Source organism: Salmo trutta, chromosome 15 (genome assembly GCF_901001165.1).
Source record: "Salmo trutta chromosome 15, fSalTru1.1, whole genome shotgun sequence".
Classification (NCBI taxonomy): domain Eukaryota; kingdom Metazoa; phylum Chordata; class Actinopteri; order Salmoniformes; family Salmonidae; genus Salmo; species Salmo trutta.
Genome location: NC_042971.1, coordinates 33,164,808 through 33,298,495, shown reverse-complemented (window position 1 = coordinate 33,298,495; position 133,688 = coordinate 33,164,808). Strand labels below are relative to the sequence as shown.

General features: G+C 42.2%; 4 protein-coding genes and 1 long non-coding RNA gene across 21 annotated transcripts in view; 2 read left to right on the top strand and 3 right to left on the bottom strand.

Annotated features, from left to right (window-relative positions):
- Positions 1-13,355: 13,355 nt before the first annotated feature.
- Positions 13,356-85,367, bottom strand: fam222ba (family with sequence similarity 222 member Ba). Of its 9 annotated transcripts, none has more exons than XM_029691111.1 (4): positions 85,244-85,367; positions 44,451-44,517; positions 25,209-25,336; positions 13,356-17,743 (listed from the first exon to the last, which is right to left on the bottom strand). In XM_029691111.1, the coding sequence occupies exons 3-4, from the start codon at positions 25,288-25,290 to the stop codon at positions 15,912-15,914; spliced, it is 1,914 nt and encodes a 637-aa protein (XP_029546971.1). In that variant the 5' UTR covers positions 25,291-25,336; positions 44,451-44,517; positions 85,244-85,367; the 3' UTR covers positions 13,356-15,911. The 9 variants fall into 9 exon arrangements, with proteins under 9 accessions (XP_029546971.1, XP_029546970.1, XP_029546969.1 ...); XM_029691110.1 differs by lacking the exon at positions 85,244-85,367 and adding an exon at positions 77,463-77,606 and having other exon boundaries at positions 44,427-44,517; XM_029691109.1 differs by lacking the exon at positions 85,244-85,367 and adding an exon at positions 77,463-77,606.
- Positions 84,645-89,239, top strand: eral1 (Era-like 12S mitochondrial rRNA chaperone 1). The gene is made up of 11 exons (XM_029691118.1): positions 84,645-84,906; positions 85,301-85,462; positions 85,676-85,803; positions 85,919-85,996; positions 86,169-86,215; positions 86,307-86,368; positions 86,660-86,772; positions 86,959-87,282; positions 87,471-87,620; positions 87,918-87,998; positions 88,978-89,239. The coding sequence occupies exons 1-11, from the start codon at positions 84,801-84,803 to the stop codon at positions 89,098-89,100; spliced, it is 1,374 nt and encodes a 457-aa protein (XP_029546978.1). The 5' UTR covers positions 84,645-84,800; the 3' UTR covers positions 89,101-89,239.
- Positions 89,240-90,412: 1,173 nt separating this feature from the next.
- On the bottom strand, positions 90,413-92,373 carry LOC115148840 (uncharacterized). Its single transcript, XR_003866753.1, has 2 exons — positions 92,232-92,373; positions 90,413-91,741 (listed from the first exon to the last, which is right to left on the bottom strand). It is a non-coding gene; the product is annotated as an uncharacterized LOC115148840 (long non-coding RNA).
- An 11,008-nt stretch (positions 92,374-103,381) lies between these two features.
- LOC115148839 (T-box transcription factor TBX6L-like) lies at positions 103,382-108,322 on the top strand. Of its 5 annotated transcripts, XM_029691104.1 has the most exons (6): positions 103,382-103,867; positions 105,017-105,163; positions 105,362-105,432; positions 105,736-105,855; positions 106,881-107,087; positions 107,308-108,322. In XM_029691104.1, the coding sequence occupies exons 2-5, from the start codon at positions 105,032-105,034 to the stop codon at positions 107,014-107,016; spliced, it is 459 nt and encodes a 152-aa protein (XP_029546964.1). In that variant the 5' UTR covers positions 103,382-103,867; positions 105,017-105,031; the 3' UTR covers positions 107,017-107,087; positions 107,308-108,322. The 5 variants fall into 5 exon arrangements, with proteins under 5 accessions (XP_029546964.1, XP_029546968.1, XP_029546967.1 ...); XM_029691108.1 differs by lacking the exon at positions 103,382-103,867 and having other exon boundaries at positions 104,940-105,163; positions 105,736-105,775; XM_029691107.1 differs by lacking the exon at positions 103,382-103,867 and having other exon boundaries at positions 104,940-105,163; positions 105,736-105,775; positions 106,829-107,087.
- Positions 108,323-108,602: 280 nt separating this feature from the next.
- The window catches only part of LOC115148837 (flotillin-2a), a 47,609-nt gene continuing 22,523 nt past the window's right edge, over positions 108,603-133,688 (bottom strand). For 2 of the 5 annotated variants that reach the window (XM_029691102.1, XM_029691100.1), the window contains exons 2-11: positions 129,924-130,005; positions 119,898-119,988; positions 113,546-113,669; positions 113,138-113,256; positions 112,840-112,953; positions 112,618-112,737; positions 112,163-112,377; positions 111,603-111,786; positions 111,191-111,340; positions 110,644-110,682 (exon numbers count right to left, since the gene is read on the bottom strand). In XM_029691102.1, coding sequence (XP_029546962.1) covers positions 110,644-110,682; positions 111,191-111,340; positions 111,603-111,786; positions 112,163-112,377; positions 112,618-112,737; positions 112,840-112,953; positions 113,138-113,256; positions 113,546-113,669; positions 119,898-119,972 — 1,140 coding nt within the window. In that variant the 5' untranslated portion in view covers positions 119,973-119,988; positions 129,924-130,005. Of the gene's footprint in view, positions 110,683-111,190; positions 111,341-111,602; positions 111,787-112,162; positions 112,378-112,617; positions 112,738-112,839; positions 112,954-113,137; positions 113,257-113,545; positions 113,670-119,897; positions 119,989-120,610; positions 120,702-129,923; positions 130,006-133,688 lie in introns of those variants that run through there. The other 3 variants (XM_029691099.1, XM_029691098.1, XM_029691101.1) reach the window with 3 other exon arrangements.

The following is a 133,688-nucleotide window of genomic DNA, read 5'->3' as shown; positions in this document are numbered from 1 at the left end:
CGAGGTCTTTCTGCATGATCACAGTAAGCTACATTATTCTAGCATTATTCTAGCTGAAACTGAGCAACTCAGTTTGGATCCAGGCGAACATCATGCAGGAGATCAAATCAGTGTTGTCAAAGTGCTGTCCATAGAAACAATTTTCGCTTCAGCTCAATTTCTCTCACTCTCTGATATCCAGCCACCTTTTACTCTGGAGCATACCAGACAGTAATTCCTGAGTCTAGCGGGTCAGCTTTTTACAGCAGTAGAAGCCTGCCATTTATTCACACTGTCATCTACAATTTTGATCGGTCCTTTGATGGTGTTTGAAGAATAAACAGATTAATTTTGAATTCATGAACCACTGACGGGCTGCGTGTGCATGTGTGATGTGTGATTTTACATACTGTATGTGTGAAAGCCATGCCATGTTGCTCATGTACATTTATTGGCAGCTCTATGCATGTGTGGGTAAGAAATTAGTGTTTCATACTGTAAGTGTCAGAGGTTATTTTTCGGAGTGAGTGATAAAACTCGAGTTCAAGTTGACTTTGTATGTAGTTTTCTGCAGACGATCTTCCTGTCCTCCTCGGGGCTGTACTGCTGTGGGAGGGTGGAGTGCCTGGGGTTCTTTGTGCTGTGTCTGGCTCTCAGCTGGGTCAACCTGCTCTACTTCTCCAGGGGATACAGACACATAGGCATCTACAGTGTTATGATACAGAAGGTATAATGGATACCAGGGCCTGTTTTCACAAAGACTCTCCGAGTAAGAGTGCTGATATAGGATCACTTGCCTTTTAGATCATATTGAATACAATTATATGGATCCTAGATCAGCAGTCCTACACTGAGTCTCTGGAGGACAGGTCCTGGTCACACTCCTATAGAGAAGCTATAGGATTCATTGCCACAGGGTATTTACAATAAATGTATGATTGGCACAACATTGGTGTCGTCACCCAGCTGTAGTTATAATCCACAGTTCCTTTGATACTCTCTTTTTTACTATGTCTTTTTTTCCTTTGCAGATGATCTTAAGTGATATCTTGCGCTTTCTCTTTGTCTACATTGTCTTCTGCTTTGGGTTTTCAGCAGGTATTTAATTTCTCTTCTGTCACTTTTGCATGCAGGGACACATAAACGCAGCCCGTCAGTGGTTCATGAATTCAAAATGAATCTGTTTATTCTTCCAACACCATCAAAGGACCTATCAAAATTGTAGATGACAGTTCCCTCGTACAATGACACTTCTAAAACACTGAAAACAAATGAGACAGTATAAACAAACAATATGATTTATATTAAAAAAACAACTGTCAATTGACCGTAATAAAGCATTCTCGGTCCCTCCACAGCAGTGGTGTTACAGACTTTGATTTTTCTATTTATGTTTTGAGGTTGGATGTGGTGTCACCTCATTAGTCAGTAGGTGTTACACCTGTGCTGGTTTGTCCATCTCATTAATCGGAAGGTGTTTCACCTGTGTTGGCCCATGTGATATTTAAGAGTGGCTGGCCCAGTGCGCCACTTGTCTTAAGAGATGTGGAGGGTTAACACCTTTAGTTGGCTCTCCCAATTTGATTTCTAGAAAAACAATCCTTTGTCTGATTTCCCCTGTTTTCATTTTGCTCCACCTTTTGGTTTGCGTCCAGCCTTTAAGTTTGGTGTAGGTTTTTCATTTTGTTTGCCTTTGTAGCGTGCTTAATTCTGCATTTGTGGGGATTTATTTTCCACCTGCAGAGAGTTGACAAACTGGTTGCAGTGTCAGCTCTTGCGCACCTTCTCCCAAGCAGTGGCAATTTTAGCATGTACATCTTGGTGGGGTAAAAAAAAAGAAAAAAGGTGGGATGTATGCCAGCAAAGCCACTGCACAACACTAAACAATACATTAATTGCACTATACCACTGCTACACCTGGCTATCAGTGGAACCTTGTCTGGCAGCGAAACAGTTCATTCAGCCTCATTTACTGCCTTTACAAAAACAGCTGATATGGCTGACTTGCTTAAACAAATGTGGTTTCTAATGACAATTGAGATGTACAAACTATGACATAAGGGGACAACAAGCGGATAAGAGGCAATCCGTAATTTCCATTAAAACATTAATGAGTGAGCTAGGAAGGACGCAGTCAATATAACTATTTGTGAAGCACTTTTGAAATGTACAGCGACAGAATTCAGAACATGGGCCCAACTTAGTGCTCTCCCTGTACACCAGGTCAGAACCGTAGGATAAATAAAGGGGGCATATAAGCAGACAATGAAAGCTCTTACAATATTCGATGATTACATTTCTCAAAAACAAATTATAGTCTACATGTGCACCACGAAGTCAGAACAGTAGGTGAAAATAGGCCAAATTATTAGGGTGAGGCACATGGGCTACTAACAGCTTACTACACAACATACACTTATGTATACTGTAGCTAAGAAAGTAATACTATCTCCCTGGCATATTACATAATTTTTGCAGCAGCATACAAGGCATGTTTGGACTCACCTTGTTGTGCTGTGCTCCCTTGAACAGGAAGGTGGTGCATTGGTCCTTCGTGTGTACATTTTGTCAGCAAACTTTGTCATCAAAGTCTGGCATTCTCTGGATTTATGGTGCTTTCAAGACAACTGGGAACTCGAAAAGAAAACAAGGTTGAATCATGACGTCAGTGATCTATAGAAAGAGGCCAGAGTTCCCGACTTGGAACTCCAAGTTGGATTACCGTTCAAAATGTATTTTTCCAGTCGAAGCTCGTTTTTTTTTCGAGTTCCCAGATGTCTTGAACTCACTGAAGTCTGAGATTTCCCATTTCCGAGTTTCCTGTTGTTTTGAGCACGGCAGAAGTCAGGCTGGATTGACAGCATAGCCAATGTATTCAACATTTTCTGGCCCATGGTGTTGCATGTGAATGTTTATCGTTTTAAGCTTGGAAAAGAGACCCCAGACTTGGACCACACACCCTCTCCACTGAATAGCAGGCTAGTGATTGCTTTGCAACACTTGCAGTTAGCCACTGATTCCTTCCTAACCACTCATTGTTGAATTAGCGATTTCAAACTTGTTGTGTAATGTTTATGTCCAATGGCCGATGAGAACTGGGAACTCAAAGAAAAAAAAAGTTGAATCATGATGACGTCAGTGATCTTCAGGTCGTAGCTCTAGAAAGAGGTCCATGTTCCCAATTCCGAGTTGGATATAATATAATTCCCGAGTTGGGTGAAAGTTCAAAACTTATTTTCCCAGTCGTAGCCCGTTTTTCCTGAGTTCCCAGTTGTCTTCAACTCACTAAAGTCAGATTTTGCAGTTCTGAGTTAACAGTTGTTTTGAGTGCGGCACAAATCATGCTTCAGTCCAATCAAAGCTACTGTAGATATAACGTGATTTGACATCATTTTATCTATTCACCCCCCCAAAGTCAATACTTTGTAGAGCCACCTTTTGCAGCAATTACAGCTGCAAGTCTCTTGGGGTATGTCTCTATTAGCTTGGCAAATCTAGCCACTGGGATTTTTGCCCATTCTTCAAGGCAAAACTGCTCCAGCTCCTTCAAGTTGGACGGGTTACGCTGGTGTACAGCAATCTTTATGTCATACCACAGATTCTCAATTGGATTGAGGTCTGGGCTTTGACTAGGACATTCCAAGACATTTAAATGTTTCCCCTTAAACCACTCGAGTGTTCCTTTAGCAGTATGCTTAGGGTCATTGTACTGCTGGAAGGTGAACCTCCATCCCAGTCTCAAATCTCTGGAAAACTGAAACAGGTTTCCCTCAAGAATTTCCCTGTATTTAGCGCCATCCATCAATCCTTCAATTCTGACCAGTTTCCCAGTCCCTGTCGATGAAAACATCCCCACAGCAGGATGCTGCCACCACCATGCTTCACTGTGGGGATGGTGTTCTCGGAGTGATGAGAGGTGTTGGGTTTGAGCCAGACATAGCATTTTCCTTGATGACCAAAAAGCTCAATTTCAGTCTCATCTGACCAGAGTACCTTATTCCATGTATTTGGGGAGTCTCACATCCCTTTTGGCGAACACCATAAACACCACTCTTCCATAAAGCCCAGCTCGGTGGAGTGTACGGCATAAAGGGGTTTTATGGACAGATACTCCAATCTCCGCTGTGGAGCTTTGCAGCTCCTTCAGGGTTCTTTGGTCTCTTGTTGCCTCTCTGGTTAATGCCCTCCTTGCCTGGTCCGTGAGTTTTGGTGGGCGGCCCTCTCTTAGCAGGTTTGTTGTGGTGCCATATTCTTTCCATTTTTTAATAATGGATTTAATTGTGCTCCGTGGGATGTTCAAAGTTTCAGGTATTTTTTTAGAACCTAAGCCTGATCTGTACTCCTCCACAACTTTGTCCCTGACCTGTTTGGAGAGCTCCTTGGTCTTCATGGTGCCGCTTGCTTGGTGGTGTCCCTTGCTTAGTGGTGTTGCAGACTCTGGGGCCTTTCAGAACAGGTGTATATCATGCGATCATGTGACAGATCATGTGACACTTAGATTGCACACAGGTGGACTTTATTTAACAAATTCTGTGACTTCTGAAGATAATTGGTTGCACTAGATTTTATTTAGGGGCTTCAAAGCAAAGGGGGTGAATATATACGCACGCACCACTTTTCAGGGTTTTTTAAAAATATTTTTTTATTTAAATTTCACTTCACCAATTTGGACTAGTTTGTGTATGTCCATTATATGAAATCCAAATAAAAATCTATTTAAATTACAGGTTGTAATGCAACCATATAGGAAAAACGCCAAGGGGGATGAATACTTTTGCAAGGGACTGTACCTGCCCGAATGCATAGTGCCATCTGTCAAATTTGGTGAAGGGGTTGTTTTCATAGTTTGGGCTAGGCCCTTTAGTTTTCTATTTATTTAACCTTTATTTAACTAGGCAAGTCAGTTAAGAACAAATTCCTATTTACAATGACGGCCTACCCCGGCCAAACCCGGACAACGCTGGGCCAATTGTGCGCCACCCTATGGGAATCCCAGTCACGGCCGGATGCGATACAGCCTGGATAGTTCCAGTGAAGGAAATCTTAACGCTACAGCATGCAATGACATTCTAGACAATTCTGTGGTTCCGACTTTGTCGCAACAGTTTGGGGAAGGCCCTTTCCTGTTTCAGCATGACAATGCCCCCTTGCACAAAGCAAGGTCCATACAGAAATGGTTTGTCGAGAGAACTTTACTGGCCTGCACAGAGCCCTGACCTCAACCCCATCAAGCACCTTTGGGAGGAATTGGAATGCAGACTGCAAGCCAGGCCTAATCTCCCAACAGCAGTGCCCGACCTCACTAATGCTCATGGCTGAATGGAAGTTCCCGCAGCAATGTTCCAACATCTAGTGGAAAGCCTTCCCAGAAGAGTGGAGGCTGTTATAGCAGCAAAGGGGGGACAAACTCCATATTAATGTACATTATTTTAGAATGAGATGTTCGACGAGCAGGCGTCCACATACTTCTGGTCATGTAGTGTAGTTTGAATAAGCCTATTCACTGGCTTAATAAGCCTACCCAGTCTAGTACGAACACCCTCACCTAAAAACTTGGCAGGAATACTAGGCACTGTGCTCAGAGGCCTAACCTCAGGTTGGGAACCACTACAGGAAGGCACCTCAGATGACATCACTCTCTCAGTGACAGACTCGACACTAGTATCATCAGATGACTGATCAGAATCCTGGCAGATAGTTCTGGACTACACTGATGATTCATCCACATTTTCCTCTTCTGTTCTCATGTCATCCTCACTCATCAGTGTCTTGCCACTCATACACCCACAGTCTTCAGAGACATCTCTGCAAATGTATAAAATAAAAAAAAACCTGATTTACATAAGTATTCAGACCCTTTACTATGAGACTCAATTGCGCTTAGGTGCATCCTGTTTCCATTGATCATCCATGAGATGTTTCTACAACTTGATTGGAGTCCACCTGAGGTAAATTCAATTGATTGGACATGATTTGGAAAGGCACACACCTGTCTATATAAGGACCCACAGTTGACAGTTTCTGTCTTTGCAAAAACCAAGCCATGAGGTTGAAGGAATTGTCCGTAGAGCTCTGAGAAAGGATTGTGTCGAGGCACAGATCTGTGGAAGGGTACCAAAACATTTCTGCAACATTGAAGGTCACCAAGAACACAGTGGCCTCCATCATTCTTAAATGGAAGAACTCAGGGAGGTGACCAAGAACCCGATGGTCAATCTGACAGAGCTCCAGAGTTCCTCTGTGGAGAACATTCCAGAAGGACAACAATACCTGCAGCACTCCACCAATCAGGCCAGACGGAAAGAGTGGCCAGACGGAAGAGTGGCCAGACGGAAACCCTCCTCAGTAAAAGGCACATGACAGCCCGCTTGGAGTTTGACAAAGGGCACGTAAAGGACTCTCGCGAATGTTCACCTTCCAACAGGACAACAACCCTAAGCACACAGCTAATACAACGGAGGATTGGCCTCGGGACAAGTCTCTGAATGCCATTGAGTGGCCCAGCCAGAGCCTAGACTTGAACTCAATTGAACATCTCTGGAGAGACCTGGAAATAGCTGTGCAGTGACGCTCCCCATCCAACCTAACAGAGCTTGAGAGGATCTTCAAAGAACAATGGGAGAAACTCCCAAAATACAGGTGTGCCAAGCTTGTAGCGTCATACCCAAGAAGACACGAGGCTCTAATCGCTGCAAACGGTGCTTCAACAAAGTACTGAGTAAAGGGTCTGAATACTTATTTAAATGTGATATTTCCGTTTTTTTATTTTTATAAACTTCCAAAAATGTCAAAATAATTGTTTTTGCTTTGTCATTATGAGGTTTTGTTTGTGGATTTATGAGGGGAAAAAACTATTTAAAATAGGGCTGTAACGTAAGAAAATGTGGAAAATGTCAAGGGGTCTGAATCCTTTCCGAATGCACTATACTTCATCCAAAGTAACCCCAATATGTACCTTAGCAAATATCTTCCCCAACAAGTCAGCTTTTACTTGATCAATTACGGCCATTTTTTTGACCCACAACCAAAACTAGAATTCGAGTGGAGTTGCCTTTTCCAGTCATCTTCTTTAATATAGACCATACATCCCCCAGCTCAGTACCCCTGCCTATTGTAAAGCAGAACATGCATTTCTCTATGACAGACTTAAAGACCCTGCAAACTAAAGCTCTCTTTCCTTTGGAAATCAACTAGATTCTCAGTAGTCATATTCCTATGCAACACTCTGTAAGCCCTATTTCTTTCTTGAATAGCCGCAGTGCTCTCTTCAGTCCATCAATGAACCACCTTCCTTTTCTCACCCACTTCCCTCACTGGTACATATAAGTTCGCAGCACTCAAAATCAGAGGTCACAGAGGCAGCACATACATCAACCGGCCTTTCTAAAGACAACTCTCCAACATACATTAAGCAATGATCACCAAACTTTTCCCAGTCTGCTTTATGAAAGCCCCATCTTCTGAATGGTACTCTATCTGGAATAATAACATCAAAGTTCATGGTACACGAAACCGGGAAATTATCCCTTCAAACAGTAGAATGTTTCATTACATTACATTCACACATAGATGCAATAGAGTTAGAAGCCATTGTGAGGTCCAGGCAGGATGTAACCCCTCTAACAACATCAACTCATGTACCACATCCATCGTTAAGACATGCTAATGCTCTTGTTTCCATCATATCTTCCACAATAGTACCACTAGCATCTGTATGTCTACTTCCCCATAAACTACTATGTGCATTAAAACCGCCGCACCATATCTCTCTAGAGCTCAATTCTCCTGATATTTCATCAAACATCACTACAGATAGTTGACGACAAGGGTTGTACAAATTTTATAACTTAATATTACTACATACACTGTAGATTTCCACCATCACACATTCATATTCAGATGGGACAGGTATATTATATACAACCACCACCCTGTACAATTGATCTATTAGATCTGATTGAGCAATAACCAGGAAAAATAAATCAAGATGTGGTCCAAGTCATGTTTTTGAACACATATCACATCATGTTTGATCTCTAAATCAATTTCATATAAAGTTGAAGTCGGAAGTTTACATACACCTTAGCCAAATACATTTAAACTCAGTTTTTCACAATTCCTGACATTTAATCCTGGTAAAAATCCTCTGTTAGGATCACCACTTTATTTTAAGAATGTGAAATGTCAGAATAATAGTGGAGAGAATGATTTATTTCAGCTTTTATTTCTTTCATCGCATTCCCAGTGGGTCAGAAGATTACATACACTCAATTAGTATTTGGTAGCATTGCCTTTAAATTGTTTAACTTGTGTCAAACGTTTCGGGTAGCCTTCCACAATCTTCCCACAATAAGTTGTGTGAATTTTGGCCCATTCCTCCTGACAAAGCTGGTGTAACTGAGTCAGGTTTGCAGGCCTCCTTGCTCGCACACGCTTTTTCAGTTCTGGCCACAAATTTTCTATAGGATTGAGATCAGGGCTTGATGATGGCCACTCCAATACCTTGACTTTGTTGTCCTTAAGCCATTTTGCCACAACGTTGGAAGTATGCTTGGGGTCGTTGTCCATTTGGAATATCCATTTGCGGCCAAGCTTTAACTTCCTGACTGATGTCTTGAGTTGTTACTTTAATATATCCATATAATTTTCCTCCCTCATGATGTCATCTATTTTGTGAAGTGCACCAGTCCTTCTTGCAGCAAAGCACCCCCACAACATGATGCTGCCACCCCCGTGCTTCACGGTTGGGATGGTGTTCTTCGGATTGCCAGCCTCCCCCTTTTTCCTCCAAACATAATAATGGTTATTATGGCCAAACAGTTCTATTTTTGTTTCATCAGACCAGAGGACATTTGTCCAAAAAGTACGATCTTTGTCCTCATGTGCAGTTGCAAACTGTAGTCTGGCTTTTTCAGGGCGGTTTTGGAGAAGTGGCTTCTTCCTTGCTGAGCAGCCTTTCAGGTTATGTCGATATAGGACTCGTTTTACTGTGAATATAGATACTTTTGTACCTGTTTTCTCCAGCATCTTCACAAGGTCCTTTGCTGTTGTTCTGGGATTGATTTGCACTTTTCGTACCAAAGTATGTTCATCTCTAGGAGAAAGAACGCGTCTCCTTCCTGAGCGGTATGACGGCTGCGTGGTCCCATGGTGTTTAAACTTGCATGTTATTGTTTGTACAGATGAACGTGGTACCTTCAGGCGTTTGGAATTTGCTCCCAAGGATGAACCAGATTTGTGGAGGTCTACAATTTGTTTTCTGAGGTCTTGGCTGATTTCTTTTGCTTTTCCCATGATGTCAAGCAAAGAGGCACTGAGTTTGAAGGTAGGCCTTGAAATACATCCACAGGTACACCTCCAATTGACTCAAATGATGTCAATTAGCCTATCAGAAGCTTCGAAAGCCATGACATAATTTTCTGGAATTTTCCAGGGCATCTGGCTACATAAACTGCAATGTCCGTACTCTGAGACGCCTAAGACAGCGCTACAGGGAGACAGGATGGACAGCTGATCGTTCTCGCAGTGGCAAACCACGTGTAACAACACTTGCACAGGATCGGTACATCCGAACATCACACCTGCGGGACAGGTACAGGATGGCAACAACTGCCCGAGTTACACCAGGAACGCACAATCCCTCCATCAGTGCCCAGACTGTCCGCAATAGGCTGAGAGAGGCTGGACTGAGGGCTTGTAGGCCTGTTGTAAGGCAGGTCCTCACCAGACATCACCGGCAACAACGTCGCCTATGGGCACAAACCCATAGGACTGACAAAAGGTGCTCTTTACTGACGAGTCGCAGTTTTGTCTCACCAGGGGTGACGGTCGGTGTCACGAGAATTTCTATCTCAATGTTCTAACTTAACTATTTTAAATCTCTGTCTAATTCCTGAAGGTTGTAAAGCTCCAGTTCAAAGAAATAGACAGTCTCAGCCAGCAATAGATCAATTCTTTATTCAGAGAGCGCTCTGCCCTTCAGAGCGAATCTTTTATACGCACACACAAACAAGTTGTCATCTTAAGCTACGCCTTGCTCAGACAGTCTGTACTTTTCCACTACACACATACATTGTTTATCATATTCTGCAACATGTTTCATAATTTTCTGCAAGTCTAACAGTTTCTCCACTCCACGGGTGGGGACAGAATGTTCTGTTATTGGTTTCACAGTTGCACAAGTTGTCTGTCGATAGCTCCTCTTATCATTTGTTTCACACGTGCACCCTGCTTACATAGCTAAAAAGTAACACAATGGCCTAATCTTAAAAGGTCTAGTCACACACATTGTTGGATTATTGTCTTATGACTCTAACACATTTAAAACAATTATATGGTTTCAGGGTGGAATTCTTTAGTCATTATCTTAAACATACAAATTCTTCTATCAATCGGATTCACATTTATCGTTGAAGGAATGAGCGTTACACCGAGGCCTGTACTCTGGAGCGGGATCGATTTGTAGGTGGATGGTCCGTCATGGTCTGGGGCGTTGTGTCACAGCATCATCGGACTGAGCTTGTTGTCATTGCAGGCAATCTCAACGCTGTGCGTTACAGGGAAGACATCCTCCTCACTCATGTGGTACCCTTCCTGCAGGCTCATTCTGACATGACAATGCCACCAGCCATCCTGCTCCTTCTGTGCGTGATTTCCTGCAAGACAGGAATGTTAGTGTTCTGCCATGGCCAGCGAAGAGCCCGGATCTCAATCCCATTGAGCACGTCGGGGACCTGTTGAATCGGAGGGTGAGGGCTAGGGCCATTCCCCCCAGAAATGTCCGGGAACTTGCAGGTGCTTTGGTGGAAGAGTGGGGTAACTTCTCACAGCAAGAACTGGCAAATCTGGAGATGCACTGCAGTACTTAATGCTGCTGGTGGCCACACCAGATAGTGACTGTTACTTTTGATTTTGACCCCCCCTTTGTTCAGAGACACATTATTCCATTTCTGTTAGTCACATGTCTGTGCAACCTGTTCAGTTTATGTGTCAGTTGTTGAATCTTATGTTCATACAAATATTTACACATGTTAAGTTTGCTGAAAATAAACGCAGTTGACAGTGAGAGGACGTTTCTTTTTTTGCTGAGTTTATGTGCCTGCTAGCTACTACTTGCTAGCTTCATTGACAAAAGGAGTTGGAACAAAGGGCTCTTTTCAATCTGTAAAGCTGAAGCGTTACAGATTCCGCTATATAAATGTAAAGGTAATTTCCCATTGAACCAACATATGCAGCGTTTACCGTGAATGCAGTCTGCTAAAGCAGGAACATTGCCTTTTAAATTTCAATCATGCTGTAAAGCTGAACTTCCGTGATGCGGATTGAATAGAGCTAGCTAACAAGTGATTTTGGGCACTGATAAACAGCTTGTAGCTTGTGCTTTATGATAACTTGAAAGCTTGTAGATGAGGAAGTTGTAGACATGTTATTGAATGCACTGACTAGTTTTCATGCATTTTTTTACTTGAGAATTACTGCATCAAACACCTTAGCTAAATGTAAAATAGCACGACTAAGACCTCGGCAAAAACGTCAAAAGGAATTAAACATTTCTTGATTTATCTTAAATTAATTCTCACTATTTTAAGGAAGTGGCTATGTTGTTGCAACGGTGACTCAGGAGTGACAAACAACAGTACCTGCCAGGGTTCGATATGTGAACATAACACACATTGACACCAAACCACACCCCCAAGACAACTCTTGGCTTCAGTCATCACCGCTGGCATTTCTTAATGAGTAATCTTCAAAACGAGGCCAAATCAGGAAGTGCAGTTGCACTTTAAATTTCAATGGAGTTATAATGCCGATCTTCTGCAAAACATCGGCAATATGGATTGAATATAGCCCTTGGTGATACTTTATTCATAGCATTTCACACCTGAATCTAGAATTCTGTGAGCAAAGCATAACTTAATATTTTAACAGCATACTACTTACTTATGATTACTGTAAATCATGGACTCATTCTGACCAGTTTGGTGGACTGTCGGTCTCCATGAAAATTGTACATAAATACCCATTCACAAAGTTCATTGAAAGGTCACAGAATAATATCCCTTTGCCGCCGTCGATGAATCAACCCCTGCATTGCTCAAATGTCTCTCGATAGAGCAATACTGAACTGAACGCAGACCCCCCCCCCCCCCACCGTGCGCTCTTTATATAACTTCCAATTTCCATCCCTGCCAGACGGATCAAATCCAGCCAGTCCTGCAGATTTCACAGCTTGCTCTGGCTGTGTGACTTCCTGTCACTATTTTGCACCGGATTGCTTTGATACAATCAAAAGCACTGAATGTAATTGGTGCAATCACCGTACACCAGATGTTGCAGTTAAATGACAATGTGAGGCACAAGGGATATGTACACTATATGACCAAAAGTATGTGGACACCTGCACAGGGGCATTGTCATGCTGAAACAGGAAAGGGCCTTCCCCAAACTGTTGCCACAAAGTTGGAAGCACAGAATTGTCTAGAATGTCATTCTATCATGTAGCATTTAGATTTCTCTTCACTGGAACTAAGGGGCATGGAACACTGGAACATTATTCCTCCTCCACCAAACTTTACAGTTGGCACTATGCATTGGGTAGATAGTGTTCTCCTGGCATCCGCCAAACTCAGATTCGTCCGCCGGACTGCCAGATTGTGAAGCGTGATTCATCACAACGCGTTTCCACTGTTCCAGAGTCCAATGGTGGCGAGCTTTACACCACTCCAGCTGACACTTGGTATTGCGCATGGTGATCTTAGGCTTGTGGTGCAGCTGCTCGGCCATGGAAACCCATTTCATGAAGCTCTCGACGAACAGTTCTTGGGCTGACGTTTCTTCCAGAGGCTGTTTGGAACTCGGTGAGTGTGGCAACTGAGGACAGATGATTTTTACACGCTACGCGCTTCAGCACTCACCGGTCCTATTCTGTGAGCTTGTGTAGCCTACCACTTCACAGTGGAGCGGTTGTTGCTCCTAGACGTTTCCACTTCACAATAACAGCACTTACAGTTGACCGGGGCAGCTCTAGCAGGATAGAAATGTGACAAACTGACTTGTTGGAAAGGTGGCATCCTATGACAGTGCCATGTTGAAAGTCACTGAGCTCTTCAGTAAGGCCATTCTACTGCCAATGTTTGTCTATGGAGATTGCATGGCTGTGTGCTCAATTTTATACACCCGTCAGCAATGGATGTGGCTGAAATAGCCAAATCCACTAATTTGAAGGGGTGTCCACATACTTCTGTATATATAGTGTATGCATATCATTCATCGATTGTTGACTTCCTAACTGGGTCCAAATGCAGCAACTGTTCTGAGGTTTCTGTACCTGATTGATATAGAGGCAAGGTGCGATCTAAAAATCAATGACTATGTGATGATGATGCAGGTAAATCTTTATTTCACACAGTAACCTACTATTGAAATGAAATTTGAGGGACTAAAATGGAAAAAACATGGGATACAGTGTTATCTAAGGAAATCATTCAAGCAATCAGGGGGTAACACTATAAACCTCAATGGGGGGGGGGGGGGGGGGGGGAACCCATGCAGATCTACTAGGCAGTGAGCAGACATGTATATGGTCTGGACACAAACAAGGTTAAAAAGATTCAAATTTGTTCCATCTGTTCTCATTGAATGAAGGGTAGTAAACTTATACATACAAATAGGCCAACTCATATTTGTAAGTTCTGTACGGCTCATCAAATAGGAGAACAGGCATTTGGGCATCAAAAGAACATGACATCCATAGAACACTAATTTCAAAGCATAAATTAGACCTTTATTTAATTATTACAATATTACAAAAAGAGTAGCACAACTCTCACGCTTTTGCGTCTTATCTGTCGTACAGCCAGAGTGACACGTAAAAGAAAGGCTTATTGGGCCTTCTTCCATTTCACAGCAATAGTAAAGGGAACAAAGACGAAAAATAAGATTTAAATAACAAGAAAATCAAGTATTATAAATAGTCACAACTGAAGCTTTGAAACTTTTTTTTGTTACAACCCAGTAACTACACATAGCTTTAAAATATAATTACAAAATATTACTCCATTTCTTCTTTTCATTAAAAAAAAGAATCTAAGGAATTGCTTTTTCTATTCAACAAAAACTTCATTAAAAAAATGTTTAACAGAAATTGCTGTTCCTCTGTATGTATCCTTGCAGTCTTCCTTCAATCATCATTTTTGATTTTCATTATAACCATGCTTGTTTTCAAAGGAAAGTCCAAGGACCAAATACTTAAGGCTTTTTAAGGGCTTTTTGGGAGGGAGGTGAACAGAATGTGTATGTCAGTGTCAACCCACACTCACATACAGACACACACGAGCACATACAAAACATACGTTTATACTCAACCCACGTCAGCAGGCATCATTCTCACACACACACTACACTTTAAAGTTAGAGTAGTATAGTAGGTAAGCCAGTGTACAATAAAATAAACAATGCATTTGCTGTTTAACTTAAGTCATTTTAGTTTACCTCCAAGTGATCTTGCAAGTGATCAATTTGGTCTCTTCAAGCACACTTCATATCAGAATCAGTAGCAACTACACCTAACTTAACGATAAATAAAACATTTAAAAAAACTCAGGATCAAAACTCTGATTTGGTTCATCGTTAGTTTCTAATATAATATTAGTAACAATTATATTTCTTCCACTCCAGTAGTAAGGTTTAGTCCTGCTAACTAGCCCCCTCCCTTCACTAAACAACTGCCAAACAGAACTTTGCATCTCAACAATTCAAGTAATAGTTTTCGGGTTTACCAAAATTATAGGAAAAAAATGTAACCAACATAAAATGGCACATATTTTAAAAGCTGTTTTTCCTTGTCAATTATGTGACTTTGGCCATTTCAGGATTCAGACAGAATGAACAGATTATTTATTTTTTCACTCCATTTAAATAAAAAGATGTTATTCCACAATCATGTTGCCAACCTCAATTGGCAATGGTGACAAAATGGTTTGTAACAGACACCTGAATTCATTGCAGCATTTTGAGCAAGAGAGCATCGGTTGGTTGGCTCCCCCAGTCAGTCCCCACATTAAATAGCTCCCTGCAGGATCTAGATGCCAATACAGTATATATCTATACTCTTGTACAAACATCAACCTGATTAGATACTTCGATGATAAGACAGGAATCAACCTTGAACAGTGGGTGACCTGATTCAAAAAACAGTCCTATTACACAAATAAATAAATACATAAAAAAAGCCTCTTTGTACATGTGCATATGGCAAGTGTCTCCGTCTGTACTTTGTAGTGTCCAGTGACTGACAGTTCCACACTGAACCATTCACTAATTATCTCGTCTCTGTGGTGATTTCAAGAGGAATATATATATATGCTTTTAATTTCGATGTCACGACGAGATTCACATGTAAACGTAATAAGGGAAAATTAGCCACTAGCCAATAAAACTAGTCAGAGTGGAGAAATCCCCACTCGACCCTGTAAAAACATCAAGATCCTTATGAGAATGTATTTTCTTTCCTCCGTCAACGATCAGTGCGTTTTCATCCATCGTCTGCAGGAGACATCTTTTATGCTTAAAAGAAAAAAACTCAGGACAGATCCGAAGTAAAAATAACTCCATATTCCTTAGATCCAGGCACACTGATAGACAGGTAGGATGGGAAAAAAGGTAGGGAATGACGACAATCACATAACTTGGAAACGTTCCCTAGAGGGTGCCAACTGAAAGCACTCATTTACAAAATCAATTGATCACTTGCAAGATTGACTACAAAAAAAGAAAACACTGCTCTTTATTAAATATATTTGTCCTTTTTTTAATGTCAGTGTTCATTTTTACTTAATTTAATTGTATTTCATGTTTTTCCTTTCTTAAGACTAAAAGAAGAAGGTTCTTGTTTTTGATAACTGCTGTGTAGACAATGCCGGCCATAGCTTATCTTATCTGTACCCTGGGTGCTGGATGTGAGCGGTTCTGCTGTCCCCTGGGCCAACCTCGGGCCCCACCCTGTTCATTGGTGGCCTGTGCATCTTGCCCATCAGCCCCAGATTCTGATCTCGGAAGCAGGGCGTCTGAAAGTCCCCGCCCAAGTAATCTGCGGTTTTCATCAGACTAGTCTGGCTGGAGGAGGAGGAAGAGGAGGTGGAGCCGCCACCCCCGAGCCTGTAATGGCCTCCCCCAGGGGGCCCGCCGCAGTCTAGCGTGGTGGTGCCCCCTGAGGCCCCCCCATGGAACGGCATGGCCAGGTCCTGAGACCCGGAGCTGTCACTGTTGGGCGTGGGCAGGATGCTGCTGTTCCACACAGCGTGTGGCTGGAAGTAGTGGCCACCATTGGTGTAGTGGGCCAATGGACCCCCAGGCATTGCGTTGTTGTTGATGGGGGGAGAGGGGGTGGGCTTCTCTATAGGAGGCTTCAGGCTGTATGAATGGCCCACACACAGCTCCGGGGGGTAGCCCATGCGGGAAGGGTGCTTGCAGGGGTGGCCCCCACCGTCCTGCTGCATGTGCTGTAGATAAGCCAACTGGTGTTGGTTCCAGCGCATCTGCTGCTGCTGTTGGTGATTATGTTGTTGTTGTTGATGCTGCTGCTGCTGTTGTAAATGCCGTTGGTGTTGCTGTTGTAAATGCTGTTGGTGCTGCTGTTGTAAATTATGTTGGTGCTGCTGCTGTTTGAGATCATTGTGGTAAACAGGCATCCTGTTCATGGCAGCCATGTTGTTTTGGGGGTTAGCGGGGGCAGCAGCCTTGTCTGCGGGACACATGATGCAGTTGGGGTGTGGGGGCAGGCCGGGGGGGCAGGCGTTGGCGTGCGGGTTGCTGTGCATGGACACCCTGGAGCAGGCGTTATTGAAGAGGTTGCGGCTGATGGGGCTGGGGTTGGCAATCTGGCCCTCACACATGGAGGTGGCTCCAGCCCCCTGGGCCCGGGCTTGGCAGAACTGGTTTATCTGGTGCACGATGCTGCTCAGGTCTGGCTGGTGGCTCTGGTTCAGGCCAGCAGCCATGGTGAGCGGAATGGTTGAGGTAGAGACTGTAACGTTAGGCGGTGCGGCGGCATCGGGCAGCTTCCGGCCAGGGCCACCCTGCAGTCCAGGAGGTGGCTGCCCCTGCTGCTGAAGGTGCTGTTGCTGCTGCTGTTGGAGCAAGAGGGTGAGACCAGAAGGAGGCTGGGGATGGCCCAGTGCTTGGGAGTGGGACAGTGTCTGGGGCCTGGGCAGACCCTGTTGCGGTTGCTGCTGTTGTGGCATGCAGGGTGGGTGTCTGAGGCCCTGCTGCTGCTGGGGGTGAGTCTGTTGTAGAGTCTGTGGGTGAGTCTGGCTCCCAAGTTGAGGGTTCAGGCTCTGCTGAGACTGGGACCCACCCTGGCCTTCACCCTGGCCTTGGGAAGGGGGATGGTGGAGGTTTAAAGTGCTGGCCGAGGCAGCTGCTGTAAAGGGCCCCCCAGGGCCAGGGGGGTTCATGATGACCCCAGAGGGGTGCAGGCGCACCCGGCTGCCGTCAAAGTCTTTGAGGTTGCCCTTGACGACAGGCACCTTGACGATGGCAAGGAGGCCGGCCTTGGCGTTGGCCTGAGAGGGGGGGTAGGGGTTGTAGCGCTGGCCTGAAGTATCCAGCCCGTTGACTGTGCGGCGCACGTGGTTCCTCTGGGGGACCTTGACGCTGTTGGGGAAGATCTTGATGGTCAGGGGGTTGTTGGCAATCTTCTTAGCATAAGCATCCAATTCCGCAGGGGTTGGATACTGAACGGATCTCATCCTCTGTGTAGTGTCCCCTGGGGTGACAGAGACAGATAGAGAAGTGGGTGGAGAGAGGGAGAGCGCACGGGGGGGAAGGACAAAGGGGGGGAGAGAGAGAGAGAAACGTGTTAACGCAGGTAAAAAGCTAAATGTCAGGTTTCTCGTCAGAAGAGCAGAAGTGTGGTAATCTGACCGGAGGTTCTAAGGTTCTCTTCTGAGAAGAACGGAACCGGACTGACTTCAACAACATTCTCACATTTCAAATCTCAGCACTTCCCCTAATATCAAAAACAGCACAGTGCTCTCAACTCTCAACATATCTCACAGGGACACTATAGAAGCTGAACCCCAAATGGCACCCTATTCTCTTTATAGTGCACTACTTTTGGTTAAAAGTAGTGCAGTATATAGGGAATAAATGTGACATTTTGGACGCATACAGAGTTTGATCTTGACTGGATTCCCCGAAGCAAGCAACACATTCCAATCTCTATTCTGAAGTGCCGTAGTGGAGGTTTACAGTCAGTCAGTAACGTTGAGGTCAGTAGCTTCGGGTCATTATGAGTTGTATCTAACAATAAGTGTGTGTGAGATGTGAATCAGAGAGTGACAAGGAAGAAAGGACTTACTTTGCCTGCTACTGATTCCCAGACTAAACAAGGCAACAGTAAACATGTCGTCCCCCACGAATGATGCAGTGCCCCCCCCTTGGGCCAATTGAGATGTCGCATGTGACTAACATATTTCAGTGAATTACTATAGCTCCTGCCTTGGGCCAAATCAGTGTAATTTTATAAATTCCGGATCTCGATGGTAAGACACATCATTCACCTAAGTTTAGAAAAAAATCGGGCCAGAGTTGTCCGAGATCTTGCATGTGACTAATGTATGAACGGACAGAGACAGATCCACAGTCCCCTCCCCGATTTCATTGTGGGGGACAACAAAGAGGAGTGAGGCAGAAAGGAAGAGGAGGCAGTGTTGGTGCCCTGTGTCTGCCAGGGGGATAGTTCTCCTCTGTGTCAAATGGGGAGGGAGGGAGGGGGGTAGGGAGGGAATGAGGGAGCGCAAGAGGCAGAGAGAGAGAGAAAGAGAGGTAGAGAAAGAGCAGAGCACATCCAGGACAGCAGACAGTAATCACACAGCGTTTCTCTGATCTCTGGAACACCACTGAGCCCTCAGCCCTCTGAGACATTTGTTACAGCTACTAAGCACCTCACTGGCTATATTTAACAATGCCCCAGCATGTCTGAAGATGCTGTAGTTTGAGTGTGTGTGTATGTTTTTGTGTTTGGGGGAGTGTAAGACCGATAAGGTGTGTGTTTGACATGTGCATTCAGGCGCCCGTGAGTGTGTCGTGTGTGTGTTCAGCATGTGCTAAGGTAATGGCGTGTTTCTGTCACTCGGTGAGACTCATTTTCTTTCCCCAACTGTAAAAGTCAGTTATAATGTAATATGAGAGAGAGGGGCCTGCCTCCAGCCATTGTGATCTGGGAGAGGTTCTGTATGCAACCTCACCAAGCCTCCCCTCCCCGAGCTGAGCCCTGGGCCTCAAACCCGGTCACCCTCCCTGCCCCAGCCAGCCATCCTGACCTACATACATACATACACACACATGCAGTCGTGTCCCAAATGACACCCTATTCCCTACATAGTAAACTACTTTTGACCAGAGCCCATGGTGCCATTTTGGATACACCGACAGATAGTGAGACACAGGCAGTCCCACAGTGATGCCTTTTGAAAACACTGTCTGAACCAAAGTGAACCCTCATCTTTTAACATCCAAACAATACATTCTTATATTTAGTTATTCTATTAAATTACTATATCTAGTACAACATCCTTCTATTAAATACGTGGGTAAAAAAACAAAACTAGAGTTTTAGAGGGTGGCTAGTTCTGTCTTTTACTGGGGACGAAATGTCTAAAATGTCAAGCAATGCTACCGGGTTCCATCGCAGACTCATCTCCTAATGTGGATATGAATAGGTTTCAGTCTTTCCACTCTAGCTGTAAGTCTCTCTCCATCTACCTCTCCTCTCCTCAGCCTCACAGGCAGCATGCAGTGAGTGGGCTAGGAAAGAGTGGCACTAGGCAGAGAGCTGAGCTGTGAAGACTGGCACGGTGGTGTCACAATGCTAAGGGGCTAATTAATCCGCTCTCTTTTTTAACACACAGGAAACAAAGGATGGCAATATGATGGGCCCCATCAATGAGGATGGGGCGTGCTCTCGCTTCTGTCTCCTGTTGTACACGATAAGCTGCTTCTTTTTGTTGATGTTGAGGGAGAGGTTCTTTTCCGGGCACCTCCCTCTAGTCTCGTTGCTGTCAGTAATCAGGCCTACCACTGTCGTGTCGTCAGCAAACTTGATGATTGAGTTGGAGTTGGGCGTGGCCACGCAGTAATGGGTGAACAGGGAGTACAGGAGGGGGCTGAGCACACCCCTGGAGGCTCCAGTGTTGAAGATCAGTGTGGTGGAAGTGTTGTTGCCTACCCTCACCACCTGGGGTCGGCCCGTCAGGAAATCTAGGATCTAGTTGCACAGGGAGCATTTCAGACCCAAGGCCTGAGCTTAGTGACGAGAATGGAGCGCACTATGGTGTTAAAATCTGAGCTGTAATCGATAAACAGCATTTCAGATAGGTATTCCTCTTGCCAGGTGGGATAGGACGGTGTGCAGTGCAACGGCGAGTGAGCCGTTGAATTGAGACTGTTTGGACTCGTCCATGTTTCCAGTTACTTTACTGTGGTTAAATGCGGCGGTTCACGCTAAAAGTTTGGCGTGAATGCTGCCATCTATCCACGGTTTCTGGTTTGGGTACGTTCTAATCGTCACAGTAGGAATAACATCCGATAATGCACTTCCTGATGAACCCAGAGACAGTCAGTGTATTCGTCAATGTTATTGCCAGAGGAGCCCAGTCCGTGATCAAAATAGTTCTGTAGCATGGATTTCAAAATCAATCATTTTTGCCCGCAAAAATCACAAAACAATCCTAATGAAATCCTGGAGGGACTGCCCAATGGAGGAACACATAGAAAGAGTATTTCACAGTCAGTAACACAGACAACTGTTTTTACCAAACAATATTTAAACAGTAGGGGGGCCAAAGGCTGGCTGGCTCATTAATTTCTCTCTCAAGACAAGAGTGACTTAACGAATCTCTTACTGTTTAAATTATGTGGACATAGGGAATCTAGTTGTGATCTACTTCAGATCTCCGCATCTCCCATGTAGCCCCTTCGGTAAAGTAGCTGCTGTACAGAGTAAAATTGTTCTGCCTGCTCCATTTGTTGTACTTCTCTCTACAAGCTTCCTTCTCTGTGCTGTGGAGGAATCGGGGGGCCATTTCCACTTTCCAAGCAGCTGAGGTTAACAATCGCTCTCCCAACAGCATCAGACTCAGAGAACAAGCTGTTACGGTGTACTTGACCCTCTCCTCTGATAGTCCTCAACATTTCACAGGTATCGTGTGTGTGTGTGTGTGTGTTCTCATCTATTTAACATTGCTCTTCAGTCTCTCTCCCCAATGATAAATAAAGCTTCTGCCCTGAGCCCTATACTACGAATGTAGTTAGAGGAGTTAGCGAGGTAACTTTGGTCAACTCGGAGTTCAAACAGTACCACAGAAGTGGCTCACCTTTCAGCCAGCTAAATTTCTATGGCAACGAATCCTTCAGATCTAACCTGCTCCGGGCAGGCTAACTCAGGGCTTATTACATTTAACCGGAATTAAATGTCTGAGCTGCGAGTTGAAGACTAATGAAGTCAGATTCCCTCCCTCTCACAAAGATTGAGTCAACATAAACTTCATTTGCGGAAGACAACTGATTAAATATTGTATTAATCAAATGTGTTTTTGTGTGTTAAAAAATAGTAATGGTCAAATGCCTATCACGTTACACATTTAGAAATGACAAATGCATTTGAAACTTCAGGCACAGTAAAACTTTTGTATGACTTATTACAATTATTTTATCGATAGGAATGGGGAAAAAAGGTACTCGTTCATTGATAAACCAAATCAAACTTTTACTTTCAGCCCCTACTGCTTTGATGTGCATTACAGAACACAGCAGCGCAGCAAGCGACAGACATTATTACAGAGTGGACCTTTTTAAAACCAAGCTTGTTCCACTGTACTCTGTCACATGCCTGCCAGAGGAGAGGAGGAGGAACAGAACAACATGGCGGACGTTGGCACTTAGTGAGACTCCCCCTCACTTGGCACTGTGCTCCTGGGGGTAGGCGGATTACAGTGATTCTGAAATTACAGTCTTGATGAGCCATAGATGGAGAGAGACAGAGTGTTTTATAACACACAAAACTGCTGCAGGAACTAGCTAGAGGGAGATAGAGATCTCTGTGCCTCAGGGAGAGGGGGAAAAGGGGGGAGGGGGAGATCTAAATCAAGCTGGTCTGTTGGGGTATGCCCTGGGTTGGATCTGATCAATAATGCACAGAGAACGTAATCTAAAAGCCTTCCCACACTGATCGTTGGATTCAGTCTTTTAAGATAATTAGATGTCACACTGTGCGATGTTACCAAATACAATTTTTTGATATCAACCTAGACAGATTGTATGACTTGCTTGTTCTGTAGAGACATTGTGCGATTGGCTTGCGAGGCTATGTAAGCCGACGTAGGCTACGTCAACTGCAGCGGTGTATTAGATCTGCGCATGTGCCAGCACCAGCCAGTATGCATCTTAGAAATAGTTTTCATATACAAACTTTATATATCCGAACTCAGATTTAAATAGGCTTCCCAAAAATAACATGGTCTCTATGGTAAAACGTTTATTTTGATTGGCGATTGTCCATTTATCAAAATCCCATCAGGTGGCCTGATTTCAGATATGTTATGTAAACAAGATTATTAGGGAAATCATTTGTCTTGCAAAGCATGTAAACGTTTAAATCATACTATTATATTAATCGGACTATTCAAAATCGTATTGTTGTGCGCATACTCAGTGTAGGTCATGTTCCTATTGGTCAGTCACCAGGATCGGCTCGTAACACCAGCCACACTGCACGATTAAGGCTCCATGTTTTTGCCAGAACTTTGTCGGAGCCTACGGCCACACATAGTGCTACATAAAAACCAACAGACCTTGACCCTGTCACAATGAGCGTGCCAAGACATTCCACAATCGTTTACGGCCTAAGAATTTGCACACGACGTGAACATTATGTCTGGACTGCAAAATCGTGGCATAAGATGGCCAACATCGTACAGTCGGAGAGCTTGGATAGGAGATTTGAGAAGATTTCTACAGGACTTGGCACCAGTTCTGAGGGACCAAAAAGACAGGAGAAAACATGAATGGGTGTCCATTGTTCAAAACAACATGCATCTCCTGTTACTCCTGTTTGGTTGGTTGTACATTTTGGGCAATGTAACCATCATGTGATCGTAAACCATAGGAATCTCTTAAATGAATTCAATAACAGCAAATACCGAAAATATTTAGGACTATCGACTGAAGTGTGCTTGTGTGTGTGTGAGAGAGATATGTCACCTGGGGTTGGGAGAGAGGGGGTGAGGGGGTATCACACGTTGAGACAGGTGAGACTGTGCGAGAAGGGTGTGTTGCTCACAGATGGGGAGAAGATGTTAACAGCTTTCTGTAAGTATACTTTTTATTTCTCAACTCAATTTTGAGCTCAATAGCAACTATTTTACAAACAAGATATTTGATATGGCTTTGACATACGGAAAGTGCGAATGTTGGCCATTGGATAGGCCTCATTGGGTGCTAGGCTACAACTGCAAAATGTATTTTTTTACATTACATGTGCTGTTAAGATTAATACATGGCCACTAGCAGGGGGTATTATCTTTAGAGTTAGTGATATAGCTAATGTGCTTTGAGTTTCCCCAAAAATTAGCCCATGATATTAGAGCACAAAGATTTTAGATTGTAGATGTTGTCCCAATCCTCTTCAGTGGCTGTGCGAAGTTGCTGGATATTAGTGGGAACGCTGTCGTACACGTCAATCCAGAGCATCCCAAACATGCTCAATGGGTGACATGTCTGGTGAGTATGCAGGCCATGGAAGAACTGGGACACAACTTACAGAAATTGTTCACAACATTGACATCAGCAAACCCGCTCGCCCACACAACGCCATACATGCTGTCTGCCATTTGCCCGGCACAGTTAAAACCGGGATTCACCTGTGAAGAGCACACTTGTCCAGCATGCCAGTGGCCATCGAAGTGGAGAATTTGCCCACTGAAGTCGGTTACGACGCCAAACTGCAGTCAGGTCAAGATCCTGGTGAGACCGTTTCTGACATCTTGTACAGAAATGATTTGGTTGTGCAAACCCACAGCTTCATCAGCTGTCTGGGTGGCTGGTCTCAGACGATCCTACAGGTGAAGAAGCCGGATGTGGAGGTCCTGGGCTGGCGTGGTTGGACGTACTGCCAAATTCTCTAAAACGACGTCAGACTCGGCTTATGGTAGAGAAATGAATATTAAATGATCTGGTAACAGCTCTGGTGGACATTTCTACAGTCAGCATGCTAATTGCACGCTCCCTCAAAACTTGAGACATCTGTGGCATTGTGTTGTGTGACAAAACTGCACATTTTACAGTGGCCTATTATTGTCCCGAGCACAAGGTAAACCTGTGTAATGATCATGCTATTTAATCAGCTTCTTGATATGCCACACCTGTCAGGTGGATGGATTATCTTGGCAAAGGAGAAATGCTCACTAACTGGGATGTAAATAAATTGGTGCAATTTAGAGAAATAAGCTTTTTGTGTTTATGGAATATTTCTGTGATCATTTATTTCAGCTCATGAAACATGGATCCAACAGTTGTTGCGTTTATATTTTTTTGTTCAGTATAGCTTATAAGCAGGACTGTTGTAAAATAAATATTAGCCTATTGCTGTCATTTGTTAGGTATGGTAGGCACAAGCCTTTTTTTGTAATTGCTGCAATATAGCCCATGCAAAACTTTTGTGACAGTTTAAACCAGTTCGCAATTGTTTTGTTTCTTTCTGTTGAGCCATTTTCTTGCACAAAATTAAGTTACAACATAATATCCTGCTTGTATTTTCCCTATAAACAATGGTTTGACTTACTTCTGATATTACCCTAATAAAGTTTAGAAACTTTTGTTAAGTTTTGGTGTGGGTATTAGCCTATTATACTGCAGGCTTATGTTATGAAGGCAGTGAGCGTCGATGCTCCAACTGACTCAGAGGGAGAAAGTTTTAGGACTACCATAATTACTCCTATAATCTAACAATGCTTATCTTTATAAAAATAAAAAAATTGGATTGAAAATGTATGAATTAGCCTCCTTCCGTACACCAATATCTGTATTGCAAGGTGGTATAACCCCGCTGCTACCTGTGCACTGCCTTTAAAAGACCTTGGGTCTTGTAAACGAAATGAATGACGTGTGTGAGAGAGAGGGAATGAATGACTTGTAAGTGTGTGAGTGTAGGAGAGTAGAGTAGAGACCCTTACATTTCTGAAGTCCAGTGTTCATCTGCGTGTGGGAAAGAAGCTGGAGGGAGAGGTCACCTGGCCCTGGCAGGCAGGCCAGCATTTCACACAGACACTAATGCAACATGGGACATTCGTTGCTACTCACACTGCAGAGAGAGAGGGGGAGGAAGAGAGAGGACAGGAGAGAGGTCAGAACTCAGACATAACTGCAGGGACACATATGCTACATAGAGATACTATAGTAACAGTATAGAGCAGAGTGCTGGCTAATCGAACTCTCAGTCCTGGGGGGGGGGGGTCAGTTCAGGCAGGACACAGTTACCTTTCAATTAGAAAGTGTTCCACACCTGGAGCATCAGGTAGGTGTCATTTGATGTGAATAACAACTTAAATTAAAACATCAAACAGCCAAGGTAAAACGTGGGGCAGACTCTTCCCCCAGGCCGTGGTAGGTTTAAAATTACTATGTCAGAGTCAACCCCGCCCCACCCCCTCAAAAGCAAGTGAAATCGCAAAAAAAGCGTCAGCACCCTTCTACAACATTCATTTGCATATATATATATATATATTTTTTAGATCTGGTTGTAAAAAAGCAAACTTCTCCTTTAATTACAGATATGAACTCCACTCACAAAGAACCCACTCCAGAGAGCAATAGTAGGAACATGGCAGTAAGTAACAAATCAATACTACGGTCTAGGGCTGGGCGGTATATCGTATTTTACTATACACACACCGGTATTTATGCACGGACCGGGTTTTTACTTTACCTTCTATAACGCTATTTGAATGTTTGGGTTGTTAAATGTGATATACCGTGTGTAACGTCCATTTTTATAGTTTACTCCGCTACTTGAGTCATCCCACTCCGCTCTCTCTCCATGCCTCTCTCCACACAGACCTAGTCCCACCGTCACTCAAGGAGCGCATTTGTTGGTTGCTTGACCACGAGCCACGTTCGTTCAGTCTGCATGGTCAATGCAGCACATGCATCATTGATCTTAATATAAATCCACAAGCGCTCTATAATTACAATATTAGTTTGTGTTTCTTACATCTGCAAACAGCTAGTTTGTGTTTTTCTTAGCAAGTTAAGCTAAATAGTGTTAGCCGCTAATCGCTAGTTAGCGATTAGCTAACTACCTAATAAAAGTACTGAGTCAGAGCAAACGTAGCTAGCTAATACAGCCTGATACCAGTACTAGTGGAGGCTTAAATAAGCATGTTTGTGCAACAGTATCTTCTAAATCAAAAAAGGAATAGGCGAAGCATGAATATGTTGGTTATATGAATAAAGATTTAATGTAGCCAAAGATTATAGGGTCCCCTAGGAATCACTGAACATCACTTTGGTTCCTACCCTGTCACAAAACTCGTCCATGGCATTTTCATTCGTTATGTCAAACAACACTGCATTCAAAGTGCCCAGTATTATTTATATTCTAACTATAGAATTATAATGAACATTCTATTTCCATGATTCCAAAAGTTCACCCAAGTGTTTTGATCTAAATCGCAATTGCAACATTTGGTTAAAAATAAGGTCTAGTATTTTTGCCCATATGGTGGCAGCGTGGAAATTATCTCAAATGAGTGCAGGAAATACAGAAATTGATGGAAATGCAAGAAATTATTTTAGGTTGAAGTTGAATTGAACAGTATAAAACAATCCGAATGAAGAAAGACCCATTGAAATAATTTAGAATATGTGTTTCCACCCTATGGTCACACACTACTCAAAGCAAATTTAGAACTTATTAATCAAAAACATAAAATACCGTCATAAATGTGAAAAATACCATGATATTCTATTTTGGCCATATCGCCCAGCCCTACTACGGTCCCCAACAAGGCCTCGAGGCATCAGCCACAACATGAGTACATTTAGGGGATATCAAACAATGGGAGTAGAGACCGTTTAAAATTAAATAAATAACAAGGTACTTTAATAATGAGAGGCTGTATGTGTGTGAGAGCTTGCCACCCAGTAACATAATCAGAGGTAGCATCAGCAGCAGAGAGAGAACAGCTTTAATTGCAGACTGCTTCACTTAGTTACAGTATTCAAAACACCACAGATGCTTGTACTGAAGAACAGTCAGGGAGCAAATTAAGTCGACAGAGTGTTGCCCCGTGCCCTTCTCCTTTGCTGCCGTGTGGCATCAGAACAAACACTGGAGCACAGACAAACACACACCGCGTTGTTATAAGGAAGGAAATTACCCACAAAACAACCTTGGCATGGCCGTCTGCCGCAGGGTGCCGGCTTAAAAGTGCCTGTCCCCTGTAGAAGGGGAGAGAGGGTGAGATAAACTCCCTTTAAAAAAATACAGGAGCTGAAAAAGGTCAGGATGACAGCTCATTTAAATCCTCCCTGGGAGGGGAAACAAAACAAGCCTTAATGAAGCTGGCAGTTACACAGAGAGAAAGACAGAGGTGGAAGGGCGGTTAGGGCTGGGGAGGCTTGATGGGGGTAGTGGGCGGTAGAGGGAGTGCGCTTTCTTCACACCACCAGACAGATCATGGATTTGCTGCTGTTCTGTTCAATGTGGCAAGGGGTGATGCTGCGTCATCCTCCCTGACACCCCCCTCCCCTCCTCCCTCAGTCCTGCACACTCTGCTTCCTGATTTACAGCCTGACCAGTGGCCAACCATATGGCAGCAATCCCTGCCCTTGATTCAACGTGTCACCACGCATTAACTTTAATTGGCCTGATAGGTTGGTTTTTCCTCCCTGTAAGGATTTGAGGAATAGAAGATTTCAGCACCGGTCTTACAGCTGCAAGGAAGATTTTCCCACTTTGCGCCGGTAAACCATTTTCCCCCCCTCTCTTTCCATTCACTCATCTTAGCGCCAACGTTTCTCTACAAGGATGACAATCTTTTCAAGAACACAAAAGGCATTGGGGTGGAGGTAGTCAACCTCACATCAAATGCAGACATGTGGTTGCAGAGGTGTTTCAAGAGGAATATAGATAGACGAGGATGGGAGGGTTCAGTCAAAACAAGATCCCAATTTATTGGTTTGTTGCATACACACCCAGAGGAATGCATCAACACACACACACAAACCAGGGCTTGACATTAACTTTTTTAACCACTTGTTCAGACAAGTAGGACAGATTTTTTACTCATGTCACTTTTTTACTCAAGTTGCAAAAAATAATAATCTTACACCATGGGCCAAAAACGTGACTTCACATTTTGCTGTATGATGCAAGGAACCACTTCACAAAATTAAATGCATGTTAATCACTGGTATTGACAATGGAAAGCTGCTGGTCTCTGATCCCATATTTTATATCTGCTACAGTTGTGGCTTTGAGCAAGGCACTTAACAAAACGAAGAAGCGGATCGTGGACTTCAGGAGACAGCAGAGGGAGCACGCCCCCATCCACGGGGCCGCAGTGGAGAATGTGAAAAGCTTCAAGTTCCTTGGCGTACACATCATTGAAAATCTGAAATGGTCCACCCACACAGCCAGTGTGGTGAAGGTGGCTCAACAGCACCTCTTCAATCTCAGGAGGCTGAAGAAATTTGGCTTGGCCTTTAAGACACTCAAACTTTCACAGATGCACCATTGAAAGAATCCTGTTGGGCAGACCACACCACCCTCTGGAGAGCCCAACGCATCACCAGGGGCACACTGCCGGCCCTCCAGGACATCTATAGGACCCGGTGTCACAGGAAGGCCAAGAAAATCAAGGACCTCAGCCACCCGAGCCACGGCCTGTTCACCCCGCTATCATCCAGAAGGCGAGGTAAGTTCAGGGGCATCAAAGCTGGGACAGAGAGACTGAAGAACAGCTTCTATTTCAAGGCCATCAGACTGTTAAATAGTTAATACTGGCCGTCCTCCACCCAGTACCCTGCCCTGAACTGTTGTCACTGTTACTAGCCGGCTACCACCCGGTTACTCAACCCTGCACCTTAGCGCTTTGTTTTTTTCAACTGCACTTGAAGAACTTTCAAAGTTCTTGAAATTTTCCAGATTGACTGACCTTCATGTCTTAAAGTAATGATGGACTGTCGTTTCTCTTTGCTTATTTGAGCTGTTCTTGCCAAAATACAGACTTGGTCTTTTCCCAAATAGGGCCATCTTTTGTATACCACCCCTACCTTGTCACAACACAACTGACTGGCTGAAACACATTAAGAAGGAAAGAAATTCCACAAATTAACCTGTAACAAGGCACACCTGTTAATTGAAATGCATTCCAGGTGAAGCTGGTTGACAGAATGCCAAGAGTGTGCAAAGCTGTCATCAAGGAAAAGGGTGGCTACTTTGAAGAATCTGTAGGTGTGTCCAAATTATCTATGTACCCCTATGTGGGGTATATAAACACCCACACAGTACCAGTCAAAAGTTTGGACACAACTACTCAATCAAGGGTTTTTCTATATTTTTACTATTTTCTACATTGTAGAATAATAGTGAAGTCATCAAAACAATGAAATAACACATATGAAATCATGTAGTAACCAAAAAAGTATTAAACAAATGATATTTTAGATTCTTCAAAGTAGCCACCCTTTGCCTTGATGACAGCTTTGCACACTCTTGGCATTCTCTCAACCAGCTTCATGAGGTAGTCACCTGGAATGCATTTAAATTAATAGGTGTGCCTTGTTACAGGTTAATTTGTGGAATTTCTTTCCTCCTTAATGCATTTATGCCAATCAGTTACCTTTTTGAGCCAACGCCTACCTTGTTGTGACAAGGTAGGGATGGAAAACAGAAGTCCATATTATGGCAAGAACAGCTCAAATAAGCAAAGAGAAACGACAGTCCATCATTACTTTAAGACATGAAGGTTAGTCAATCCCGAAAATTTCAAGAACTTTGAAAGTTTCTTCAAGTGAAGTCACAAAAACCATCAAGCACTATGATGAAACTGGCTCTCATGAGGAGAAGGACCACATCAGGAAAGGAAGACCCAGAGTTACCTCTGCTGCAGAGGATAAGTTTATTAGAGTTAACTGCACCTCAGATTGCGGCCCAAATAAATGCTTCAGAGTTCAAGTAACAGACAACTGTTCAGAGGAGACTGCATGAATTAGGCCTTCATAGTGAATTGCTGCAAAGAAACCAATACTAAAAGGACACTAATAATAAGAAGAGACTTGCTTAGGCCAAGAAACACAAGCAATGGAGATTAGACTGGTGAAAATCTGTCCTTTGGTCTGATGAGTCAAAATTAGATTTTTGTTCCAACCGCCGTGTCTTTGTGAGACGCAGTGTAGGTGAACAGATGATCTACACATGTGTGGTTCCCACCGTGAAGCATGGAGGAGGTGGTGTGATGGGTGCTTTGCTGGTGACACTGTCAGTGCTGTTTAGAATTCAAGGCACACTTAACCAGCATGGCTACCACAGTATTCTGCAGCGATAAACCATCCCACCTGGTTTGCGGTAATGAGACTATTATTTGTTTTTCAACCCGACAATAACCCAACACACCTCCAGGCTGTGTAAGGTCTAATTGACCAAGGAGAGTGATGGAGTGCTGCATCAGATGACGTGGCCTCCACAATCACACGATCTCAACCCATTTAAGATGGTTTGGGATGAGTTGGACCGCAGAGTGAAGGAAAAGCAGCCAACAAGTGCTCAGCATATGTGGGAACTCCTTCATGACTGTTGGAAAAGCATTCCAAGTGAAGCTGGTTGAAAGAATGCCAAGACTGTGCAAAGCTATCATCAAGGCAAAGGGTGGCTACTTTGAAGAATCTAAAATATGCGTTATTTCTTAGTTTGATGTCGTCCATATTATTCTACAATGTAGAAAATAGTAAAAATAAAGAAAAACCCTTGAATGAGTAGGTGTCCAAACTTTTGACTGGTACTGTATGCGAGAACACTTAGTCAGATTGAGAGAGAGCAGCTGGAGTAGCAGTGTTCTATGGGGTGATCCATGTCTCCATCATCGCCAAAAAGTCAAGGGACTGAAGGGTAGCATAGGCTGAAATGAACTATGCGTTCTTGACTGCGGATCGGCATTTCCAAACGCTGCCAGAGACCAGGAATTCTTAAGGCTAAAATATTTTCAGTGGAGCTCCTTGTCATTTAGGCTATTCTAAGAATATCTTTGAGAGGGGGGAACGTTGTCAGAAGTACTGAATAGGAGAATACCAGCATTCCAACGGTGTCAGAATTACACCCAATTCTAAGCACTTGAGACAGTTTTACAACCGGAGTAAGCAGCATTGGTTTCATCAACTGTGCACCCGTATCAACTGCATGTCAGCCATTATACACGAGTGCTGGTGGAACGGTTTTTAGTACATCGGAATGACAATTGCATTAATACATGCAACAAGCTAAATAGTTAACTAGTGAGGTAGCCAATTTAAAGCATATTGTGTTGTTTTGCTGGTTATCTATTTAGATTTGTAAGTCGCTCTGGATAAGAGCGTCTGCTAAATGACTTAAATGTAAATGTATACCAGGGTATTTGGATATAGCCATGGGATGGTTTTACTGACAAGGTACAACTCTGTCGTTCTGCCCCTGAACAAGGCAGTTAATCCACTGTTCCTAGGCCGTCATTGAAAATAAGAATTTGTTCTTAACCTTTAGTTAAATAAAAGGTAAAAAAAAATGTAGCTAAGTGGTTAGGGTCACTTAGTAACAGCAGAGAATCCCCTCTGGATCAAGAGTCTTGCTGTCTAATATTTGTTTTCTGCATGCAGCAAACTGAGTATACTTTTTTGTTACTTGAATAACTTTAAGAGTCTGTCCTGCAAATACTTTAGGTCAGAGACTCAAAATGTTCGCAATGCGCTCATTAGCATTTAGTTAGCATTCTCTATTGGATTTTACATGCATCTTTTCGTTTTGCTAACCTTCGAATTACAGCGGATCAGTGAGGTTTGAAAATGGTGCCCTTGTGTTCAGTGCCGGTATTACCGAATATCCCGATATGGCTCAAGGTCGTTATGAAGGTATGGCAATCTGGATAACGCCCAAGTGCACTGGCACACGCAGGTAATGCATAACACCATGCCCTTTTCAGGATTTTCATGACTAACAATTAGCTATAACTGGGCAAATAACTCACTAACAAGCAATGAATATCAACCACGTGTACAGTAGGTTGACTTCGATCAAGAAAATGCAGGCCTCCAATAATTCTACTCCGAAGCGCTCTGCAGAGATTGGTAGGACAGTGCACAACACATGGCAACTGGAGGACACTTTGAACCAATTTTGATTGGAGTAGCCTAGTTGTTTGACATTGATTTTTGCGGGAATTTATTTTACTTGTCCATTCAGACAACTTAAATCTATAATCTGCTTGTCCAATTGTTTTTTGGGGGGGGGGGGGGGGGTACTTCCTTTGCACATAAACACCTCCCCCACAGCGCCCCTGAATGTCAGAAAACTGGGGAGCGCAGCAGCAAAGGTCAGCCTATGGTAATGCTCCAGCTGACACTCTGCTCTATAGTGGTAGAGAGACTACATCAAGAGATGATGGAACCAGACAGACAGGCAGACAGAAAGACAGACAGGGCAATGGTCTCCTACCTAGTGACTAGGCCACATCAACTTGAAATACATATATCAGACAGAAAAAAAACACAGGGTCTTTCAACAACACAAACACTCAGAAAGTGCAGTAAGACCATTGTTGATAGTCAGGCTCTCTCTAGCACAGCTTTGAGATATCAGATGCTGCAGCTTCATAAGATCAGTGCTCTTCCTCACCACACCCCTGTTCCCTATGTGTATGCGTGGCCTCTGCTACTCCAACGGATTCCTAATTGCCCACATGGTATAACCCAGGTGGGTTAGATTGGTATGATATAGACTTTACTCTGCAGTGACCCAGGCAGGCACCTGTATCCAGCTGGATTACAAGCCTTACTAGCTGCAATTGACTGGACACTTAACATCCCCACATAGCTAACCTTGCAGAACACACTGCAAACCATATTGAATACCATTTTATGCACAGTGTACACAATCAGCCTGCAAAAGTGACTTTATTGTGGGAATTACAATGCCGTTAGCTAGCGTACTAACCTTGTTTCCTGTTAGCTAGCTTACTGGCTAAGACAGTAATATTCGATGCCCATTTCAAAACTACTGTAATGTTTAACACAGCTAAACTTTGCTCGATGAATGAACACAAAATGTGGAAGTGGGTTTTTGACTGGACTATACAAGCTTATTCGATGCTAGCTACCTGATTTGTCAATGTGGACATTATGCATTTAGATCTGATGCCCTGGACAATGTGAAAATCACTGTGATTATAGCCTACAGCTGAATGAGCTGGAAAACGTATGCAAGTGGATGTTTGACCGGACTATACAGCTTGTTAATAATGATTGTTAGTATTTTATTTTTCCCCCTCTCAAATTGGTAGTTTTAGCTTTTAGTTTATTCACTTCTTGATCAGGATCTAGATCAAAAAGCCATGAATAAAGCAGGTGCACTCTACCATTCCTATGTCGTTTTCATCTCTCTAATCTTGTGCTAGGAACTCAAACGTCTAATATGTTCTAAAAGCATTTTCATAACATCGACATGCGTTAGAGACCCATGACATGACGCAGCAAGTGACTCTTAAGTCTCCACCACAACTCATACATCTATAATAGTTGTCTATTTGAGTGAGCCTCTTTTTATAAGAGTTTAGTGATGAGACAATGCTGTACTTGAAAACTGATGCATGCAAGGTCACACGCATAACTTCAAGGCATTTAGAGACGCCATGACATGTCATGTCAAATTGCTCCCATAATTTGACGCGACACAAGCCTATATCTTTCCTCCATTTCTCAGGGGCGTTAGAAAGACAGGCAGAACAACTCACCCATCTAAAAAAAACAGTGTGAGAGGGCCATTTAGAAAATTACACCAGCCAGCTATAATTGCATTAGTCAATATCTCCCCACGTCAGGACAATCTGCATTGGTTAAACATTCAGGAGGAAGTGTTAGGAAATGGATCATAGGGATAATTGCAGAGAAAAACAACCCAATGCTGTCGGGGCAGGAAGAGACCGGGGTTCAGCTGTAGTGTAGCCTATGTAAGGGGAAAACTAGTGCATGTAAGTGTGTGAAAACTAAGAGTGCAGCATCAAAATAAGCAGCATTAGAAAAGATGGGTTCCCGAAAAATGCCTCCTTGCTATAAAAAGGTGAGAAAACCCTGTTTGGTTGGTTGTGAGTATTAACCACTAGTCCTTAGCAGTCTTTCCCATATGTAGGTGAAAGCAATTAAGAGAGCTAAGCCTCTGTGTTGTGATAATGTTTGCGATAATGACTGAGGGAGAAGGAGAGGAGAAAGCAGAACAGGCTGTGTTCTGCTGTTATTTAATTGCATGTTTACCCTGAGGTCATAAGGTCAGTAATAGAGCTAAGGAAAAATCTTGTTGGGAGAAATTCATTGTATCCTAGAGTGTGTGTGAGTGTGTGTGCATACTCCCAGGGACATAGAATTAAATTACTTTTCTTTTGCGAGCGAGGAGAGCTGAATGCCGGGGTAAAAGAAAGAGAAAGGGGAACAGAAAGAAAATAGCTTTTTATCCTTGAATTCCGAACCGGAGCATTCTAAATGAAAAAAGCCCTCGCCTGCTCTTGTGCGTACTGTTCACATCAGTGTGGCCTTCATTAGCCCATCTGGGCTGTACAAACAGCAGAGGCGGAACAGGATTTGCTGAAACAGTGCTGTTGCTAGCCCGGGGCCCACAGGCATGTAAGCTGTCGCTGTTCTGTTCCACTGTGTGTGTGTGTGTGTGTGTGTGTGTGTGTGTGTGTGTGTGTGTGTGTGTGTGGTATATGTGTGTGTATACATGGAGTGTGAGTGTAGGTATGTGTGTGTATACATGGCGTGTGTGTGGTGTATATGTGTGTGCGCGCGTCTTCGACATTCTCACACACAAGAGAGCCTGATGACTGTAGCAGATCCTTAGGTGTGTAGTCCAAGGCTGGGCTGGCTGACATTTTTATTTTTCAACCATAGAGATGCCAGCCCTCAACACGGAATGCTTTTTACAACAAAAGATAATGTGTGTGTAATGCTGTGTACAGTGTATGTTAAAAATGAGTGAGGGAGGGGAGAGACAGTGAGAGAATGGAAAAAGGAGAAACGGAGACAGAGTCAGTATGGCACTGTTTCCAAACAGGCAACAGAAAAGTTCAGAAATCAAACAAAGAAATTGCAGTTGTGGTGATGAGGGAGAGAGAAGGGAGTCTAGAGCAACTCAGAGCTGGTTTAGACACTAAGAGCCTCTTCACACTAACTTTTCGTAAAAATACCGTCAGCTACACATATTATTCAAATGTAAACCTGCATACTTGCTACATCTCGACCGCTACCTCCGGAGTTGAAGCACGACACTCGCCCGACAGTTGCCCCCTTTGAAGCAGGGCTGTGTAAACAGAACTGTCTCGTTGAGCCAACACTCCTACAGTATAAATGGTAATAGCAGAGTAATTTTTTGTAACAGGTAAAATGTATAGACATTTTCCTAATATTTGATACTTGTTTTTTATTGAGTTTTTACCTGAAATTGCAGTAACAGCCTGTTACATTCTGAAATTGTTGCAGTAGCTGCCGTCTGCACTGAGCCACGTAAAACTATGGAAGCCCATCACCACCACCAAAAACATGTAGATCATACAAATAGGAAACGTTTTTTTCATTTGAAACATTGTGTGGTGAATTCAGAGGTGGCGCCACAGGTCCTAGTGTGGTGGTGGCGAGGGTTTGTTTTCCTGGCGCTCAGGCCATATGGTTAAAAATAAATCCTGTAAAAACTCCTGGCCCTAGGGAGGATGAAAACATTAGAAACGCTTTAAAACAGACAACTGCGAATGGACAATAACACATACATACATACACACACATACACACACACACACACACACACACACACACACACACACACACACACACACACACAGTGGCAAGAAAGAGTATGTGATCCCTTTGGAATTACCTGGATTTCTGCATAAATTGGTAATTTGATCTGATCTTCATCTAGGTCACAACAATAGACACACATAGTGTGCTTAAACTAATAACACACAGATTGTATTTTTGTCTATATTGAATATATCATTTAAACATTCACAGTGTAGGTTGGAAAAAGTATGTGAACCCCTAGGCTAATGACTTCTCCAAAAGCTAATTGGAGTCAGGAGTCAGCTAACCTGGAGTCCAATCAATGAGACAAGATTGGAGATGTTGGTTAGAGCTGCCTTACCCGATAAAAAAAAACAAACACAAACTTTGAGTTTGCTATTTACAAGAAGCATTGCCTTATGTCAACCATGCCTCTAACAAAAGAGATCTCAGAAGACGTAAGATTAAGAATTGTTGACTTGCATAAAGCTGGAAAGGGTCACAAAAGGATCTTTAAAAGCCTTGATGTTCATCAGTCCACGGTAAGACAAATTGTCTATAAATGGAAAGTTCAGCACTGTTCCTACTCTCCCTAGGAGTGGCCGTCCTGCAAAGATGACTGCAATAGCACAGCGCAGAATGCTCAATGAGGTTAAGAAGAATCCTAGAGTGTCAGCTAAAGACTTACAGAAATCTCTGGAACATGCTAACATCTTTGTTGACGAGTCTACGATACGTAAAACACTAAACAAGAATGGTGTTCATGGGAGGACACCACGGAAGAAGCCACTGCTGTCCAAAAAAAACATTGCTGCATGTCTGAAGTTTGCAAAAGTGCACCTGGATGTTCCACAGTGCTACTGGCAAAATATTCTGTGGACAGATGAAACTACAGTTGAGTTGTTTGGAAGAAACACACAACACTGGAGAAAAAAAGGCACAGCACACCAACATCAAAACCGCATCCCAACTGTAAAGTATGGTGGAGGGAGCATCATGGTTTGGGGCTGCTTTGCTGCCTCAGGGCCTTGACAGCTTGCTATCATCGACGTAAAAATGAATTCCCAAGTTTATCAAGACATTTTGCTGGAGAATGTTAGGCTATCTGTCCGCCAATTGAAGCTCAATAGAAGTTGGGTGATGCAACAGGACAACGACCCAAAACAAAAAAGTAAATCAATAACAGAATGGCTTCAACAGAAGAAAATGTGCCTTCTGGAATGGCCCAGTCCGAGTCCTGACCTCAACACGATTGAGATGCTGTGGCATGACCTCGAGAGCAGTTCACCCCTGACATCACAAGAATATTGCTGAACTGAAACAGTTATGTAAAGAGGAATGGTAAAATATTCCTCCTGACCGTTGTGCAGGTCTGATCCGCAACTACAGAAAACGTTTCGTTGAGGTTATCGCTGCCAAAGGAGGGTCAACCAGTTATTAAATCCAAGGGTTCACATACTTTTCCTACCCTGCACTGTGAATGTTTACACGGTGTGTTCAATAGAGACATGAAAACTTAGAATTGTGTGTGTGTTATTAGTTTAAGCAGAGTGTTTGTCTATTGTTGTGACCTAGATGAAGATCAGATCAAATTTTATTACCAATTAATGCAGAAATCCAGGTATTTCCAGAGGGTTCACATACTTATTTTTTGCCACCACCCACCCATATACGTTCAAAAGTTTGGGGTCACTTACAAATGTCCTTGTTTTTGAAAGAAAAACTAATTTTTTTTGTCCATTAAAATATCAAATTGATCAGAAATACAGTTTAGACATTGTTAATATTGTAAATTACTATTGTAGCTGGAAACAGACGATTTCTAATGGAATATCTACATAGGCGTACAGATGCCCATTATCAGCAACCATCACTCCTGTGTTTAAATGGCACATTGTGATCATTTTAAAAGGCTAATTGATCATTAGAAAAGCCTTTTGCACTTATGTTAGCACAGCTGAAAACTGTTGTACTGATTAAAGAAGCAATAAAACTGGCCTTCTTCAAACTAGTTGAGTATCTGGAGCATCAGCATTTGTAAAATGGCCAGAAGCAAAGTACTTTCTTCTGAAACTCGTCAGTCAATTCTTGTTCTGAGAAATGAAGGCTATTCCATGCAAGAAATTGCCAAGAAACTGAAGATCTCGTACAACACTGTGTACTACTCCCTTCACAGAACAGCGCAAACTGTCTCTAACCAGAATAGAAAAAGGAGTGGGAGGCCCCGGTGCACAACTGAGCAAGAGGACAAGTACATTAGAGAGTCTAGTTTGAGAAACAGACGCCTCACAAGTCCTCAACTGGTAGCTTCAATAAATAGTACCCGCAAAACACCAGTCTCAACATCAACAGTGAAGAGGTGACTCCGGGATGCTGAACTTCTAAGCTCGTCACTACACAGCTGAATCAAATAATCAAAGCTTGACGATGAGTTGGTTATTTGACTCAGCTGTACAGTGCTAGGACAAAAACCAAAACATGCACCAAGGTGGGGCCCCAGGAACGAAACCCCTGCCTTAAAAGACCTTCGCTTGAAAAACGAGAAAAAAAGCTGCAATTGACTGGTTTGCCCATCGTAGTCAGAATAACTCAAGAAATCTGTCATTCATTTTGACGTTTTTGCAGATCTTAGTCGCACAACTTTACATCTAAGATTCTAAGTGCAGTATTTATGTGAAACCATTTGCATAAAAACTATTTGTCTCTCATTGAATGACAAAACATTTCATTGAAGAATCCCTACTGTTGACCAATCACCGACAAATGGGCGTAGAAGACCAAAAACGTCACAAAATATGCACGAATGGTTCCAAACTGTTTCGGATGGGAAGTATGAGGATGCCTTTAGCCTGAATGAGAGCCTCTGGGCCTGCCTAGCCGGTTAGCCAACAAAGTACTGATTGGCTCCTCATCCTCTAGCTGGGGGAGGAAACTGGGGGTGCGTCTGAAATGGGATCCTAGCTCTTATGGCCTGGTCCAACCAACCAACCAACCCACCTACACGTAGGGAATAGCGTGCCATATTAGACACAGGGCTCCTAGGACTGGTAGAGTGAGTGTATGAGTCGGGAGATATTAACTGGAGGCGTCCTGACCTGATCTCATCCTGAGGCCAGTCATTACAACACACACCCACTAATTACCACTCACCCACTTGACTCCTTAATGTGGAAAGTGCGAGACAGGAGTGTGAGTGTGGGGCTACTTATTTACGTATCCATCTTTCCACTCTACATCCATTCACAGTGCAGACAGAGGGTTGGAGAGGACATGCCTCAGTGAGGGAAAAACCAACTGCTTTCAGAGATGTGATAGTCTAAAAACCAACCACAGAGAGGGAGAGAATCCCCAATGGCTGACATGCATTAAAAACCATATTGAGATTTCTGGGCAGCGCTTCAGAGCTGTAGGTTTTTAAACAAAACAATTTAAAAGTCCTACATTTGATTTAGTCACACTAAATACACGTAGCCATTACTCTTCCTGCTTCGCAATTAAGAGTGACACTTGACAGTTAGGTTTGGAGCAGCCCTGGCCTGCATCTGTTCAAACACAGATTGGTACATGGCGGATGACTGATACCTGTGAGGGAGAACGACTTGCACGCCACATGAGAGGAGAGACCCTACTCTGCAGTATACCTTCAGGGGTACACTACAGCCCTGAGATGGGCCTTATCGTCTTCATACAAGAGCAACATTGTCCCTTTTGTCTTTTCTAAATCCCACATCAATGTAATCTAAGAGTTTTACTCTTTATCAAAAGGAGACAATGCAGCCAGGCAGTCACGTGGAGATGTCTGACACCAACACCAAGCTATGTAGTGTTTGTAAAAAGGCAATTCCACGATAACGGAATTGCGCTGAAAAATAATGTATGCTAAACAAAAACCAATGATTTCAAAGTTTAACAAACCATACAAGTCCATACTTATAACAATTTACACTGAACATTTTACAAAAACACATTTCCTGGCAGAATTGTGCAGATGCAAAGTTCAGTAACAGAATTTCTGTAAAATCTCCCTCTGTGTCCACATTTTCCAAAAACTTAAATATCTGGTCCAATTTAAGATTCAACGATGTCTGCAGAAAGAATGGGGTGTCAGCTACGACATGACACATTGACTTTGAAAAAATCTATTTTGGTTATTGAACTACAGTAAGTGAAGTGGATTTACACCCGATAACTGAATTTCATCATCGGTCCCTGATCTGTACTACAAAGAAATGCATAATTATGGATATGAATGTCTTCATGGTGATGTTTCCCAAATAGGTACACAAAAGTTACAAATATGCTTTATAAAATTCACAGATTTCCATGAATCTTGAAACTGGGATTTCTAGGAAACCTGGGAATTTTGCAACCCTAAGAGACAGAGACACAGGCAGGCAGGCAGACAGACAGACAGACAGACAGACAGACAGGCAGGGTGGCAGGGTGGGTTAAATGTGAGAATCCTGTGGGTTGTAAAGCAGCAGTAAGCTGTGATGCCCCCCCCCCGAAGGGACACTAGGGTTTCAGAAGCACTAATGTGTCACATAGCTGTGGTGTGGGCCTACATCAGAGAAACCTACCACACAGCCACTTATGTATGGAATTACAGGTATGCCCAAGGTAACATTCCCAGCAAAAATGTGTGTATCAGCCGTGGGTGCTTCGAAATGTGTGCGTGTGAGATACTGTATGAGTGAGTCAAAATGTGACGTAAAAGGTGTGCGTACTGTGTAGCGTGATTCAAAATGTGGACGTGTGCTTCAAAATGTGTGTGATTGAGTGCATACTGCACAAGCAGGCAGGCAGAGAGAGGAGAGTGGGACAGATGCCAGTGTTGTGTGTTATCTGACTGGTCAAACTAGTGAAAAACAGTTTAATGCCTGTCAGCAGCCCAAACACATGACTGCGCACTCCACCCTCTCCATTTTGGTTTAGTCTCAAATGGGCTTGACTCAGTGTCTGTAGAAATGGCATCCTATTCCCTATATAGTGCCTGCCTATATAGTGCACTATATGGGGAATAGGGTGCCATTTCAGACCCAGCCTGATTTTGTGTGTGGACAGAGCCGAGCTAATGCGCAACAGCATTGTTCCAGGCAGGCAAGCGTAGCAGCATAGGGAAATGAAGATGGAGTGGCTTGATTTCATTTATGAGCAGGTGCATCCATTTTGTGCTGCTCTTCCCCTGCCTCGCTCGCTCACATTCAAGCGCTTATCAGAAATTGGACACGCCGGTGACAAATTGAGCCTGCGATTAAAGGGAGAAAGAGGAACGCTTTTAAAGTGCTGCTGATTGGGATCCCAGGCTGTCCTCACATAGGAATCAGAGGTGGAGTTGTGTGTGTACACATGTGGAACAGTGGTTCCCGACACCCTCCTCTCTCTCTCTCCAGGTGTTCCAACGGCTATCATTTCTCCTCTGAGTGCTCAGCAAACAGATCCAAATCAATGCAGCTGTTCCTCGCTCTGAGGACAGACACTCGCGAGAGGAGACTCCGGCGTAGGTCAGCAGCAGCACCAGGGTGTCAGGTGGCTTGATTTAGGAGGAGGCTCACTGCAGCTCCAGTAGTCTGAGCTGTGGGAGAGCTAAGGCCATTAAATCATCCTAAAAGGGCTTAACACACACAAACCACCATGCAGACAGGCAGTGTTACACAACCAGCCACATAACTGAGCAGAGCACCGCCGCACTCAGTCTGGCTTGGAACATTTATCCACAGCGCCATTAAACTATCCTGATCTCTTATACATATAGCCTAAATACACACAGACACACACACAGTCAGAGATGCACACCAAAATGTGGTGAGAGACTAAGCCTGCCCTGCCCTGCCCTCCCTGTATGTCAGGCTCCTTTTCCCTCCATGTGCTGGATTTCCTGGTCGATACAACCCAAAAGCCCAAACAATTATATTTCCTGTCCATGTACAGCAGCAGGTAAGGTCAGCTCAATTGCAATGTTGACATCAACACAGGGCCTGTCTGGGATAAAAGAGATCCTTCTCTGTGGCCAGGGTGTCTAAAGGTGTGTTGCCAGGGGAAGAGAGTGGCAGACATTTGGGATCCCTTCATGTCCTTTGTGTGTGTGCGCGTATGTGTGTGTGCATGCGTGCCCCCACTGCGGAGTACGCCAGCTCCCGGCCCTTATCCTGCATGGCAAACATCTCACCCGTGTGTCTGCATGGGAACATCTGGCCCTCCCAGGCTCACAGAGCAGCAGCCCCGGCCAAAGCACACCGCACTGCCCATCTGTCTGCCTGTCCAAAGCCAAAGCATACCACACAGTCTATTTATTCACTACATCTGTCTGTCTGTCTGTCATAGCCAAAGCATACCAGTCTGTCTGTCTCCCAAAGAAAGTCAGCACCTCTCTGCCCTTGCCACTCACTGGGAGAGGAGGAAGCATGGTCTGCATTGCAAATACCCGATTGTCACAAAAGTATTCATATTTATTGAGATATTATTCCCTAAAAAAATAGGAGTACACCAGTTATGGTTAAAATGAGCAACACACACACTCTTCCATCATGCCTTCTCAAACTACCTAACTCACATAGCCATCTTTCCCCTAGCTGTCCAATGGTTAAAGACTGATGAGGCCCGCTCAAAGGTTTATGCAATTGAACGCAACATTAATGCACCTGACAGCACATTCTTCGCTATTGACCCTCTTTCTCCTGCAATAGGGCCCGGAGGCAACAGTCAGGCTGAGATAGCAGTCTTGAGCTGATGAAGGAGGGGACTTTGGATGGAGCAGCCTAATGATAAATGAATCTCTCAGTTATGGCTTGGCTAGAACAGCCCAGACCCAACCAGGGCAGCTCAGAGGACAAATGACCATTTATCAAAGTTGACATGAACTGAACACCACCACCACCACATCACATCAACACAGCGTATATAGGCCTACAGGACAGTATGTACTAGGCCTATTTAAAGTCAATCTGCTGTTGATGTGCACAAGTGGTTATTTCATGTGAACTATTTAGCAGAAATGAGAGACATGGCTTGCGCTAACCATCCCATCACTATTCCAGCTGCCATGACATAGCTGCACTTCCTCTGCACCTTCAGGAGGTCTGCTAGTCAGGGATAATTGGGGTCTCTAAAGAGCAGACCCATCGGCCCCCCACACACACTGCAGAGACAGAGAGCGATGGGTGGTACTGGGTAAAGGAATCCTCAGGGCAGGGTGTGGATGGCTGAGCTGTTATACCCTGTTCTGCTCCCTCTGTCACATGGGAGAGGCAGGCAGCAGGCAGTGACACAGGTGATTTAGTGAGGAGTCAGGCAGGGTGCAGGGTGGCTTAACACAGCCTGCTGGCCTTAGCAACAGACTAGACATCCATATGGAGTGCCACTGATAAGGCCCAGCTAGTATGTTCGTTTAGCTAGAGCACTGAATAATGGGTAAGGGAGGAAAAAACACTGGTGATAGGGAAACTGCACAGTTAAATACACTCCACATACAAAAACAACTTATACAATGTGTAGGTCGAGGTATGAGATTGTATTTGACCGTAATAAGATGGCATTTTATAAGTTAGAAGTTGTTCGAAAAAACATGCAGCGACTCTAAAACTCAAAGCGTGCGAATTACAGATGCAGGGAATGAGACTGAATGACAAATGAGTTTGAGGGGGTCTTTAGAGGGGTCTGCAATTCATTTGCTAATCCATCCATCTAACTGTGCGTGCCTCATCTAACGACAAGAGAGGTGAGTGGAGTGCTGCTGCTGGTATTAAAAAGCTTGTTGTTCTGGGTGTGTGGGATTCTCTTAGGAAGCATGGCCCTTTGCCCTAAAAGCCTGGCCCAGGCTGTTGAATGGGTTCAGCACTTCACACAATTTTTAACTACGTTTTATTAACCCCAAAACTCAAATTGTGCATTTAATCTATTAGTTCATTGTAAAGCAGTATGTGGGTGGTGATATGGTGATACAAAGTGTATGTGAGTGAGTGAGTGAGTGAGTGAGTGAGTGAGTGAGTGAGTGAGTGAGTGAGAGAGAGAGAGCACTGTAAAACAGTCCATTCGGGGGGAATTAAAGAAGCCAAAAGGACAGGTTTGTTGTTCTTTCAAAACCAGCTGTCACTAGCAATCAAATCAAAATGTATTTGTCACATGTGCCGAATACAACAGGTGTAGAACTTACAGTGAAATGCTTACTTATAAGCCCTTTTAAACAACAACGCAGTTAGTGAATATTTACTAAATAAAAAAGCAACAAAACAAGAATAATGAGGCTATATACAGAGGGTACTGGCACCGAGTTAATGTGCAGGGGTATGGGTTAGTCGAGGTAATATGTACATGGAGGTCATTCAGGTCATTCGTTCAAAGAAGTGCAACAGACAGTAGCAATAGAAAGTCAGCAGTACCTTCAAGTATTAGCTCATACATACCACAGTGGTATGATGGTTCCTGTCAGCTTCATGGGAGTAGTACGGAATTTAAGGCAGGCACTCCTCCCTGAGTGGAAAGAAGATTTCCAGAAAGATTAACCCAGCTTCCTTTAATAGCCCCTGACAAGAGGTAAAATCAGACATTACAGGAAGCTATGCTAAACTGCATCCTCACAGTAATTAGATCAGGAAAATGACTATTTTTCCCCCTGTGTACACACTGCTGTTGATCAAAACCCTAATGATGGCGTCAGTGGTGTGGGTTGGCAAAATCGAGATCTCCCTATAGGACAGGAGCCTGTCAGGCCTAAATCCTCGCTCTATACAAAAGGGGAAAAAAAGAGAGTGAAATGGGACTAACAATGCTTTACACAAAGTAGGCCTAACAAAAGACAAAATAAAACACTCAGGGTAAAAAGTGATCCATAAACTGCACATTGTGAAAATACTGTTACAAGAGATTGTCTGGTCTTTTTGACGGTAGGCCTAACAAATCATTTCACATCTTTTTATCTGCCTGATGACTGGGCCTATATCATGTCTTACGAGAGAGAGATACAAACAGTTGAAGTCAGAAGTTTACATACACTTATGTTAGTCATTAAAACTCGTTTTTCAACCACTCCACAAATTTTTGTTAACAAACTATAGTTTTGGCAAGTCGGTTAGGACATCTACTTTGTGCATGACACAAGTAATTTTTCCAAACAATTGTTTACAGACAGATTATTTCACTGTATCACAATTCCATTGGGTCAGAAGATTACATACACTAATATGACTGTGCCTTTAAACAGCTTAGAAAATTCCAGAAAATTGTGTAATGACTTTAGAAGCTTCTGATAGGCTAATTGACATCATGAGTCAATTGGAGGTATTTCAAGGCCAACCTTCAAACTCAGTGCCTCTTTGCTTGACATCATGGAAAAAAATCAAAAGAAATCAGCCAAGACCTCAGAAAAAAAAAATGGTAGACCTCTACAAGTCTGGTTCATCCTTGGGAGCAATTTCCAAACACCTGAAGGTACCACATTCATCTGTACAAACAATAGTAGGCAAGTATAAACACCATGGGACCATGCAGCTGTCATACCGCTCAGGAAGGAGATGCGTTCTGTCTCTTAGAGATGAATGTACTTTGGTGTGAAAAGTGCAAATCAATCCCAGAACAGCAGCAAAGGACCTTGTGAAGATGCTGGAGGAAACAGATACAAAAGTATCTATATCCACATTAAAACGAGTCCTATATCGACATAACATGAAAGGCCGCTCAGCAAGGAAGAAGCCACTGCTCCAAAATCGCCATAAAAAAGCCAGACTATGGTTTGCAACTGCACATGGGGCCAAAGATCATACTTTTTGGAGAAATGTCCAAAATAGAACTGTTTGGCCATAATGACTATTGTTATTTTTGGATGAAAAGGGGGGATGCTTGCAAGACGAAGAACACCATCCCAACCATGAAGCACGGTGGTGGCAGCACACACAGAGTGAGGGGGAAAAAGTATTTGATCCCCTGCTGATTTTGTACGTTTGCCCACTGACAAAGAAATGATCAGTCTATAATTTTAATGGTAGGTTTATTTGAACAGTGAGAGACAGAATAACAACAAAAAAATCCAGAAAAAGGCATGTCAAAAATGTTATAAAATGATTTGCATTTTAATCAGTCTATAATTAAAATTAGACTGATCATTTCTTTGTCAGTGGGCAAACGTACAAAATCAGCAGGGGATCAAATACTTTTTCCCCCTCACTCTGTGTGTGCTGCCACCACCGTGCTTCATGGTTGGGATGGTGTTCTTCGTCTTGCAAGCATCCCCCCTTTTCATCCAAAAATAACAATAGTCATTATGGCCAAACAGTTCTATATATAACAATGTTGTCCCTGACATCCTTGGAGAGCTCTTTGGTCTTGGCCATGGTGGAGAGTTTGGAATGAGATTAGGAGCACTCCCTTTAAGAATGTGCATATATATATATATATATAAGTCGGAAGTTTACAAACACCTTAGCCAAATGCATTTAAAAACTCAGTTTCTCACAATTCCTGACATTTAATCCTAGTAAAAATCACCACTTTATTTTAACGATGTGAAACGTCAGAATAAAAGTAGAGAGAATGATTTTTTTCAGCTTTTATTTCTTTCATCACATTCCCAGTTGGTTAGAAGTTTACATACACTCAATTGGTATTTGGTAGCATTGCCTTTCAAATTGTTTAACTTGGGTCAAACGTTTTGGGTAGCCTTCCAAAAGATGTTAGGTGAATTTTGGCCCATTCCTCCTGACAGAGCTGGTGTAACTGAGTCAGGTTTGTAGACCTTGCTCGCACACGCTTTTTCAGTTCTGCCCACACATTTTCTATAGGATTGAGGTTAGGGCCTTGTGATGGCCACTCAAATCCCTTGACTTTGTTGTCCTTAAGCCATTTTGCCACAACTTTGGAAGTATGCTTGGGGTCATTGTCCATTTGGAAGACCCATTTGCGGCCAAGCTTTAACTTCCTGACTGATGTCTTGAGATGTTGCTTCAATATATCCACATCATTTTCCTCCCTCAAGATAACATCTATTTTGTGAAGTGCACCAGTCCCTCCTGCAGCAAAGCGCCGCCACAAATTGATGCTGCCACCCCCGTGCTTCACAGTTGAGATGGTGTTCTTCGGCTTGCAAGCCTCCCCCTTTTTTCTCCAAACATAACGATGGCCATTATGGCCAAACAGTTCTATTTTTGTTTCATCAGACCAGAGGAAATTTCTACAAAAAGTATGATCTTTGTCCCCATGTGCAGTTGCAAACTGTAGTCTGGCTTTTTTAATGGCGGTTTTGGAGCAGTGGCTTCTTTCTGTCGATACAGGACTCGTTTTACTGTGGATATAGATACTTTTGTACCCGTTTCCTCCAGCATCTTCACAAGGTCCTTTGCTGTTGTTCTGGGATTGATTTGCACTTTTCGCACCAAAGTACGTTCACCTCTAGGAAACAGAATGCGTCTCCTTCCTAAGCGGTATGACGGCTGGGCGGTCCCATGGTGTTTATACTCGCGTACTATTGTTTGTACAGATGACCCTGGTACCTTCAGGCATTTAGAAATTGCTCCCAAGGAAGAACCAGACTTGTGGAGGTGTACAATTTATTTTCTGAGGTCTTGGCTGATTTATTTTGCTTGACATAATGGGAAAATCAAAGAGGCACTGAGTTTGAAGGTAGGCCTTGAAATAGATCCACAGGTCCACCTCCAATTGACTGAAATTATGTAAATTAGCCTATCAGAAGCTTCTAAAGCTATGACATCATTTTCAGGAAACTTCCAAGCTGTTTAAAGGCACAGTCAACTTAGTGTACGTAAACTTCTGACCCACTAGAATTGTGATACAGTGAATTATAAGTGAAATAATCTGTCTGTAAACAATTGTTGGAAAAATTACTTGTGTCATGCAAAATATATGTCTTAACCGACTTTCCAAAACTAGTTTGTTAACCTGTTGGGGCTAGGGGGCAGTATTTGCACGGCCGGATAAAAAAAACGTACCCGATTTAAACTGGTTACTACTCTTGCCCAGAAACGAGAATATGCATATAATTAGTAGATTTGTATAGAAAACACTAACGTTTCTAAAACTGTTTGAATGGTGTCTGAGTATAACAGAACTCATATGGCAGGCCAAAACCTGAGAAGATTCCATACAGGAAGTGCCCTGTCTGACAAATTGTTCTCCTTCTGCGGCCTCTCTATCGAATATACAGCATCTCTGCTGTAACGTGACATTTTCTAAGGCTTCCATTGGCGCCAGAAAGTGGAATGACGTCTCTCCAGTCTCTGGGCGAAAAACAGCAGGAGATTTTGTGAGTGGTCAGGCTGAGAACAGTGACACTGGAGATGCGCGTTCATGTGAATTCTCCATGTTTTTCTTTCTCTCTTTGAATGAATACAACGTCGCCCGGTTGGAATATTATCGCTATTTTACGAGAAAAATCGCATAAAAATTGATTTTAAACAGCGTTTGACATGCTTCTAAGTACGGTAATGGAATATTTTGACATTTTTTTGTCACAAAATGCGCTCGCGCGTCACCCTTCGGATACTGACCTGAACGCACGAACAAACAAAATGGAGCTATTTGGATATAACTATGGATTATTTGGAACCAAAACAACATTTGTTGTTGAAGTAGAAGTCCTGGGAGTGCATTCTGACAAAGAACAGCAAAGGTAATCCAATTTTTCTTTTAGTAAATCTGAGTTTGGTGAGGGCCAAACTTGGTGGGTGTCAAATTAGCTAGCCGTGATGGCCGGGCTATCTACTCAGAATATTGCAAAATGTGCTTTCGCCGAAAAGCTATTTTAAAATCTGACACCGCGATTGCATAAAGGAGTTCTGTATTTATAATTCTTAAAATAATTATGTATTTTGTGAACGTTAATCGTGAGTAATTAAGTAAATTCACTGGAAGTTTGCGGTGGGTATGCTAGTTCTGAACATCACATGCTAATGTAAAAAGCTGTTTTTTGATATAAATATGAACTTGATTGAACAAAACATGCATGTATAACATCATGTCCTAGGAGTGTCATCTGATGAAGATCATCAAAAGGTTAGTGCTGCATTTAGCTGTGGTTTTGGTGACATATATGCTTGCTTTGAAAATGGCTGTGTGATTATTTTTGGCAGGGTACTCTCCTGACATAATCTAATGTTTTGCTTTCGCTGTAAAGCCTTTTTGAAATCGGACAGTGTGGTTAGATTAACGAGAGTCTTGTCTTTAAAATGGTGTAAAATAGTCATATGTTTGAGAAATTGAAGTTATAGCATTCATGAGGTATTTGTATTGTGTGTGTGTACACGTACACACACACACACACACACACACACACACACACACACACACACACACACACACAGCAAAAAAAGAAACGTCCCTTTTTCAGGACCCTGTCTTTCAAAGATTATTCGTAAAAATCCAAATAGATGGATCTTCATGGTAAAGGGTTTAAACACTGTTTCCCATGTTTGTTCAATGAACCATAAACAATTAATGAACATGCACCTGTGGAACGGTCGTTAAGACACTAACAGCTTACAGACGGTAGGCAATTAAAGGTCACAGTTATGAAAACTTAGGACACTGAAGAGGCCTTTTTACTGACTTTGGAAAAACACCAAAAGAAAGATGCCCATGGTCGCTGCTCATCTGCATGAACGTGCCTTAGGCATGCTGCAAGGTGGCATGAGGACCGCAGATGTGGCCAGGGCAATAAATTGCAATGTCTGTACTATGAGACGCCTAAGACAGCGCTACAGGGAGACAGGACGGACAACTGATCATCCTCGCAGTGGTAAACCACGTGTAACAACACCTGCACAGGATCGGTACATCTGAACAGGCTTGTAGGCCTGTTGTAAGGCAGGTCCTCACTAGACATCACCGGCAACAACGTCGCCTATGGGCACAAACCTACCATCACTGGACCAGACAGGACTGGCAAAAAGTGCTCTTCACTGACGAGTCTGTCATGGTCTGGGGTGGTGTGTCACAGCATCATCGGACTGAGCTTGTTGTCATTGCAGGCAATCTCAACGCTGTGCGTTACAGGGAAGACATCCTCCTCCCTCATGTGGTACCCTTCCTGCCGGCTCATCCTGACATGACCCTCCAGCATGACAATGCCACCAGCCATACTGCTCCTTCTGTGCGTGATTTCCTGCAAGACAGGAATTTCAGTGTTCTGCCATGGCCAGCGAAAAGCCCGGATCTCAATCCCATTGCGCACGTCTGGGACCTGTTGGATCGGAGGGTGAGGGCTAGGGCCATTCCCCCCAGAAATGTCTGGGAACTTGCAGGTGCCTTAGTGGAAGAGTGGGGTAACATCTCACAGCAAACACTGGCAAATCTGCAGTCCAGGAGAAGATGCACTGGTGGCCACACCAGATACTGGCTGTTACTTTTAATTTTGATTCCATTTCTGTGGAACTTGTGCAGTTTGTCTCAGTTGTTGAATCTTGTTATGTTCATACAAATATTTACACATGTTAAGTTTGCTGAAAATAAAACGCAGTTGACAGTGAGGACGTTTATTTTTTTTGCTGTGTTTATACACACACAACCATTCAAAAGTTTGGGGTCACTTAGAAATGTCCAAGTTTTCCAAGAAAACATACATGAAATGAGTTGCAAAATGAATAAGAAATAGTTAAGATATTGACAAGGTTATAAATAATGATTTTTAATTGAATTAATAATTGTGTCCTTCAAACTTTGCTTTTGTCAAAGAATCCTCCATTCACAGCAATTACAGCCTTGCAGACCTTTCGCATTCTCGATGTCAATTTGTTGTAATCTGAAGAGATTTTACCCCATGCTTCCTGAAGCACCTCCCACAAATTGGATTGGCTTGATGGGCATTTCTTATGTACCATACGGTCAAGCTGCTCCCAAAACAGCTCAATAGGGATGAGATCCGGTGACTGTGCTGGCCACTCCATTATAGACAGAATACCAGCTGACTGCTTCCCTAAATAGTTTGTGCATAGTTTGGAGCTGTGTTTTGGGTCATTGTCCTGTTGTAGTAGGAAATTGGCTCCAATTAAGCACCGTCCACAGGGTATGGCATGGCGTTGCAAAATGGAGTGATCTCCTTCCTTCTTCAAGATCCCTTTTACCCTGTACAAATCTCCCACTTTAGCACCACCAAAGCACCCCCAGACCATCACATTGCCTCTACCATGCTTGACAGATGGCGTCAAGCACGCCTCTGGCCTCTGTTCATTTTTTCTGCGTCTCACCAATGTTCTTCTTTGTGATCCGAACACCTCAAACTTAGATTTGTCTGTCCTTAACACTTTTTTCCCCCAATCTTCCTCTGTCCAGTGTCTGTGTTATTTTGCTCATCTTAATCTTTTCTTTTTATATGTCAGTCTAAGATATGGCTTTTTCTTTGCAACTCTGCCTAGAAGGCCAGCATCCCGGATTCGCCTCTTCATTGTTGACATTTAGACTGGTGTTTTGCGGGTACTATTTAATGAAGCTGCCAGTTGAGGACTTCTGAGGCGTCTGTTTCTCAAACTAGACACTAATGTACTTGTCCTCTTGCTCAGTTGTGCACCGGGGCCTCCCACTCCTCTTCTATTATGCTTAGAGACAGTTTGTGCTGTTCTGTGAAGGGAGTAGTACAGAGCGTTGTACGAGACCTTCAGTTTCTTGGCAATTTCTCGCATGGAATAGCCTTCATTTCTCAGAACAAGATTAGACTGATGAGTTTCAGAAGGAAGGTCTTTGTTTCTGGCCATTTTGAGCCTGTAATCGAACCCACAAATGCTGACGCTCCAGATACTCAACTAGTCTAAAGAAGGCCAGTTTTATTGCTTCTTAAAATCAGAACAACAGTTTTCAGCTGTGCTAACATAATTGCAAAAGGGTTTTCTAATGATCAATTAGCCTTTTAAAATGATCAACTTGGATTAGCTAACAACGTGCCATTGGAACACAGGGGTGATGGTTGCTGATAATGGGCCTCTGTACGCCTATGTAGATATTCCATTAAACATAAGACATTAACAATGTCTACACTGTATTTCTGATCAATTTGATGTTATTTTAATTGACTTTCAAAAAAAATTCTAAGTGACCCCAAACTTTTGAACGGGTGGGTGTAATATATATACACAGTAATGGAGATGGGTGAGAGATGGTGGTGGTGAGAGAGAAGACAGCAATTAACATTTTGAATGTTCTCCGGTATCCACTCTCCTCCATCCCTGGTCAGCTGGTGGTGTTGATGTAGCTAGACCTTAGCAGCACCTGGGGCCTCATTTATCAACCGTGCGTAAATGTCTTACTAAATTCTGGCGTATGTGGAGATTAAATTATTGGGATGTATCAAACTGTTGCACACAACGTATACGCATGTTTTCATTGATAAATCAGAGCCTTATTATATTTGTGTGGTCGTGAATGAGCGCTACAATCCCGCTGGAAAACACCCTCAAATCACCTTTTATTGGTAACAAAACATCCTCATTTGCTGTACGATTTGGAGATGTTGGAACTGGGCCAAGACTGTTCCTAAAATAAAGCACAATGGCAAATTTGATCACATATTTCTGTAGAGTTGTGGGTAGAATGTTGTAGTACATTTTCCAAACAAAAAATGCATGCCGCCCTGCGAGTGCCAAACTTTGGCCGCGCATTCTGCAAGATTGGTTGTCCTTTCAAACAATTGAAAAGTAAATGCTACAGCCCACACGTCAATGCAAAATACTAATGTCCAATATTTTGTTTATCAATACATGATTGTGCCTCCATCTCTTGCCTTCATATAGGCTCTGAAATTAAATAGGCTATGTCAAGCTCCTAATACACACAGCAATAGGCTTCTGTAGCTTATCCATACTGTCAAGGCTACCTACCGGTGTATTTACTTTGGAGCATGCTTTGCTATTGAATGAGCGATTGATAAAAATGGTAGCCTACTATTTGTTGTGTAGCGGTAATAATTTAAAAGCAGTTAAATGTCCTTTTCTGACTTTCTTCAATATGATTAAAGCCTTTATAATAAAAGTTAAATATACATTAGACGACATGTTGCTGTGCGATTCCCTTACCAATGGCAAATGCATCCGTTTTATCATTAGGCCTACGTTTTGATGATTTTATTAGCTTACCATTGTTATAATTCCTGTGCATCAAACACCTGCCATTTACCTCAAAGTAAGAATAAGCCTATTTCCTTGCAATACAGTTGATCAACCTACCAGAAGTTTTGTGCAGGCACGGTTTGAGATTTGGTGGAGATACACACTTTCTAGTAAAGTTCAAAATGGATAAATACTAACCTTGCGGGAAAACTGGAGCACACAATGTTTAGAGTATTTTTTGTGCGCACGCACCTTGATAAATGAGGGCCAGGCCCCTGGTCCCTGATGGGGTGAGAGCAGGGGGGCAATTTACGATTCATTACAGAAAGCTGACACGACGGCCTGGTCAACCCGTGCCACGAAACCCTGGATTGTCAAATACAGGAAGACGGGTGATTCCCTTTGACTGAGCACACACACACACACACACACACACACACACACACACACACACACACACACACACACACACACACACACTCTATACACTCAGTCAGGCTTGCACAAGCACTTTAAAATGTGGCTCCAGCCTTTCAAATTCCAGCAAGCTTCCATCTCAATCCACAGCAATCTGCAGCTGAATGAAGTGAAAGTACTTCTGTTCTGGGGCCATTTTTCACAATGTGAGTAATAAAAAAGGATGTGCAGCAGCCTCTACACAACTACATGATAGAAGTTAACATTCTTGCTTCAATTCAATGCATCCTTTGTAACCCCCCCCCAGCACCTTTAATAGGAATACATACACACACACACACACACACACTAGCCGGACATAATGGACAATTTCATAATTCACTCCAGAGCTCGACAACCGCAGACAAAGGAGGGAAATGGCAAGAGATCCGCCAATCATTGATCACTGAAAGATTTCAGACAAAGGGAGTCCAAACAAAACGAGGCTGCTGCTTTTCTTCCCTGTGGCATGTTCTGTGTCACTCCACAGCTCCATTGCAACCAAATCCTCACAATAAAGGAGGTCACTGACAAGAGACTCTCTTACAAGAGCACTGACCCCATTTTAACCCTATACAGGTGGCATTGTGCTGCTAAAACAGGAAGCAAAAGCCCTTTTCAAAGGATGTAGGACCAAGCTAGGAGGTTAAAACAGTGCTCTTTATAGTCCTATCTGTAAAGATAATTCATGCTACAAAAAAGGTGGCTCATAGGTGTGGTGGTTAGTGAAGAAAATGCAGACTAGCCTAACCTTCTCACAAGCAAAACAACTCCAGTAAGACTGAAATAGCGTGGCAGATTGAGAGGGCACATCACATAATGCATTTTTATGCCCAAATCCTGGGAAGAGATAAAGAGTATGACCTAAAACACTTTCTAATATGGAAATGACACTACTTGAACACATCCGATTGCTTGCCGTGACTCGATTCAGAATAAATTGAATATTGACTGCCGTAGTTCCCTGGGTGATTTCCATGGCTGGATTCTCTGGTATTCATGTCATACTGCCTAACCTAGTGGACTACATCAACACTAACTATGAACTGTGATTACAGCCAGCCAAACTCCTTCCTGCAGAAACACCATCATCAGCCCTGCACTGTACACACACACACACTCCAGGAAATGCAGCCAGCTGAAGAGGACAAAAACATGGGACTAGAGGAGACATAAACATACGCTAAGCTGGTTTGAGCTGAGCACTGAGCAGCACCCTTGTTTACTACCTCTATAGCAGGGGTGTCAAACTCATTCCATGGAGGGCCGAGGGTTTTTCCTTTCAATTAAGACCTAGACCAGGGGTTCTTTATCCACCTGGGGCCCCTATTCCAGCATTGGGGATCATCCCGCACCCCACCTGCGCAAGCCCCGTCTATTTCTATGGGCACAAGCACTGTTCATGACACAAACTGTTCACACCCCTCTTATTGGTGGAGAGAATTTTGCAGGTTTAAAGCTTAATTCCTGCAATTCTACCCATTTTGTCATGGAGTGCAAAGAAAATGTAGCAGTTTAAAGCTAATCTTCTTGCAATTCTATTCATGTGACATTTAAGTGACAAAAAATTACAACAATATTTATGGGCTAAAAAACATTAGCTGACATGGGCTAGTTGATCTGGACATTTTTGACAAGTTATAAATAGTTCTCTAAGGTATGCAATGACTGACATGACAAGAGGAACTGATGATGCACTACCTAATTTTGAAATTGTACCCTGTGCAATCTACCATTACAACATTCAAGAGTAAGTTTAAAGCCGGAATAAGTTCTTTTAAAAACATTTTTTTTAAGTATGGGAACCGCTGACCTAGACAACCAGGTGAGGGGATTTCCTTACTAATTAATGAACTTAATTCATCAATCAAGTACAAGGATGAAGCGAAAACCCACAGACACACGGCCCTCTGTGGAATGAGTTTGACACGTGCTCTATATGGTATTAAAACTAGTGCAGTGCAATTCACCCCGGTGCAGTAGCCCAATTCAGCAGGCAGTGCAGAGCAGACAGGCACTGGCTGCTAAATCCACCAGTCTGTGTACAGAGGGCTCAGTCTCTGACTGGTTACTGGCGTTTGGACAATGCAGGTGTCAGACAGAACACAACGCCTGTCTGGAATAGCAATTCAGCTCAGTGCATCTGCGGAGGGACTTGTTTAAAGTGGAGGTCAAACAAGAAGTGACAGTTGGATTTTACTGCTCTGACTGAGTGACAACCGTTGCTAATACTTCAAGTTTTATATTGCTGTATTTCCTCCAGCCTGGCTCCTATGGCTGCTGTCCTCAAGCCTCTCTGACTGTCGCTTTCAGCAAAAATAGAGAAAGAATCTGCCACTTTTTCTGACTTGGAAACAAACAGCCATTGACTGACATGCAAGAGATTACCCTGTGAAGGTCACAATTTATCCTAGCCTTCAGCCCCCCTTTCACAACAAAACCCCAAGCCCTTTTTACAACAAGAACGTAATTTCCAAATCTCAATGCATGGTGGTACCATTCACTATCAGCAACAATGGTCTCTAACAGGACCAGAGGGTTAGGCTGTATAAAAGCCTATATTCTGATTAGCTCTCTCTAACACAACACATTTTTTGTCATTTAACTCTTATCCAGAGCAACTTACAGTAATGAGATGCATAGATGTTCTTACTTCTTTGTACTGGTCTCCCGTGGTAATCGAACCCACAATCCTGGTGTTGCATGCGCCATGCTCTACCAACTGAGCCACATGGGACCCACACATGCCATTGAGAGGTGCTGCTGATGATAAACTAAGCAGGTTACGGCAAAGTGCCATAGCACCGACCACCACTCACCTCACTAGCTCTCGCTCGCTCTCTCCCTCTGCCCAGTTTGCCTCTGCTGCACCGTCACCCAGCCCTGCAGTCAGTGCTGGGTCAGCACTGCTCTGATCTGAGGCTCAGGCTGAGCCACTGACTGCTCAATCAGGCCCACAGAAACACTAGCTCCCTGTCGGCTCAGATAACCAACCGCTTTATCACTTGAACACAACAGCCATGACACACTAAGCTCTTTCATACTTCTCATTACATCCAGGGATAAGATTACAAAGGGCAAAAAAATCTTCTCATGCAAAACTTTCCACAGCCAGTGCCTTATCTTCAAACTAAAGTAAACAAAAACATTGACCTCGAAAAACCAGAAGAATGTTGTTTTGGTCACGCTCAGTTTATGTTCTTGTTAAGAAATGATAGTGGAACAGTACCTCAGTCTCTCACCCCGGGAGTGATGACCAATGGACATGGGGTATTTGATATATGGCACACCAAAATTAGCATCCCACAATGTCCAGGATGCAGATTTGAGACCAGGAAAGCAAAAAGGCTGGTGAAATTCAACTAAAGACACCCTTTGACCCAACCACATCCAAGCGAGTGTCACATTTTAGTAACTAAGCAGGGCCTACAACAAATCACCTGCTGTTTTCGCAGACTTTCACGGTTGTCAAAAAACAAACTCTCAGACACTGAACTCACGACCAGGATCACAGCCAGCCAGGCCAACTCAGTCTTTTGTGATTAATTAGAAAATAAAATAATAAAAAAATCTATATTGTAATATATCCATCATCTTGTGTCTCAACCCTGCCAGCTTGATGTTCATGGGGTGGCAGGTAGCCTAGTGGTTGGAGCATTGGACTAGTAACAGAACGGTTGCAAGAGCGAATCCCCGAGCTGACAAGGTAAAAATCTGTCATTCTGCCCCTGAACAAGGTAGTTAACCCACTGTTCCTAGGCCGTCATTGAAAATAAGAATTTATTCTTAACTGATTTGCCTAGTTAAATAAAGGTGAAATAAATATAAAAAAGGTAAAATACATTGCATTTCAAACAGTCAGCAAAAATCTAACGAATTCAGACCTTGTGATATTATACATAGGCTAAATATGAGCCTTCCACAAATATTAAGACCCACTAATAATGACAATATTTTATCAACATACTTTAACCTTGTTTTAAAAAGAAAAATGTAGTCACTGATCTGGCTTTCAAGTCAATCTATCAAAATGCCATTTTTGTTACAAATTTAACCAGAACCATGTATAATGCACATTCACTAGTGGTGTAACAGACCGTAGTTGACCTGTTACCTCCCACGGGTCGGCATGCATGTGAACCGCGGATCAATTTCAAAGTTTAACCATCATAGTGTGAAATACAGTTTTTACTGCCTCTGTTACTTTTTAAAGTAATAATTCCCTAAATCTCGATGCAGAGTTGCAGTGAAAAGATAAAGACAAGACAGATGTGTGCTGTGTTATACTTTGAATCCTGAAGGTTGATTTGATTTTTTTTTTTTAAAGCAGTTGTGTCTACTGTTCACGTGAACGGGGCATGTTAAATCCCAACGAATCAATCCTGGATGCTCGCGTTGCAAAAGGCAAAGAAGGAAAAAAAGAGCAGTGACAGGCATGGCTAGCTGAGGAGCTGAAGAACTGGAAAAACCTCCTGCTTTATTTAAGTCTCATGTATGGGAGCATTTTGGCATCCCTGTCAAATATGACGACGGAAGAAGGGTGGTGGACAACACCATTACGGTGTGTAGGGTATGAACATGGAAATACATGGAGCGTGGCCACACATTTAAAGCGTCATCACCCTGGTGTGTCAGTGATGGGAGCCAACTCAGCCAAGAGACAAAACTTCTCACCGCGGCATTTAAGCAGCCCTTTGCTGCAGAATCAGACCGGACTAAAGTCATCACCAAATCTATTGGGATGTTTATCGCTGCAGACATGAGGCCATATTCTGTTGTGGAAAACAAAGGGTTAAAATATGGTGAAAGTGCTTGAGCCACGCTACGAAATCCCCTCGCTCACCCACTTCAGTATGAAGATCGTGCCAGATCTCTATGAACAGGAAAATATCAAAATTGTCGACAAATTATCCAAGGCATCCTCTGTTGCCCTCACCACAGACGGGTGGACCTCCAGGGCAACAGAAAGCTATGTGACTGTTCACTACACCACAGAGGAGTGGACCTCCAGGGTAACAGAAAGCTACGTGACTGTTCACTACACCACAGAGGAGTGGACCTCCAGGGTAACAGAAAGCTATGTGACTGTTCACTACACCACAGAGGAGTGGACCTCCAGGGCAACAGAAAGCTACGTGACTGTTCACTACACCACAGACGGGTGGACCTCCAGGGCAGCAGAAAGCTACGTGACTGTTCACTACACCACAGAGGAGTGGACCTCCAGGGCAGCAGAAAGCTACGTGACTGTTCACTACACCACAGAGGAGTGGACCTCCAGGGCAGCAGAAAGCTACGTGACTGTTCACTACACCACAGACGGGTGGACCTCCAGGGCAGCAGAAAGCTACGTGACTGTTCACTACACCACAGAGGAGTGGACCTCCAGGGCAACAGAAAGCTACGTGACTGTTCACTACACCACAGACGGGTGGACCTCCAGGGCAGCAGAAAGCTACGTGACTGTTCACTACACCACAGAGGAGTGGACCTCCAGGGCAGCAGAAAGCTACGTGACTGTTCACTACACCACAGAGGAGTGGACCTCCAGGGCAGCAGAAAGCTATGTGACTGTTCACTGCACCACAGAGGAGTGGACCTCCAGGGCAACAGAAAGCTACATGACTGTTCACTGCACCACAGAGGAGTGGACCTCCAGGGCAACAGAAAGCTACGTGACTGTTCACTACACCACAGAGGAGTGGGAGATGAAGTCCGGTGCTACAGACACGCCCCCTCGATGAGAGTCACAGGCACAAATCCGCCACAGGTACTGCTAGGAGCAGTAGCAGAGTGGAAGCTAGAGAGGCCCAACAGCAACATCCCAACCACCACAGATAATGCCAAGAACCAAGTAAATGCAGTGATAGATGCTGGGGCCACAGATGGCTTGCTTTGCACATGTGATCAATTTAGCATCCCAAAGGGGAATCTCAGTGAACCAGATGGACCGCCTCCTTGGGAGGATCAGGAAGGTGGTTTCCTTTTTCCACCGAAGCACAACAGCCGCTCATGTGCTTAATACCAAGCAAGAAATGCTACAGCTACCGACCCACAAGCTCATACACGGTGTCACAAGATGGAACTCCACTTATGACATGTTGAAGCGCCATCTTGAGCAGCAGGCAACTGTATACTCTGCACTGACAGACAAGACCCTGAAAAAATAAATAAAGACATCCTCACCTTGTCTGATGATGTGAAAGTGGCAGAGGAGGTCCTCCAGGTGCTCAAACCCCTCAAAACAGTTACAACCCTATTGAGCACTGAAACTGCACCATCTGTTTCCATGATCCTACCTCTGAAAACAAGAATTCTACAATCCATGGCCCCAAGTGAGGAAGACAGTACCATCACTAGAGATGTCAAGGCTGCCATTAGAGAGGACCTGAACCCCAGATACCCCCTAATGTACAGGACTACCTTCATAGATCTACTGCACTGGATCCAAGGTTCAAGTCTCTGTCTCACCTAGACCCTGCCCTACACCGGAGGACATACAGTGATCTCACCACTGAAATTGTTGCCACTGAAGAGGTAAACAAATTAAATAATGAGTGAATTACTTAATATACTGCAGTCAAATCTTAGTCTATGATATTGCTATTAGAATCATCAATTTTTTATTTGGAATAATAATGGCTTTTATTAAATGTTATTGCCACAATTATAGTTCCATGAAATATGAAAATAAATCATTTGTTAGTTTAATAGATCAAGTCATTTTTTTTCTGCAGGGTCAAGGCACAGAGCCTATGGGGGTGCCACAGGGTTCAATTCTCGGGCCGACTCTCCTCTCTGTATACATCAATGATGTCGCTCTTGCTGCTGGTGATTCCCTGATCCACCTCTACGCAGACGACACCATTCTGTATATCTCTGGCCCTTCTTTGGACACTTAACTAACCTCCAGACGAGCTTCAATGCCATACAACTCTCCTTCCGTGGCCTCCAACTGCTCTTAAATGCAAGTAAAACTAAATGCATGCTATTCAACCGATCGCTGCCCGCACCTGCCCACCCGTCCAGCATCACTACTCTGGACGGTTCTCACTTAGAATATGTGGACAACTACAAATACCTAGGTGTCTGGTTAGACTAAACTCTCCTTCCAGACTCACATTAAGCATCTCCAATCCAAAATTCAATCTAGAATCGGCTTCCTATTTCACAACAAAGCATCCTTCACTCATGCTGCCAAACATACCCTCGTAAAACTGACCATCCTACCGATCCTCGACTTCGGCGATGTCATTTACAAAATAGCCTCCAACACTCTACTCAACAAATTGGATGCAGTCTATCACAGTGCCATCCGTTTTGTCATGCGCTCCAGCAGGTACATCTCACTTGTCACCCCCAAAGCCAATTCTTCTTTTGGCCGCCTTTCCTCCCAGTTCTCTGCTGCCAATGGAACGAACTGCAAAAATCACTGAAGCTGGAGACTCATATCTCCCTCACTAGCTTTAAGCACCAGCTGTCAGAGCAGCGCACAGATCACTGCACCTGTACATAGCCCATCCAACTACCTCATCCCATACTGTATTTATTTATCTTGCTCCTTTGCACCCCAGGATCTCTACTTGCACATTCATCTTCTGCACATCTACCATCCCAGTGTTTAATTGCTATATTGTAATTACTTCGCCACCATGGCCTATTTATTGCCTTACCTCCCTTATCCTACCTCATTTGCACATACAGTACAAAAAGTCTATACACAGTATGTTTGTTTATTCCATGTGTAACTCTGTTGTATGTGTCAAACTGCTTTGCTTTATCTTGGCCAGGTCGCAGTTGCAAATGAGAACTTGTTCTCAACTAGCCTACCTGGTTAAATAAAAGGTGAAATAAAAAACTGTTTAATAAAAAAGAGCCGACAGGAGCAGACTCAGAGGCATCTCCTCCACAAAATAATTAGGCCATGAAGGAGATTGTCGGGGAGACCTTCGCAAACAAGGACACAGGGAAGACGTTTGCCAACACCAAAGGGGAGGTGGCATTCTACAAGGCAGCAAGCGGCAATTCCAGTGGATGGTGATCCACTGGCATGGTGGAAAACCAATGAGTGTAAATAACCTCACATTGCCAAGGTGGCAAGATGTCACCTGGGTGTGCCTGGCACTTCAGTTCCTAGCGAGAGGGTGTTCTCCACGGTAGGGGACATAGTGACTGCAAAGAGGTCTACCCTCTCCCCAGACAATGTAGACATCCTAATCTGAAAAATAATTTGAAGTTATAAGCTCAGGTCTGCTTTGCTTTCCTTTGATGATGTGGACACAGGCTATTTTTTCATTCACCATTGTTCAAAGGAAGAAGGTATCATGCCTCCTATTGCTTTAATTTAACGATTGAGTATTGAATATTTTACTTTAAGATTATTTAAACATTGAAAAGTTCCTTGCTTTAAGTGTTCTTTAAGTAATAAACGGAAAGCTAAGTTATTTGTCTCCCTTCTTTTTCTTTGCTGATCCGGAAAATTATCCGATCCTTGACTCCAAACCGTGATCCGATCCGAACTTTGAGTTTTGTGATCCATTGCACCACTAACATTCACTAATAACGATCAACTTCTTGTCGCAGGCATGATAGAAAATTAACACCACAAGGTCTCAAACAATCTCACCTGCTAGTGAGTAGCCAGGAAATTGTTAGCTGGCAAATAGATCCAACATGGTAGAAAAGTTTAATTGTTATGAAAACATAGCCTAAATATTAGGGATGCACAACATAATAAAAAATAAATAATAATAATAATAATAATAGAATAAATAAATAGGTGAACATATCGGAATAGGCCGATATTAGCAAAAAATGCCAACATCAGTATTGGCCGATGTCTAGTTTAACATCGATGCTAAAAACCGATGTCAAAGCCACCATGCATACATATATAATGTAGGTACATGACGTAATGACGCCACGTAAAATTGTGTGTGGATCAAGCAGTCAACAAGTCGAGCAGTCATTTGAAAGAGTAAGACAATTTCAGCGAGACAATTCAAAGGCGAAATCCATTAAAGCCAAGATAATGGAATTCATTGCCCTTGACAATCAACCGTTCTATGTCATGGGTGATGTTGGCTTTCGCGACTGGTCAAGCACCGGTACACACTACCAAGTGCACTATTTTTCAGATGTTGCCCTACCGGAGTTACACAGTAATAGCGTCACTGCTATTAGCTTCATGACATACATAGTATTGAACGCCGTTTGGGTCTTTGCGTGTCAAAAAACATACAGTAGCACTGTCAAAGCTGAACAAATAAAGTCTGTAAACAAGCAAACACCGGCCACGAACGATGTGTTTACAATACCGCATTGGTAATAAAGTATAATTTGTTCGACTGCAACTTCTGGGGTAGCTAGCTTTACTTGGTAGCTAGCTAGCACCAATACAACCAGCCTGAAAACAATGACCAGTAGAAACTGCAGTCATTTTCATTATTCTTAGCAATGATTTCGGAATCCTAGAGAGTAAGTATTAGCTAGGTAGCCACTTGTTGTTCGCCTATAGAAATTGATCTTCAGTTAAAGAAAATAAATAGCTAGCCAGCTACTTAACCCGGTTGCCCAAAGCTAACGTTATAAGCAGCCAGCTAGCTTCATCTGGCTAGTGAGGCTCGACTGTACCTTGTGTTGTGAAGCTAGCGTGTTAAATGAGGCCTCACCCCCTGGTTACACTAGTGACCAAACCCCCCGTGCATCCGGCAAAGGCGGAGGTGTTGCTAACATTTACGATAGCAAATTTCAATTTACAAAAAAAAAAAACAATGACGTTTTCGTCTTTTGAGCTTCTAGTCATGAAATCTATGCAGCCTACTCAATCACTTTTTATAGCTACTGTTTACAGGCCTCCTGGGCCATATGCAGTGTTCCTTACTGAGTTCCCTGAATTCCTATCGGATCTTGTAGTCATAGCAGATAATATTCTAATTTTTGGTGACTTTAACATTCACATGGAAAAGTCCACAGACCCACTCCAAAAGGCTTTCGGAGCCATCATCGACTCAGTGGGTTTTGTCCAACATGTTTCTGGACCTACTCACTGCCACAGTCATACTCTGGACCTAGTTTTGTCCCATGGAATAAATGTTGTGGATCTTAATGTTTTTCCTCATAATCCTGGATTATCGGACCACCATTTTATTGCGTTTACAATTGCAACAAATAATCTGCTCAGACCCCAACCAAGGAAGATTAAAAGTCGTGCTATAAATTCTCAGACAACCCAAAGATTCCTTGATGCCCTTCCAGACTCCCTCTGCCTACCCAAGGACGTCAGAGGACAAGAATCAGTTAACCACCTAACCGAGGAACTCAATTCAACCTTGCGCAATACCCTAGATGCAGTTGCACCCCTAAAAATTAAAAACATCTGTCATAAGAAACTAGCTCCCTGGTATACTGAAAATACACGAGCTCTGAAGCAAGCTTCCAGAAAATTGGAACGGAAATGGCGCCACACTAAACTGGAAGTCTTCCGACTAGCTTGGAAAGACAGTACCGTGCAGTATCGAAGAGCCCTCACTGCTGCACGATCATCCTATTTTTCCAACTTAATTGAGGAAAATAAGAACAATCCGAAATTTCTTTTTGACACTGTCACAAAGCTAACTAAAAAGCAGCATTCGCAAATGGAGGATGGCTTTCACTTCAGCAGTAATAAATTTATGAACTTTTTTGAGGAAAAGATCATGATCATTAGAAAGCAAATGACGGACTCCTCTTTAAATCTGGGTATTCCTCCAGGGCTTCATTGTCCAGAGTCTGCACAACTCTGCCAGGACCTTGGCTCAAGGGAGATACTAAAGTGTTTTAGTACTATATCTCTTGACACAATGATGAAAATAATCATGGCCTCCAAACCCTCAAGCTGCATACTGGACCCTATTCCAACTAAACTACTGAAAGAGCTGCTTCCTGTGCTTGGCCCTCCTATGTTGAACATAATAAACGGCTCTCTATCCACCGGATGTGTACCAAGCTCACTAAAAGTGGCAGTAATAAAGCCTCTCTTGAAAAAGCCGAATCTTGACCCAGAAATTATAAAAAACTATCGGCCTATATCGAATCTTCCATTCCTCTCAAAAATTTTAGAAAAAGTTGTTGCGCAGCAACTCACTGCCTTCCTGAAGACAAACAATGTATACGAAACGCTTCAGTCTGGTTTTAGACCCCATCATAGCACTGAGACTGCACTTGTGAAGGTGGTAAATGACCTTTTAATGACGTCAGACCGAGGCTCTGCATCTGTCCTCATGCTCCTAGATCTTAGTGCCGCTTTTGATACCATCGATCACCACATTCTTTTGGAGAGATTGGAAACCCAAATTGGTCTACATGGACAAGTTCTGGCCTGGTTTAGATCTTATCTGTCGGAAAGATATCAGTTTGTCTCTGTGAATGGTTCGTCCTCTGACAAATCAATTGTAAATTTCGGTGTTCCTCAAGGTTCCGTTCTAGGACCACTATTGTTTTCACTATATATTTTACCTCTTGGGGATGTCATTCGAAAACATAATGTTAAATTTCACTGCTATGCGGACGACACACAGCTGTACATTTCAATGAAACATGGTGAAGCCCCAAAATTGCTCTCGCTAGAAGCCTGTGTTTCAGACATAAGGAAGTGGATGGCTGCAAATTTTCTACTTTTAAACTCGGACAAAACAGAGATGCTTGTCCTAGGTCCCAAGAAACAAAGAGATCTTCTGTTGAATCTGACAATTAATCTGGATGGTTGTACAGTCGTCTCAAATAAAACTGTGAAGGACCTCGGCATTACTCTGGACCCTGATCTCTCTTTTGAAGAACATATCAAGACTGCTTCAAGGACAGCTTTTTTCCATCTACGTAACATTGCAAAAATCAGAAACTTTCTGTCCAAAAATGACGCAGAAAAATTAATCCATGCTTTTGTTACTTCTAGGCTCGACTACTGCAATGCTCTACTTTCCGGCTACCCGGATAAAGCACTAAACAAACTTCAGTTAGTGCTAAATACGGCTGCTAGAATCCTGACTAGAACCAAAAAATTTGATCATATTACTCCAGTGCTAGCTTCCCTACACTGGCTTCCTGTTAAGGCAAGGGCTGATTTCAAGGTTTTACTGCTAACCTACAAAGCATTACATGGGCTTGCTCCTACCTATCTTTCCGATTTGGTCCTGCCGTACATACCTACACGTACGCTACGGTCACAAGACGCAGGCCTCCTAATTGTCCCTAGAATTTCTAAGCAAACGGCTGGAGGTAGGGCTTTCTCCTATAGAGCTCCATTTTTATGGAATGGTCTGCCTACCCATGTGAGAGACGCAGACTCAGTCTCAACCTTTAAGTCTTTACTGAAGACTTATCTCTTCAGTAGGTCCTATGATTAAGTATAGTCTGGCCCAGGAGTGTGAAGGTGAACGGAAAGGCTGGAGCAACGAACCGCCCTTGCTGTCTCTGCCTTGTCGGTTCCCCTCTTCCCACTGGGATTCTCTGCCTCTAACCCTTTTACAGGGGCTGAGTCACTGACTTACTGGTGTTCTTCCATGCCGTCCATGGGAGGGGTGCGTCACTTGAGTAGGTTGAGCCACTGACGTGGTCTTCCTGTCTGGGTTGGCGCCCCCCCCTTGGGTTGTGCCGTGGCGGACATCTTTGTGGGCTATACTCGGCCTTGTCTTCGGACGGTAAGTTGGTGGTTGTAGATATCCCTCTAGTGGTGTGGGGGCTGTGCTTTGGCAAAGTGGGTGGGGTTATATCCTGCCTGTTTGGCCCTGTCCGGGGGTATCATCGGATGGGGCCACAGTGTCTTCTGATCCCTCCTGTCTCAGCCTCCAGTATTTATGCTGCAGTAGTTTATGTGTCGGGGGGCTAGGGTCAGTCTGTTACATCTGGAGTATTCTCTTGTCTTATCCGGTGTCCTGTGTGAATGTAAATATGCTCTCTCTAATTCTCTCTTTCTTTCTTTCTTTCTTTCTTTCTTTCTTTCTTTCTTTCTTTCGGAGGACCTGAGCCCTAGGACTACCTGGCATGATGACTCCTTGCTGTCCCCAGTCCACCTGGCCATGCTGCTGCTCCAGTTTCAACTGTTCTGCCTGCGGCTACGGAACCCTGACCTGTTCACCGGACGTGCTTGTTGCACCCTCGACAATTACTATGATTATTATTATTTGACCATGCTGGTCATTTACGAACATTTTAACATCTTGACTATGTTCTGTTATAATATCCACCCGGCACAGCCAGAAGAGGACTGGCCACCCCTCATAGCCTGGTTCCTCTCTAGGTTTCTTCCTAGGTTTTTGGCCTTTCTCAGGAGTTTTTCCTAGGGAGTTTTTCCCAGCCACCGTGCTTCTTTCACATGAATTGCTTGCTGTTTGGGGTTTTAGGCTGGGTTTCTGTACAGCACTTTGAGATTTCAGCTGATGTACGAAGGGCTATATAAATAAATTTGATTTGATTTGATTTGATTTAGCCACAATAAGGATTAGGCATAATAGTGGACTTTGCGGTTTGCCTTCAAAAAAAAAGTGTGTCATTGACAGTGATGCAAATGAATACAAATATAATTATGCCATACCTTTATCCTGAAGGCTAAACACAAAGTCCACTATTGTGGCTAATCCTTATTGTGGCTAGCTTCACATAGATGGGTCCGACCACCATTAATCAAATACGAACTGTCTTATAAATTAGGGTTATTTTAGATGATGAAACCTAGATTGTCATTTTGCTATGTTTTTGGGGAAGAACATTGTTTGCATCCATGAGCTAGCGAGCTTTACCAGCATCATAGCATACGTATCGATGGATTGTTCTGACATATGAAATACGAGTGTAATCAATGTGTAATAACTAAGTAAAAAAAAAAATGTATGAAAGCGTTAAATTATGTGACTTGCAGTCATATTCAGGTCCCGGTTGGTTGACACATCATAGTGTAATTTTGTTTGACATGCGAAGACCCAAAATGCGTTCCATAGAAATCCTGGTTGAGAATGAAACGACTAAACAAATGAACAACGAAACAGCACAGCAAGTAAGTGAAAGAAATAGGTTTTGATTATGTTTTACTGGTAATGGGGACATGCGTAAATGCCAACAAAATAACTTTTTGGTCAGTGTGGTGTGTGTAACCTTTATTTGACTAGGCAAGTCAGTTAAGAACAAATTCTTATTTACAATGATGGCCTACCCCGGCCAAACCCGGACGACACTGGGCCAATTGTTCGCCACCCTATGGGACTCCCAATCACGGCCGGACGTGATACAGCCTGAATTCGAACCAGGGACTGTAGTGATGCTTCTTGCACTGAGATGCAGTGCCTTAGACTGCTGCATCCATGTGTGTGTTAACTATTTAACTGTACTAGAATGCTTAAAAGGGCGCTAAAATGTTAAATATTGGTATTGTTTTTTTGGGCAAGGAAAATAACGGATATCGGTCATAAACGTAACATCGGTGCATCACTAAAAATGTCTCAATGTGTTTTGGTGTCCATATGAGCGATTCTGTTGGACAAAAACTCAAATACATATAGCGAATTGAAACAGCTTGTTTTCAGAGAGGAAGAAGTCATCTTTCATCTTTGTTGTTCTGAGTGGCAGGGACTGGGAGGAGCTTGGTGTGTGTATATAGAAACGTGCAAAGTCACAGCAGAAGGAGACAAGACCAAAAAAACAACATGAGAACAAGTGGACAAATAAAAACTTGATTTGAGCGATACAGGCATTTGGAATATCGTTCTAAAACATACATTAAAATTAATAAAATGAATTATACGAACCAGATCACACTAAAAACCATTTCTGCGTTGCAATAAATTGCCAGATTTGTTCTTACTTTGTACAGTTGCTGGAAAACCTGTGTTGCAGAAGTACAGACCTGCTAATGGTATCTTTTAGGATTACTCAGAATGATGTGTGACTCGCCTGGCAGCCCCTTGTTAGGAGGAGGGCCTGTTGTGGGTGAGAGGCGGGTCAGTGATCCGATTCGGGCAGCCTTATCTCATGCCATAAACAGATAACCGTATCAGACTGGCCTCATCCTCTAACTGTTCCTGTCAGATAGAGGAAGGGGCACAAACAACCCTCATGTCCCCAGTGCCTCTACTGGGAAACCTACCCAGGCCAGATCAGCAACTCTGATCATGTTGCCCTGCCCTGTGCTAGTTTAGTAAGGACTGTCACTCCTGCTACTGCATTGCTGTTGTTGTTGTTGAACAAATAGGTAGGAGGTAATGAAGTGTAGTGTGGCTGTGTGGGTCTAGATTCCTGTGATTGCCCTGAAGCTGAAGACAAAACAACTTCATAGTACAAAGTTATGCAACTGGAGGCCATTGGGCCTGGTGTGGGGTGGAGTGTGGCTGATTATGCAGGCTTTACCAGCTAGACGATGAGGACTTTTTGACCTAATTTCACCTGCTGGCTAACATACAAATCCCCATGAAAAACAGAACACACTACGAAGATATAGCCTGGTCCCAGATCTGTTTGTGCTGTCTTGCCACCTCCTATGACCAGATCTGGGACCAGGCTAACTAAGATACTGAAACTGGAAGAGAGTTCTAATCAGGCTCATTCCCTCTGCTGTCCTAATGGAACAACATCAACATGACACCGTCCATGTGAATTACCAAACAAACACCATGTAACAGCAGACGCACAACCTCAGCCCTGCAAGCTAATCACCTGCTCTGAAAACCATGTCGTGACACTACAGGCACCAGCCCTCTGACTGGAATTTAAAGGAGCTGATTGAAACATCCCACTTATAAAATCCAACCATATTCTTTCTTTAACCCCAACCGGACCGCTCTTGTTAATTGGGATGTTTAATAAAACCACATTCTTCCTTTACCCCCTACCGGACCCTTGTTCTTGTTTCTAAGCCCTTCCATGTGACTCACTGCCCAGTAAGAGACAACCAAACACCTACCCCAACCTTTCTTAAAGTATGGGTCGTGACATGTTAATGGTGAGTCACGACATCGGGTAGGCCAGTTGAGATCCCGAGAGTTAGAATATTCAAATACAATTAGCAATTTCAACATGTGGTTGTGCCTCGGTCAGTGACTGACATAAGAGAAAAACTGCAGTCACTCAAGACTTGCAGTCACTCAAGACAAAAAAAGATTGGTAAATTAGTCTAGCCAGATATCTAAACTTGAAGTAATCATAGTGAATACTGAATGGGCATGCATGGGACGAGCCCAGGGGCACTGACTTCGAGGGGGCCACAAACTTCCAGGGGGCCACCATTGATTTTGTTAGTCACTCATCACACAAATATCATTAACATGGCATAAGTCATGGCTAAATGTGTAGAATTGCAGGAAATTATCGGTAAAGCTGAAAACAATTTCCTCTATACCTCCATGGCAAAATAGGTAGAATTGCATCATTTATTTTATAAAATTGCATCGTTTTGCCTCTGCCCCATCGCAAAATGTGTAGAAACTTGCTTTCAGAGCATTATTTTCTCTACATCCCATGGCAAAATGTGTAGAATTACAGGAAATTAAAAAGGACACTTTTATTTTTGGCAATGAGGGAAGTTAGAGGTAGTTGCGCTAACGCTAGTTAGCATTGGCTCCTGGAACTACAGTGCATTCGGAAAGTATTCAGACCCCTTGACTTATTCCACATTGTTACGTTCCAACCTTACTCTGAAATTGATTAAATCTTTATCTACACACAAAACCCCATAATGACAAAGCGAAAACAGGTTTAGATATTTTTGCAAATGTATATAAAAACAGAAATACCTTAATTACATAAGTATTCAGACCCTTTGCTATGATACTCAAAATTGAGCGCTGGTGCATCCTGTTTCCATTGATCATCCTCAAGTTGTTTCTACAACTTGGAGTCCACATGTGGTAAATTCAATTGATTGACATGATTTGGAAAGGCACGCGCCTGTCTATATAAAAAGGTACCACAGTTGACAGTGCATGTCATAGCAAAAACCAAGCCATGAGGTTGAGCGAATTGTCCGTAGAGCTCCGAGAGAAGATCGTGTCAAGGCACAGATCTTGGGAAGGGTACCAAAACATTTCTGCAGCATTGAAGGTCTTAGAACACAGTGGCCTCCATCATTCTTAAACGGAAGAAGTTTGGAACCACCAAGACTCTTCCTAGAGCTGGCCGCCCGGCCAAACTGAGCAATCGGGGGAGAAGGACCGTGGTCAGGGAAGTGACCAAGAACCCGATGGCCACTGACAGAGCTCCAGAGTTCCTCTGTTGAGATGGGAGAACCTTCCAGAAACACAACCATCTCTGCAACACTCCACCAATCAGGCCTTGATTGTAAAGTGGCCAGACGGAAGCCACTCCTCAGTAAAAGGCACATGACAGCCCACTTGGAGTTTGCCAAAAGGCACATAAAGGACTCTCAGACCATGAGAAACAAGATTCTCTGGTCTGATGAAACTAAGATTGAACTATTTGGCCTGAATGCCAAGCATCACGTCTGGAGGCAACCTGGCACAATCCCTATGGTAAAGCATGGTGGCAGCATCATCATGCTGTGGAGATGTTTTTCAGCGGCAGGGACTGGGAGACTAGTCAGGATCGAGGGAAAGATGAACGGAACAAAGTACAGAGAGATCCTTGATGATAACCTGCTCCAGAGCCCTCAGGACCTCAGACTGGGGCGGAGGATCACCTTCCAACACGACAATTTTTTTTTTCACCTTTATTTAACCAGGTAGCCTAGTTGAGAACAAGTTCTCATTTGCAACTGCGACTTGGCCAAGATAAAGCAAAGCAGTTCGACACATACAACACAGAGTTACACATGGAATAAACAGACATACAGTCAATAATACAGTAGAAAATGTCTACATACAGTATGTGCAAATGAGGCAGAATAAGGGAGGTAGGGCAATAAATAGGCCATAGTGGCGAAGTAATTACAATATAGCAATTAAACACTGGAATGGTAGATGTGCAGAAATATATATATATATATATTTTTTTTTTTTTTAAATGTGCAAGTAGAGATACTGGGGTGCAAAGGAGCAAGATAAATAAATACAGTATAGGATGAGGTAGTTGGATGGGCTATTTACAGATAGGCTATGTACAGGTGCAGTGATCTGCTCGGACAGCTGGTGCTCAAAGCTAGTGATTTTTGCAGTTCGTTCCAGTCATTGGCAGCAGAGAACTGGAAGGAAAGGCAGCCAAAGGAAGAATTGGCTTTGGGGGTAACCAGTGAGATATACCTGCTGGAGCGCGTGCTGCTATGGTGACCAGTGAGCTGAGATAAGGCAGGGCTTTACCTAGCAGTGAACCTAAGCACACAGCCAAGACAATGCAAGAGTGGCTTTGGGACAAGTCTCATTGTCCTTAAGTGGTCCAGCCAGAGCCTGGACTTGAACCCGATCCAACATCTCTGGAGAGACCTGAAAATAGTTATGCGACGCTCCGCATCCAACCTAACAGAGCTTGAAAGGATCTGCAGAGAAGAATGGGAGAAACTCTCCAAATACAGGTGTGCCAAGCTTGTACCGCTATACCCAAGAAGACTTGAGGCTGTAATCACTGCCAAGGGTGCTTAAAGTACTGAGTAAAGGGTCTGAATACTTATGTAAATGTCATATTTCCAGTTTTGCTTTGTCATTATGGGTTATTGTGTGTAGACTGATGAGAGAAAACAACTATTAAACCATTTTAGAATAAGGCTGTATAGTAAAAAAAAAAAAAAAAGACAAAAAATAAAATTAAAAATAAAAAAAATGGAAAAAGACAAGTGGTCTTAATACTTTCCGAATGCATTGTAAGTCGAACTTCCTTCATACTGGACACAAAGACACAAATGGTATCCACGAGTTCATATGACTCTGGGGAAGTAGATAAACGTCCTCCTTGCACAATTTCCCTAAGTATCCATTTAACTTCAATTTATTTATCCGCCGTCAAGAGGGAGGGCCACTAAAATGGTTTGCCTGTGAGGTTGACCCCCAAAAGGGAGCATGTTTTCATGTGCTTGGGTCCCAGGAAAACATAGAATTTCTAATTTGGGTACCAGGCTGAAAAGGTTTAAGAAACCCTGACCTACCCCCTTTTAAGAACCCAGTCTGGTAGGGATGACAAAACAGTGTGGCTTGACAGCTAGTCCAAAAGCGCAGGGACTCAAGTGTGGTGAATGTGGGGTACAGTGGTTTGTCAGCTGAGCTGGAGATCTGAGCTCAACAGAGGTGGGTTATTAATAATGACAGTAGCTAGTAGCCACCTCAGAGATCAGATTCGTAATACCTTCCTGTACAGGAAAAGAGGGTGGCCTGTAGCCTCGCTGTGCAAATGGATGATATTCCAAAAATGTTAGTCATGTAAGACAAGCCAAGTCACCTGAGGCCATCTGCTATGCAAACAGAAAATATCTTATGCGCACAAAACCCAAACAGACACCTGCAAGTGATTTAACATTCATAACCTCTCCTAGAATTTGAAAAGGATGATAAAATGTGATTGTGTTGGTAGACTACATTGTTTTGGAGAAAATGTTCATTTGCCTCTAAAACACAACATTAAATGACTGGCTTAAAATAAAACAAAATGATAAGCAGCCAAGTGGCTTATTCCACACAGAAAATTCTTGCAACATAAAAGTCTGTTTTTTTGCTACTGTATTTCACAGTAAACTGGCGGGTGCTGAATGCTAATTGCCACTAATCAATGCATCTTAAATCAGCTGAAACATCAGAAAAGTGACTCAAGTTCTGTCTGTGATCTGTTATTCATAGCCTAGAACTTGGAGGTCTCAGAAAAATTAAGCATGGCTTTGATGTAATCCGGTGTTCCATTGCCACTGCTTAAAATGAGTATGTATGGAGATTCTATAGGCCTAGCCTACATTTTGACCTCAGTACAGAATCTTTTGAAGCATAAAATGTCCACTGATGTGGTGTACCTGAGTCACACTCTGTGAAGGCAACAATCATCTTCACTTACAATTACCTATTATTAAATACATTAGCAACAGCTGAATATTAGGTCAGATCTAGAGCAGGGATGGGCAACTGGCGGCCCCCATGACCCCCATTTGAAGGCCCTCGGATTAATCCCCCACCCCCCCGGGTCTCAATTTACTGTTGAAAGAGTATGACATGAAAGAATACATTCATGAGGCGCAATTTCGAAATTTGGTTGTACATCACAGTCTCTCTTGTTATGTCAGTCACTGATAGTCAATTAGCCCATATACGGATTTTGTTTTCAGATTGCGAAATTAGTTAAGCAGCCAGCTATCTAAAATTGTTATCGTGGTCGAATTACCAGCCGGGGGGGCCCCCAAAGATTTTTTTGTCAGTCTCAATCAGCTATCATATTAAAAACTGAAAATATTTCTCTCCGCCCCATGGCAAAATGAGTAGAATTGCATGAAATGAGTTATGAAATTAGTAAATCTTCTCTTCACCATGGCAAAATGTGAAGAATTGAAGCAAACTTGCTTTAAAACTGCAAAATGTTCTTATAACACTCCATGGCAAAGTGTAGAATTGCATGAAATTAACCAACTTTTGTTTTTTCTCCGCTGTCAAGAGGGGGGCCACTAAAAGTATTTTGGGGGGGGGGGGGGGTAAGCAGAGCAGTGAGCAACTGCGGCCTCTCATGACGAGTTCAGATTTTTCTGTGGCCCCCACCAAAGTTGCCACCCCTGATCTAGAGCTAAGTATCATGGTGAATGAATCCCATTGGATGCTTGAAGTTTCTCATTTTCTAAATTAGCCTCATTGTCAAATATCTCACCAATTGCTTTCAAGTTTCCTTAAATTTGACACTAAAACCATGTGGACTTTATATGGGAATGTGTCAGTCAAATTCATTAAGAAAAGTTTAGGCTACATGGTTTGAGATTTTAGCTAACCATTTCTGCCCTCTTATTTAAACCACTCTACACACTGATTAATATCCACTATATTGCTCCGCCAGGCTGAAGTGGATTAATGAAGAAAAAAAACATTGACAAACATGCTTTCCTCTTTATTTGCTCTCAGCTAAAGTCATGTTGCACTTGCAGGTCAATTAAACATGAACATTAGAAAACACTTATAAAGCCAGTATGGTGTCTTCTTGCATTGGCTAATTAGCACATGCATAGGTCGCCAAGCATTGTGGTGCTTTGCACTTGAGAACAATGCATTTTCTAAATGACAGCCCATTTATCTAGCCACCCTCTCTTCATAATGAATGCATTGTTACAAAGCAATGCTATTTGAAAGAGCAGAGCCTGTAAAGAAAATAACATGATGAATAATATGCTCAATAATATGATAATGTATGAGTGGGGATAATAATAATTTCATTTTCTCATCAAGATGTTTTAATACATTAAAGCAAATTTAGACAGCATTTCCATTCTATGCATGTCCTAGTCCAACCATTGAGCCATCATAATTCTAAACTTGAAATGAGAACAAATAGAGTAGTACTGCATCACAAATGTAATCGTCTTGACTCTTGAGCATCAAGACAAAACTGTCTGGGATTCATTGAAGAATGTTAAATCACTTTAATGGCTCTTCATTGTGATGGAAACGTAGCACCCAGACAACAAAATTATTCCTTACAATACTCGATAATTGCACTGAGTCAAGGAGCCTGCGTTTCTCAGGAAACAAGGGTCTGAAATGTAATTATTCACCCTTTGGAAAATGTAGGGCAACTGCGCAACGATGTAAAACAGCACTCTCGGGCGAACTAATGTCAAGCTCTCATTTTTGACAGAGTAAGCAGAAGATATCAGAGAGCAGAACGATTAGATCTTCTCTGTTGTAAATTAAATAACCACTCTGGCAGTCGGCAAAGGAAATGCACTTTAAAGAAGTGCCAGACTCCACGAGTAAGGACAGGACATAACACTGCTACATTATACAACCTCTTGGAGGACACTGACATTTTAATTTGTGATCAGCAACTGTACATTAGTGACAAAAATCACACCCCATGTCATCACCACTGATATTAAATCACAGATGTATTACACTATTATAAACTGCAGTGGTTCTGCAACAATGAATAAAAGACAACCGTTAATCAGAATAATGACGCAACAGCAATTGGCCTACATCCCATCACACAAGACAGTGCAAAACTGAGATGTTATTTTGACAGCACAAGTAGCTGAGCAGTAACAGAATAAAACTGACCATTTGACAAAAACGTAACGTTACTCCAGGCTCCAATTGATCATGGGTGGTATTTGATGAATCCGCACAAACACAGCAAAGATTCCATCTGCTAAAAATGCATCGTAATAGATTTCCAGAATTGCAGCAGAATAAAATCCACATTTTGTAATGAGGAGCCACCTAAACCAGATCTGTCGAGGCACACAGGCTGAAACATCCCCCTTTCTCGCCCTCAACTCTGCCCATATATATGTACCCTTTTTTCCCTCAACACGGAAGTCACATTTTGGTTCATCCTGATTGGATCTCATCAAATCAGGAAGACTGCCAGCATGTTTACCAATCAAATAGCTTTCTCCAATGTAAAAAGAGTAGGGATTCCGTGCGCAAGGTCGTGTGGCTGCCAGATGAGCATGATGTAAACCTTTTGTTACCTTACCAAACCTCTCACTGGTTTGTGCAAGACGAGGTGGAGATTTCACTTAAGAACCAACGGAACTGTCTAAAATGTACTAACTCCGCCCACCCAGGGCACCATGCCTTGCAAAAGGAACTCCACCAGTGTTTACTTTGGACTCATCCTGCACAAACTAATAATATGTTGATGTGTAAAGAGAGACAACTAAAAGCTGGGTTGTCGAGGTAGATTTTAGTCAGGCTGAACAGCAAGAAAGCAACAATACTGAGAGTCTGTGTATGAAAAAGATAGTAGCCATTATAGAACATCGGAAAAGAAGCCATACAAAATACTAACACTTGCTGACATCACGTTCAAACCGCTTGTTGACTGTCAGATCAATCACGATATGGTGGCATTGACGCATACCCGCCCCCTGTCTTGTTTCAAAGGCCACTGTTATTAGCTAAGTCAGGTGCTTCTCCGGTCTCTCGCTCAGCCTCCACCCCACAGAGACAGACCCCACATAAAAGGGTCACTAATTTCTCTCTTGGATGGCTACTGGATGATTCAAAGTCTGATCAAAGGAGCACAGCAATGGGGCACCACACTGCCTACTATACGCACAACAAATTCGATCTGGACCACCCACCAGCGGCAGGTTGTCCAAATGTATAATGCTGGCAATCAATTCAATATCCATCCCCCACAATAGAACAACACAGCCGCTATTCGCCCCTCGCCGAGATGAGAATATTTGAAGGAGGTGGCAGGCTTGTAAACTACATAGTTGACTCGTTAATCAGCGAAATGAAAATCAACCTGCGTCTAATTGAAAGCAATTAGCTTGTGGCACAATAAAGAAAGGCAAAGTAAAGACATTCCTGATATTCTAGTTAACCAATTGATTACGGTAGATAGTTAAATGGCACATGTACCACAAAATGGTTAGGTAATAACGTAAGATAATGCATAATTCATTTAGTTAGAATATAATGTAAAGGTAACAGTTCAGCCGTAACAGTTCACCCATCTTACAGTCCATTCAATTATGATTGACATATCATCAACATTAGTTAGCTGACATAATGCTGGCTAGTTGACACATTCAAGAGTGAAAACTGAAGTCTCTCGTTATGCCAAAAGCTTGAATTCAGAGTTATTTGAACAAAGGAGAGGCTTTTAATCAAATGTGTTGCTAGTGCAATATCAATAGCCAGCAGTTAGCATGCTAACTAACAGATAGCTAACGTTAACTAATGAAACACAGAGCTAGCGGATTGATAGCTAACGTTAGAATGACTCCTTTGTTGCCGTCTCGGCTTTGCACACACTTATGACAAGTAATTACCTTCCAATGATGAATGAAATCTCATATTTGATAGAAATACTTACTCTCCATGTACCTCCTCGAAAGGCACTGCTTAAAAAATCATCATGGTTTACAAATTCAAAAACAGATTTTTTGCTGTTGTACTGCTGCTGTCTGCGGCAGCAACTTCCGGCGCATGCGCAAATTTCTCAGCACCCAGCCAAGTCAATATAGTGTAATTACAGACCAAAATTCGGGGCGTTTCTTGATATGAGTATTCACTGATATCAGGAAACGCCCATTGATACCTGCCATTGGTCAGTTCCGGTGTTATGAGACTGACGGTTTCTCGACAGGTAATTTGTTTACATAGCTAGCAGGTTAGGATAACTAAGGTGCCAGGTTAGGATAATTAACGTGCCAGGTTTGGATAATTAGCGTAACAGGTTAGGTGAATTAGCCATGGCAGATTAGGAGACTGAGGTTATGTTTAGGAAAAGGATCAAGGTTAGGCCAAAGATTATGGATATACTGACAAGATACATGTCTCTCCGCCCTAACAATGTGAGTCGTTGTCCACAAAGCCGTCTAACTCCCTCCTATCTTTTCTTTGGATTGGTGGATACATCTCATTATTGTAATCATTTTTTAAATATTTGATGAGGGTTGTTGACGTTAATCGCCTGCATTGTCTACTGTATTGTTCTACTGTATCTTAGCCTATGCCGCTCTGACATTGCTCTTCCATATAGTCATATATTCTTAATTCCATTCCTTTACTTAGATTTGTGTGTATTGGGTATATGTTGTGAAATTGTTAGATATTGTTGCACTGTCAGAACTAGAACCACAAGCATTTCGCTACACCCCGCAATAACATCTGCTGAACACGTGTGTGTGACTGACTTGCCTGGCTAAACAAAGGTAAAATATATATTTTTTGAAATTGCTGCGATGTCACGTGTCCTACTTATATCAGTACACTCGTAACAACTTAAGCATTATGAAACTTATATTAGATTAAATAAACCTCACGTTGCAAATAAGCCATACATTTTTGTTGTTGACCAAATTCGACACTCTCCTTGCGTGGTGGACGAAACAACGAAGAAGATTTTCTGCCGAGTTGGGCCTTTCTTTTCCTGTTCCTCTTTGGTTCGATTTAGCTACAATCGATGACATATATAAAACACTGGATTGATGATGCTATGTATTGGCCATTGAGAACTTTTAAGCCCCCGGTCGGCCATATTAGTAGGAGTAGGAGCTCTTTAGTAGGAGCAGTCCTCCATAGGAATTAATGTAATTCTACAGTATTTCAATTAAATGTTTAAAGGAAAACATTACATGTATTTAAGTCCTTTTTTGTAGTGGGGACAGCAACATTAGTACTCTCTAAAAAAAATACTATGAGAAAAAAAAATGTGAGCATACTAATGTGCATACAATGTGCATATAATTATATAAGCTCACATAATATAATTTCAAAGGATGCATTAAGATGTCTGTAACAGAATATACGTGTAAAAAAACGAACGTAGACATTAATAAATGCATTTCTATAGCTTCCAAAATATTTTTTACAATTGCGGAAGAGTTCCAAGATGGCTATGCGGTGGCTTCAATACAATGCCTCCTTTCAATCATCCAGGGTTTATACACATCATTGGCTACAATGCCACAGTTGTCAAAAACTGTTGTCCCCGCGAAAAAAACGGCAACTGACTAATGGCGAGCATCAATGGGTGTAACTTAATATCAAGAAACGCCTATATCAGAAAACGCCCCTAATTGCGATCTGCAATTACACCCTTTTCAGCCAAGTCAGTCTTCTAGCTGGAAGTTCTTCCCAGGCACTGATCTAAGATCAGTTAGGTTTATTTTCCAAATAATGGATTAAGGTTTTGTCAGGGTTAGGCTTAGCTGGTTCTAGAACTGTGATTAAGGACATCTTCTACCTGAAACAAGAAAAGAATGGGAGAAATGTCATAATCTATTTAATAAACGTATGCTTGTAATTATGAAATGCAATGCTCTACGTAACATTTCCAGAACATTTTATAAGGTCAACTATTAATATCCTTCATTATTGTGACAACAACAGTGGTGTGGAACATGATCATATTGATGTCAATATTCAATGCATAACATCTTGGTAAATAGGCCTACACAATATTTGACTGAGCAAAAGTTTAATAATCCAAATCATTTAATATTTCTACATTTGCAAGACTAGATTACAATTCTTTGCTTATTACAGTAATCCAAATAATTTGTATGTACACAGAATCCAGTGTTCAAGTCTTTCACCCACCTTGGTTTGTGATTTGATGAAGAATTCTCTAATCAAAGACATACAGTACCAGTCAAAAGTTTGGACACCTACTCATTCAAGATTTTTCTTTATTTTTACTATTTTCTACATTGTAGAGTAATAGTGAAGACATCAAAACTATGAAATAACACATATGGAATCATGTAGTAACCAAAAAAGTATTACACTTATTTTATATTTGAGGTTGTTCAAAGTAGCCACCCTTTTCTCCCCAATTTCATGGTATCCAATTGGTAGTAGTTACAGCCTTGATGACAGCTTTGCACACTTGGCATTCTCTCAACCAGCTTCATGAGGTAGTTACCTGGAATGCATTTCAATTAACAGGTGTGTCTTGTTAAAAGTTAATTTGTCGAATTTCTTTCCTTCTTAATGCATTTGAGCCAATCAGTTGTGTTGTGACAAGGTAGTCACAAAAAACTAAGTCCAAATTATGGTAAGAACAGCTCAAATAAGCAAAGAGAAACGACAGTCCATCATTACTTTAAGACATGAAGGTCAGTCAATATGGAACATCTCAAGAACTTTGAACGTTTCTTCAAGTGCAGTCGCAAAAACCATCAAGAGCTATGATGAAATTGGTTCTCATGAGGACCGCCACAGGAAAGGAAGACCCAGAGTTACCTCTGCTTCAGTGGATAAGTTCATTAGAGTCAACTGCACCTCAGATTGCAGCCCAAATAAATGATTCACAGAGTTCAAGTAACAGACACATCTCAACATCAACTGCTCAGAGGAGACTGCGTGAATCAGGCCTCCATGGTCGAATTGCTGCAAAGAAACCACTACTAAAAGACACCAATAATAAGAAGAGACTTGCATGGGCCAAGAAACTTGAGTAATGGACATTAGACCGGTGGAAGCCTGTTCTTTGGTCTGATGAATCCAAATTTGCGATTTTTGATTCCAACCGTTATGTCTTCGTGAGACACAGAGTAGGTGAATGGGTGATCTCCGCATATGTGGTTCCCACCGTGAAGCATGGAGGTGTGATGGTGTGGGGGTGCTTTGCTGGTGAAACTGTCTGTGACTTATTTAGAATTCAAGGCACACTTAACCAGCATGGCTACCACAGCATTCTGCAGCGATACGCCATCCCATCTGGTTTGCGCTTAGTGGGATTATCATTTGTTTTTCAACAGGACAATGACCCAACACACCTCCGGGCTATGTAAGGGCTATTTGACCAAGAAGGAGAGTGATGGTGCTGCATCACATGACCTGGCCTCCACAATCCCCTGACTTCAAACAAATTGAGATGGTTTCGGATGAGTTGGACCGCAGAGTGAAGGAAAAGCAGCCAACAAGTGCTCAGCATATGTGGGAACTCATTCAAGACTGTTGGAAAATCATTCCTCGTGAAGCTGGTTGAGAGAATGCCAAGAGTGTGCAAAGAAGTCATCAAGGCAAAGGGTTGCTACTTTGAAGAATCTAAAATCTAAAATATATTTTGATTTGTTTCACACATTTTTGGTTACTACATGATTCCATATGTGTTATTTCATAGTTTTGATGTCTTCACTATTATTCTACAATGTAGAAATTAGTAAAAAATAAAGAAAAACCCTTGAATGAGTAGGTGTGTCCAAACTTTTGACTGGTACTGTATATCTGTAACAAATGAAATAAATGACCCCTTTACATCCACCCACCTGCCCGCTGCTCCCCCATTATTGATACCATTTTGAGGCTTGGAGAAAATGGCAGTCATACATTGAGAGAATGTATCATTCCATTGTATAGTATATACCATCATGTCTGCCATCATGTCTGTTGAGAGGCAGGTAATGATACATTTGTGATATAGGAATTAATATCTTTCTGCTGGGGGAAAGACAACAACAAAACAAGTTATATAGGCAACATTTAAAAAATATTGAATGGTGATTTGAATCAGCAATACTACTTTACCATAAATTATTATAATTAGCAAGTATATGATATAACTGATTGTGTCTATTTAGGATCCATATAGATTCTATGAGACATGGAAATGCCTTGGTTATCATACAGACCAGACTATTACAATGCCCCAAGCCAAATCCTGCCTAGCCTGCAAGCATTACTACATCCACACACCACCACCATCAAGTGAGATGGGCCCAGGGGGGAGAGCTCTGTCTGAAAGCCCAATCACAGTGGCGTCAGCTGGGGATGGGGAAGTAGCAGCACAGCAGTGGGCACCATCAGGCCATAGTAAAGTTAATGATGCAGAATGGTGTCTTTTCTCCTGCCCCAGAAGAATGTCAATACAGGATGTTTAAGAACGCTGTACCTAATTACGCTTTTTAAATTCACAGCCGACATGATTGATGATTTTTGAAAGGAAGGCATTATCGATCCACCTCACAGACAAGTCCTATTGATTGCAAGTCTAGATTGACTATTACTTTTTTCTTTAGGCCGTCATTGTAAATAAGAATTTGTTCATAACTGACTTGACTAGTTAAATAAAGGTTAAATAAATAAAAAAATTAAAATCTGAGCATCTGCAGTATGTGACCTGGTGGGTGTTTTTTTCAGTGGTGGTGGGGGCTAAATTATTACTTAAAAAGTACTTTGATGAAGGCCTTATAGAGGATGTGGCAGTTGCAGCTGCTGTATTGTGTTACTGACTGCAATCATCTGTAATGGATTGGTGAATGCGCGGTTGCATTGGCAGCTCCTGCCTGCCTTCTCTTACAGCTCCCTCTTGACATGCTCATGTCGCAAGCTTATTATATCATCAACTGTGTTATTCCTCACCAGCAGCAAGGTTGACAGCATCACTCTAGCACCTGCCTGTTACTGCACATCTAATGCTAGTCTGACTGCTATAGGAGATTCTGGGTAAATTTGATGTGACATAAGTTACTTTCCGCCTGGAGTCAACATAGAGGAGCAGGAGGAATGGAATTCCCTGTATGTTTTGGGGAAGGTTCAAGGCTCCATTGTCAATGACAATTAAGAAACATTACTGCTATCAAACATCACAGATGCAAGATAGAGAATTTGAATGAATTGGAAAATGAACCAGAACAGAAAATAGATCATCAAGGACAATAACCACCCAAGTCACTGCTTGTTCACCCCGCTATCATCCAGAAGGCGAGGTGAGTACAGGTGCATCAAAGCTGGGACTGACAGCTTCTATCTCAAGGCCATCAGACTGTTAAAATATGTTAAATAGCCATCACTAGCACATTAGAGGTTAATGCCCTATATACATAGACTTAGAATCACTGGCCACTTTAATAATGGAACACTAGTCACTTTAATAATGTTTACATATTTTGCATTACTCATCTCATATGTATATACTGTATTCTATCCTATTCTACTGTATCTAAGTTTATGCCGCTTTGACATTGCTCGCCCAATATTTATATATTCTTAATTCCATTCCTTTACTTTAGATTTGTGTGTATTGTTGTGAAATTGTTAGATATTACTGTTAGATATTACTTCACTGTTAGAGCTAGAAACACAAGCATTTTGCTACACACGCAATAACACCTGCTAAACATGTGTATGTGACAAATAACATTTGATTTGATTTGATCTTCTATGACATTATTCCAAGTGCACTTTAAATGGCAACATGGGCTCTACAATTGATAATTCAATGGTTTGCAGGCACAGTCATTTTGTTCTTTTTGGAGGGAGCCCTTTCCCTTTGTGTAAATGGTTTGCAGGCACATTCATTTTGTTATTTTTGGAGAGAGCCCTTTCCCTTTTTGAAGGCCAAAGTTAATGCAGTCATAGAAAGAACTCTGATGGCCATGTGAGGAAAGCCCTGAGGGAGCAATGGCCTTGAATGAATGTGTGGCTGTGCGTGAATGCATGCGTGTTTGAAAGTGAGAGTGAGAGAGAGAGAGAGAGAGAGCTCAGTTCAAACATACTGATCCTCAAATATCCTTTAGTTTCTAGTTCCATTAAAAGTCTATTCTACAGTGAGTGTCTGCTAAAGGCTCTATTTTTGCTGCTCCCTCTTTTTCGGCAGAGTTTTCAGTTAAATTATGACAGATTGTGAGCTATCCGATATCCTTCATCATTCTTCCCAGTGGAGGTGTTTGTTCCGCCCTGAGTGGGTCCTGGAGGACTAACAAGCAGCCGGCATGTTTAAAGGACTATGGAGAAACATCTGCTCTCTCTTGCTTTAGTTGCGATGAGAATGAAAACAACATAATAAAATAGAACAAATCAATATATCAACTACAAATACACTCCCCTATTCTCAAATTAACCTTAGTGCAGACTTTTGGATGATCAAATCCCCTGTTTGTAAATTTCTTGTGGTAAATTGAGTTTGCAAGAAAGGAATTTCACTGTACTAATGCATGTGACATTAAAAACTTGAAATGAGTAAGCAAGGCCATTTTGGCATCTTTGCTGCATATTCCCCATGATAACGCATTGCTTTAAATCCTAAAGCCCAGGGTGTTTCGACTACAGTGTTTTTCCAAACTGGTGCATGTGGGCACCCCCAGGGGTAAACAAGTCAGCTGGAAGGTGTACACACATAGCCCACTTGGACTGACAATCTGTAATGGCAGACTAGTCTGTTGCTATATTTTTCATGTATATTATCAAGCCATTTTTATCAGTTTGATGATCCATAGGCCTATATTATCATTAAAAGTTCAAGTTAATTTACTTTCAGTTGAGTATTATTTTGCCAGAGATCAATTGCAGAGAGATTGCTATTATGGCCAATAGCAATGGCTCAGAAGATAAATTATTTATCATGAATGTAATGTGCTCCTTCTCTATGTTATGTGGTTTTCCATATTGTGTTCCAAAATTGCTTTAACCAGTTTCGATTGGGGTTGAGAGCATTTGACAGATGGCGTCAGAAGCCAAGAAAGATCACTGGCGTTTCTTCCTCTTATTCGCTAGGGGGCAGTAAAGCCAATGCTCGCCACAATCACCAAGCGGACACTCTTCCAAGACAAAACCACTCTTTGGTTTGTCCATCATGGCTGCGCCCCTTGTTCAATGTGAACGTAAGAGATCATGCTGCCATGAAGTAACCTTGCGTTTCGTATAGTCACCGAAGTATGTTGGAATTTCAGCGATAGCTCGGCCAGATAAGTTTATATCATAAATGGCTTTCCGTGTGAGTATCTCGATTTTCGGGAAATCTTTACGTGTTCGGAGAGTTGCTAACGTGTCTGCGCCACTGGCAAATGCGTCACCGTTTCTCCGAACGGGTCAGTCATCTACCTTATCTGCTAAACTAGATTTAATATCTCAAATTAATAAGTGATCATGCAAATGTAATAGCCTTTCCCCTACCCATAAATATACTTAATTCTGTCCGAAACAAATGTCTTATTATATTTTCTTGTCAGGCATGACAGCCATACCTTATTATCGGCTGGCTAGCTGATCAGATAAAGTCAGCCAACGTTAGTTATTACATTTTGAGGAAATTGGTCTATTGACGTCAGGTTACATACATGTAATTTAGCTATAATTAGTTTGAAAAAAGGTCAGATTCGTGCGTCATTGTAAACTAACGTTAGGCATAACAGTTGTATAAATTACCTGGCAAATCTACGCAGTGATGGTGATAATCTCGATGTCTCTGTTGCTTTGGTTTAGGATGGGCTGGCCGTCCTCCAGGGACCAATAATGGACACGGTTTTCGCTTCACTCCTGCCTGTTTTATTACATCGGATGCGTTTTTGAGCAGACTGGCGAAAGGCAAAGCGGAGACAGATGACACTCATTATCACTATCCAGCCTCAGTTCTGCCCGACAGCGGTAATCACAACTGCTGCCTCTGAAAATAAAAGAGTTGGTTACCTCCGGGTTTAGGGCATCGCAGTACAGTTTCGCCTTGTCCAAATGCTGCGTACTGAATGAATGTCTAAGAATATTATATATATATATGCCCTTGTATTCTGTAGATCTGTATTATGTATTTCATATTTTACTCATACTTCTGATAAGTCAACCCCTAAACTCTCGTTTCAGCTGAACAATTATCATTGCTGGTGAAGGATCCAGATCAACCAGAGAACTCAAAGGTTTTAAGAGTGGCCATCATTGGTGCCCCAAATGCTGGGAAGTCCACACTGTCCAACCAACTGCTTGGCAGAAAGGTACTTAACCTTATTGTACTGGGCAGTTTCTTCACTTTAAGTTGTACACATACACATCATGAGTCAGTCTGGAGTGTATTTTCATGAACACCAGTTTCTCTGAACATGATCATAGGTGTTTGCTGTTTCCAAGAAAGTGCACACCACACGGGCCCGTGCCCTTGGCGTTCTCACAGAAGACGACACACAAATTGTAAGTGAGAATCAGCTCACAGACCATGCATTTAGCATAGCAGCAATTTGGCAAGGGTTTGTTTGTTTTTCAGGGCAGTCTTACATTATGTACAGTATCTGTTCAATATACAAACTTTAGACGTATTAGATAACCAAAGTTGTACATGCGTACTTATACATTCTCTCTCTAGATTTTACTGGACACTCCTGGACTCACTACACCTACAAAAGTCAAGAGGTGATTTGTTACACAGGTTTCATTACTGTGGTATTATAGTGATAAAACGAAATAGGTGAATTTCCAACGGTGCTATTTATCTTCTCCACAGGCACCAGCTGGAGAAGTCTCTCCTCGAGGATCCTTGGAATACAGTCAAGGAAGCTGGTCTTGGTACTGCATGACTCTTCACTTTTTTGCAACTTTTCGGGCACTCAGATGATCGGTCATAACTCGCCCATTGCTTTTCAGACAGTCTAGTATGTGGTCCCCAAGTATGTGGTCCCCAAAATGCATGTGGTCCCATACATTTTCACAATTCCTTTTAAATAAATAATTTTGTGGGCAGATGTCGATGCACTGCATTGACACAAGTGGATCTGGCATGTATATATAGGATTATGCGTGAGTGTCACTGGCCTATGCCATCATGTTAATGTCCTCTTCTTGTTGTTATTGCTTCAGTGGTGGTAATGGTAGATGTGTCAGACAAGTGGGCCTGCAACAAGCTAGACTTTGAGGTCCTGAAATGCCTGACCCAACACCCAGATGTCCCAGCAGTCCTAGTTCTCAATAAGGTACAACTTATTTATCACATGCATGCAAACCTCATCCTCTCCATGGCCTTGTCAATAATAACTGATCATATGTACTGAGGTGAGATCATGGTTGTCATATGATATTATGCATTATTATGATGTAATAAATTAGGAACTGTCTACTACATGAATTGGCACATGAACCGTGTAATGTGTATGGCACAGGTTGACCTGCTGAAGAGCAAGAGCAGGTTGTTGGAGATCACAGCAGATCTGACATGTGGAGTGGTGAACGGCCGGAAGCTGCAGGTCCGCAGGGTGATCAAGCCCCCCTGGGCTGAGAGGAGGACAGACAGGGAGGCTCGGACATCAGGGTCTGGAGATGAGGACAAGCCGGGGGGTGATGTGGCTGATGGTGAGGGCAGTGAGGCCTTGTCAGGGCTGAGTAAGGAGCAGCTTAGGGCTCTGAAGACCCAACAGGGCTGGGCTCACTTCAAGGATGTCTTCATGGTCTCTGCTGTGGATGGAGAGGATGTGGAGACACTGAAGGTAATGTTAGCATATGGTGATATAGGGACTTATGAAGCAATGTATCTAATACTAAGTTGACAAGTACATTTATTGTAGAATTATTTGAGTTATTTGAAAGCCATGGACATCAATTCTAGATATGTTGATGTTTAACACTTAACTAACCATTAACAATTGCTGTTGACATCTGTCTGTCTGCTCTACAGAGATACCTAGTAGTGGGGGCAAAGCCTGGGTCTTGGCAATACCACAGTGATGTCCTGACGGATCAGACTCCTGAGGAGATCTGCACCAACACTGTCAGAGAGAAGCTTCTGGAATATCTGCCCAAAGAAGTCCCTTACACAATGACGCAGGTGACTCGTCATTACAGACACACACAGACTGCAGAGCCAGACAATTCACTGCACTCATATAGCCATATGCAGATATTGTGCGTGTGCATGTGTCAACCATTTTAACTGTGAAGCACTATCTCCCATCCCAGCTTGAGATGTATTGTAGGTCCAGTGTCCAATCACAATGATTACTGACTCTTTAGCCCCTAATATCTATCTGTGTGCCAGATATAGATGTTGTAGCACATATAGAGAAATACTCATGGTAGTACTACCTTTGAAATTATATTCACTTTTTATTTCTCGCAATTGCAGGCCATTGACTTGTGGCACGACAGGGAGAATGGAGAGCTGGATATAGCAGTAAAACTGTATGTGAAGAAAGAAAGTCACATGGTAAGTGTGCTGCATTTCTCAGTACTATTTTCAATGTAGATTTCGATATGTCCCCTGTTGTGAAACATGTCAAGGAGCACCACTACCAACCTAACTACATTACTAATGAACACGTGAGAAGCCATCAGTGGAAGGAGATGAAGACGAGAAGAAAAGCTCCGGGAACTTTCTCGTAGATGGAGCGAGGCTCCACGGTCTGTGGTTCGGCCCTTCACATAGACCTGTCAATGTGTCGATAGACAGTTCATCTGAACCGGCTCTTTTTTGACTTATTTTCCTCCCCCCTTAAAATCACATCCCCATGGTGAGTCTACAGCTTGATTCTACGTGATATCTCTATCAGGGTTGGGGTCAATTCCACTTCAATTTAGTAAATTCAGGAAGTCAATTGAAAATGTCAATTCTGAGCAATGAGGAAAATTGGAATTTCAGTTTACTTTCTGAGTTGAAATGGAGTTTAGGCCAACTGATCTGTGTCCCGTCACACCCATCTCCACCTAATGTTGGAGATATGAAGCTGCTCTGCCATGTGTTCTCATACTGATAGTTACATGTGTAGATAAACTGTGTCCTCAGACTCATGAGGTTCAAGTCACTATGCCTGGAGTCTTCTTTAGCCTGTAATACCTTGTAAATATTTGAGCACTCCTTTTTAAACCATACATTTTTAATGGCAGACAGACTGGATGAATGTGAGCCTACATCTGCGTTGGTGCAGCAGTGCTCAAAGTGATTCAAACCTGACCCCTGCACCAGACTGCTCTCTAGGTTTTTATTCAGCTAAGGGAATGACGACAAAGTTGAAAATCATTGATTTACTGTATATTTAGTTAGGTCCTAGTGATTATTACAGTATACATTCTTCATATCTGCTATGGTAACTGTGGCCCTCTTGTGGACTTAAAACATTGACATATTGAAACGCATGCTCATATTAATATACTGTATTTCCTCTGTCCTTCATTTCTCCTGATGACAGAAAATGGTGATTGGCCAGGCTGGTCAGATGGTTGCCAGGATAGCCAGAGAGGCTGGAGACGACCTGAGCACAGTGTTCCTCAGGGAGGTCAAGCTGAGGCTCTCTGTGAAGGTGAAGAACTGACGAGGATTATGATAAACTGAGTATTATGATCATCTGGGGGACAGTTTTATGGTGGCCTTGTGAATAGGAAATGAACACTTGGACTCACTATTTTCGAGGAAAGATCTGACTGGTTTCTACTTCTTGACTATCAAATCAAGGTTTATTTGCCACGTGCGCCGAATACAACAGCATTTCACTTACAGTGAAATGCTTACTTACAGGCTGTAACCAATAGTGCAAAAAAGGTATTAGGGGAACAATAGGTAAGTAAAGAAATAAAAACAACAGTAAAAAGACAGTGAGAAATAACAGTAGCGAGGCTATATACAGTAGCGAGGCTACATACAGACACCAGTTAGTCGGGCTGATTGAGGTAGTATGTACATGAGATATGGTTAAAGTGACTATGCATATATGATGAACAGAGAGTAGCAGTAGCGTAAAAGAGGGGTTGGGGGGGGGGGGCACACAATGCAAATAGTCCGGGTAGCCATTTGATTACCTGTTCAGGAGTCTTATGGCTTGGGGGTAAAAACTGTTGAGAAGCCTTTTTGTCCTAGACTTGGCACTCCGGTACCGCTTGCCATGCAGTAGTATAGAGCACAGTCTATGACTGGGGTGGCTGGGGTCCTTGTCAATTTTTAGGGCCTTTCTATGACACCGCCTAGTGTAGAGGTCCTGGATGGCAGGCAGCTTAGCCCCAGTGATGTACTGGGCCGTACGCACTACCCTCTGTAGTGCCAAGCGGTCGGAGGCCGAGCAGTTACCATACCAGGCAGTGATGCAACCAGTCAGGATGCTCTCGATGTTGCAGCTGTAGAACCCTTTGAGGATCTCAGCACCCATGCCAAATCTTTTTAGTTTCCTGAGGGGGAATAGGTTTTGGACAGACCTGTAGCTAAAATGTGCTGCTGAGACCTTGTAAAGGCTCATCATGAGTCAGCTAGTGAGAGAGCTATCATAAACAGAGAGACAGCGCTCTCTCCCCTGGAACTTGGTCCCAGCCTCATCTACAGTCATTTCTCTCAAGGGTCAGCATACTGTGTTCTTGCATAAGCATTCTTCTTAAATAAAAGATGACTTGCAGATATTTGTTTTTCCTTTCAGAGCTTCTGTAACATTTTCTTTTAATTTCAATTTTGACCTCTTAATTAAACAGCTATATTTTGATGTGGAGTGTCTGTGGTGGCGGTTGGGCCGTGAAAAGGTTGCTGGTTTATCATGGGCTTCCAGAAGCTTCCCCTTGGCAGTAGACCTCTGCTAGCCTGGCCTGCTGATAATTGAACTGGGAGTAGCACAGTCATGTTCTGTCTGTCGAATGTCCCTGTTGTTCTACCCAGCCCCTGCCTATCTCTGTCTCGCACTCTCTTGTTCAGCTGCCCATAGAATTGCAGTCCCCTCAAGCCTCCATTTCTATCGCTCTTTCTTTTGTCTCTCTCATAGCAAAACTCAGCCCGAGAACTGAATTGTCAACTCTTTAATGGAAGGCAAAATGGAGCGCTAACCTGCTTGTAAAATGGGTCAGATAATAGTGATTAGGTTCAGTTCTCCCCCTCCCTGTGAGTTTGCTCTGAGCTTCTTTCTCTATCCAGGCTGTCTTGATGAATAACAAGTGTGTGGCCTAAAGGAAGGGCAAAGAGCGGAGAAGAGAGGAAAGGCTGGAGTGTCTCAATGAAGAGACAGAGAGAGCTGTGATGTATGTTTACTCTTTACAGAAACAGCTGCTCTCCATTGATTACTGACATTTACCCTGCTAACTTGTGTAGAATGCTAGACGTGATCTCAGATTAGACAAACAAACTGCCTTTAAAAGCTGTACACTGTGTATATGAAATTATACATAAACTAAACATTCATACAATTTTATGTGTAACCTGCAAATGCATTAAGGTGGTAACCTTGGTACAGTATTCCACCTTTAGAGTAAGATGTACACCCAGACATTGATAGTCATTTGGTTTTGAATTAAAACATTTATTTCACAAGTCAACAAACACCTTAAAATTAAAATATCTAAATCAGTTCTTATACACAATTCTGGTTCTTGGTATTACTAATTTGTTGTAAACAAATGCTCCTTGTTGCAAGGAAGAAAAGTCCAGTCCACCCGTTTTTAGTTTCCTTTATCGCAACTCCAGATGACATTGAGAAGCAGCAATAGAACCTTTACCATTGCTAAAACTCAGTAATGGTAACGGTTTGATCGCCACCCTCTAGCTTCCAACCGCGTCTGTCCATCCGTTTGTGTGTGTACTACTGTAGCTATTACATTGAGAGGTGTCAATAGAACCTTTACCATTGCTAAAACTCAGTAATGGTAACGGTTTGATCGCCACCCTCTAGCTTCCAACCGCTAGCAGCGTCTGTCCGTCCGTTTGCGTGTGTACAAATGTAGCTATGACATTGAGAGGTGTCAATAGAACCCTTACCATTGCTAAAACTCAGTAATGGTAACGGTTTGATCGCCACCCTCTAGCTTCCAACCATCAACAGTGTGTGTGGGTGCTGATAGTGGCTAGAAGGGGGAATGAGACCCTGGATAGTACATCATCTATACTGTAGTGTCACCATAACGAACTTACAGTATATGATGATATCCTGTCCAGGGTACAAGACCAACAAACAATGTCCCATGATGACTTTACCTAAATGAATAAACCTGTTGGAAAAAAGAGAATGGATATTACATATTAAACACACACAAACCAATGTAGAGAAACAGGTTAGAGTCAATATGTTGTTAATGTGTTAACATTGAGAAGTCAACCACCCTGGGTATGAATACAATATGCATGCTATATTCTAGAATTACATTATATTTTCCCAGACATAAAATGCATGCGTGATCCACAGAAATGTCAGATGTCCAAATCTTTTTGAGGAGTCCTATTACAAGACTAACCAAGTGCAGGTCCCACATTGCATTATATCGATGGCGTGTACATGCGTTCCTTTGATGCAATTGGTTGTGGTTAACTAAAAAAAAACACTTGCAGATCAGCATACTAGAGGACCTTCTCTAAACATCAGCTCTCCCCTAATTATCCATTTTCAAATGAAGCACAACCGACAGCATTAGATGTTTAGTGACTTGGTTAGGTGATCAAAAACGTCTGTAAATATCACAGAATAGGCCTTTAAGTGCTCACCTCCACATCTGTCCTGTCTGCGTTGTCCTCAGTCTCCTCTTGAAGAACAAAGTGTTATTTAAGGCTGTTGATGGTGCTCTTAACACGCTGCTCTGGTTTCCAACCACCAGCACATCTCCAACAGCACCAGGTTGTTCACAGACCCCTGACAGCTTGGAATGGTCTCCTTTAAGGCCACCAGCTCATTTACATATGGCGATGACATCACAGCTGTGGTCCCCTTATCTATCATGTTCTGGGTCTGGTCCAGTTTGTCTCTGACCAATGACATGCCCCCACCCCTTCTAATCAGACCCCAAACAGTTTTGCAATAGCAGGTGTTTGACATCTCGCCTCGACGCCCCTCCATGCCCCCATACAAAGTAAGTTTTTTGGCAAAGAGATACTAGGACCTTATTTTGGCATGTTTATTTGACCTACACCATATACAGTGCATTCGGGAAAGTATTCAGACCCATGACTTTTTACACATTTTGTTACGTTACAGCCTTATTCTAAAATTGATTAAATTGTTTTTTCCCCTCATCAATCTACACACAATACCCCATTATGACAAAGCAGAAACAAGTCTGTCCTCGGTTGCAAAACTCACTAGCGAGTTTCAAACTGCCTCTGGAAGCATCGTCAGCACAAGAACCTTTTGGTTGGAGCTTCATGAAATCGGTTTCCATGGCCGAGAGCCGCACACTAGCCTAAGATCGGCATACAAAATGCCAAGCGTTGGCTGGAGTGGTATAAAGCTCGCCGCCATTGGACTCTGGAGCAGTGTAAACACGTTCTCTGGAGTGATGAATCATGCTTCACCATCTGGTAGTCCAACATACAAATCTCGGTTTGGCGGATGCAAGGGGAACGCTACAGTGCCTTGCAAAATTATTAATCCCCCTTGCCGTTTTTCCTATTTTGTTGCATTACAACCTGTATTTTAAATGGATTTTTAATTGGATTTAATGTAATGGACATACACAAAATAGTTTAAATTGGTGAGGTCAAATGGGAAAAAATATCTTGTTTCAAAAAAATTCCCTAAATAATAATAATAATAATAATAATAATTTATTTTTTTAAATTATCCGAAACTTTGAACATCCCACGGAGAACCATTAAATCCATTATTAAAAAATGTGAAGTATATAGCACCACAACAAACCTGCCAAGAGAGGGCTGCCCACCAAAACTCACAGACCAGGCAAGGAGGGTATTATTCAGAGGCAACAAAGAGACCAAATATAACCCTGAAGGAGCTGCAAAGCTCCGCAGCGAAGATTGGAGTATCTGCCCATTGGACCACTTTAAGCCGTACACTCCACGGAGCTGGGCTTTACGGAAGAGTGTCCAGAAAAAAGACATAGCTTATTTTATTTTTCAAAGAGGTTAAGCAAACACGTTTGGTGTTCGCCAAAAGGCATGTGGGAGACTCCCCAAACATATGAAAGAAGGTACTCTGGTCAGATGAGACTAAAATTGAGCTTTTTGTCCATAAAGGAAAACGCTATTTCTGACGCAAACCCAACACCTCTCATCATCCTGAAAACACCAACACCATGATGTTTTTCATCAGCAGGGACTGGGAAACTGGTCAGAATTTAAGTAATGATGGATGGTGCTAAATACAGGGAAATTATTGAAGGGAAACCTGTTTCAGTCTTCCAGAGATTTGAGACTGGGATGGATGTTCACCTTCCAGCAGGACAATGACCCTAAGCATACTGCTAAAGGAACACTCGAGTGGTTTAAGGAAAAACATTTAAATGTCTTGGAATGGCCTAGTCAAAGCCCAGACCTCAATCCAATTGAGAATCTGTGGTATGACTTAAAGATTGCTGTACTCCAGCAGAACCCATCCAACTTGAAGGAGCTGGAGCAGTTTTGCCTTGAAGAATGGGCAAAAATCCTAGTGGCTAGATGTGCCAAGCTTATAGAGACATACCCCAAGAGACTTGCAGCTGTAATTGCTGCAAAAGGTGGCTCTACAAAGTATTGACTTTGGGGGGTGAATAGTTATGCACGCTCAGGTTTTCTGTTTTTTTGTCTAATTTCCTGTTTGTTTCAACCAAAAAATATTTTGCATCTTCAAAGTGGTAGGCATGTTGTGTAAATCAAATGATACAACCCCCCCCAAAATCCATTTTAATTCCAGGTTGTAAGGCAACAAAATAGGAAAAATGCCAAGGGGGTGAATACTTTCGCAAGCCACTGTACCTGCCCCAATGCATAATGCCAACTGTAAAGTTTGGTGGAGGAGGAATAATGATCTGGAGCAGCTTTTCATGGTTCAGGCTAGGCCCCTTAGTTCCAGCGAAGGGAAATATTAACGCTACAACATACAATGACATTCTCGATGATTCTGTGGTTTCCAAATTTGTGGCAACAGTTCTGGGAAGGCCCTTTCCTGTTTTAGCATGACAATGCCCCCTTGCACAAAGCGAGGTCCATACAAAAATGGTTTGTCGAGATTGGTGTGGCCTTGACTGGCCTGCACAGAGTCCTGACCTCAAACCCATCAAAAACCTTTCGGATGAATCGGAATGCCAACTGCGAGCCTGGCCTAATCGCCCAACATCAGTGCCCGACCTCACTAAAGCTTGTGGCTGAATGGAAGCATGTACCCGCAGCAATGTTCCAACATCTAGTGGAAAGCCTTCCCAGAAGAGTGGAGACTGTTATAGCAGCGAAGGGGGGGCAACCAACTCCATATTAATGGCCATGATTTTGGAATGAGATGTTTGACGAACAGGTGTCCACATACTTTTGGTCATGTAGTGTATCTTTCCACCGTCGCATTTTAAGAGGTGTTTTGTTTTACATCTTGTCTAAGTCTCTTTTGTCAACATTCAAACACACCCAAGCAAACATTGTTCAAACATGACGCGAACTTAACTGGTTATTGAAGTAACTGAATAATTTAACATTATGACTTGAAGAGAACCACCTAAGAAACAGACAACTGAGATGATTCCTCTTGAAACTTTCAAAGATTTGTTGCAACAGCACATCCTATTGTACAGTTTTTCCCCACCACACATACTTTATAGTTCACGCCATAGCAATGCAATCAATTGTGACTTAGATCTTGACTACAAAGGAAAGGGTACCCAAGCATCAGCAGCTCATTTCAACTGAATAGGATGCAATGACTCTTCTTGATGTAGATGTTTGTGGTTTGAATCATCTACATATCAAATATAACTGCAACCATCTTCCAGGAGCTTTCATTGTGGGTGGCATTATATTATATGGCACCATATTTGTATAATATTTCAACAAAATGAAATGTATGGATGATGCACGTGGGAGGTGTCAGGTGACACGGTTTAGGGTGAGGGCCGGGTGAGGGCAACAACTTAGCGCAGTCACAGTGGAGACTGACTCTCCAGTTTGGGTGCGGACCAAGGGTGTTTGATTGGTCGGGTTGAGCCTAAAGATAAAGACGTTAGCAGGCCTATCTGCGCGGCACCAGACTATCAGCTAGGGAAATAGATTTCCGTGAATTTTACATCGCATTCATATAAATTATTTTCTGTGGCCAGGCAGACATGAAAGAGCACGAGGACATGCATTTATTTGAGTGTTGAATGATTAAAAAAAAAAATTGTAATACACATTGCTTTACTCTGTAAGGATTGTTTCACATTTTACATGTGATAAGTGACATTAAATTAGCTATTAACATAATGAATTATCAGATGCAGGTATTGGAAAAAGAAAAAATGACCTAAAATATCCCCAAAAGAAACTGATCATGCAGGTCTCTTGGGTAATAAGCCTGATGCAGTGAATTTTGTAGTGTAGTAAGTTGAGTGAAAGTAAGTTACTATTTATATACATTTATAGAATTGTTCTGTGATGTTCTGTTTTACCTCTGCATAACATGAGTCTCCAGTCCATACAGGTTCTTTGAGGGCCCTGTATCTTAGGCTGGGAGAAGATATTTGTAAGCTCTATGAGATGTGCATTTAATATGTAGAATGACATATCCATTCCTAATGATTATTTGATGTGTGTGTCGGGGAAGCTACTCTGAAAAGAGTTTACCAAGCTACCAAATACTTCACACTGAAAGAAGTTAAGTAAACTATATTTTTCTTACTGGTAGATTATCTAAAAAGGTACTTTGAAAAAGTATACTGAACAAAATTATAAACGCAACATCCAAACATTTTAACAATTTTACTGAGTTACAGTTCATATAAGGAAATCAGTTAATTGAAATAAATTAATCAGGCCCTAATCTATGGATTTCACATGACTGGGCAGGGGCGCAGCCATGGGTGGACCTGGGAGCCACTGGGAGCCAGGCCCACCCAATCAGAATGAGTTTTTCCCAACAATTGCGCTTTATTATAGACAGGAGGCCTTTACTGAGTGTGTAAGATGTCACTCTAAACCAGGGGTAGGCAACTAGATTCAGCTTTCTTTTTTTAGGTGAGGATGGTTTGGAACATCATTTGTACACATCAAATTGACCATGTCACTCTGTATAAAGATAGGAGACAAGTGAGGAATACGAAAGTTCTTTTAATTTTCTCCACCCAAATAAAAGAGCGAGGTGTAAACCTCTAAATAATACACGGGATGAGGCCCGTAAAACAAGTGCACAATAACACGTAGCATGGAAGCCGATAACAACGGCACTGGTGCTCACAAGACCAAGGAACATGGTAACAATAACCGACAAGGACAATGGGGAACAGAGGGCACATATATACACATACTAATCAGGGGGAATGGGAACCAGGTGTGCGTAATTAGACAAGACAGTCCAGGGTTGGTGTTAATGAATCCAGTTCAGTGACGCCTAGAAGGCCGGTGATGTAAACCTCAGGAGCTGGTGAACGGAATGAGCAGCAGTACTGAGGGGATCCGTGACAGACCACAATAAGAGATTATTTTAAATTACAATCATTTCATATCTTGATTACATTGAGAATTAAAAAATATATATTTTTTGGAATACAGATTTCATTCAATACATTTTTAGCTGAATTCCTGGTGATTTTACTGTCTGTTTTTAACCTAACCCCATATAAACACAATTTTCTTTTGCGGGGGGGCAAAAAACACTTGCGGACTGGTTTTGGCTCGCAGGCTGCCTGTTGACGACCCCTGCTCTAAACACATCTCTGCATTGACACTCCCCTGCCTTCTGTGCTTTTAATACAAGGACACAGGACCTGTTATAATTTGCAGGCGAAACTGCCCAGGTGATTAGCGCAGTAGCGGTCCGTTGGTAAAATCACTGGGGAAGCCAAGCCCCCCCCCTACAAAAAACATATTACAACCTATGTGTTGTGATAATTGTGTTGTTTGCTTTATAATCTGTTAATTCATAATCCTTGCGACCTTGATATATAGGCCGAGACAATAAGACGGTGGCAGAATAAATTCAACCAGACCTTTGTTTTATCATAAAACCGCATAGCAACTTCTGTCCAGTAAAGTCCACAGAGCATATTGCATGTACAGTAAGACAGTTACATGACCTACAGCATGGTCAAGCAACTTAATGCAACATTTTCGGAACACTAAACTATTGATTTAGAACCACTGAGAGTTACCGCAAGTCGCAAAGAAAATAGGAGCTGACTCCACTATTCCATCACCATTTCAACTTCATCATCAAGTCACCTTTGCTTAGTCTAATACAGTGACAACTAAAAGATACCAAAAACAATTTAGTCCATTCAACGTAAGCTAAATATGATGTGCCTGTCCATGGATCTGATTTGTTTGTTTGTGTGTGTGTGTGTGTGCGCGCGCAAGTAGAAAAACATGTTGACTCACTGTACTTGTAGAGAAATGCCATCCTCCTCTCTTTCATGTTGACAAAACGGTCTATCACTGTCGTACAGTACACAGTTTATTTTTTGTTGTCCTAGGCTACCTGGCTAAAATGCTTGCTTGCTAGCTTAACTTCCATTCATGGGCTACGTTCGCTAGTTAACTTTAGCCTTTTAGCTACATATTGAACTTCCATCCTCTCAGGCCAGGGGCACAATGTATGAATTAATGGTTGAATCAGAATCGCCGTTATAATCATTGGCCAGTATGGAGAATTAAGTAAAACCACAAGTCCAAATCTCCATCCATGGCTAATTTAGCAAAGGGACAATTTTGCTAGCTGGCTAGCTAGCCACCGGAGGACAACAACACAATGAGATGCAAAAATGTACGTTCTGTCAATTATGTATGCTCTGGGATTTGATAGGAGTGATGCCAAATCCAAGCTGGCTTCCCTTGACACTTTTTTTTGGTGCACCAGGACCATTCACAGTTGAGCTCACTCAGTTTAGCTCAGTGCTGATTGGCTAATTATTTATATCCTTTTTGTCAAGGAGGCCAGATGCTCGCTGGCTTCTCTTTTTCTTTCAATGTTACAGGCGGCAACAATGTCATACTCGTTTGGACCAGACAGCATCAGATAGATGGAATCAGAGTGGTGCAGGGGGCTGCCATAATTGATATCCACGTCTTAGACGCTCGGGAAAAGTGGGTTAACTGCCTTGCTCAGGGCAAAGGACAATTATGAAACAGAGAGATGAAAGATAATTTTATTTTATAATTTTTTTGTCCATTTTTTGGGGGAAGCCTGGCTTCCCTTGGCATCCATGAATACACACCACAGGATTAGCACCTTGCCTGGGAGTTGGGGGTTTTGAAGTTGGGGAACCCCAATGTCACTGACTATACTGAACACATTCTTCCCCCGACGTGCTCCCCTCTTTTCACACAACAACATTTGTGGGGTTCCGATTGATGTCTTAACACCTCACACACCTCTGTCTTGTCTTCCATATGGGAGGAAAAAGTGTAGGGGATTGCTGCCTGAATCAGATCTCAAGTGCAGATCACTGAACGCAGTATGAGTTTGGAGTAAATCAGAGTGGGATAACAACAAGAGCACTCACTGACTGGTATGGCCATGTATCTGTATGAGAAGCCGCTGTGTGGTGATTACCCATTTATTTTAACATTTTTTAACCTTTATTTAACTCGGCAAGTGAGTTAAGAACAAATTCTTATTTACAATGACAGCCTACCATGACAGACAAATGGCCGCCTGTGGGGATGGGGGCTGGGATTAAAAAGAAAAAGCAATTAAATAAAAATATAGGACAAAACACACATCACGACAAGAGAGACACCACAACACTACATAAAGAGAGACCTAAGACAATAACATAGCATGGCAGCAACACATGATAACACAGCATGGTAGCAACACAACATGACAACAACATGGTAGCATCACAACATGGCAGCAACACAACATGGTAGCAGCACAAAAAAGGGGACAAACATTGGGAACAGACAACAGCACAAAGGCAAGAAGGTAGAGACAACAATACATCACGTGAAGCAGCCACAACTGTCAGTAAGTGTCCATGATTGAGTCTTTGAATGAAGAGATGGATATAAACCTGTCCCGTTTGAGTGTTTGTTGCAGCTCGTTCCAGTCGCTAGCTGCAGCGAACTGAAAAGACGAGCGACCCAAGGATGTGTGTGCTTTGGGGACCTTTAACAGAATGTGACTGGCAGAACGGGTGCTGTATGTGGAGGATGAGGGCTGCAGTAGATTTCTCAGATAGGGGTGAGTGAGGCCTAAGAGGGTTTTATAAATAAGCATCAACCAGTGGGTCTTGCGAGGGGTATACAGAGATAACCAGTTTACAGAAGAGTATGTAGTGCAGTGATGTGTCCTATAAGGAGCATTGGTTGCAAATCTGATGGCCGAATTATAAAGAACATCTAGCCGCTCGAGAGCACCCTTACCTGCCGATCTATAAATTACATCTTCGTAATCCAGCATGGGTAGGATGGTCATCTGAATCAGGGTTAGTTTGGCAGCTGGGGTGAAAGAGGAGAGATTACGATAGAGGAAACCAAGTCTAGATTTAACTTTAGCCTGCAGCTTTGATATGTGCTGAGAGAAGGACAGTGTACCGTCTAGCCATACTCCCAAGTACTTGTATGAGGTGACTACCTCAAGCTCTAAACCCTCAGAGGTAGTAATCACACCTGTGGGGAGAGGGGCATTCTTCTTACCAAACCACATGACCTTTGTTTTGGAGGTGTTTAGAACAAGGTTATAGCGAGAGAAAGCTTGTTGGACACTAAGAAAGCTTTGTAGTAGAGCATTTAACACAACATCCAGCTTTGTATAAGACTGCATCTGCATATAAATGAATGAGAGAGCTTCCTACTGCCTGAGCTATGTTGTTGATGTAAATTGAGAAGAGCGTGTATCTTAGGATCGAGCCTTGGGGTACACCCTTGGTGACAGGCAGTGGCTGAGACAGCAGATGTTCTGACTTTATACACTGCACTGTTTGAGAGAGGTAGTTAGCAAATCAGGCCAAAGACTCCTCAGAGACACCAATACTCCTTAGCCGGCCCACAATAATGGAATGGTCTACCGTATCAAAAGCTTTGGCCATGTCAATAAAAATAGCAGCACCACATTGCTTAGAATCAAGGGCAATCGTGACATTATTGAGGACCTTTAAGGTTGCAGTGACACATCCATAACCTCAGCGGAAACCAGAATGCATACCATTGAGAATACTATAGACATCAAGAAAGCCAGTCAGTTGATTATTGACAAGTTTTTCCAACACTTTTGATAAACAGGGCAAAATAGAAATAGGCCTATAACAGCTAGGATCAGCTTGATCTCCACCTTTAAATAAAGGATGGACTGTGGCTGCCTTCCAAGCAGGGGAAAAAAGAGGGAGGAGCATCGGGGCTAGTCGCATTGGAAGGGGTGGGAGATGAGGAAATGTTGGACGGGCAGGGAGGCATGGCTGAGTCAAATTGGAATCCTGACTTAATGAAGTGATGAATAAAAAGCTAAGACGTGCTTCTTGTCAGTAACAACCACCTCATCAACTTTAAGGGACATGGGCAGCTGTGAGGAGGAGGGTTTATTCTCCAGGTCTTTAACCGTTTTCCAGAACTTCTTGGGGTTAGACCCACAGAGTGAGAACTGCTCCTTAAAGTAACTAACTTTGGCCTTCCGGATAGGCTGAGTGCACTTATTTCTCATTTGCCTGAATGAGAGCCAGTCAGCCTGAGTATGCGTGTGCCAAGCCTTTCGCCAAATGCAATTCTTGAGGTGGAGTAACAAGATCACGGTCGAACCAGGGGCTGAACCTGTTTTTAATTCTTATTTCCTTTAAGGGAGACGTGTTTGTTCTTAAGGATCCGCCCATTTTTTTCAATTTTCGCCTAAAATGTCATACCCAAATCGAACTGCCTGTAGCTCTGGCCCTGAAGCAAGGATATGCATATTCTTGGTACCATTTGAAAGGAAACACTTTGAAGTTTGTGGAAATGTGAAAGGAATGTAGGAGAATATAACACAATAGATCTGGTAAAAGATAATACAAAGAAAAAAACAACCGTTCTTTTGTATGTTTTTTGTACCATCATCTTTAAAATGCAAGATAAAGGCCATGATGTATTATTCCAGCCCAAGCGCAATTTAGATTTTGGTCACTAGATGGCAGCAGTGTATGGGCAAAGTTTTAGACTGATCCAATGAACCATTGCATTTCTGTTCAAAATGTTGTATCAAGACTGCCCAAATGTGCCAAATTTGTTTATTAATAACTTTTCAAGTTAAAAACTGTGCACTCTCCTCAAACAATGGTATGGTATTCTTTCACTGTAATAGCTACTGTAAATTGGACAGTGCAGTTAGATTAACAAGAATTTAAGCTTTCTGCCCATATAAGAAATGTTTATGTCCTGGGAAATGTTCTTGTTACTTACAACCTTATGCTAATCGCATTAGCTGACGTTAGCTCAACCTTCCCGTGGTTCGGACACCGATCCGGAAGAAGTTTGAACAATATCACTGAAAATGTAAAAAAAGAAGGCCTAAGCGTCTTCGACAGAGAGAATCAAGCTGATTCTATACCATTTTACAGAGGCCAGGTCATGAAGGAAGGCTTGCTCATGAAAGTTTTTTAGCAAGCGTCGATGACAAATCAGGACAGATTGTTTCATTGAGCAGCCATTACGAACACAGTTTGTAAAACAGTGATCACTAAGGTCCTTACAGAAAACACCAGACTGATACCTATCAGGATTATTTGTGAGGATAACATCGAGGAGAGTAGCCTTTTCTGGGTGTTTGGAGTCATACTTTGTGGGATTGGTAATATACAACTCTCAGTCCAAGAACTACGACGATTGTCCACCAGGTATGTTTGTGTTTCATGGATAGACCTTGACAACATGACTAAATGTTATTGGATATGTTGCATGATAGTGTTCAAGTGGTCCTAATTGAGCCTTCTAATACAGTTATTGCTCTTTTCCTATTGAGAGGGGTATAATTAGCATATGCACTCTATTGTCATAGGCCTGTGGAAATAATCTATAACCAAATAGGCTAAACTTGTCCTGAATGACGCAAATAAATATATTGTACTAGATTGGAAGGATCGGTTCGGCGACGCAGTTCTTGGAACGTCAGCGGTAAAATCTTCAAGTCCGCTTGTCGCTCCAGGGTCGCGAGCTATGGGAACAGTTTTGAGATATCACCGAAACAGGAAGGTAGAATGTGTGGATGGATGATAAATAATTACCGGTAGCCATTTATAATAATCCCTTGTCCTAGCTGTGTCATTTTTTGGGAGAAGAAATGCTTTTAAAGAGTTATGCTGTGTTGGAAGTTTATTAGAGAAATGATATGTTTCTTTCATAATGACAATTTACCATTATAATTTCATGGAAAAGTTGTATTGTCTATCCTGCCGCTCTATGTGATTGAATAAGCGATTGAGGCGACCTGTTAGTTCAAATTTACCGCCTGATGTTATAGGCGCATGTTTCCAAACTGCGTAGTCACTGTGACAGGGTTAAATCCTCGGGGAAAGTACATGCTGATGATGGACATGGTCTAGTCTGATGATAACAAATACAAGGTAGGCCTACCTCACATACCCCTCTCAGCATGAATGTTTATTTCTATTTTGTTATCTATTGGCTACTGTCTTGTTTTGCACGCTTTGTACAAAATAATAAAATGCAGTACTACAGGATATTTCTTAACGTAGCTCTTTATTAGCTAGCTACAACTGGCATGTTCACTTATCTCCAACCATGATCAACTGACGGTGACCTAACCATCTGGGTGGTCTTAACCAATCATAGCAGAGTATGATATGGAGGTAAAATGCATCCAATTATAATTCAGTATTTTTACACATGAATATTACAGCGACCATGTTTAACAAACAGTTGCAGGGTATGGATTGTGTTTATAGAGATTGATAAGCTTTTACTAATGTATGCTTGTATAATAACAGCAGAAGGTGCTTTTGTTACTGTGTTATCCATGTATATTGACACTATATACATCTGTCCTGTGCAGTGGAGCAGGGATCGCTGGGTGGTGCGTGGTATGACTGAGCCCCACCTTCCCAACCGCTTCTTCATCCACCCAAACTCACCCTCCCTGGGGGAGAGGTGGATGCAGTGCCCAGTCTCTTTCCACAAGCAAACTCACCAACACCCTCAACTCCAATAGCCTGGCAAGGCTTGGCACGGAAGACCCTGGCACTATCTGTGACTCTAAAAGTGCCATGTCACCATGATACTGTTGCAATAGATGATGACCACTGAATGTTAAGTTTGGTGATACGACGCAGTAATATATGCTTTACTTTCATATCAGATACCTCTGTAAATACATCAGATACTGCTGCAGATATGAGGATATCACCATGTGGAATGAGATGGAGAGTATGTATTGGCAGGCATACTTGCTTTGGCAGGTTGCCTAGTTTGAATGCAGTGGGTGAGGTAGGTAATACAGGTGTCCCGGTTAGAGGCCAAGGATTGGGAGAGAATTGAGGTTTCGTTTTAGAGAGAGTCTGCTGCTGTTTATTTCCTCTAATCAAACATAATCCATGATCATTTCCATAGATTTTGTGTTCTAAAAATAAACAGAACATATTTGCATCAGCATATTTTACATCATAAACAATATTACTTGTCACATTCCAACACAATCTCAGAGCCAGCAGTCAAATCGTAATTAAAACTCTCCAAAGCATTTTACAAATAGATTCATTTCAAGGTATAAATGAGGTCCTTCCAACATGCAAACATTTCTATCAATATGTGACAACAACTCAACATTTCACCTAATAAACAACAGTGAGTCTTTAAATGCACGTCAATTGAAACATGAAAAGAAAGTAAAATGTAAACAATATTGTGGGTTACTTATATTTGGTTAATGTGATGCACAGATAATAGAAATAAAGGGATGATTGCTGGAGAGGTTTGTACTACTGCCTGGCACTGAAACTAAAAGACAAAGGAATTCAAGTATTTAGCAAATGAAATGAGTTGCAGGTGTGCTCAGAGCATAGAGCTCTCTAGTACCCAAAGGGCAATATTAACATGGGCAGCGCCATTGTAGACTGATACATTTGGATCTCTATGGCTCAGAGGTGCCTGCAATTAAATGGACAGTTAGCTAAAAAGTGCAATTCAAGGAACAGTAAACTTAAGTGTGATTAAAAGTCCATGAAAAATGATTGCCTTTTCTACAATGCTAGCACAGGAGGTTGGTCGCACCTTAATTGGGGAGATGGTGCTCAAGGTAATGGCTGGAGTGGAATAAGAGGAATGGTATCAAATATGTCAAACACATGGTTTCCATGTTTGATGCCATTCCATTTGCACCGTTCCAGCCATTATTATGAGCCGTTCTCCCCTCAGCAGCCTCCACTGAATACTAGTAACAGGTATCATATGTTTTGCAGGTGGTTCTCCACTCCATGCATAAATACCAGCCCCGCCTGCAGATTGTCCTGTCTCCAGACCCCCACAGCCCTCTGTTAGGGGACTACCTGCGCTTCACCTTCCCTGAGGCAGCCTTTATCGTTGTCACTGCCTACCAGAACTCAGAGGTAAGGCCACGACACCTTTAGCATCTCACAGGAGATACTGGAACAACTGTATTCTGATTGTGTTGATAAGAGTGCCCTCTGGAGGGTGAATATGGACAGTGCATGTAAAATCTGGGACGTCAAATGCTTCTGCTACAAAGAGCATAATAAGAGATGTGTAAAACTATAATTAATGAGGCGTGCTAATTTACCCAACAGATAACAAAACTCAAGATAGACAACAACCCCTTTGCAAAAGGCTTTCGTGACAACGGGCTGAACAGAAAAAGGTGAGAGACCTTCAGATGGCCTTCTAGTAGCTTGAAACATGAACAGCAACTCTCACTTGAAAGTGATGCAATAATGACTCAGAATAACATCATCATATTTGTTGATCAATCATCTATTCCCCAATATGTTCCTCTTGGTAAACCTGTTAGCGCAGTGGGAAATATGATGATTGTGCAGAATTGGAATGGTACTTAGTTGACTCACTGATCAATTAAGTGCCATGTTATTTTACTCTTTACTGGTACACATCACTATCATGTTACTAATAAACTTTGAATAATGTGAATTCTTTCTCTCTGTAGGTTCAGAGAAAAGGAAGGTCAGAGTTCTGACAAACGAAATGTAAGACAACGCCTGATGGAATCAAAACCTTCCAATGGTGGTCACTTCGGCCTACAGAATTTATCCTGTTTGAAACATCTGTAAGGGAAATTGTAAACATTACACCTAATTTCAAAATAAGGGATTTCTATTTTATATGAAAAGTCTAGCCATGATACTCAAGCCAGCTGTCTGTTGATCTTGCCAGACATTGAAAAGAAAGCTGCTCACGAAAATAGCCAGCAGGTGTCATTATTTCCTCTTGAGACAATCCACCAGTAGGCTATCTACAGTACGTAGTCATTGTTCTGTACCTATCCTCTAACGTTTATATTAGATCATTTCAAAGAGTTGGTCAAAGTGAAAGGTGAAGGAATCTCCATGCGTCATCTCTGTTCTAGCATTCTGGGCCTGTATTCATAAAGTGAAATCAAAATCAAATCAAGTTGTATACATACTACCTCAATTGGCCCGACCAACCAGTGCTCCCGCACATTGGCTAACCGGGCTATCTGAATTGTGTCCCACCACCCGCCAACTCCTCTTTTTACTCTACTGCTACTCTCTGTTCATCATATATGCATAGTCACTTTAACCATACCCACATGTACATACTACCTCAATAAGCCTGTCTAACCGGTGTCTGTATGTAGCCTTGCTACTGTTATTTTCAAATGTCTTTTTACTGTTGTTTTATTTCTTTACTTACCTACACACACACACACACACATACCTTTTTTCCCCCGCACTATTGGTTAGAGCCTGTAAGTAAGCATTTCACTGTTAGGTCTACACCTGTTGTATTCGGCCCACGTGACAAATAAACTTTGATTTGATTCAGTGCATGTGACAAATACAATAGGTGAAAATGCTTACTGTGAAATGCTCACGAGCCCTTAACCATCAATGCAGGGTTTTAAAAAAGTAAGTAAGAAAAATATGCTAAATAAACTGAGTGCTGGAGTGCTGATCTAGGATCCATGTAATCATATCCATTGTTATCTAAAAGTTATACTGATCCTAGATCAATACCCCTTCTCTGAGACACTTTATGTCCTGTCCTTATTGTCTCAGTACGATCCAGACCAGTGCAGTCAAATGATGAGGCTGATGTTACCATCTCCAGCTCTAGCTCAGTGGATTCCCATGGTGCAGTAGGATACAGGACTGATGACATCACGTCTCTCTCTGCTGTCCCTGACCCCTTCATCTCTGCCTTCATGAACTGGAGAGCTGCAGCCCTGCCCTCTGGCCAAGGGTGATGGGGGGTTCAGGACCCAAGGACCCACAACAACCACAAACACAACACACTTCGTACCTGGGCCTATGACAGGTAGGATGATGATTGTTATTTGCAGAAACATACATTTCTTTCAATCTTAAAAGTGTATTACCTCATCAGGTTTTAATTGTGAACGAGAATCATAAGTATCCTTCTTATCAGTCCAGTATTATAGGATGTTGATTTGTTAATGATTATGATAATCTCAAGTTTGTATTTATGATAAATAAACTAGGCTAATATTCTGAAACTGTACACTGTTCTATTTCAGCCCTGGGCAGCATAAGGAGGACAGGATATTGGTTTACCAAACGTTGCCTCTACTCTCTTCCTCACACACCCTCCACTGGGCCAGACTCGCCACCCATGGTCTGTTGGCTTCAGGAGGCCCTCGGCATAGAGCAGCAGACCAGTGGGGCCTCACCCACCTCACCACAGAGGACCTGGTGGTCCAGCACCACACCCACACAGCAGACCACTACCAGGTCCACCAGAAACAGCCACAGCCCCAGCAGGCTGAGTTCGACTACCACCCCCCCACCCCCCCAAGCTCTGCAGGATGAACCTTCCTGAGAGCGCCCTGTGTAGCCTGGAGATGAGCCCCTCCTCCTCTGTGTCCGGCAGCCCCCGGCCCCTTACTGACATTCTCAACAGGATCCACTGCAGGGCAGGGTCTGCGATCCACTCAGGAAGCACCCAGTGGAAGCTGCTCTAGCCCCAGGCCCAGTATGAGAGCCCAGGCATGGGGCTGGACAGGGAGCTCCGGCCACCACAGCCCTACCCACCACTACCTGACCACGGGCCAGAGTACGTCTCTCCATAGCATGATGCTCTACCACCAGAACAGCTTGATGGGCTCTGTGGGGCCACTAAGAGATAGCCATGTGGACATTCAAGTCCCCTCCTCCTCTCTAGAATACCCCTATAAGGCACCTATGCTTGACTTGGATTTTGATGAACAGAGAAGTAAAGCGATCTCTTGTTCAGTAAACACAACAGGTCAGGTTGACGTTGAAATTTTTGCCTCACAACTTGTCGACCTCTAGTGCCACCTCTGGGTAGAGTTGAGACAAATGAATGCAATATTGAGTCATTCCAAGGTAACTGTATAGTGCATTTCTCTTTGCTATGTTAGATGTTGTTTGAATGTACATATTTTCCAGTTGTAGGATAGGCAAGTGGTTTGCTAGGATAAGGAACTGGAGACTATTCTGCCCTGACATTTGATTCGTATAATTAGTAAAGAGAACTAATAATAAGCATCACGTCAGAACTAGAACTCAGAATGTCACATATTCTCCCGTTTTCTCTGGACATTGTAAATCATGTGAGATTTTGTGCAAGATGTACATGTACATGCAGAAGAACAGTAGCTTATCAAATAATAGAACATGACAATTAGACTCCTGATGTTTTGATGTTAACATTAGCCCATCCGCTAGTGTCTGTATCGTTGTCATGCCAGAAGAGTTGGCTACATCCACTACAGCACATACTGTATGGGACGAGGATAATGTAACAGGCCACTGGTAACAAATTCTCTGAAAGAATACTGAGGAAACTGTATGAGGAGGCAGAACATTTATTATAGGGCAGCACATAATACTTTGCCACAGAGTCGAGGATATGAGTGTGATGTTCACGTGCTAAAATATCCATGCTAGACCAGTTTTCCAGTATCATTTAACAGTCTAGAAAATGGACGAATTCACACAAACATTTATTGAGTCTGAATAGATACATTTCAATAATGGTTGATCAATTTAAACATGTTTCATTACAGATACTCTATAGATAAAGGCATACAATGTTTGGTCTTCCACCTACATTCTAGATCCAAAAGGTATATTTTCTGATCTGAAAGTTGCTTCTACCCTGCTGAAATTACACCATCCATTCATAGTAATACATGAGACATTTTTGAAAGAGCGTTGACACAACAATTAGGTGCCAAAAAAGAACATACAACGGGAGTTTTTCAGCTGAACAAAAACACAATTTGACCAGGGAAAGCCATCAGTGTGTCTAGATGGAAATGTTGAAGTGTTCTGACTTTATACAATTCAAACCAGCCATTTCATGAAACAGAATACAGGTTCCCATCTACATTTACAGTACTGTTTCACACTGTTTATCACTCAAATTTTACGGTCTAGTCTACTACTATGTAAATCTTACAAGCGGAGATTATAATAAAATAAATACAGTATTCTTTTGGTGATCAGTAGGGATTAGATAATGACATTTCTCTCCCAGACCAGAGATATACCACAGTTGGCAGCAGGTTAACGTTACTGTAAAAAAAAAAATCATATTAGAAAAAATGATGATGCTGAGGTCACAGATTCAGAAAGTGGTTAGATTTCCCCTAAAAAGCTACAACAAATTTACATAAAATGAAGCCAACATAAAATGAACTCCACAACAAGACAGTCCAACTCAAATGTGTGGCAAAACAAACTGAAATGTATACTTGTGTTTGAAGCAGATTGGGTAAGGAATGTGGAGAAAACTGATGAATGATTGGATGGTCAACAGGTCGTGGCAGCATTGCATTCCTAGAAAAAGATAATTGGCAGCACCCTGTAAAACCGTGAAAGTAAAGAGTCTGGGAAACTGTAGAGATAAGTTACATAATAGTTTATAAAGAATTTAACAGAATGTAACCATAAGATGATATAACACAACATTGGCTACCCTAAGAGACTGAAATGCATATCATGCATATGATGTATCAATAGTTGGAAAGAACAAGTATTAAAGCTTAGATTGATTGAGGTAATCCAGATGATCAGGAAAGCTAACAGGACTCCTGGGTCTCTATATTAAGGCTAACTTTGACAGTATATGGCTTCATACAGACTTGTAGATCCATGCACATGTGTTAATGTCTATGTTTTCTGTGTCTTGTTTACCTAAGAATGCACACCTCTCCCATACCTAAGATGAAGAATGAAATTAAAGATTCTAGTGAAGAATAAGATAGAATGCCAATGTTTCTGCTCTCAAGGCAGATGACATGAGGATGGGGAGGACAATATTTCTACATTTCTCATTGAGATGGTAAATGGAGGTTTACTGTAGTATCACTACACTATAGAATTGCCAAACCATTACTTTTCCTGAGGTTTAGCCACTTGGTTGGTAAACAGGCACTGACTGCACATTAGAATGAAAAAAAGTAACATTTGAGACGAAATATCTGAAATACTTTCAGTAACTATACAAAACCACAGGCACATCCAAAGCATTATGTAACACAATGAACAAAAGAATAACAATGAAGACACAAGGTGAAGACCTGACGAGACCTTTCAGACCAGAAAACCATGATGAATGTCCCTTTTCTACAATGTAGACAAGTGTTAGTACAACAGAATGGGGTAACTACAAAACAAACAAACATGTATAACAAAAAAGCAGTGGTACATACAGATGATCTGGCCCTATAGAGCTAAGGCACCAGGGATTTAGGAAAATGAAAACATCTAGACTATTGTAGTAAAAAAAAAATAACTATACTTGTTTTCAAGTGTTTCTAGGTGAAGGCAGTTGATTTAAAGAGTGCATAAAGAAATGTATTGAGTCAAGGTGCACAGGATTGTTTTTATGCTTGAGGGTTGATCATCTTCTGAAGCAAAGGGATCTGTGAGATGATAAGAGAGAGAGACTGGGTTAGCTGCAGGCTTAGCTAGAACAATGTAGAGCCCTTTGACGTAGTGACAATCAACAAGAGTTGGCCCATTGCCATCGCTGGATATCTGCACATAACTGGCTTTGTACCAAATGGCACCCAATTCCCCATTTAGAGCACTACTTTTAACCAGAGCCCATTGCAAAAGTAGAGCACTACATAGTGAGGTATTTGGGACGCAACCACAGATAGTGATAGTCAGACTCAGTGTAGTCAGAGATTAAACATGGTGGGGATCTGTAGGGAGTATGCTCTGGAATGACTGCAATTCGACTTGGACTTCACAGCAACATTTTATTTCTATGGTGTACGAATGTGCAAATGTTTATGCATAGTGTAGATTCAGCGTTATAAACATAGCTAATGGAGGCTGGATTTATGGAATGTGTTCACACCTGCAGTGCTTGTGAGTATGGGCTATCTCTCTCTACATTCTACTGAACCCCTCCCCCCCTCTCACCTTCATCAGGTCCACCCCTGTGAGTGCGTTGACGGACACAGGGAGCTCAGCCAATAGGCGGTTCACCTCGCCGGTCACACGGCCACCGTCCCCGCTCAGGATGACGATCTCATTGGTCCGGGCCAGGGGTGCCGCCACCTTGGCAGCAATCTGTACCAACACAATGACACAAACCTTCTTCACCTGGGTGTTCTTCAGAGAGAACTCATCTAACACAGCCTCTAGTTGTCATATTTAAACCAAATCAAACGGTAAGTTGCGATTTCAAAAAAATAACATTGATATATTGATCAAATCTTGTATTTTTTCATGTCCAAAAGTAGACACAAACTATATCAAATGCTTGTGTGCAGCTCTGTGACAACTTCCCCTTACCACACAACGTTAAATGCCCGTGTCGTGACACACTGACCTTAGGCAGGGCCTCTAGGACCAGAGCAGTCTTTGCAGCATCTCCATAATGCTGGTAGGCCTCAGCCTTCAGCCTCATCTTCTCAGCCTCAGCCTTCCCTATAGCCTCTATGGAACCAGCCTCTGCCTCACCGATACGACGGATCTTCTCTGCCTCGGCCTGGGCCGTGAGCACCTTCTTCATCCTGTTCAGGGGTTGGCAGGAGGGCACGTGAAGGGTTAAACTCTAATAACATCATTGGATTGCAGACTGGATTGCATTAAACTATAGTATGACAAGCTTCTACACACCCAAAGCATACAAGTAGCTACTACTGTAAGTGTGAGATGAAGTTGCCCTAGACACTGATCGGTTTTTGAATTTTGGGTAGGATTTTGAAGAGGCTAACTGGGTGTAACTTACACCCAGTATGCTGCATATGTTGACTTGAAAGGCAGACACTCTAGGCTCAGTGGTGGTTCACTCACTTCCTATAGTATGACACCTTGCTTTGCATCCAGAATTCCAACAAGCATACACATTGCCCTTATTTTCCATGCACTCGGTGATTGGTCACTCACTTCTGTCCCTCGGCCAGCTGCTGCATCTTGTAGGCTTCAGCCTCGGCCGGCCTCTTGACTGTGGCGATGAGCTCCTTTTCTGTGCGGTCAATCTCCTTCTCCTCGATGGTGATCTGCTTCTTCCTCTGAACCACCTCGATCTCTATCTCCTCCAAACGGATCTTCTGCTGCTCCTTGGCAGCCTGCAGTTCGTAGGCCAGCTGGGCTTCTGCTTTCTGGGGGGAGAAGAGGCATGGGTCATATTCACCAAGAATTAAATGGACTCAAACGGGCTGAAACGAAAAGGGAATACCTGAACTTGTGCAGGTAGTCCTTTATCCGTTGTAAAACTTTTTGCTTTGGTGTGCACTAATGAATCTCTAATAAGGGGCTTTCACATTAGGCCTAGATTTGACGTCATCGATTAACTGCTAATGGTGAACCTAATCTAGAGCAATGATGACCATGTTGGATACCTTCGTGTTGACTTCTTGATTGAAAGCAGCCTTCTGCATCTCCAGCCCTCGTTTCGAATCGGCCATCTTGGTGTCTGCTTGGAACTTGACGTCCATCATCTCTTTCTTACAATCTGCTTCCTGTAGAGGGCAGAGACAACATGGTGAGAAGAGGAGGACAGGGAACATTCAGAGTAAATGCTGCAATGTCCTGCAACGCATTAAGGGAATCTAATTTCTTACCCTGATTCCCGCGTCTCTCTCTGCCTCGGCCACTCCAATATCGGCATCCCTCTGTACTGCGGCCGTCTGACTCTTCCCCAGGGAACTCAGGTACTCCACTTTATCATACACATCCTGACAGGCACAAAACACAGAGGCACTCGATCATTGTGTGGCTAGTGGTGTGACTATAAGAGTGTATAGCTGTAATGAGTGTATATAGAACTACAAGAGTGTATAAAGCTGCACTAAGAGTATTTACATTTCAAAAGGCCAGACATGTGCCCAAATAGGACCTGACTGTGCCCCTGTCTATTACCTTGATGGTGAAGCTGAGGATCTCGATGCCCATGCGGCCCACATCAGGCGCTGCCACCTCCCGCACAAGAGCAGCAAACCTGTCTCTGTCCTGGTAGATCTGCTCTACTGTCAGAGTACCTGGAACACAGACCTGGGGTCAGTATCTGGGTGGGTCACAAACCACAGATGCTCTGATATGGATTCATCTGAATTGGTGATTTTTTTAAATATCTGTTAAACATTGTTAAATTGTTAGTATCCTATATCAGAGAGACTTCAAAGTCTGAGTAGTACATTACATGGCATGTTATTTCCAGAGAGCTTGCAAACTTTTTAAAAGTTCTATAGCATGACCTAATAGTAATAAAGTCATCAGAGACGCAAAAGTACTGAACAGCAGCCTGTGTCTCTGTCAGAAGGTCCCTACCGAGGATAGAGCGTAGATGACCCTCCAGGGTCTGCAGAATGACACTCTTTATCTCGATCACAGATTTCCCCAGGAACTGTTCACAGGCATAGCCCAGCAGCTCATTGTCTACCATCACCTTCACCTGGAGCCAGGGTAATAGGCAACATTGTCAGCTGATAGCATGATAATATTGTTAGCATTTCAGAGACACAACTACGGTTATTCTAAGTCAGGGATGGGCAACTGTAGAATTGAAGCAAACTTACTTTAAAACTGTGGGCCCTCATGAGTTCAGATTTGTGGCCCCCACCCCCATCAAAGTTGCCCATTCCTGTTCTAAGTGATTATTGGTTATTTCTTAAAAAGTAACTGTCCAGTGAAAATCTTACTTTTAAAAGTTAATTGTCTGTTGACTCATCCTATACTCATGTGGCCAAAGCACAGTGAGATCCTATTGGCGCATTCTAGCATTTATTTTCATATTTCCGTTAGGGAACACCTACTCTGAAGTGTGTGTGTGTGCAATAACTCAATTCGCCCTTGCACTCCTAAACAACTACATTTTTTGAAGACTTTGGCAAAGGCTAAAGTCTACAAAACGCAGACCACTCTGTTACAGATAGATTCTAGTTTTGGAAACAGAAAACTGTATGGAGATAAATGTTTCATCAATGAGAAAATTTGCAGAATCTCTGCAAAAATCCATCTCATTCCATCTCCTCACACTGGGCTTCCTCTCATCACCATATTTGTTAGTGAGCGGTAACACCAACCGGATGAGTCACATTTATACATCCGGTGAAATATCTGGCTCACTGTTCCATCTGTGATATAATCGTGTAACTGACAGTTATGGATGAAGACTATCATGAAAATAAAATATATACACAGTACCAGGCAAAAGTTCAGACACACCTACTCATTCAAGGGTTTTTCTTTATTTTTACTATTTTCTACAATGTAGAATATTAGTGAAGACATCAAACTATGATATAACACATATGGAATCATGTAGTACCTAAAAAAACTGTTAAACAAATCAGAATATATTTAATATTTTAGTTTCTTCAAAGTAGCTACCTTTTGCCTTGATGACAGCTTTGCACACTCTTGGCATTCTCTCAACCAGCTTCACCTGGAATGCTTTTCCAGCAGTCATGAAGGAGTTTCCACATATGCTGAGCACTTGTTGGCTGCTTTTCCTTCACTCTGCGGTCCAACTCATCCCAAACCATCTCAATTGGGTTGAGGTTGGGTGATTGTGGCGGCCAGGTCATCTGATGCAGCACTCCAACACTCTCCTTCTTGGTCAAATAGACCTTACACAGCCTGGAGGTGTGTTGGGTCATTGTCCTGTTATAAAACGAATGATAGTCCCACTAAGCACAAACCAGATGGGATGGGGTATCGCTCCAGAATGCTGTGGTAGCCATGCTGGTTAAGTATGCCTTGAATTCTAAATAAATCACAGTGTCACCAGCAAAGCACACCCACACCATCACACCCCCTCCTCCATGCTTCATGGTGGGAACCACACATGCAGAGATCATCCATTCACCTACTCTGCGTCTCACAAAGACAGTGGTTGAAACCAAAAATCTCAAATTTGGACTCATCAGACCAAAGGACAGATTTCCACCGGTCTAATGTCCATTGCTCATGTTTCTTGGCCCAAGCAAGTCTCTTCTAATTATTGGTGTCCTTTAGTAGTGGTTTCTTTGCAGCAATTTGACAATGGAGGCCTGATTCACACAGTCTCCTCTGAACAGTTGATGTTGAGATCTGTCTGTTACTTGAACTTTGTGAAGCATTTTTTGGACTGCAATTTCTGAGGCTGGTAACTCTCATGAAATTTTCCTCTGCAGCAGAGGTAACTCCTTTCCTGGGGCGGTCCTCATGAGAGCCAGTTTCATCATAGCGCTTGATGGTTTTTGCAACTGCACTTGACTGACCTTCATGTCTTAAAGTAATGATGGACTGTCATTCTCTTTGCTTATTTGAGCTGTTCTTCCCATTATATGGACTTGGTCTTTTACCAAATAGTGATATCTTCTGTATACCTCCCCCATCTTGTCACAACACAACTGATTGGCTCAAACGCATTAAGGAAAGAAATTCCACAAATGATCTTTTAACAAGGCACACCTGTTAATTGAAATGCATTCCAGGTGACGACCTCATGAATCTGGTTGAGAGAAAGCTGTCATCAAGGCAAAGGGTTGCTACTTTGAAGAATTTGTTTAACACTTTTTTGGTTACTACATGATTCCATATGTGTTATATCATAGTTGATGTCTTCACTATTATTCTGCAATGTCAAAAATAGTAAAATAAAGAAAAACCCTGGAATGAGTAGGTGTGTCCAAACTTTTGCCTGGTACTGTGTGTGTGTATATATATATATATATAGGGACTAGCAGCCAACTGAAGACGGCAGGGCTCCTGTGGTTGAGTCCGTTTCTGAGATAACATGGACTCTAAACAACGTAATGAAACTTTGTTGCCCCTTGCTGAAACAAGAAAGGTGTTGTAGCAAATGATGAATAGAATGGGCTTGGAACCTCTAACTCTGGCAATTTGACTGGTAAACTCATGGTACACTTGCAATGGCTGCCTGGTATTGTGATGCATTCATTTTCATGGTAATGTAGAATGTTCATTCAAATTACGTTAACTGATGTGGCTCATGCAATGGAATGTATTTTTGTAATGTTAGTTGACTCAACAAAATCACAGCACCATTGATAGGTACACTTCCTGCTTTTCTCATATGGGTACACTCGCAATGGCCACCAGTCCACCCATTATTCCATCATAGACTTGAATGGGGACACCTTTTCTATTCATTTGGCAGCAAATGCAGTTAGGAGTGGAGGAAAGGAGAAAATGTGTCTAAAAATTGTAATAATTGATTTTGCTATTTGAACGGCTATTACAGAGACTGCAGTCATTTGGCTGCTGGACAGTTACTTTAAAATGCCATGTATGCCAATAATACTTATTTTATTTCCCAAAATATGTACATACTCTGCAGTTCTATTTCTAAACTGCACATCATTATAACCACTCATTTATAAATTCTTCCTACATAGGCCTGCAGGAATAAAACACAACCCTTCCATAAGCGATCCCCTTACCTACCTCCCTACCAATGCATCATATCGTCCAGGGTCAGGTAACATGTTATGGATAGTATTACCAAACAGAACCACACCTAAATGACTGGCCTTAGTAAGACAACCCTGCCATGATTCACATGGCTGGTTAGAAGTAAAGAGATGATTACCCTAGAGCTCTTACTCTTAGTGACTTATTTTTCTTACGTCAGGCAACAGTTTGCGGTCTTACTCTCCTCAAGGCCAAACTACACTCAGAAACATCTATTCATACTGAGGACTGGAGTCATTAGTCATGTTGTGAAAATGTTGTCCTGCGCAAAACACTGATCTGGAGTGAATCTCAAAAGTATTTCCTTGATTCCTCTCCGCTCGCCTCCTTCTCAAAACATCAGGACGCGAGGAAAACATGAATAGAAAATCAGAGTAGATCTCCAATGCTCTGTTTCCCTCTGAGGTTTTGACAAGGAGAGGACATTTGGAATCAAAGGAAAATGCTCCACCCTGGTCTTCATGAGGACCGAGTGAGACCGTCCTGTTATGAAGAGGCTATGTTGGGGACATCACTTATTTTCTTTTCAGGTTTACCAATAAAAACAACAGTAGTGCTAAAGTTGAGGATAAACTGATTCACCAGATGAAATATCCTCAGATTGGCCCTATTCAACCAATCTTTGAATCAATGGCGGTTGTGTTGTCCGCTGCAGCTGAAAGGAAAGAGAGTGAGCTGGTCCCTGAGGCGAGAGATGTGACTGGACATAGACTCCAATGAGACATGCACTCAGAAATGGTCTGTGAGGAATCACAGTATAATTGGAGGGGAGATGGCAATCATTCCATGATAACACTGATTATAAAACGACCACAGACAGACAGACAACCAACGCATCAGCAGGCCACCTGACAGAGACAGCAGGGGGAGCTGTGCCAAGGAAAGGTCAGCACAGAGATGAGGACCCGTGCAAATGTGCCCTACGCCACCCTTACACCCTAACCCCCCCTGCTAACGCCACGATTCCTCCAGCATACTCTAAAAAGGGTGGGCAGAGTATCAAAGCAAAACAAAGAGAAAAAAACCCACAGAAAATATGAGCCTGATGATCGGAACTAATACAAATGTTTCCTGACTGCAGTGCTTATTGAAACAACCTACTTTCACATTAATGACTTTCGTGGGAAACTACTTTCGTTGTGTTTTGTTTTATGTGGGAGGGCCCTGTTATCTGGTTAAAATAGAAGCCGCCCACTTAGGAGGTTGCCAGAGAGGTTGCCAAGAGACAGCACTCACTCTTCCAGTTTCACAATCATGTGGACACCTGTCTAGAGCTATCAACATTGTAGTAAAAGGTCATATGAGAAATAAGAGACATCCTATGGGTGTGTTAAAGGTCAAAAGGAAGGTGGGTATATCCACATCTGTACTGAGCCAATCCCATTACTTTGAGCAGGGAGTGTCTCATTGAAAAACACATTTCAAAGACTAATCTTCAGGTGCCACATAACTCCTGTTACCATAGAAACCAGGACAGGAGGCTTGTTTAGGCTTATCCAATCATTTAGACCTCATTAGGGAAGTGCAGCGTTAAGGCTTCCTCTGCATCAGTGGGCACATTGTAGTCATGCCTACTAGACAGACTGGGAAAGTAAGAAAATGGAACATCGTACAACTTGTGGCTACTGAAGTTTAGAAATTCAATTACTTCTGAAGTTTAGAAGTAATTGAATTGGTTGTAATAAATTACACAATATACACTAGATTAGTCGTAAATAAGACAAATGTCCAGTGAAAATTAATAAATAAAATCTAAAATAAAATGCAGGGAAACTTGAAATTGCATACTCACATTGAATTAACATTTGCTAGTTATAACTTTGAAAATCACTGTCAATCAGACTTTCACTGCAGATTGGCACTAGGGGGGCTAACAAAATGAATCAGGCTTTTGGCACAGAGAAAAGGTTACAATACAAAAAGGAAATTAGTGTGAACACAAAAGAATGTAAATGTTGGGAGTCAAAAGAAACATGTCAGACTTTATTCAGCTCCCTTGTACCCCTTTCAAGGAAGACTCAAAGGCAGAGATTTACAAGCAATGTCTAGACTGTTTCTGCCTTGATATGAAGGTCAATAATTCTCCACAGCTAGTTCCACCTGATATTCATGGGCATTAGATTCATCACTATAATTCCTGCTTGAGCAATATATAGGGTATATTTAAGCAATAAGGCCCGAGAAGGTGTAGTATATGGCCAATATACCCCGGCTAAGGGCTGTTCATAGGCACGACGCACTACAGAGGGCCTGGACACAGCCTTCAGCCATGGTACATTGGCCATTTATCACAAACCCCCGAGGTGCCTTATTGCTATTATAAACTGGTGACCAACATAATTAGAGCAGTAAAAATAAATGTTTTGTCATACGTGGTATACAGTCTGATATACCACAGCTGTCAGCCAATCAGCATTCAGGGTTTGAACCACCCAGTTTATAATTAGTAATATACATGGGTCAAATCATTTGCAGCACGGAGATGTTTACATTTTTCTTTTTTTAAAGAAATCTATAACAAATCCTGTTTGCAAAATGATGTATCCAGCCAGGGATGAGAGACTACATGAAGTATGGTGTTCACTCCATTACACTTGACCACGGACACACCCTTTCTTACATTCCACCATATCGGTTTACACAGGCTCTCTTGTTTAGTGTAAAGTAAACGGGGTCTGAAATAACTGAACTCTTGCAACAAAGAACCATACAGCTCCATTTTGGAAAATGTTGACTTGACATATATTTCTAGTTGTATAGTCAATTAGGTTTTACTTTTTTTTTTATATATAGACATGTACAATATACTTCCACAAGTTTGAAACCATGAAATGTTAATAATTGGAGGCATTTCTTCTGTCATCATAACTTCTATCAGGAGAATGATTGACCCTCCGTCACGGCCATGGCACCAATCCCCCTTGGGGATGGCAGGTAGCCTAGCAATTAAGAGTTAGACCAGTAACTGAAAGGTCACTGGTTCGAATCCCTGAGCAGACTAGGTGAAAAAAAAAATCTGTCAATGTGCTCAAACAAGACACTTAATCCTAACTGCTCCAGTAAGTTGCACTGGATAAGAACTTCTGCTAAATGACTAAAATGCAAAGATGTATGGAGGCTGAACCCAACCCGCCTTGAGCTGAAAGAAGCATTCCAGTCCATTCTCAGAAGGTAGGTGTGGTACAGTAGGTAGGTGCTTTACCTGTGCCACCCCAGTGACAGTAATAGCTACACCCTCCGCTGTCTCTACATCCTCACACTTGGGCTGCAGGGTCATAATCTCAAGGGTTATCCTGTGGAGAATGTGGAAAAAATAAAAATAGGCATGTTCTGGAGGGAAGTGATAGCAAATGAATATAAGGGGAGTAAAAACACAAAAAGTGAAGGAAATAAAATATTAACATTCACTCAAAGGACTCCTCCTCCAGGGATGTGGCAACAGGATGAAATAGAATGCTTTTTTCCCAGAGCTCAAAATATCATTGGATTCTCAAATGTAGTTGTGATGTGAATTGAATCACCATATTGAAATAAACATCAAGTCATGTTAACTTGTTTATCAACAGTGTAATAGCTAGCAATGGTGGGACCCTTCTTTACATCCCTTTCTCAGAGCATTCATTATGGGGACCCTGTTGCCAAAGCCCATAGGAGTGAGTTAACGAACACAGAGGTTAGCTGTGTAGCAAAGCCCATAGAACAGGTTAATGACAGACCGCTGACTCTCTCTCCCTTCCAGTGCAAAGGGAGAGAACATGACATGGAGAAAGAAGGAAAAACAGAGAGAGACATTAGTTAGCCAGTTAGTCCACCCGTTTGCCTCTGACATTTTGTTTGGTTCTTGACCAGTCAGTCCGTGCCCGACTGTTGTCTTTCTGGTCTTTGTAGTCTTTTCGTGGCTGTCTGAAGAATTACCTGAGCCACCCCTGTCACATCCAGGGGGACACCCTCCAAGGTTTCGATATTCTCACAGCGACAGAGGATGGTCATTATCTCCAGAGACATCCTAGGCAGGTGATAGAGTTGTAGGAATAGGAGAGGCAGGACAGTGAGTGTAGTATATGCGTACAGTAGCTGTTAGGGATGTCAGTAGAGTAGGGTCAGGGGTGAGAGGGGAGGGATTAGAACGAGAATATACTCTAGGAGGAAGTGGCATCGGTATCTCTAGTCTAGGCCTACGCCATAGACCAGACTCTACAGCAAAAAAGGAACCATTGTGTAACCTAACCCCCAGAGTCAGAGAGCTTCAGATGGAACCAAAGGCTTCTCCAGTCTATCAATGATCTAATGCTAGTGTGCTGGTGTTTACATTACAAGCAGGAACACAGCACAGCCAGTCAGTTCTCTCCACAACACAACAGACAGCAACAACTAGGACAAAGGGCAGGAGTCACAGGGAAGGCTTGGTCAACCCAGCAGCATTCTTAAAACCACATCTGAGATTAAGGCACAAGAGATTACTCAAAAATGCAAGTCCCTAATGACAATCTCTACTGCTTTGTTGAGGCTCGCTAAACAAGTCTAGAGCAGGGTTTCTTAAACTATGGGTCGGGACCCAAAGTGGGCCCTGGGCATGTGAGTTATGAGAATACATATATAAAATCACACCCCATTTCTTCTTAATTTGGGTCGTTGGAGGACTGTTAATTTCTCATTTGGATCTCAAGCTGAAAAGGTTTAAGACAGTATTGACAACAAAGCAATTGATTGAGTAGTAATAATAATACAATGTGAATATTCAGCCCAAAATGAGTTTCACTGCTCTCACACACAAACACTATGTCTACAACATAGCTAAGAACACTAACATCAAATCAATGTTAGATCCACTGACTGACAGAGCGAAAGTGCATTTAGAAACTGGCCGAGTCCTCAGAAGCTCCCCATCAACAAGAGTTAAGGTTAGCAGTCTCTCAGCTTCAGTGTCCATGTCTGAGAGAGACCGAGTCAGGAGAGGGGCTGGCTGCAGCATCACTTCCCCAGGCCTCTGACTCCTTCTCTGTCTGTGTTATGGGAGAAAGGGATCAAAGTCTCATTGGGCCAGAGACACTAATAAGATTGCTGCATCACTAACGGGAAGAGGCTGGGAGCTATGGTTACCCCCTTCAGGGCCCGACCCATTCTCCAGCTGGTAACGGCTAACAACTAATGGCTACCAGCTAATGCAGATGGGGATGGCAAAAAAATATATATTTAAAAAAACTGCACCAGAGAAAAACTATACGTGGATGTCCTTTCTCATATTTATTTAATCATCTAAAATTATAGGAAAGGTGTTAAAAATATATTAGTATCGTCGATGGGAAATATGTGAGGTCCAACTAGAGGCTGGAAATCTGTGCTGTAAAGCCAACATCTATGGTCATTGTTGGCATGCCAAACAGAATAAACAGATCAGGGACCAGGCTAGATTAGGAGATCTTCTTTCTTAGGGTGTTTTCAAATATAGTCCTCTTCAAAAGAACTGATCTCAGTATTTTTTAAGTCAACTCTGGGGTAAACCCCCCCTCAAAAAACTAAAGAACTCAGTCCTCTTTGTATTCACACTGCCCTTGCCTTTGAATGAGGCCTCAACTCTTTTGCCAATTCAATTAACCTATTTTGTGGTCCAAGTCCTCTTTGCATCAACATTGCTATGTTTCGAAAGGAACCCACAACTTTTTCCAACATTCACTTAATGCACTCTGGGTTTTTACAAAGTGCAGGACAAGCCATTCCATCAGGACGTGTTATCAGACAGCTAGATATACAGTGCCTTCAGAAAGTATTCACACCCCTTAACTTTTAAAAAATCTTGCCGTGTTACAGCCTGAATTTAAAATGGACTAAATTGACATTGTTACACAATACCCCATAACGTCAAAGTGGAATTGTGTTTTGATTTTTTTTAATACTAATTATTAAAAATGAAAAGCTGAAATGTTGAGTCAATAATTATTCAACCCCTTTGTTATGGCAAGCCAAAACACAGATTCAACCACAAAGACTAGGGAGGTTTTCCAATGCCTCGCAATGGGCAACTATAGGTAGAAAAAAAACAAGAAAAAAAAAAAACAAGGCACTAAAGTAATACTGCAAAAACTACAGAAAAGCTATTAACATTTTGTCCTGAATAGAAGTTTCAAAGTGTCCTGTTATGTTTGGGGAAAATCCAATACAACACATTACTGAGTACCGCTCCATATTTTCAAGCATAAAAGTGGCTGCATCATGTTATGGGTATGCTTGTAATCCTTAAAGACAATGTTTGTTTTTTTTATCCTGAAAAAAAAGAACTCACTAATCAGAATAGAGCTAAGCACAGGCAAAACCCTAGAAAGCCTTGCTCAGTCTGCCTGCCACCAGACCCTGGGCAATGAATTCACCTTTCAGCAGAAAAATAATTTAAAAAATAAGGCCAAATCTACATTGATTATACAAACATTAAGAACACCTGTTCTTTCCATGACAGACTGACCAGGTAAACCCAGGTGAATGCTATGATCCCTTATTGATGTCACTTGTTAAATCCACTTTAAAATCAGTTTTGAGGAAGGGGAGGAGACAGGTTAAATAATTATTTAAGCCTCAAGACAATTGGATTATGCATGCATGCCATTCAGAGGGTGACTGGGCAAGACAAAATATTTAAGTGCTATGTGATATTGCAGGTGCCAGGCGCACCGGTTTGTCTCAAGAACTGCAACACTGCTGGGTTTTTCCACTCTCAACAGTTTCCTGTGTGTGTGTGTGTGTGTGTGTGTGTGTGTGTGTATCAAGAATGGTCCACCTCCCAAAGGACATCCAGCCAACTTGTCATAACTGTGGGAAGCATTGGAATCAACCTGGGCCAGCAGCTCTGTGGAAAGCTTCCGACACAATGTTCCCTCTAAGCTGTGCGCGCACTAGCCAAGACTACCGCTCAGCTCAGAAATATCAGCCCACAGAGAGAAGCACGAGATTGAACACTTCTGTAAAAATAAACTACGATAAAAGCCTTGTTTTCCTATTTTACATTTTTTTGTCTAGGGCTGTTGGCGGTAGGTGCACCCAATTCAGCTGCTCTGCGCACCGAGTAGGCAAACTGTTGCTATTTTGAACCATTTCATGTGTCTAAAGGAAAATGGTGGCTTCCTTGCAGGCCCAGAGAGCAAATCAAGTGCACTATAGGCCCGATGGCTCAGATGACCATGTCTGCAGTAACTTAGCAGGCATTAAAGAAAACTACAGGTTGTGAGATTTCAAAACGTTTAAAACCATGACTAGTGAGTTCATGTTTAAGTTCTTACTCAGCACTGTCAACACTTTGCATAAGCCATAAAATGCTTGTTCTTCCCATTTCCACTCAGCGCTACAACAACTACTGCAGCAGTAATGAATAGCTATAGGCTTGCATTGTTATTTTTAGCGGCTTGGGCTTTTTTTTATATAGAGGAATATTTCACTCTCTGTTCATAGGAGTAACAACATTAATTTGTACACAAGGCAGAAATAATGTGGTGCGACTCGAGATTCACCATCAGCTGGAAGACTGTGTCCCGTTTTGGTCAGTGTCAGTGGAGGAAAGGGAGAGCGGAGGGATGTTGAGAGTCAGACCCTCAGTCTGCTGCTCTCCCTCCGCTGAGACTGACCATCAGATGCAGGTACCATCAGCCCAGTAAAATAAAAAAGCAAATGATTAAAATGTATGCTCACTCAACTTTGCTTCACAAGTAATACAACAACGGATCTATTACCGGTGTGATCATATAGCCTAGCTCAAATTGTGAAAAATATATATATATTTTTTTTATTGTGTGAAAAATATATTTTTTTTATTGTGTGATATATATATATATATATATCACACAATAAAAAAAATATATTTTTCACACAATAAAAAAAAATATATATATATATATATATATATTTTTTTAAATGACCCAAACAATGCATTGGCAGGGTAACTCAAGCAAAGCCAATATGCGGTGCTAATGTATTAGCAATATCTACGTTTCACTTTACTGTGGCAATTGTGACACGCAATATTAGCCACTTTCATACCGAAACAAAACAAACTATGTAACAGATTTTATTGTAGGCAGAACGCATCAGAGTAGGATTTTATTGAATCACACACTATTCAGCCCGTACTCTACACAGCCCGGTGCAGCATAAACAGTCAGAGCTGCAGTAGGTCTATGCAAATAGACCATTGCCATACTGTATATGGATCTGTGCCATTTACTTTGAACTGGACTGTGTTTACAGCACTAGCGGTCGTGAGTAGATGTGCTTGTTTTGAGATCAAAAGCGAGAGCTGCATGTAGCCACGAGCGCGCATTTTGTTCATATTATTAGCCCAGTTATGGGTCATTTGTAGTCAGCAATAGAGGAGCGACTGCTTCCTACAAGAGCACAAAACATACATTTCTAGACATCTTTGAAAATGAGTCAGGTAAAAGAGCTTTTTTTGTCTTAAAAGGGGTAGTGTTGTATTTTGAGACAGGCTTGAATAAGCTAAGTAGTCAAAAGGCAGAGGGTAGCATAATTTGTATGGTTCTCTGTAATAAATGGTATGGGAATAATAATGCATTTTATTTTGTAAAGTGGTTTCTTGCACAAAACATTTTCAGTCACCTTGTATGAAGGACTAATGTCAAGCCCTGCATGTTTTATTTTTCTTCTAAAGTTTCATGGAATGTAGTTCTACATTGAACACCACACATTGGATGCTACTGTAGACTGAATGATAGAACAGCCATTTCCATTTTAAAATGTTATGGGATGCATTTTCTCCATTGTTTTTGATGTTAGGCTACTCTGGTAGGTCTACAATTGAAGTCGGAAGTTTACATACACCTTAGCAAAATACATTTCGTTTTTCACAATTCCTGACATTTAATCCTAGTAAAAATTCCCTGTCTTAGGTCAGTTAGGATCACCACTTTATTTTAAGAATGTGAAAATGTCAGAATAATAGTAGAGAGAATTATTTATTTCAGCTTTTATTTCTTTCATCACATTCCCAGTGGGTCAGAAGTTTACATACACTCAATTAGTATTTGGTAGCATTGCCTTTCAATTGTTTAACTTGGGTCAAACGTTTTGGGTAGCCTTCCACAAGCTTCCCACAATAAGTTGGGTGAATTTTGGCCCATTCCTCCTGACAGAGCTGGTGTAACTGAGTCAGGTTTGTAGGCATCCTTGCTCGCACACGCTTTTTCAGTTCTTCCCATACAATTTCTATAGGATTGAGGTCAGGGCTTTGTGATGGCCACTCCAATACCTTGACTTTGTTGTCCTTAAGCCATTTTGCCACAACTTTGGAAGTATGCTTGGGGTCATTGTCCATTTGGAAGACCCAGTTGCAACCAAGCTTTAACTTCCTGACTGATGTCTTGAGATGTTGCTTCAATATATCCACATAATTTTCCTGCCTCATAACATCTATTTTGTGAAGTGCACCAGTCCCTCCTGCAGCAAAGCACCCCCACAACATGATGCTGCCACCCCCGTGCTTCACGGTTGGGATGATGTTCTTCGGCTTGAAAGCATCCCCCTTTTCCCTCCAAACATAACAATGGGCATTATGGCCAAACAGTTCTATTTTTGTTTCATCAGACCAGAGGACACTTCTCCAAAACATACAATCTTTGTCCCCATGTGCAGTTGCAAACCGTAGTCTGGCTTTTAAATAGTGGTTTTGGAGCAGTGGCTTCTTCCTTGCTGAGCAGCCTTTCAGGTTATGTCAATATAGGACTCGTTTTACTGTGGATATAAATACTTTTGTATCCGTTTCCTCCAGCATCTTCACAAGGTCCTTTGCTGTTGTTCTGGGATTGATTTGCACTTTTTGCACCAAAGTACGTTCATCTCTAGGAGACAGAATGCATCTCCTTCCTGAGCGGTATGACGGCTGTGTGGCCCCATGGTATTTATACTTGCATACTAGTGTTTGAACAGATGAACGTGGTACCTTCAGGCGTTTGGAAATTGCCTGAATGAACCAGACTTGTGGAGGTCTACAATTATTTTTGAGGTCTTGGCTGATATCTTTTGATTTTCCCATGATGTCAAGCAAAGAGGCACTGAGTTTAAAGGTAGGCCTTGAAATACAGCCACACCTCCAATTGACTGAAATTATGTCAATTAGCCTATCAGAAGCTTCTAAAGCCATGACATCATTTTCTGGAATTTTCCAAGCTGTTTGAAGGCACAGTCAACTTAGTTTATGTAAACTTCTGACCCACTGGAATTGTGATACAGTGAATTATAAGTTAAATAATCTGTCTGTAAACAATTGTTGGAAAAATTACTTGTGTCATGCACAAAGTAGATGTCCTAACCGACTTACCAAAACTAGTTTGTTAACAAGAAATTTGTGGAGTGGTTGAAAAACTAGTTTTAATGACTCCAACTTAAGTGTATGTAAACTTCCAACTTCAACGGTACATTATGATGAAATAGCCACAGTAGCCTACAATCCAGGTGCGGAAAGCTCTTAGAGACTTACCCAGAAATACTCAAAGCTGTAATCACTGCCAAATGTACTTCTACAAAGTATTGACTTCAATGTTTTCACTTTGTCATTATGGGGTGTTGTGTGTAGATGTGGTGAAAAAAAAACATTTAAATCAATTTTGAATTCGGGCTGTAACAACAAAATGTGGAATAAATCAAGTGGTATGAATACTTTCTCAAGGCACTGTACCTACTTACATTTTGGAAGCTAATAGATTGCATTTAGTTAAAAGATAAAGACAATAATTGTAATCAAGTCGCTCTGGATAAGAGCGTCTGCTAAATGACAAAAATGTAAAATACTATTAACATGTAAATATGTTAACAATAATATTTAAATTTAACAGAATAAATGGCAGAAGAATAACTGCAGATGAAATAATGCTGTAATTGAAAATTGTACACCCAATGAGAAGACAACATATTTGATGAGAATCACAACTAACATCAATTCTAGCTCTTAAAGCTTAGGCAGCTTGCCCCTTTAAGAGCGAGAATTGATTTTAGTTGTGATTCTCATCAAATATGTTGTCTTCTCATTGGGTGTACAATTTTCAATGACAGCATTATTTCATCTGCAGTTATTCTTCTACTATATGTAAATATTATTGTTAACATATTTACATGTTAATAGTATTTTACATTTTAGTCATTTAGCAGACGCTCTTATCCAGAGCGACTTGATTACAATTATTTTGTCTTATCTTTAGTGCTTTACACTATCCAACCCCCACAATCGAATAAAGTTTGAAACTCTTAGCCTATAGACCACAATGCAAAAAATCGGAACTAACTTTGTGCATCCTTGACAATCACTAATCAATATCCAAAAAGGGCACAATTTTTTTCTGAAGGGGACCAAGTGTGAAAACAACCTTAAGAGCACCACAGGCAACAAACACTTGAGCCATCCCATGCCTCTACTTCACTTTATTTAGAGCCTTAATGGCAGGTATCCTAGCAACTACTAGACAAAAGCCCTTGGCTGAATCCCAAATCACCCCCCTCCCCTCGCCCCTCCATTTGCACATTTACGCGCACCTCCTCCATTTGCACAAGTGTCCCAAATCTGAGGGAGTGAAAATTATTGAAGGTGCAGGGGCTAATTAGACCCTCAGATAGCCATTTTGACCGAGCCAGCCAGGTTGCAGGCATCAGTGTTGCTAACGCACTGCAAAATGTTTGAATTTCATACAAAAGAAGAGGCGTGCCTAATTATACGTCACATGCATTTGTTGATGACTTATTTCAAGACTTGACACATGTAACAGACAAAATACCTCAAAATTAAATGTTACTGAGGTTTATATCTTGTAAAACGACGGGGTGGGGCTTATTAATTTGGATTTCATGCTCGTTTTATTATTTAAAAGTGGAACATGAATTGCGTCATTCAAGTCAGGAGTGTGTCCCGAAGTTGATGGGTGTATTGAGCCCATCGCCACTCTCTGGAAGTCACCCTTGAAGTTTTGTTAGCAACACGTGATAACGGAGGGCCCTCTGAGCGAGTTGGTAGAAGAGAGGGGGGTGGTTTGGGATTCACAACTTGTCTTTATAGCTTTAAGCTAGTTCGGACATCATCCCCAAGACACGGCAGGGCAGAGAGAGACACATACCAGGCAAGGCATGTTAGTTAGCATGGCAGAAACAAAGAGACAAAGAGGGAACAAACATACACATAACACATTAAATTCATAACATTAACAATACTGTATATGTAGTTAAGGGAAAATGCATCAAATAAATTGTAATGGGATTTGCTGTGTTCAGAGATATAAAAACTATCACTGCAAATGTTTTAATCATTCCGACTTCATTTCACAACTATCATATGCGCTGTGGAAGCTAAAATGTTGATTTGTTAAATACAGGCTAACTGTAATATTATCCGTTTCTACAGGAGAACAGAATTCTGCGAGATTGAACTGCACCTGACCTTCACTAACCTCTGTCAGTGTTTGTCTTTCCATTTCAATGCTGTAGTGTGTACAGGGGTTGTTAGCTGCAATGTTGTGTTCGAGAGCAGCTGAGTAGTGGGTGCAGTGATGTGCTGTGTTTACACACACAAACCACTTGTCCAGCTTATAATATAACAAAGCTCATTTTCCTTTGTGTTGGTGAAGAGACTATAATATCTAATGTAGCTTGGAAAGATGTTTTAATGTGTGGTGTAGATGTCAGGATAAATGGGCAGTTTTAAATATGGCGTTGAGGTTTAAAAATACTCATTTGTCTACCAACAAACAATAGGCACAAATGGAGGCCTTTTGCAGGTAAATGATGGCTGGATGTTTGGGCAGTGTAGAGCGATTTCAGTGCCAACAGAAACTGTACTTGAATTCAATATTTATGAATTTGTAATGCACAAATGTAATCATTGAATTCATAAAGTGAACTTGTGTTTTAGGATTTGAAACTGAATATTGCATTCAGTTTTACAATTCAATATTTAAATTCAACATTTATCAAGTCTAGTTTTAAGCAGACAATGAATGCAATATTGAAATACATATTCAATTTAAATATTCAATTTTAAAACTGAATGCAATATTTATTCAAATTCAATTTATGAATTCAATGGTTCACTTTGTTCATTACAAACCCCAAAATATTGAATTCAAATTCAATAGGCATATCTAAATACAAATTCAGAAATATTGGCACCTAAATCACTCCATTGCGTTGGTGTATAATTCCAAACTGTAGGATACCTAAATCCTGTGAATGGGTTACACCCTTTCCTTACCTCTGGATGTCTGTGATGAGCCACCAGGCCCATGACCAGCCTCCCACCACATAGGTCTTCCCATCGGAGCCACAGCAACCACCTGTTGGTCAACACAGACAACATGAGCATGACATTGTAACCACTAATGATAACACCATAGAAATAGTACTGTATTTTACACAGTCATTGTCATTGCACCGCAGTATCATTATCAGAGTATTACACTATTATTCGACCATAGTAAACCAGACCAGTATCATGGTATCAGACCTGAGTTTGAAGAGCTGAGGTACCAGGGAGGAGTGGGTGGTAGTGGTTAGAATATAGGTCAATAAACTGAATGTAGATTGGGATTGAAATGCTTTGCTACAGTACTATATCAATGAACCATAAAGTATCTAGTCAACCAAAGCTGTACCACCCTTCCACATGCCTACAAACAAACCCAATTTAGTGTTAACCTATTACAGTGTCATATTGTATGAAGTGTTATTCCCCTCTTAGTTCAGTGTATTTGTGAGTGTTTTAGGCCTCATGTAGAAACTAGTTATTTAACTGATTTACAGTCACAACAAGCCTTCTGTAGACCACAAACTAAACCCTCTCACTAAGAACTTCCCCTAGCACTTATACCAACAAACCCCAATTGATGGTGGTGGTGACACTTCTACTGCAGGAAAGTTAGCTCACACGCAAATGAGAAATCAAGTTCTGGAAAACACAATTGTGCTAACAAATGGCAGTTAAAAAGGGTTTTTACTGGTAGTAGTTGTCGGCCCCCAGGCTATGATAAAGTCTAGAGTAAATACACTAACAAGGACAGCTATCACATTAAGGGGATTATTTGGCCACTCCCTTCATTCTTCCGACAGGTTAGATGACGTCACGAAAGCGATGCATGGCGCATTGACGGGGCAGAACTTTGTTATGATTCTTGACGGTCAAATAGTTGCTAGCTATGACAAGGAAGCTGCCATGTGGGGAATCGTAGGCAACTCATATCTTGTTATTGATACCATGTCTTAAGGTGTTGACTCATCACGTCTATGCTAATATAACAAAAAAAAATTGCTAGCTAAATAACAAGTAACAATGCATTTGAGAGAAAAGTGCACATTGTGCAAATGTATTTATGTTTTCAATAAAATGTAGAGGAAATATAATTTAAATGTTGTCAATCTTTTGTTTCTAAGTTAACCCCACCAGTTGTGCACACCTTGGGTTTGTTGCTCAACAACCCACCAGTCTATTATAGCTGCCTTGCAGAAGGAGCAAATTAATTTGAGGAGTGTTGAGATGTCACGGTTGTCAAAAGGAGGAGCGGACCAAAGTGCAGCGTGTGTCATTCCACCTTTTATTTTCACTGTGAAACTTTGCAATACATATAATTAAAGTGAATACCCCCCCCCCAAAAAAAAGTGTGACGCAGAGTGAACATGCACGTACTCAAAAACAAATCTCCCACAAACCCAGGTGGGACAAACACCAACTTAAATTTGACCTCCAATTAGAGACAACGATGACCAGCTGCCTCTAATTGGAGATCATCCCAAACAGAGCCCAACATAGAAATACAAAACTAGAACATAACTAAACTAGAAAAAACCCCTGTCACGCCCTGACCTACTCTACCATAGAAAATAACAACTTACTATGGTCAGGACGTGACATGAGAATGATTGTCAGCTGTAAGGTCAGCAGGGTCGTGTTCATTAGGGCACACTGTAGAGAAATGTTTCATGCCAAGGGAACATTGTCTGTTCATTTACCCAGACAAGCATGTGCAATATCCCTCCCAAATCTGAGGAAATGCAGTTTGCCAAAGGTACTGTAGACCTGAGAGGAAATTAAAGAATCATTCCTTGTATGAACCACAACCATAATAAATAGCCTAGCATTTTCTTTAATAAACACAAGACTTTCTAAGCTTCCTTGCAGATCATGACAACAAGGTTTCATTTCACATTAATAAAATGTCTGCTGTTTCTCACATGATTTGTGTGATTCCATCATTTTATAATTTGTGTGTGTGAAAAAAGGTATTCTGGCTCTGATAAACCACAAGCAATACAGGTTTAAAAAAACCCCACAGCAAGCAGTGCCATCTAAGTTCGTCAAGCATTTCTGGCTGTTGACCAGAAATGTCCAGCTTTCACGACACCCCCACACACGAGGGGGAGCTGCTGGCTTGTCTTGACTGCAAACAATCTCTAACTTACTATTAGGCCTATAGAATGACAGTTTAGCTGCAAGGGCATCACGCTCAAAGGCTATTTACAGTGCCTTCAGAAAGTATTCACACCCCTTGACTTTTTCCACGTTAAAGCCTGCATTTAAAATGGATTAAATTGAGATTGTGTCACTGGCCTACACACAATACCCCATAATCTCAAAGTGGAATTATGTTTATTGAAAGTTTAGAAGTATTCAACCCCTGTTATGGCAAGGCTAAATAAGTTGAGTAAAAATGTGCTTAAAAAAGGTCACAATAAATTGCATGGACTCACTCTGTGTGCAATAGTGTTTACCATGATTTTTGAATAACTACATTATCCCTGCATCCCACACATACAATTATCTGTATGGGTAAAAAAGATAAAGCAGACACTAAATATCTCTTTGAGCATGGTGAAGTTATTAATTAACCTTTGTAGTGATTGGGTGTATTGATACACCATCCAAAGATTCGGGCAACTGAGATTAGGAAGGACGCCTGTGAGTAAGGAAACCGCTCCTGGATTTCACCATGATTGCAATGGTGACTTTAAAACAGTTAGAGTTTAATGGCTGTGATAGGAGAAAACTGAGGATGGATCAACAACATTGTAGAGAGAGTGGTTTCATCACGGTAGCACATGGAGAGATTTATAGCCATTAATCTAAAATAATTAATCGATTAAAAAAATAAATAAAACACTTTCCATTTGTCAGACAGACAAGACTAATATGAGATGAAAGGCGAGTTCATAAGTTCAGAAAGCCAAGCTAGAGCTCAGATGTTCACAGCAATGGGGGCAGACATTTTGATAAAGAAAGACTGATCAAGAAATTTAACACTAAACATACAAATACAGTGCATTTGGAAAGTATTCAGACCCCTTCCCTTTTTTCACAGCCTCATTCTAAAATAGATTAAATAAAACAATTCTCATCAACCTACACACAAAGCGAAAACATTTTTAGAAATGTTTACAATTTTTTTTTTTTTAATTCACTGAAATACCTTATTTACATAAGTATTCAGACCCTTTGCTATGAGACTCGAAAATGAGCTCAGGGGCATCCTGTGTCCATTGATCATCATCCTTGAGATGTTTCTACAACTTAATTGGAGTCCACCTGTGGTAAATTCAATTGATTGGACATGATTTGGAAAGGCACACACCAGTCTATATAAGGTCCCACAGTTGACAGACAGTGCATGTCAGAGCAAAAACCAAGCCATGAGGTCGAAGGAATTGTCAGTAGAGCTCTGAGACAGGATTGTGTCGAGGCACAGATCTGGGGAAGGGTACCAAAAAACATCTTCAGCATATAAGGTCCCCAAGAACACAGTGGCCTCCATCATTCTAAAATGGAAGAAGTTTGGAACCCTCATGGCTCTTTCTAGAGCTGGCCGCCTGGACAAACTGAGCAATCGGGGGAGAACCTGATGGTCACTGACAAAGCTCCAGAGTTCCTCTGTGGAGATGGGAGAACGTTCCAGAAGGACAACCATCTCTGCAGCACTCCCCCAATCAGGCTTTTATGGTAGAGTGCCCAGACGGAAGCCACTCAGTAAAA

What these genes read in the sequence shown, in the direction of transcription:
- fam222ba (XM_029691111.1), bottom strand. Translation starts at nt 25,290, where the DNA reads ATGCTGGCCTGCCTGCCAGGGCCAGGTGACCTCTCCCTCCAGCTTCTT. An exon ending in GAACACTGGACTTCAGAAAT is followed by an intron (nt 17,744 to 25,208) that starts GTAAGGGTCTCT and finishes CTGTCACCCCAG; the next exon opens with GGGACACTACACAGAGGATG.
- eral1 (XM_029691118.1), top strand. Translation starts at nt 84,801, where the DNA reads ATGGCTTTCCGTGTGAGTATCTCGATTTTCGGGAAATCTTTACGTGTT. An exon ending in CTCAGTTCTGCCCGACAGCG is followed by an intron (nt 85,463 to 85,675) that starts GTAATCACAACT and finishes CTCTCGTTTCAG; the next exon opens with CTGAACAATTATCATTGCTG. An exon ending in AGGATGTGGAGACACTGAAG is followed by an intron (nt 87,283 to 87,470) that starts GTAATGTTAGCA and finishes TCTGCTCTACAG; the next exon opens with AGATACCTAGTAGTGGGGGC.
- LOC115148839 (XM_029691104.1), top strand. Translation starts at nt 105,032, where the DNA reads ATGCATAAATACCAGCCCCGCCTGCAGATTGTCCTGTCTCCAGACCCC. An exon ending in AACGGGCTGAACAGAAAAAG is followed by an intron (nt 105,433 to 105,735) that starts GTGAGAGACCTT and finishes TTCTCTCTGTAG; the next exon opens with GTTCAGAGAAAAGGAAGGTC. An exon ending in TTATCCTGTTTGAAACATCT is followed by an intron (nt 105,856 to 106,880) that starts GTAAGGGAAATT and finishes TACCATCTCCAG; the next exon opens with CTCTAGCTCAGTGGATTCCC.